The 144179-nt window shown below is 42.0% G+C and overlaps 2 protein-coding genes, 1 long non-coding RNA gene and 3 pseudogenes across 21 annotated transcripts; 2 read left to right on the top strand and 4 right to left on the bottom strand.

Moving 5' to 3' along the window:
• Positions 1–3188: 3188 nt before the first annotated feature.
• LOC101094141 (NUT family member 2G) lies at positions 3189–13026 on the bottom strand. The gene is made up of 7 exons (XM_045043858.1): positions 10516–13026; positions 7887–8604; positions 7273–7401; positions 6791–6930; positions 6046–6332; positions 4446–4562; positions 3189–4076 (listed from the first exon to the last, which is right to left on the bottom strand). The coding sequence occupies exons 1-7, from the start codon at positions 10529–10531 to the stop codon at positions 3321–3323; spliced, it is 2163 nt and encodes a 720-aa protein (XP_044899793.1). The 5' UTR covers positions 10532–13026; the 3' UTR covers positions 3189–3320.
• Positions 13027–26410: 13384 nt separating this feature from the next.
• LOC123381788 lies at positions 26411–27229 on the bottom strand (annotated as a pseudogene).
• A 1577-nt stretch (positions 27230–28806) lies between these two features.
• LOC123381789 lies at positions 28807–99326 on the top strand. Its single transcript, XR_006589223.1, has 2 exons — positions 28807–29793; positions 99129–99326. It is a non-coding gene; the product is annotated as an uncharacterized LOC123381789 (long non-coding RNA).
• ZNF169 (zinc finger protein 169) lies at positions 53762–112573 on the bottom strand. 19 transcript variants are annotated; one of them, XM_045043862.1, is made up of 9 exons: positions 112286–112570; positions 108228–108445; positions 92899–92986; positions 91528–91614; positions 91252–91446; positions 81575–81717; positions 69502–69628; positions 68927–69022; positions 53762–55468 (listed from the first exon to the last, which is right to left on the bottom strand). In XM_045043862.1, exons 7-9 carry the CDS (start codon positions 69620–69622, stop codon positions 53952–53954), a joined length of 1734 nt encoding a protein of 577 aa, XP_044899797.1. In that variant the 5' UTR covers positions 69623–69628; positions 81575–81717; positions 91252–91446; positions 91528–91614; positions 92899–92986; positions 108228–108445; positions 112286–112570; the 3' UTR covers positions 53762–53951. The 19 variants fall into 19 exon arrangements, with proteins under 19 accessions (XP_044899797.1, XP_044899807.1, XP_044899799.1 ...); XM_045043872.1 differs by lacking the exon at positions 68927–69022 and having other exon boundaries at positions 53762–55465; XM_045043864.1 differs by lacking the exon at positions 91252–91446.
• LOC109493658 lies at positions 70403–73368 on the bottom strand (annotated as a pseudogene).
• On the top strand, positions 104390–108233 carry LOC101093899 (annotated as a pseudogene).
• Positions 112574–144179: the final 31606 nt, after the last annotated feature.

The following is a 144179-nucleotide window of genomic DNA, read 5'->3' as shown; positions in this document are numbered from 1 at the left end:
GAAGATGAAAACATTCTAGAGATCTCTTGCACAGCAATGTGAATATACTTAACACTACTGAACTGTATACTTCAAATGGTTAAATGATTTTAAAAAGGTAGAAAGCAGAGGCATAAATATTCACAACATAGGGTCAGTCAACATATTTTTAGGTCTGGCAAAATGGCACAAACAACAGAAGAAAAAATACATACATTGGACTTCATCAAAATTAAATACCTTTTTACTGCAAAGAACTCTATTGACAAACTAATAAACAGCCTGCAGAATGGGAGAATATTTTTGCAAATCATCTCTGAATAAAATATTTTATCTAGAATATATAAAGAACTCTTACAACTCAATAATAAAGGACGAATAAACCAATGAAGAATGGGCAAAGGATAAATATATATCACTCCAAAGAAGTTACAGAAATGGCCAATAAGCACATAAGATGCTCAACATCAGGGAAATGCAATCCAAAACCACACTGAAAGCCCACTTCAGAACCACAAGAATGACCATTAGCAAAACAAAAACAAAAACAAAAACAAACAAACAAACTAGATGGTAGGAAGCATTGGCTAGAATGTGGAGAGAAAGTAGAATCCTAATACACTGCTAGTGCAAACATACAAAATGGTGCAGGCACTTTGGAAACAGTCCAACGGTGTCTGAAAAGGTTGAATATAGAGATTTCAAACAATCCAGCCATTCCACTTTTAGATATATAGCCATGAGAAATGAAACATGCATCCACACAAAAGTTCACAGCAGAATTATTCGTATTAGCCAAAAGTAGAAACAACCCAAATGTTTGGCAACTAATCCGTGGATTTAACAGACAGTAGTACATCCACACAATGGGATATTATTGAAAATGTGCAAACACGAGTGAAACATGGAAACCTTATTCTATGTAAAAGAAAGCAGACATAAAAGGATTATCATATAATCCCATTCATACAGAAGTGCAGAATGTGGGAACGTATAGAGACAAAGGAATGAATGGGTGCTTAGGCCTGATGTCCAGATGGGAAGGCAGGGGGACGGTGAGAGGGTACAGGATTTCTTTTGGGGCTGATGAAACGTTCTATAATTTATTGTGGTAACGGTTACAAATTCTATAAACAAGCTGAAAGCCATAAAACTGTACACTTCAAATGAGTGAATTGTATTTCATGTGAATGTCTAAAAATAGTTTTTATTTTATAATTAGGCTAGAGCAAATATGTCAAAATGCTAACGTTGCCTATATCTAGGTGTTGTCTATTGTGGTTTCTATTGCATTTTTTTCATTTTTTCTATAAGCTTGAAACATTCCTACTGAAATTACCCATTTTCTAAAATGGAAAATAAGCAGTTAGTGTGAATGCAGGCCATCTGGGATCTATGGACCCTTGTCGGCTCGTTTAGAATCCCAGAGGAATCTCCTAGCATCACCTAGGGTATGGTCTGTGTCCAGCACAGACCTGTTCTGATGATCTGTTCTGATGTCCTGGTTCTGATGACATCAGGATGGTGACAGCGACATACCATTGTGTGACTAGTGCCTTGGGGGCTCTCCTGCTCTACATTATGAAGGATGAGAACACCAGCATCTGGCCAGTTTCATTAACAGACTGTGCAGGAAGAGCAATTAACAATGACCACCCCCGAGTAAATAAATTAGGAGCCTTACAATTGGGGATGCCTCTGTAGTTTGTGGTTGGAAAACATCTTTTAATGTCCATGCACTTTGTACGAATTCACACAATACACAGCCCTGAAGCATGATCTTCGGAATGAACCACGACAAAGGACATTCCAAAGGACAGACTATGGGAGGAGGGTGAAGACTGGCCTTCAGAGACTGCGGTGAAGTAGGGAAAATGAACCCTCACACAGCCCAGCTTAATCGCAAGATATTTTGCTAAAATGAGCACCGAGAGAGCGCCCAGGCTGACACGCAGGCATCCCAGACGGACGGGCCCTCAGACTGCGTGAGTCATGTCCAGGGCCTCCCAGGAGACCTGTGGGGACTCGTGCCAGCTCATCTGGAGGAAGGGTCCCGTCAAGTAGGTCGTGGGGACCACAAGTGGGGACTTTCCGAGCCCTCTGATTCCCAGCCCAGAGTCTCCAGAGCAAATGCTTGTAGGGGTTCCGGGGATGGCTCAGCACTGTCTGTCCTAACAACTGGCCACGGACACCATCTTTCTCTGCCAGAGCCCCCTAAGACACCCGTGCCCGGTGATGGCTGATGACCGATGGAGGCATGGGTGCGGGCAGGCCTCCCCAAGACCAGCGTTTGGGGAGCATGGGGACACCCTGGCCAGGATTCCCCAAACCAGCCTGCTCTCCCCCTTCCCGCCCAGCGCACAGTGACCTGTAGGACACCCCGCAGCTCGGAATGAAGCACAAACGTGCAGCCAGGACAGGGGGGCAACAGGGAGCCCGACTGCCCGGGTGCCATCAGAAGACATGACACCGTCATCAGTGGGGACAGGTGTGCACCTGGATGCGAGGGATTTCCCCACGACTCCATGGCTACTTTGAGGGGTTTCTTCTTACGGGAGCAGGAGGAGGACTCTGGAGCCAACACTGTGTGGCAGCCGCCCTGGCGCCCGTGACTGCCCTCATCACCTGGCCTCCCGGAGCCCACGGTCCTCAGAAAGCGGTGAAGCCTGGCTCCCTCCAGGCTCCCTGTGGAGGCCCAGTGAGCTGACCCGGAGGTGCCGCCTGGGACAGCGCACGCACACCTCGGCTGGTGGCCCCCGAGTCCCACCTCATGCTTTCCCCGAGTCCATCCTCACGGGGATGAAGAGGACCCACCCCCCCATCCCTCACATTTCAATGGTCCCACTGGGACTCGAAGATGCTCCTCATACCAGGAGGCCAGAGCCCATGAGCCTGTCCCCTGAGGCCAGGCCTTCTGCCCTCCCTCAGGCCCACACAGGGAGCCTTGGAGGAGCCAAGGAGGATGTAGCCCCCCCAAGCCCCCCTCCCCGCCCCAGCTCAGCCCCATGGCTGGACGCTGCAGGGAGGCAGAGGGCAGCTCCCGGAGAAGACAGGGCTGACTGCAGACTGCACTCTGGAAGATGGTTGTGGTGCAGAGGGCGCCCATCCCTGGATGTTCAGGGACGCACATGGTGACCGCAAGCCCCTGGAGGCCCCTCCCAGACCCCTTCCCTCCGGCCAGGGCATCTCCACGCAGCGGCCCAGACGCATTTCCCAGCAAAACCATCTTTATTCCCACGTACACGCAGCGCCCCTGGGGGCTGCTGCCACCCCGCCCGCAGGCGTGCCCTCCCCCTCTCCCCCCAGCCAGGATCAGCACTGAAGGGTGGGCCCAGGGCTCCCTACGGGCTGCAGTGCTGCTTCTTCCTCCTCCCTGGGACAAAGGAGCCACACCTTCTCTTTGGAGGCAGAGAGGGCCGAAGCAGCCCCACGGCCAGGGCCCGCACCGAGCCCCTGAGGCTGGCCCCTGGGAGGGGCGTCTTCCCGGCAGCGGCCAGACCCGCACGCAGAGCCCGCTTTCTGGACTTGGCAGCTGGGGGAGCGGCTGGGCTGCGGCCTATTCTCTGAGCAGCGGGGGCCTGGGGAGCTCCCCGCGGCCCGCGCCCTCCAGGGCTGGGGAGGCCCGGGGCCGGAGCAGGACTCTGGGAGAGCCCCCAGGGCAGCAGGCTGTGCCGAGAGGCCAGGAGGAAGGCCAGGCTGGGCAGCTCCTCCTCGTCCTCACTGGACCCATCTGCTGGCCCGCCAGGCTCCCTAGCAGGGGGGGCCTCTCTGAACACGGGGGCATCCCTGGGGCCCGGCCGAGGAGGGGTGCGCCCTGGCCGCTGGGGAGGAGAGGAGAGCCCACCAGCCCGGAGGGCAGGCAGCTCCTGTTGTCCCGGAGACGCGGCAAAGGCTCTGGGTCTGCACGGGTGCGCGTGTGCCCGGCTGTGCCTCCGGAGGTCCTGGCACTCGCTCTCTGCTGGGCAGGCCTCACGGCTGACCCCTGGCCGGGCCCTGGCCTCACCCTCAGGCCCGGAGCCCAGTGTCGCTGCACAGTGACTCGGGGTTGTGGGCACACCGTCCTCCACCGCCAAGGCCACCAGTCTCTTCTCTACCAGCTGGGAGGAGGGAGGTGACGGTGACTGGCCAGCACGGGAGTGTGAGAGGGGAGGTGGGACGGTGGCATGGGGGGCGGGGGGGGGTGGGAGGAGGGGACGGGTGGCCCTTGAGGCCCTGGCTCTCCTGATATCCCCCTGAGTCCCTCCCTCCCTTCCCAGGCTCCCCATCCTGTAGATGGCATTCTCTGCTCAGTACCTGCCCTGGAGCTCCTGGAGCTCGCCTCCCCAGTGCCATGCCTCCTAGGCAGGGGAGCGGGGGACCGAGTCACGTGTGCCTTTGTACTGAGTGCCCCCCCTTCCCTGGCTCACCTGGGTCCCCTCCCTCCCCTGGCTCAGCTCCTCTCCTGTGTCTCTCTTTGCCCTGCTCACCTCTGCAAGGGAGAGTCCTTCCTCCTGCTCCAATTTCTCAGCGAGGGCCAAAAGATCCAGCTGTGGTTCTGAAGAAAGCAGTTCTGCCAGGAATCGCGGGTGAATGACTGCCTCCACCTGGGACAGAAGGAACAGGCTGTGGGCACCTTGGCAGGGAGCACCTGTGAGCCAAGCAGGACCCGCCGGGAAAGTGGTAACGTGAAGCCCCACCCCGCCTTCTGCACAAGGCAGGATGTTTGAACCATCATGGTCACTGGCTGCACGGACACGCACACAGGCGCACACGCACACACACACATGCACACACAGGCACACATGCAGAGAACACAATTTCACACGTGCATACACAGAGAGACAAAGCCTATACATACATACATACATATATACATACACACATACAAAAGCCACACAAATGCGTATGCACACACACCCCCAACACATATGTGCCCACACAGAGACACAGAAGCATTCAAATGGTAGACACCAACATATCCTCACAAACATATGCATACACACACAGACATGCACGTACGCATACACACAGGCCACACACAGACACCCACACAGGCTCACCCACACCTGCACAGGTGCACACACACACAAGTACACACACGTTCATGTACACAAGTATCCACAGAGGCACACTACACATAGGCACAAACACGTGCATGGACACACACACACACACAAGTACACACAGGTGCACCCTGCACGCAGGCACACTTACATGCACGTAAGCACATTCACACAAGTCCACAGACATACAAACCCTTGCATGTATGTTCATGCACCCAAGTACACACATGCAAACACACACAGGCACACACACATGCATGTAAGCACGTTCACTCAAGTACACACACATACAAACACTTGCATGTATGTACACGCACACAAGTACACACACATGCACACACATACATGGACGCACAAACACGCAAGTATACACATATGCATACACACAAGTACCCACAAGCACACTACATGCAGGCACACACATGCACATAAGCACATTCACACAAGTACACACACAAACAAACCCTTGCATGTACGTACATGCACACAAGTACACACGCACACTACACGCAGGCACACACACGTGCACGTAAGCACATTCACACAAATGCACGCACATGCACACACATACATGTATGCACATGCACACAAGAGCACACACACATGCACCCTACACACAGGCACACACACACGCACCTAAGCACGTTCACACAAGTACACACACAAACACTTGCATGTATGTACATGCACTCAAGTACACGCCCATGCACACACATAAATGGACACATATGCACACAAGTATACACACATGCATGCACACAAGTACCCACACGCACATGCACATAAGCACATTCACTCAAATACACACACAAACCCTTGCTTGTACGTATATACACACAAGTACACACATGCTCGTAAGCACATGCACCCAATTACACACACGTGCACACACACGTGCCTGCACACACACAGCTCAGGAACGAGGAACAGAGATTGATCCCAAAGGCCTAGGCACAGCCCCACTCCGGGTGTCCGAGTGGCAATGCCTGGAATCTTCCAGACGCCAGGCTGTGGGCCAGCCCACCTTGGTGATGAAGTCTTCCTGGGAACACAGCTTGTCAATGTAGCTGAGAAGACCCGGGTCCAGGTAGATGGCGTCCTCGTCCTGCCGTGGCTCCTCTCCGTCCTGTCCCCATTCACCTGCTAGCGCCCCCGGGGCTGAGCAGGCAGGCCCCAGCAGCCCCTCCATGATGTCCACGTACTCTCTCACAGCCTCAGCGGGGATCTCCTTGGGTGCCTTGGGCTGCGGGGGTCTGTGTGGCTGCCGGCAGGGTGGCTGGGCCCTGGAGCCGGCCTTCCTGGGAACGCAGGCTGAGGCAGAGCGGGAAGGAGGGAGGAGGTGAGAGGGGCTCCAGCTGGCTTGTGGAGAGGGCAGGGTTTGGGGGACACTGATGTCGGTGGGGGCTGGGTCAGGGCCACCTGAAGCCACAGGCACCCTGGGACGGGGGAGCTGAGGGGAGGAGCATCTAACAGCGTCTCCTGTGAGCAACAGAGGACCCACCGTTTCTCCGAGGGTCTCCCCCCGCAGCCCGCTTTCCAGGCAGAGTTTTGTCGGGTCCCTTGACAGGGAGGTGGGAGAGTAGTCACCAACTTGGCCAGGTCAATATCTCACGGTGACAAAGGGCAGCTACGACCCCAGGCTCTCTGCGGCTGGTTTGGTTGAAAGACCAAGGCCCACGTGAAGGAGGAGACAGGACGTGGGGACAGCGGCCTTCCCTAGGCCCCACTGCCTTCGGCCGCCAGCTCCCTTGGGAATGTGGGTGCTGTACCTGGCTGCCGGCCCCCCTCCAGGGCCGGGGACCCCTGTGTTCCAGGCTTGGGTGGGGCTGGAGCAGATGCGCCCTGGGCCACCTTCACCCACTGCAGCTTCTGAATCTGTATCTCCTCCTCTGCCTCAAACTCCATGAACCTGGGGGTGAGGAGACCCAGGCCACACTGAGGAGGGGCCCGGCCGTGGAGCCCAGCAAAGGCGGAGGCCGTGGGGGACCGGAAGAGGTAGTGCCCGGCAGCGGCAGCCATGGTTTGGCCCCCCAGGAGGCAGCAGGCTGGCCGATCCGGCCCGGCCCGGCCACAGAAGGGGTCCCACCTCCCCGGGGTTGCAAGTTCAGCCCCCATCCTGAGACCTACACATGGAGGCAGGAGTGGGTGTCGATCAGGTTGGGGTTGAAGCCTGGGCAGGTAGGTGAGGAGGACCCTGTGCTCAGCCCGGCCTCACGGGTCCCACCGGCCTGGGGCTGGGACCCTGACTCACTTTCCTGCCATCTCGTAGTAGATGACCCGGTCAAAGTTGCTTCTGCACTGCCACTCCTGCACGGCCTGCCACACTCCCTCCTCCAGCGTCATGGTGGGCTTCAGGCGGGCCAGGGACCGAAGCACCGGGCTGCAAGCCCTCGGGGTCAGGCGGCGGCTGTGGCCTGGTGGCCCCCACCCTGCCCCACCCCCGCCCTGTGCAGCACGTGTCCCCCGCCCAGCATGACTCAGTGCTGGCAGGTGACAGGCGGTGTCTGGTCGTGCAAACCAGCCCCCTCCAGGCGACCACTGTCACTGCCTCACACTGGGCAGCCCCGGGCCCTGGGGTCCAGGCTGACCACCCACCCGCACCTGGATCAGGGAGCTCTTTGCCCCCGGACCCTGCGTTCCATAATGACGATACTGAGCGTGCTGTGCCAGGCAGTGATCCGGTCCCCCGGTCCCCTGCGGGAAGTGCCGTCACCCCGTGTCCAGGGGGGGACCCCAGAGGACCCGCGCCGCACTGCCTTCCCAGAGCGGCACTGGCTCACACCCTCCTCTCCTCACCCTGAGGCCCCCGCCCTGGGCACACCCCAGGGTCCTGGCTGAGGGCAGTGGGGGGCAGAAGGCGCTCACATGAGAAAGCAGGAGAGGGCTTCGGCGTCAGGGCTCTGCGGGAGGTGCCTGCGGGCCAGGACCTTGAAGCACTGCCAGCGCCGGAAGTTCTCGTACACGCTCTTGGGGCTACACGAGTCCGCGGGCGAGGCCTTGGCGGGGCCGCTGGCCAGGCTGCCCTCCCTGGCAGCTGCGGGGGGCTGCGGCCCTGCGGTCCCCGGGGGCACCATGGGGGCCAGCCGGACAGCCGGGGGCAGAGCCTGAGGTCGAAGGCCTGGGCTGGAGCCTCCCTTGCCGGCCCCGGTGCCCCCGATGGCTGGGGCGGACAGGCTGCTCTCCGCTGCCGACGTTGCCAGGAACAGGGGTGTGGGACATGCAGCACCCCCACAGAGGGCCCCGGGAGGACTCCAGTGAGCGGGGGCCTGGGTGAGGACGACGGTCTGAGTCTGGGGGGCATCTGCGGGCCCCCACTCTGACCTGACCTGGACGATGACGTTACAGGCCCGGGTCCCACCTGGGCCATGGACGGCATCCCCTGCCACCAGCGGTGTCCTGCAGAAAGTGGGCAGCACCACGGGGCTGCCAGGCGTGAATGGCAGGGTCACGTGGGGCGGCGAGTGCTGCCCCCGGGGTGACCAGTGCGAGGCGCCAGCAGCAGGTGGGGGAAACGGCTGTGCCGTCAAAGAAGACACGGAGGCCTCCGGGTCCATGGCCACATGCGGTCCCAGCACTGGAGATGCTGTGGACAGAAGGGAAGGGCCGGATCGAGTCGGAGAATCGCAGCCGGGATGCAGGATCCTGGGCCCCTTTGCTCACTAGGGAGCGGAGTGGGGAATCGCGACACGGGAGGGACGCTTACAGGAAAAGGTGCGGTTTGCAAGTGTCCTGGAGTGATTTCCATGCTCTGGCCTCCAGACGACAATTACTGTCCCCGCCCTTCTCAACAAGATAGCCTGCCTGCCTGGAAGAGGCAGCCTTGGCCAGCACTGACTCTGGGAACCTCCCCAGGACCCCAGACACCACCCTCCATCCTCACAGGCTGTCCTCCTGGACGAGGGGCTGGGTGGACATCTGCCCTGTGGGAAATGCCCTCGGCCGGCTCCCAGGCGGCTTGGGTTCTGCTCCCAGGTACGTCCGAGTCACCTGAAGGGCCTTTGTGAACGGGCAGCATCTAAACCATTTGGGCCCCTCTCCTGCTCAGACCCCCAATGCCTGACGCTCAGTAAAACTCCCCCCTTTCTTCCTGTCCTAACATAAGAAAACAAACGCTTGTAATATCTTTCTCCCTATAAGCGCGGCCTCCGAGCCCCCACGTAACCCCGTCTTAGGAACCCCCACAGCCCACACGCAGCACGGGCCAGGTGCTGCCACCGCTCAGCAGCTCGGATCCTGGGAGAGTGTGAGGCAGGCGTCATGTTCCCTGGTTCCTGTCACTCGCAGCCCACGGTGGCTACAGAAGATTAGCAAAGGGCAATGCAGAGGGGGCAGCGGGGCTCTTGGGGTGGGGGGACTCTGGAGCCGGGTCACGTGGGACTGGTCGTGGGAATGCAGGCTTCTGTGGTCTTCCCCTTCCAGCTCCAACAGTGAAGGTGAGGACACACGAGGAGCCCAGCATGAGCCCAGGGCCAGAAGGAAAAGGGGCTGGATCCCGTGCCTGTTCATGAAGAACCCATGCAGGTCCTCGTTCGGGAGGACAAGGGACACACCTGCACATCTACTGATCAACAGGTGTCCCACGACATGTCATACAACCGTAGAAGATGGTCCTCCCGTCCAGGCTCCCCTCCTACCCCCTGTAAGGAGGACTCAGCTTTCACAGATGCTGCTTGGGACACCCAACCACACTACACTCGGTTCCCCATCCACGGCACAGGGACGAGGAATACAAGCAGACTCTTCATCTCAAAGGTGGCTCCCAGGGCTGAGGGTTGGCCAGGAAACACTGGACAAGATGAAGCAGGTGGAAGGACCGCACGTCCTCAAGAGGAAGAGGGACCCAGAACAGCTGAGGAGACCAAGGCTTACCTTGCTTGAGGCCACCTGATGCCCTGTCCCTGCTGAATCTACGAAAAGGGTCACCTGGGCTGGGAAGAAGTCAGCTCTGGGCTGGAAGGAGTGGAAGTCCTGGGCCGGGGGTGTTAGAGGAACTTCCAGCCCCGCTCCCGGGGAGGACATTGGCCATAAGACCGCCCCACTGAACCACGTCCTGGCTCAGACCATCTCCCCGCACCTCCCTATCAGGCACTATGGAGACCCAGAATCTGCAGTCAAGTCCCTTGGAGGGTATGGTGGGGGAGGTCCAGGTGTCTGAGGAATACCACACCCGGCTGTCCTTTCCCTGGGACCCTGCCTGTGCCACCACCATGACACGGTGCCACCTGTGCTACAAACTGTCAAAGTGGTGTGTGACTCCAGAGACACGCAGTGTGCCTGCCTCCATCCGTTCTCCACACCCAGGGCATTTCCCCTACGAGGTCTCGACCCGCCCTCCTCCCCAGGGTCCTTGCAGGTTTCCACGGGCTCCCAGGCTCCCAAATGAGCTGTCCTTGGCCCCCGCCCCCATGTGCCCCTGTCCAAGTGTCACATTTGAATCCCACGGATTTGAGGGATGGCAGGGACGCGGACACACCTGCCCAACCCACAGGCTTACCTCCTTCTGAAGCCATCCCCGCAGGCTTGGGCAGGGACCACTGTATCCTGCAGCCACCACAATGAGAAACGTCGAGTCCAGGTCCCAGACGGCGACCTGCTCCAGCAGATGCTCAAGAGCCAATTAAGGAGGGAAAAGTTTGAATGTAAACAGGGACAGAATGTAGGGCTCCTGACATTCTGCAGCGGGGGAGGGGCCGAGGGCCAGGGCCCTGGGTGGGGGTGGGGAGACCTTCCCTGAGGGCTCTGGCAGGTAGGCAAGGACCACAAGTCCCTCTCAAATGACACAGGGGCAACACAATTGCTGTGTGCCTTTTGAGGCAATTGATACAAGTTGTTCAGATTCCGAGCACCGAGGTTTACTTGGTGGTCCTTTGTTTCCGTTTTCCATCCATCGGCCGAGTTTGTGTCCCTCAACCCACTCTGCTTCCCACCTGGCTCTTGACTCACTTCAACCGAGGCCGGACTTTCGGAACAAGATTCAGAACATGTATTCTGATGAACACATGGGTCCTGAAGGCCACATGGAACTGAGGTTCCAAATTAGCATGGTCTCAGCAGATCCTGCGTGCTTGCTTGCACACGGGTCCTTCTGTCCTCGCCGCCCTCCGCTGCTGGAAGCTGCTCAGACTCAAGCAGGACGAGCCGGACGAGCCTTACTAATGCTCTCCTCTGCTGGAAAGCCCCAGCCTGTCAGACAAAGGTCGTGCAGCCTACACATGCAGGACCAGAAATCACTACTTTTTGTTTCCCAGCATCCTGTGCTGTCATTCAACATTGACTGTTAACATTTTTCCTTCTTTTAGTGGAATATCTCAAAGAATCAATAGCTTTGTGTGGTTCAATGTCAAAGGACATAAAGGAATATGCAGTGATGACTCTTCCTCCCACCTCTTACTCCTGGGCACCAAGCCCCTTTCTCGCAGGAAACCAGTGTTATCTGTGACGTCCAAATCTTCAGAGAGACGGATTGTGCAACTAAAAGTACATGTGAGCTATTTTCATTTTCAAAAAATGCTTGTATTTTTTTCTGTGGCTAAAAGTTGACACATATTCCAAAATAGGTGTGAGTGTGCCCAGTGATTGACTTTATGCTGATACTGTGGCTCCTGTCCTTATTTCTGGAGACTGGTTTCTGGGAACATGTAGTTCTACAGTCCTTTACATCTCAGGGACCCTGTAGAATAGGGTGGCTGGACTTAGCATATGAAATAATGGATGCTCAATTGAGTTAGAATTTCAGATAATAGGGATCAGCTTTTAGAATAATTGTGTCCCATGCAATATTTTGGATATAACTTTTACTGGAAATTTGTTCCCAGTTGATTTGAATTTTGCATTTAGCTGGGGTTCTGTACTTTATATGGCATCTCCACCCAAACAGTGTAATATATTCAGCCAATATTAGTCACCCTGTGAGAAAGAGAACTTGGATTGGGAGACTCAAGGGTGCTACTTTGAAAAAAAAAAAGAGTGCTATCTTGGCTCACCCACAAAATCATTTGCCTCGCACGCACGTGCACACGAACACACACACACACGGTGTCTATAGGCTCTTTGGGTGATTTGGAATTTGGAGGCGCCAAATATACAGAATTGAGTATCTGGAATTAATGGGACTAAGTACAGAAGTAAGGGATAGGAAACCTTCCCCTCCCTAACATCCTACAGTCCTGGTTTTCCTAGGTGTTAAAATCAATCCCCATGAAATGGATGTGCACCTGCCATCTATCCACTGACGTCCAACCCCCATTCACACAACCAGCTTCCTCTAAGTTCTCATTGGCCAATGCTAGCCTGGAAGCCCTGCTCACGGGCTTGTGTATTTCCTGTCTGCATGAGAGACCCTTGTTCTTTGGAATCCATGTCATCAGTGCATGTGGCCCCATCTGCACGAGAATCAAAGGAGCACCTCTTTAAAGTCTGGCTTGATTCTTCTTTTCATATTGCACATCAACATCAGTTTACTGGGAAGGTTCAAAATGATATGAAAGAGCATTGGGGTTTTGTGTTGTCAGAAGAGAGGACTGGTAGGAAATTGGCCAAGGGTGACGAGGGTTAAGAACCTCAGTGGTTGCCACCAATCTCTTGGGAGACCTGCTTCACCCCTGCTATCATAGCAGTACAGCTCCTAGGAAGGCAGGGTGTTGGGGAAGGAAAGGGAGGTTGAGAAGGATGGCTCCACACTGACCATACACTGAAAAAGACTCCTGGTTAAGGCACTGAAACAATTCCTTGCCCCCTTGAGGAAAAGTTGACTCCAAAGGCCACCACTGTGTGGAAACTGAACAGTGGACACCCTGATGCGGAAAGGCACTGGACTTTGAGTTCAGGACCTGGAGTTCCTCCCCTCCCCCTGCTCCGTGCTATAGTCGTGTAAGAGAGTCATTTCCCAATTCCTCTCCAATCTCCACACGGTTTCTAAGTTTTCTCCCAACTCCCACCCTGACAGGGCCCAGGGATTATTTCTATGAGCACTTCTGGAGTGTAGGGCCAGCCACCCAAAGCAGGTGAGCTCCACGGTGCAGCCCTTCAGGACATTCCCCAGGCCTCTCCCACTCTGCAGTGTGGAAGGGACTCTCCACAGGGACCCATCTTTGTGTTCTCTGGCAGCTGCTCTGAGCAGGCTTCCTGCATATGACCTGGGGAGATGAGCTGAGAGCCACTCAAGCAAATCATAGTGAACTTTATTGCAAACATCCCTGCTGGGCATTGAAAAATAAACAACTTGGAGACATTTCTCAAGACCTGAGCTCTTATCCGGGGAAGGCTGAAATGGGTTTCAAGCAACAGCTTTGTTTTAGAGAGTTTTGAGGCAAAATGTACTCAGGCACTCGTGAAAGCAGGCTCCTTCTTGTTTGCTGCCTTTGTCCAGTCAGTCAACCAATTATTGCTAAGATTCTCACTCATGGCTCAGACGTAGGACTTGAGTGACCCTTCTCAGGGCCACTGATAAAAGATGACACTGCAGAAAACTTCTCTGGTCCCAATTCTGCGATCATTTTCGAACACTTTGAAATCTAGAGTCCAGAAGCAGATGGCATCAAATTAGCCCAAATGTAACTTGGGAAGACTGGTCCTAGGAGGGAGTAAGAGCATTCCTTTAGACCCTGATCTCTGGCCGTTCCTGCATTAACTTCTGAGACAAACCCATCTCTGGACACGGATCACAGGCCTCAGAAGAGGGATGGCCTTCCACACGAGCAAGGACATTAGCAGAGTGGGGGATATCATGCTTGTGTCTCTTGGAGTCTGCAGCCCGTGGACTTGGAGGTGTGCAGTGCGAGGTTTCATCGTTCTGCTGTGGCTGAGAAATAGCACGAAAGTGGCAACTGGCCACGAAGAGGTTGTGGAGGTTGAAGCTTCTCTCAAGAATATTACAAAATCTGGTCAAGAAGTTGAGTCCTTTTTAAAAAAAATCAGTTGAAATTCTTCGCTGTTTTGAAAAGGAGGGAGGGGAGTGCACATCGTTCCCAGCCCACCTGTGTGACTGCCTCTGTCCAGCAGGATCAAAGGCAGAGCACAAGCCTCTAAGGAGGCGTCCGTGCATCACACGTACTGAGCAGCCCGTGTATCAGCAGCTACACTAAGGAACCTAACCCGGCACAGGCAGTGCGTTCGGGAAACTCTGGGAGAGGAGGCGGGGAGGGAGGGGGCTCTTGGAGTGTTCCCCAGGTCTGCATTCTCCGCCTGATCTGTTCCTTCATGGAACCTTCGGGCTCGGGCGTCCAAGGGGCACAGCACTTGTGGAAAGGCGGGGACGAGCAGAGGGACGGGCGGTCCCGGCCGAGGGCGGCCGTGGCCCCACCGGAGGCCGTGGGGCTGCAGGTGCACCTGGTCCCTAACTCGGTGGAAAGGCCGCGTCAGAGGGCGCGGAGCGCACGTGTGCGGTGTTACAATCGCCAGTGCGGGCTTCACAGGCGCCGGCTCCAAGGCTGGACGGCCATAAAGAGTCCGTCCCGTCCGAGCTAGAGCCGCCCGAGTGGCTTCCCAGCGCGAGAGGGTCCCCTGGAGCCCTACCCCGCAGGGACCTCCAGGCGCTCCCTGCGTGTCCTTTGCCCGCCCGCGCAGGCCCAGGGGGGCGGGGCTGCAGCGCTCCTAGGCCCGCCCCCCAGTGCCCGCCGCGTCCGTTGAGGCGGTGCGCCGGGGAGCGCGCGCGCGCGTACGTGGGGACGGGGCTCAACGGCCCTCCCGGCTGGAGGCGGCACCCTGCCCGGCGGCCTCGTGCCACCGTGACGTCAAGTCGAGGCCAGGGTCGCGCGCTGTTAGTTGCTCAGGCGTAGCCGCGGTCGCCGAGTTAAGGCCTTAGCTTGTGCGCGCGCGTGTCACGTAGCAACCGGCCGCGTGGACGCTCGGCGACGGCCGCCGCGACGGTGAGCTGACGCGCGAGTGGTTCGGGCGGTGTGCGGGTGTGGACCGTGCGGGGCTGAGACCGGTTCTTGGGAGTCGGCGTCGGCAGCGGGGTCCCGGGCGGCGTTGGCTCTGGGGTCTGCGCCGCGGCGTCTCGACCCGGCGGTTCTGAAGCGGGTTCTTGGGCGTGTCGGCGTCGGCAGCGGGTTCCCGGGCGGCGGCGGGTCTGGGGTCTTCGCCTCGGCGTCTCGAACCAGTGGTTCTGAGGAGGGTTCTTGGTAGTCGGCGTCGGCAGCGGGGTCCCGGATGGCCGGTGAGTCTGGGGTCTGCACCCCGGCGTCCCGACCCGGCGGTTCTGAAGCGGGTTCTTGGGCGTGTCAGCGTCAGCACCAAGGTCCCGGACGGCCGGCGGGTCTGGGGTCTTCGCCTCGGCGTCTCGACCCAGCGGTTCTGAAGCGGGTTCTTGGGCGTGTCGGCGTCGGCAGCGGGGTCCCGGGCGGCCGGTGAGTCTGGGGTCTGCACCCCGGCGTCCCGACACGGCGGTTCTGAAGCGGGTTCTTGGGCGTGTCGGCGTCGGCAGCGGGGTCCCGGGCGGCCGGTGAGTCTGGGGTCTGCACCCCGGCGTCCCGACACGGCGGTTCTGAAGCGGGTTCTTGGGCGTGTCGGCGTCGGCAGCGGGGTCCCGGGCGGCGGCGGGTCTGGGGTCTTCGACTCGGCGTCGACCCAGTGGTTCTGAGGTGGGTTCTTGGGAGTTGGCATCGGCAGTGTGGTCCCGGGCGGCTGTACGCCTGGGGTCTTCGCCTCGAGCCTCGACCCAGTGGTTCTGAGGAGGGTTCTTGGGAGTCGGCGTCGGCCGCGGGGTCCCGGACGGCGTTGGGTCTGGGGTCTTCGCCTCGGCGTCTCGACCCAGCGGTTCTGAAGCGGGTTCTTGGGCGTGTCGGCGTCGGCAGCGGGTTTCCCGGCGGCGGAGGGTCTGGGTCTTCGCCTCGGCCTCTCGACCCAGCGGTTCTGAAGCGGGTTCTTGGGCGTGTCGGCGTCGGCAGCGGGGTCCCGGGCGGCGGGAGCGGGTCTGGGGTCTGCGTCCCGGCGGTCGTGCTTCCGGGGCCTGGAGGGGGCGGTGGGCGGGGGGCGAGGGGCCGTCGCGGTTCCCCTCCGAGGGCGCGGGGCCGCCAGGCCAGCGGAGCACAGGTGGGGCCGCAGGAGCTTGTCCGCTGGGAGCGTGGCACGTGTGTTCGCACGTGTGGGGTAGTGCGGTCTCGGGGCGTTGGTGATGAAGGGGCCAAGCCGGTGTGTGAGCGCGGGCGGAGAGTCGTGTGTGGACGGGGAGTGCCTAGCTCCTCGGGGAGTTGGCGGTTAGCTGTCGGGACTTTGGGGAACGTGGCACGTGCGATTGCTGCCCCCTCTGACTCGGGGGCTGGTGCGAGTCGCGGCCGATTTGGGAGGATTAGGCGCGTGTGCATAGGGGCAGCGCTTGGACCGGCGCCTGCGTGTGTTGGTTTCGGTGTGTGGCGTGCTGTGTGTTATGCGGCCAGCGTCGGAGGACCACGTGGTTCATGGTTCCGTTTCTTTACCTGATGGTCGGCAGCTGTGTATCTATCCCTCGCCGGCTACGGGAATTATCCAAGTTGTTCGCGAGGCGTGAAGGTTTTAGGAGCATTCCAAGGGCATTTCTTTGGATAGTGGAGTTGTGTGTGTGTGTGTTGGTGTGTGGAGGGCAAGTCCGTGACTCGTTCCTGGCGTCGGGGGTGGGGGGGTGCTTGATGTGGCCTTGTGTGAAGTGTTGGGGTGTGCCGGAAGTGACTTGTGCCGACTCGGGGTGGTGAGTGGTGCGCATCTGTTCCTAGTTCTGCGTTTAGTGTCAGCAGGCGGGTCGCTTGAAGGAGTCAAGCTGCGAATGCTAGGTAAACGCCACAAGGGAAGCCTTTCCCTCCTTTGTCCGGGAGCATTTTCTTGAGCATTTAGGAGCACACCACCGGTCTGTGTGCATGGATGGATGGATGGATGGATGGATGGATGGATGGATGGATGGATGGATGGATGGATGGATGGGTGAAGCAAGCATATTCGGGCATCGTTGGGTGTGTGTGGGGGGGGGGGGTGACTCTGTGAATTGTGAGTGGAGCTTCCGGAGCTGTCGGCCCTTGTGTGTGTGCACCGAGCCTGGTCATTCTGAACCGTTGCGTCACTCCTAATCAGGTCGGCCCACTGGTTAGGGCCAAAGCATCCCTGTAAACATTGGTGATGTGCAGATAGGTTGGGGGTGTCTGTTAGGTGGGTGGAGACTCCTTCAGCACCTGCGGTCCTGGCATCTGGGTCCCAAGTGGGATGGCCTGGTGGGCATCGATGGCTGTCGGTGCAGAACCTTCACCAGCGTGTTGTTGGTGTGATGGGGATTCCTGGACGGGAGGTCGGAAGGTCTGCTCTCCCGGGCAACCCCCGCAAGCCAGCCGGGCAGCTACGGGCACTGCTGTCTCTTCTGGGGCATGGCTGGGAGGCAAGGACACCCTCCACGTGGGTTCCAGGTGGTGACGGTCTGTAGAAATCTGTATCTGCGAGAGCAGCTGCCCCAGGTGGTGGGGCATTTTGTTGATCATGCTGGTCAGCCATGTCACTAGTTCTCAACCAGCTCATCTCAGTGGAAGCCTGAGTCCTCTGTGCTCGGCAGGACCTCTGGGGGCGGGGTCAGTGAACTGACAAGGCTGGAGTTGGGAGGCTTTGTCCCTGCAGAAGGGCTGGGGGCTGAGACCCGGAGAGACTGGGATGTTGTGCTCTGGGTAGGTATGGCTGTGATGTTCCAGAACCCTACAGGGTATGCTCTCTTTTCTTTTCAAAGGTTCAGGACGCTCCTAGTCCTGGGAAGCTTATCTCAGCTTCATGTTTCTCTGATGGGATGACCTGATGCTCTTTTTCTCCGTCCACATGGACCTGCAGACCCTCCAGAGGGTTCAGTCAATATGGCCACCAGCTGACCACATACACAGCTGCCTCCTGCCTCCCGCCTCCCCTCTCCCTTGGACCCACCCAGGCCTTTCTGGGCCTTCCTTATGGGGAGTCTCCCACTGGCCTTTTCTCCCTCATGGTGCATCTCCCTCCAGCAAAAGGTGCCGACGTCACCTTCTTGAATGCCCCAAGACCACCTCTCTTAGCATTAGCGGATTCCTAGGGCTCTCCCTGCCTCCTTTGTAACCTATCCCCAATAAAGGGACAGTACGGTATGTTAATTGCATTGTGTTTTGTTGGCAAAATGGACCTTTGCCTGTTTTTTGTATTTTAAAACATTTTATGTTCTAAAAAGAACATGATGTAACACATGCAAGGTAGACATTCTTGGGTTTCTTTAATTTGTTTTGTTTTTGATAGGGGAAGATGTAGACCCTGAGCTTTAGGGGAGAAGAACAGGAGTGTCTCGATATCCTAAACCAGCACTGAAAACGCCCCACTCACGTGGAATGGATGGAAATGTTTGGAATGGCTGAGGCCGATCACAGCTGGTTGTTCTGGGGCCACTGGTGTTTTGGAGTGTACGTTACGGCACGTACCCTGTGTTCCCGCATCTCTCCCTGGGCAGAAGGGATCCTCTGTTCCGCACGGAGCGGCCCCTTTGGCCAGGCCATTAGGAGCTCCCACCCCTTCTACTTCGCAGCAGTTGGTGGGGATAAAGGAGCCGAACGCTGTCATCCATACTGGGCTTTGGGGGCTCAGGAGCCCTGCAGCAACACAGGAGTGGGTCTGAGGACGCCCAAAAGGTGGCTCCAGAAAGGAGGCTGCTCTGATGTCTGCTGTAGGAGCTGCGCGTCCAAGGGCTTACAGCCTGCCGAGACTGGGAAAAGCAGAACGGGGTCAGTGGGACTAGGAACAGAGCAGGGAGAGGATGGGAAGGAGGACGGGGCTGGAGGCAGGCTTTGCCTCTGCTGGGAGAGGAGGAGGGAGCAAGTCAGGGGATGAATTCCGCCACCCTCATCCCCCCGCCAGACCCTGCTCCTGTGGCTGCTCCTGGTTAGGGACCCTGAGAGAATGTCAGCTTGGAGGTCAGCGGTCTAGCTCCTTCCCGAGGCTCACTCACGCTTTAAACGACAAACGTGTCCACGGTGCACCCTGGTTAGAAATGCAGCGGTTAAGGAAGCTCAAGGCCTCTTCCTTGGGAGCGCCCCAGAAACAAAATTAGAAACAGTAACCGGTTTTTAATAAGTTGTATATCGGTGCTTGTAGCCTCTCCTCCTCCCGTGTGCAGAGATCAGAGTTTTTGGTCAAAGTGCTGACTGGACATTGGCTAATACTGTGCGTGTGTGTGTGTCCGTGTCCGTGATGCAGCTCTGTGTTTAGTATCTGTTTTCTCCACTGGAAAGTCAGAGCCAGAAGAGGAGTCTTTACCGTGCTTGGTAAATACTTCTCGTAGCTTGGATTCTTCAGAAAACAGACCTGAACACGGAGTTTAGGGAACAGGATGTTTACTAAACAGCACCTGTGAGGGAAGAAACAGAAAGCAGGATTGGACCCATTGATGTCTCCCCCAGACTCCAGCACAGCCTGTGCTTCCCCCACTGAACTCTCTTTCAGAGCTGTCTGTCCTCAGTTGGAGGAAACCGGCCAGGCCTCCATCAACCCGTGGGACATATGCCTTCCTGGAAAGGGGATGCCCCGTGGTGAGGCCACCGTGTGTAGCTGGGCAGTCCCTGAAGGAGCCGGGAGTCGACACTGCCTCTCGAAGGCACCCTTGTCAGCGGGGGACACAGGGCCTTCCCTGAAAAGAGGTGCAGGTGATACTTGCCATTGTCACCAAACTCATCCCCATCGCAGTTTCTATATATAGATTCCGAGTGTGAGAGAGTCTTCAAGGTGGTGGAAACTGTGTAAGTGCACATCGGTGTTGTGAATATCGTGAATGTTTGTACGAGCATGGAGTTTTTGTGTGTGAAGTTGGGGAGTGTGTAGGTTTGCGCTTGTGTCTGGGCGGGGGGGGGGGGTTGGATGGCCCTTGCATGTTGTGCTGAGGATTGTGGGGGGTCCCAAGCTGGTAGATGTATTAAGAACCAGTCTTGTATTAAGACCGCCTTCAGCAGGTCATACCCACGCAGCCTCAGCAGGGAGCTCCCTCAGCACCTGAGCAACACCGGGGGGAAGTGAAAAGCACAGGGTGGTTTGATCGAACGCACAGTTTCAGCACACCCCCCCTCCCTCCAAGGAAGGAGAGTCACAAGATTTACTTCCAGGTCCCTGTAACGGGCGTGCAGTGGGCCAGGGGAAGGGCAGTTGTCCATCTTGGGTCACAGCCAGCAGACATAGAGTGCAGGGTAGCAAGCACCCAGTACTGCCAGGTGGTTGGGGTGGAGGTTGTTCGCTTTTCCCGGGCTCAGCTCTGGAGGGTTACTTTCCAAGGTGCCCTAGGAAAAGCAGAGTGGGAGCTTGGGGTGCGAATTCTAAGCTCAGGCCCTTATCGAAATGTCCAGACTGGGTGTGAGCAGGCTGTCCTGCTGTAGTCACGCGGGCAGCACCTCATGAGGGCGGTTTTCTCATTGTGAGACTGGAGCTCTGTACGCGTGTGTGCCAGTGACGTGAGGGTGTGTATGCGCTGGGGTTGTGTGAATTCCTGTGAATATTCAGGGTGTTTGCAGGAAGTTTGTGTGGTGTGTTGAGTGTATATAGTACAGGCTGAGTTGTGTGTGAATTCAGTGTTTAGTGAGTCATCTTTTTCTTTAAAAACTTATTTAAATTCTGGCTAGTTAACATGCAGTGCAATATTGGTTTCAGGAGTAGAATTCAGTGATTCATCCCTTATGTCTAACACCCAGGGCTCATCCAAAGTGCCCTCCTTAATACTCATCACCCATTTACCCCACCCCCGTCAACCCTCAGTTTGGTTCTCTGTGTTTAAGAGTCTCTTATGGTTTGCCTCCCTGTGTATTTTCCCCCCTCCCATATGTTCATCTGTTTTGCCTCTTAAATTCCATGTATGAGTGAAATCATAGTGAGTAATCTAATATATACATTTGAGGATTGGGGGTTGCTTATGTATGTGTCTGGGTGCATGTGCACTTGGGACATGAAAGGTCGCGTATGTGTATGTTTCTATTTGTAAGGGGTCCATAGTGTGTTTGAGGAATTTTGAAGGGTTCCTGTGTATTTTGAGAGGTTTAAGGGGTTGGCTGTATATATTCAGTACTTTTTTTTTTCTGGAGGCCTCGGGTTGGGACAGCGGTTGGGGGGACTGTTGTATGTGTGTGTGTTTTGTGTTTGGAAGGAGGCTGGGGAGAAGCAATGTGAATCAGGACAAAGAAGGTTGTGGAATAACTTGTGGGTATATGGGGGTATGAGATTGGGGTAATTTTAAGGATGTGTAGGGATTGTGTATGTGTGATTTGGGGGGGCAAGGAGAGCTGTGTGTATACAGGTGGTGTGGAATGGTGTGTGGGTGGGTGTGGGTGCGTGTGGTTTGGCTGGGTGGTGTGGCTGGTTGTGTGCATTTTGAGACTATGGTGAATATGTGTATGTGCGTTTCAGAAGGGGTAGAGTTATGCATTTTAATGCTTCATGTGTTGGTTTTGTGTGTATTTGCAATATCATTGTTATACCTGTATTCATGCATCCTGTCAGGGTAAGAATTTAGGGAGTGGCGGGATGTGGGAGATCGGGGTTGTTAGTGTATTGGGGTGTTTTGAGTTGTGTGTGCAGAATTGAGGGGTGTAGACATGGTATTTATAGGTTCTCAAGAGGGAGATGGGTGTACGTTTGTATCAGGGTGGTAAGGTCATTGTTTTTTGGGGGGAGTGACCATTTAGGAGAAGGTAGGAAACCCTGTCTGTGTCTGTCTGAGGGTATTTATGTATTTGAGCTTTGAAGGCATACCTATGTGGATGTTGACAGCTCTAGGGGACTGTATGTGGTATATGTGGGATTAGAGGATTGTGTCTAACATTGAGGAGTATGTGAGTTTGGTTTTAATGTATTCCGTTATTGTTGGAGGGTTTGTGTGCATTGCATTGGGGGTTTTATGAGGTTGAGTGGATTTTTGGGGGATACGGGGATGGTTGGAAGTGCATTTTTCTAATTAAAAATTTTTAAATGTATGTTTATTTTTGAGACAGACAGAAGGAGGCAGAGTGTGAGCGGGAGAGGGACAGAGAGGGAGACACAGAACCCGAGCAGCCTCCAGGCTCTGAGTTGTCAACAAAGAGTCCGACGCAGGGCTTGATCCCATGGACTGCAGGAACATCACCTGAGCCGAAGTCGGATGCTTAACTGACTGAGCCACCCAGGTTCCCTGGGAGTGCATTATTTTATTGAAGACCATGGCTGTAATTTTATTGGGGCTGGGGGTTTATGTAAATTTGGGGCATGAAGGTTCTGGGTACACAACCAGGCATCTGATAGGTAGAGGGTTTGTGTGTTTGAGGATATGTGGAGCTCTGTGGGCCTGTTTGATGGTGGCACAGATCACTGTGACTGGGTGGAGTGTCTGTTGGCCTGGGAGTGGGATATGGGGCCGTATTGGTGGCTGTAAGTCTCCCCCATGTGTGCTGACCCTTGTTTGTTCTGACCTCCTGTGGCTTGCCGTCATCCTGTCTCATCTCTAGGGCAGCCATTCCCCTGGAATTGTCAGCAGTCTTCTCATTTTCACCTGGATTGGTCTGGGAATATCACTTCTGCTGGTGGCTGGATGCAGAATGGGGCTGAGTCCCCCAGGAGTCCTGTCCTCAGTGGGGTGGCTGGTAGGTCAGGACTTGCCCTCCAGGAAGTCAGGCATGACCAGTCCTCTCCAGAATGTGCTGGCAGGACTGACCTATTGGATGGACTCTGCTAGGAGAAAAGTAGACCCAGACCGTTCCTGAGAGAGAAACCTGTTTCCTCCCTTGGGTGGCTCCCAATGGAGCAGGCATGGCATAGAACTTCAGTAGATGGCTGTAAAATTATAAACGGTGACCTTTTTAGAATGCAACATGTTTCCCGTTATCCAAATATTGACAGCCAAAACTCTTGGTGTCCTAAACTGTTGAAGAAAGAGCAGAGCCAAACTGAGTGCCCAGCTGTGTTTATCAGGCTCCATTGAAAATGCAAATTTGCATCATCACTGCATCACTTGAGTTTCTAGTGTGTGCAAGGCCCTGTGTGGAGTACTTGCACATGCATGTATTCCAAATCCGTAAAAACCCCACTAGGTGGAAACATTAATTGTTTCACTTTGGCAGGTGATGAAGTTGATGTTCAGAGGTGGGCAGTCATGATGAAGGACCTTGTATGTGCCAGAATATCAGTCATACTTGTTAACCCCTCCCAACAAACTAAACATAACCCTGATCAATGCATCCGGATGCCAGGCTCTGAAGACACAAAGTAGATCCCAGCAGCAGAATCTCTGTTTTTATCTAGTAGTTTCAGGTCTTAAGTCTTTTTTATCCATTTGGAGTTGATTTTTGTGATGGAAGTTGAATAAGGGACCAGTTTCACTCTTAAGCATGTTTTCCCGTCACCATTTATTAGAGACTACCCTTTCGCCACTTTGTGAGTTCTTGGAATCCTTCTTGAAGATCACACTATAGATGAATGTATTTCTGGGCTCTTGGGTCCGTTTACCTGTATGTCGATATGGCAGTACTGTATTATTTTGATTATTGTAGCTTTGTAATCTATTTTGAAATCAGGAAATGTGATGCCTCAGGCTTTGCTCTTGTTCAAAATTGTTTTGGCTCTTCAGGATCTGTGGTTCCCTATAAATTTTTGGATTGTTTTTCTATTTCTGTAAAGATTCCATTGGAATTTTAATAGGGATTGCGTGAAATCGATAGGGCACTTTAGGCAGTATGGGCATTTAAACAATATTTTTTTGGATTCTGTATTGTTTTTTTCTGCTCTGATCTTTATTTTTCTTCTTATTCTGCTGGCCTTGGGGTTTCTTTGTCATTCTGCTTCTAGTTCGTTTAGGTGTGCTGTTAGATTTTGTATTTGGGATTTTTCTTGTTTCTTGAGATAGGCCTGAATTGCAGCGTATTTTCCTCTTAGGACTTGAGGCATCACTTTTTATTGCATTCTCTTTCCCTTCTGATTTTCTTGATTCGAGTCCTCTTTACTTAATTAATGTAGTTAACGGGTGTGTTGAATTTATCTTTTCAAGAATCACCACTTAGTTTTTAAAACTTTTTCTGCTGTTTTTTCTGTTCTTTACTTGATATAGTTCTGTTTTAATCTGTACTGTTTCCTTCCTTCTGCCAACTTGAGGATTATGTTTTTCTTTTTTTCCTTAGGTCCTTGAGGTGTACAGGTAGGTTGTTTATTTGAGGTCCTTTTTATTTTATTTTTTTGATATAGGCATTTATGACTATAAACTTCCATCTTAGTACTTACTGCCTTTGCTGCATCCTGTGAGTTTGGGTGTGCTGTGTTTCTTTGAGTTTGTCTTGATACACTTTTTCAATTCCCTTCTGATTTCCTCTTTGAGCAAATGGTTGTTCAAGAGTGGGCTGTTTAGTTTGTACATTAGTGAATTTGTTCGTTTGTTTGTTTTTGCTGCTAGTGATTTCTAGTTTCATTCCCTTGTGGTCAGAAAAGATCCTTTGAATAATTTTGGTCTTCTTAATTTAAGATCTGTGTGTGGCTTAACGTATTATTTATCCTGGAAAGCGTTGCTTGTGTACTAGAAATGAATCTTTGCTGCTGTTGGATGGAATATGAGTTCTGTGTATGTCTGTAAGGTCCATTTGATCTATACTACTGTTCAAGTCAACTGTTTCTTTACTGATTTTCTGTCTGGATATTCTATGTTATTATAAGTGAGTTTTTGAAGTCCCCTAACATCATTATAGTGCAATATAGTACGTCAGCATTTACTTTATATGTTTAGGTGCTTGGATATTGGGTGTACATATGGTTGTTATATCTTGCTGTTAAATGGACTCTTTAATCATTATATACAGACCTTTTATGGTCTACTGAAAGTTTTTGACTTAAAATCGATTTTGTATAAAACACCTGGTTGTTTTTGTTTTTGTTTTTGCTTTTTTTGTATAAAAACTCCTAGTTTGTTTTGGTTACTATTTGAATGGGGTATTGTATCTTTTTCCATCCCTTAACTCTGAGTCTGTATAGGTTTGAATATAAATGAATATCTTGTAAGTAGTGTATACATGTCATCCTTGAACTGCATGAATTTGAACTACATGGGTCCATTTTTTCTCCACATTCTTGCCAACACCTGTTTCTTGTGTTGTTGATTTTAGCCATTCTGACAGGTGTGAGGTGATATTGTAATTTTCATTTTCATTTCCCTGATGATGAGTGATGATGAGCATCTTTTCACGTTGGCTATTTGGATTTCTTTGGAGAAATGTCTGTTCATGTTTTGGGCCCATTTTTTAAATATTAAACTTATTTAAATTCAAGTTAGTTAACATACCGTGAAGTATTGGTTTCAGGAGTAGAACCCAGTATGATTTATCACTTACATATGACACCCAGTGCTCATCCCAACAAGTACCCTTCTTAATGCCCATCGCCCATTTAGTCCATTCCCCCCCAGCTCCCCTCTGTCAACCCCCAGTTCTCTACTATGGTTTGCCTCCCTCTATTGTTCCTTCCCTTCCCCTATGTTGATCTGTTATGTTTCTGAAATTCCACATAGGAGTGAAATCATGTGATATTTGTCTTTCTCTGCCTGACATTTACTTACCAGATACACTCTAGTTCCATCAGCATTGTTGCAGGTGTCCAGATTTCATTCTTTTTTATCGCTGAGTAATACTCCATTGTGTGTATGTGTATATACACATCTTCCATATCCAGCAGTCAGTGGACATTTGGGCTCTTTCCATAATTTGGCTGTTGTTCATAATGCAGCTATAAACGTTGGGGTGCGTGTGCCCCTTTGAATCAGTATTTTTGTATCCTTTGGATAAATACTCAGTAGTGCAATTGCTGGGTTGTAGGGTAGTTCTGTTTTTAATTTTTTGAGGAGCTTCCATACTGTTTTCCAGTTTGCTTTCCCATCAACAGTGCAAAAGTGTTCTCCTCTTTCTGCATCCTCACCAACATCTGTTGTTTCCGGAGTTAATTTTAGCCGTTCTGACAGGTGTGAGGTGGTATCTTGGGTTATCTTGGTTATCTTGGGTGGTATCTTGGGTTCTGCTTTTTGGGTGTTGAGTTTTATAAATTCTTTATATGTGTTGGATGCTACTCCTGTATTGGATATGTCATTTGCAAATATCTTCTTTTTTTTCATATTTTAACGTTTATTTTTGAGACAGCACAAGCAGGGGAGGGCAGAGAGAGAGGGAAACACAGAATCCAAAGCAGGATCTGGGCTCTGAGCTGTCAACACAGAGCCTGACGCGGGGCTCAAACTCATGGACTGCAAGATCATCACCTGACCCAAAGTCGGATGCTTAACTGAGTCATCCAGGTGCCTCAAAACCCACAAAATTTGAATAAAGCCATCCCCCAGTGAATTCGCATATAAAGTTTGCTTTAAATACTTCTTTGGGGAAGACAATACCATGCTGCTACTCAATTGAAAGAAACATTTTTACAGTCTTGACGTCTTTTTTTTTTTTTTTTTTTTGCATTTATCACGCCATGAATTCATAGGGAATGGGCTCCAACAGCTCAGGCTCCTTTCCATTGTTCTCACAAAGTGTGCTTCTCTGGGTGGGGCAGGGTGGCGCTTCAGTTGAACCCAAGGACCTTTCTCCTTGGCTTCCTTCTTTTTCTGATCATTTTCCTTCACACACTTCAGGAAGCTGTCTCGGCTCTTGAGTGCTTAATGTGCTCGGTACCTAAATTAATTCTCTTAGCAAGAATCTTGCCCTTGTTTGTTTACAACAGTGCCAACAGCATGCTGGGTAACATTGTAGACTCTTCCAGTTTTGCCATGGTAACATTTGTGGGGCATTCCTTTTTGAACAGTGCCCATTCCCTTGATGTCCACAATATCACCTTTCTTGTAGATTCACATGTATGTTGCCAAAGGAACACCTCCATGTTTTCTAAAAGGCCTAGAGAACATATAGCGAGTACCTCTCCTCTTTCCCTTTTTGTTGGTCATTTTGGCGAATTACTGGAAGATGGCGGTTCCGGCCGAAAGGCAAATATCTTCTATTCTAAAGGTTGTCTTTTAGTTTTGTTGGTTTTTTTCCTTCACTGTGCTGAAGTTTTTCATTTTGATATAGTTCCAGTAGTTTACTTTTGCTTTTATTTCCCTTTCCTCAAGAGGTATATCTAGAAAGAAGCTGCTATGGCCTATGTCAAAGAAAATACTGCCTATATTCTCTTCTAGGATTTTTAAGGTTTCAGGTCTCACATTTAGGTCTTTAACCCATTTTGAAATCATTTTTATGTATGGTGTAAGAAGATGGTCCAGTTATGTTCTTTTGCATGTTGAGCCCAGTTTTCCCAACACTGTTTGTTGAAGAGACTGTGTTTTCCTATTGGATGTTCCTTCTTCCTTTGTCAAAGATTAATCGACCGTATAGTTGTGGGTTTATTTCTGGGTTTATGTGTCTCTTTTTATGCCAGTACCATACTGTTTTGATTACTATAGCTTTTTGATAGAACTTAAAGTCCAGATTGGCAATGCCCTCCAGCTTTGCTTTTATTTTTCAAGATTGGTTTGACTGTTCAGGGTGTTTTGTGGTTCGATACAAATTTTAGGACTGTTTGTTCTAGTCCCGTAAAAAATGCTATTAGTATTTTGATAGGGACTGCATTAAATGTATAGATTGCTCTGAGTAGTATGGACATTTTAACAGTATTTGCAGATGACGTGATGCTGCATACAGAAAATCCTAAAGACTCCACTGAAAAACTGCTGCAGCTGATAAATGAATTCAGTAAAATTGCAGGATACAAAATAAACGTGCAAAAATCTGTTGCATGTCTATACACCAACTGTGGGAGATGCAGGAGAGAAGCATCAAAGGAAAAGACTTCAAAAGGGAAGGGCTGGAGAAGGTGCAAGGCCTTAGGACATGTTTACAGGACCTGTGTAGGACATGTTTACACAGCTTACCACGGCTGCGACTAGTAAGGAACGCCTAAAGCCATTAGCATTGTCCAGGGCCAGATCCTCCTTCACAGCTGACACTTCCTAGTGTTATAGAAACCAATTGACTCGAAATTCAACCTTGAAAAACTAAACCATTAGATTGATTAACACACTTGCTTAGCTGACTTTATGCACGTAGTCCTTATCGATTATCCTAATAAAAAGAAGCTTCATTGTGGAGTCAGGGCCTCATTCCGACTTGAGTATGAGGACCTTCACTTAACTGCACTTTGTTTGCAGACTCATCTTTTGCGACTCCGGCCATACTCCTTGCAACGACCAACAAGGAAGCATCAGAAAGAGAAATTAAGAAAACAGTCCCATTTACAGTTGTAGCCAAACTAATAAGATACCTAGGAGTAAATCTTACCAAAGAGGTGAAAGACCTGTACTTTCACCTGTACTGTGAAGACTATAAAACACTGATGAAATAAATTGAAGATGACACAAAAAATGCAAAGACATTCTGTGCTCATGGATTGGAAGAAAAATATTGTTAAAATGCACGGACTGATTTTTTAGGGACTCTTGGGTGGCTTAGTCGATTGGGCATCTGACTTTGGCTCAGGTCATGATCTCGCAGCTCATGAGTTCGAACCCTGCACTGGGCTCTGAGCTGGCAGTTTGGAGCCTGGAGCCTGGTTCAGATTCTGTGACTCCTCTCTCTGCCCCTACCCCACTCGTTCTGTGTCTCTTTCTCTCTCTCTCCTTCAGACTCTGTGACTCCATCTCTCTCTGCCCCTGTCCCTCTCATTCTCTCTCTCTCTCAAAAATAAATAAGCATTAAAATTTTTTTTAATGTCTTGACTAATTTTTTTACAGAAATACTTATTTTTGCTTCCTTTGTGTTTTCCTGACTCCATACTGTCATTTTTGTTGTTTGCTTTCTCCTCAGAGTTCCCTTTAATATTTCTTGAAGGGCTGGTTTAGTGGTCATGAACTCCTTTAGTTTTTGTTTGGCTGGGAAACTCTATCTTTCCTTCTGTTCTGAATGATAGCCTTCCTAGATAGAGTATTCTTGGCTACAATTTTTTCCCATTCACACGTTGAGTATATCATGCGACTCCCTTCTTGCTTGGAAAGTTTCTGTTGAAAAATCCCCTAATAGCCTTATGAGGGTTCTCTTGTTTGTTACTGTCTACTTTTGTCTTGCTGTTTTTAAAATATCTCTTTTTATCACTATATTTTAACAATTATATATCTTGGAGCGAATCTGCTTTTGTTGATTTTGTTGGGGGTTCCCTGTGCCTCCTGCATCTGGATATGTTTCCTTTCCCAGATTAGGGAAGTGTTCAGCTTTATTTCTTCAAATACATTTTCTGTCCCCTTACTTTCTTCTAGGATGCCTATAATGTGAATATTACTATGCTTGATGGAGTCACTGAGTTCCCTGAGTGCCTTCTTGTTTTGCATAAGTCTTTTTTTCTCCCTTTTGTTCAGTTTGATTACTTTTTGTTACTCTGTCTTCTAGGTCATTATGTTCCCCTGCTTCTTCCAGCCTGCCATTCATTCTGTTAAGTGTGTTTCTCATTTGTTTATTGAACAATTTATCTCTGTTACTCCTTATCTCTGTGTTAAGGGTCTCACTCATGTCTTCCACTCTTTTCTCAAGCCCAGTAAGTATCCTTATGATCACTGCTTTCAATACTCCCATCAGGCATGTTACTTATATTTGTTTTGCTTAGGTCTTCAGCTGTGGCCTTGTCCTGTTGCTTCATTTGGGATAAATTCCTCTGTCTCCTCATTTTGCTTATGTCTCTGTGCCTGTTTCTGTTTGTTAGGCAAGTCAGCTGAGTCTCCTGTTCTTGAGGGGAATGGCCTCATGAAGAAGAGGTGTGTAGTGCCCTGCAGTATAGTGTCACCTGTTCCCCAGGACCTGGTGCTTCCGGGAGTGCCTCTAAGGTATGCTGTTTGCGCTATGCTATTGAGTACGGGCTGCTTTATTCTTTGCGCCAGTTACTTGCAGAGCTCTCTTTGCCTGCTGTGGGCAGTGTTTGGTTCCTGGCTTGAATGCGGCGAGTTTTAACTGGGTGCTCCCTGGTCTGCTTGTGGAATGAGCCCTGTTGCCACTGCCATGGGAACCAAGACTCTGCAAACCTCCTGATTGGGAGATACATGTGAGCAGGGGTTTGGGCAGGTCTTCATGAGGAGGGGGCCTGCCAAGCTGGGAATGAGGCTGTTGACTGGAAGAGGGTGTGGGGGTGGGACTTGGTGTAAACAAGTTAGGTTGTGAGTGCTGATACTGCACTGGTTCCTACAGTTTGCCCTGTGCTTTTGCTAAGGGGTAGAGGAAGGAAATGGCTCTGGCCAGTTCCTTTGTTCCCAGAATGTTCCATGAATGCTGCCTGTCTGAGATGTGCTCTAAAATGAGCACATAACCTCCCCACTGTGTGCCCCAGGCACTCTTCAGATTCCTGTTTTTTTTTTCTTTTTCTCTTTTATTTATTTAAATTCAAGTATTGGCATACAATGTAGGCTTGGTATCAGGAATAGAATCCAGTGATTCCTCACTTAGGTATGACACCCAGTGATCATCAAACAATTGCCTTCCTTAATACCCACCACCCATTTAGCTCATCCTCCACCTCCCCTTCAACAACCCTCAGTCTGTTCTCTGTATTTAGAGTCTCTTATGGTTTGCCTCCTCCCCTCCCTGTTTTTATCTTATTTTTCCTTCCTTTCCCCTGTGTTCATCTGTTGTGTTTCTTAAAGTCCACATAGGAGTGAAATCATAGATATTTGTCTTTCTCTGCCTGACTTATTTTGCTTAGCATAATACACTCTAGTTCCATCCACATTATTGGAAATGGAAGGCTTCATTCTCTTTGATTGCCAAGTAGTATTCCATTGTGCATATATGTGTGTGTATGTGTACGTATATGTATGTAGGTATGTATATATACGTACATACACACCACATCTTCCTTATCCATTCATCAGTTGATAGACATTGGGGCTCTTCCCATAATTTGGCTATTGTTGATAGTGCTGTTATGAACATTGTGGGTGCATGTGCCCCTTTGAGTCGGCATTTTTGTACCCTTTGGGTAAATACCTAATACTACAATTTCTGGATTGTAGGATAGTTCTATTTTTAATTTTTTGAGAAACCTCCATACTGTTTTCCAGAGTGGCTGCACCGGTTTGCATTCTTACCAACAGGGAAAAGTGTTCCCCTTTTTCTGTGTCCTCACCAATATTGGTGGTTTCCTGAGTTGTTAATTTTAGCCATCTGACAGGTGTGTGGTGGTGTCTCATTGTGATTTTGATTTGTATTTCCCCAATTATGAGTGATGTTGAGCATCTTTTCATGTATCTGTTAGCAATCTGGATGTCTTCTTTGGAAAAGTGTTCGTGTCTTCTGCCCATTTCTTCACTGGATTATTTGTTTTTTGGGTGTTGAGTTCTTTATAAATTCTTTCTAAATTTTGAAAACTAACCCTTTATCTGAGATGTAATTTGCATATATCTTCTCCCATTCCATTAGCTGCCTTTTAGTTTTGTTGATTGTTTCCTTTGCTGTGCAGAAGCCTTTTATCTTGATGAGGTCCCAATTGTTCATTTTTGCTTTTGCTTCCCTTGCCTCTGGAGACATGTCTAGTAGAATTTCCTGTGGCCATAATCGAAGAGGATGCTGTCTATTTTCTCCTATAGGATTTTGATTGTTTCCGGTCTCACATTTAGGTTTTTCATCCATTTTGAATTTATCTTTGTGTATAGTGTAAGAAAGTGCTCCAGTTTCAGTTGTCTGCATGTTGCTGTCCAGTTTTCCCAGCACCATTTGTTGAAGAGACTGTCTTTTTCCCATTGGATCTTCTTTCTTGCTTTGTTGAGGATTAGTTGGCCATATGTCTGTGGGTCCATTTCTGGGTTTTCTGTTCTGGTCCATTGATCTATGTGTTTGTTTTTGTGTCCATACCATACTGTCTTGATGATTATAGATTTGTAATACAGCTAGAAGTCTGGAATTGTGATGCCTCCAGCTTTGGTTTTCATTTTCAACATAACTTTGGCTATTTGGGGTCTTTTCTGGTTCCATACAAATTTTAGGACTGTTCTAGCTCTGTGAAGAATGCTGGTGGTATTTTGATAGTGATTGTGTTGAATGTGTAGATTGGTTTGGATAGTATCGACATTTTAACAGTATTTGTTCTTCCATGAGTATGGAATGCTTTTCCATTTCTTTGTGTCTTCAATTTCTTTCATAAGCTTTCTATAGTTTTCAGTATACAGACCTTTTACCTCTTTGATTAGGTTTACTCCTAGGTATCTTATGGGTTTTGGTGCAATTGTAGATGGGATTGATTCCTCAATTTCTCTTTCTATTGCTTTGTTGTTGATGTATAGAAATGCAACTGCTTTCTGTATGTTGATTTTATATTTTGTGACTTTGCTTAATTCACATATCATTTCTACCAGTTTTTTGGTGGAATCTTTTGGGTTTTCCATAGTGTCACGTCATCTGAGAAGAGCCAGAGTTTGACTTACTCCTTGCCAGTTTGGATGACTTTTGTTTATTTTTGTTTGATTGCTGAGACTAGGACTTTCAGTATGATACTGACAACAGTGGTGGGAGTGGCCATCCCTGTTGTGTTCCTGATTTTAGAAGGAAGGCTGTCAGTTTTTCTGCATTGAGGATGATATTAGCTGTGGGCCTTTCATATGTGGCTTTTATGATCTTAAGGTATGTTCCTTCTATCCCTACATTCTTGAGGCTTTTTATCAAGAAAGGATGATGGGGGTGCCTGGGTGGCTCAGTCTGTTAAGCGTCTGACTTTGGCTCAGGTCATGATATCACAGTTCATGAGTTCGAGCCCCGCGTTGGGCTCTGTGCTGACAGCACAGAGCTCAGAGCCTACTTCAGATTCTGTGTCTCCCTCCCTCTCTCTCTACCCCTCCTTCACTCACACTCTGTCTGTCTGTCTCTCTCTCTCTCTAAGATAAATAAACATTAGATAAATACAAATAAATAAAAATTTTTTAAAAAGATGATGATAAAGAGGTCGGAAGAAATTTATTTTTTTAATTTACATCCACGTCAGTTAGCATATAGTGCAACAATGATTTCAGGAGTAGATTCCCTAATGCCCCTAATGCATTTATCCCATCCCCTCCCACACCCCCTCCAGTAACTGTTCTCCATATTTAAGAGTCTCTTATGTTTTTGTCCCCCTCCCTGTTTTTATATTATTTTTGCTGCCCTTCCCTTATGTTCATCTGTTTTGTATCTTAAAGTCCTCATATGAGTGAAGTCATATGATATTTGTCTTTCTCTGACTAATTTCGCTTAGCATAATACCCTCTAGCTCTGTCCACATAGTTGCAAATGGCAAGATTTCATTCTTTTTGATTGCTGAATGATACTCCATTATATATATGTACCAGAGCTTCTTTATCCATTCATCCATTGTTGGACATTGGGCTCTTTCCATACTTTGGCTCTTGTTGATAGTGCTGCTATAAACATGGGGGTGCAGGTGCCCCTTCAAAACAGCATACCTGTACCTGTTGGATAAATACCAAGTAGTGCAATTGCTGGGTCGTAGGGTAGTTCTATTTTTAATTTTTTGAGGAACCTCCATACTGTTTTCCAGAGTGGGTACACCAGTTTGCATTCTCACCAGCAGTGCAAAAGAGATCCTCTTTCTGTGCATCCTTGCCAACATCTGTTGTTGCCTGAGTTGTTAATGTTAGCCATTCTGACAGGTGTGAGGTGGTATCTCATGGTGGTTTTGATTTGTATTTCCCTGATGATGAGTGATGCTGAGCATTTTTTCATGTATCGGTTGACCATCTGGATGTCTTCTTTGGAGAAGTGTGTGTTCATGTCTTCTGCCCATTTCTTCACTGGATTATTTGTTTTTTGGGTGTTGAGTTTGATAAGTTCTTTATAGATTTTGGATACTAACCCTTTATCTGATATGTCGTTTGTAAATATCTTCTCCCATTCTGTCGGTTGCCTTTTAGTTTTGCTGATCGTTTCCTTTGCTGTGCAGAAGGTTTTTATTTTGATGAGGTCCCAGTAGTTCATTTTTGCTTTTGTTTCCCTCGCCTCCAGAGACGTGTTGAGTAAGAAGTTGCTGCGGCCAAGGTCAAAGAGATTTTTGACTGCTTTCTCCTCAAGGGTTTTGATGGCTTCCTGTCTTACCTTTAGGTCGTCATCCATTTTGAGTTTATTTTTGTGTATGGTGTAAGAAAGACGTCCAAGTTCATTTTTCTGCATGTCACTGTCCAGTTTTCTCAGCACCACTTGCTGAAGAGACTGTCTTTATTCCATTGGATATTCTTTCCTGCTTTGTCAAAGATTGGTTGGCCATATGTTTGTGGGTCCATTTCTGGGTTCTGTCTTCTGTTCTATTGATGAGTGTCTGTTCTTGTGCCAGTACCATACTGTCTTGGTGATTACAGCTTTGTAATACAGCGTGAAGTCCGTTTATCGTCATTGTCTTGAACTCTCTGTTGGGTAAGTCACTTATCTCCCATTTCATTAAGTCAGTTTCTAGAGATTTATCTCATTGCTTTGTTTGGAACATATTCCCATTTCTTCACTTGACTGTCGGTGTGTGTTTTGTCTCACAGTTGAGTGATTGGCCTTGTGCAGGAGAAGCTCATCAGTCAACCTGGCCTGAGCTCCTCTGGTCTCTTAAACCTTTGTGATTGTCCCAGTTCCTGTCTTTGTTCTTGGTGGCTTCCTGTGGTTGAGGGTATGCCAAGAGCCATCAGTTTCCCAAAGGCATGGGAAATTGCCACTTGCCTGTCGGGTTCCCACTTGCCTGTTCCACTTGCCTGTTGGTAAACTATTAGTTGCCTACCCCTTCCTTCTCCCTTAGGCTAGTTGGAAGGCCAGTCATCAAGCAGCAAGTGGGAAAGTCAGGACATTGAATATACGATCTAGCCTTTGTAGGGAGAAACCACAAGATGGGTTTTTTGCTTACATATTCTGTACTGAAACAAGGGAAATTATGCATTGCTGTGAATACTTTTGCACCCAAATACCACCTCCACCTTTTTTTCAATTGTCCCAGGGACTACCACATTTCATCATTACATAGAGATGGTGATTTGGGCTCCAGTCCCTGGAATGGCAGCTGAAAGAGTTGTGATGCTAGATATGTGGGCAAGCTCCTTTCAGGAAAAAAACTGCAGATTTGATTTTACTGTTTAAAGTGTCCCCTCCCTGTGCTTTATCAGGGTATCAGGAGGATCCCAGGCAGCTACCACTTGTAGGCTAATTAGAAGCCAGAATCTTAGGCAGCATCTAGGCAGATATGCACTCCTGTTTCTTCCAGGTGGTAACTGGGAAATGGGCATTTTTACCTACACCCACTGTGCTGAATCTGGGTGCACAGATACAGGAAATCCTTGTAAGCCCATTTAAAAAATGCTTGTTTGCTATAGTCCCATGAGACTCATCAGTGCATGCCCTATTGGCTTTCAGAGATAGTTGCTTTGATCCTTCACCCCTCAAGTGGAAGTTATAAAATTTGGGCTATTAGGTGGGTAGGCAAGCTGCTTTCAAGGATATGCAGGTGACTTAGTTATATTGTTTCAGCAAGCTGGAAAAAGAGGGCAGGAGAAGAGCCCCCTGGCTCTTCTGGGCTCCAGAGAAGATCACAGTCAGCTCTAAAATTCAAGCTGATTAGAAGCTGAATATTCAGGCAGCAACTGGGAATGTATGCAGGGCAGTCTTCTTCAGTGAAAACTTGGGAGATAGAGATTTTTGTCTGCTCTCTCTGTGCTGAGCCCAAAGGGATAGCTAGGGGGAGTGTTCATGTACCTGGCAACAGCTGCTTCCCTGTTTGCTATACTTCAGTGGAACTTGTGAATCCAAGACCCACCGGCTCTCAGTGCTAGGTAATTTAGATAGATCTATGTCCCTCAGGTGGCATTCTCAAAAGTTGGGGCACTAGACATGTGGTCTAAACCCTTGTCTCCTCAGGGAGAAATAGGAGTTGGGGGTTCCCTACTGATTAAAAAGCAATAGGCCAAGGTAGGGTTATGGTAAGAGTGTGTCACAGCCTTTCCTATCCAATTTGATGTGGGTATTTTCTTTGTCACCTAGTTGTAGGAGTTACTCAACTAATTTATGGGTTTCTCTTTGAAGGAATTAACCTTTGTGTAGTTGTATATTCAGTTCATCTATAGAAGATTCAGGAGCTTCTTGGGGCGCCTGGGTGGCGCAGTCGGTTAAGCGTCTGACTTCAGCCAGGTCACGATCTCGCGGTCCGTGAGTTCGAGCCCCGCCTCGGGCTCTGGGCTGATGGCTCAGAGCCTGGAGCCTGTTTCCGATTCTGTGTCTCCCTCTCTCTCTGCCCCTCCCTCGTTCATGCTCTGTCTCTCTCTGTCCCAAAAATAAATAAACGTTAAAAAAAAAAAAAAGATTCAGGAGCTTCTTATGTCACCATCTTGGTGATATATACCTATTGATTTTTTGAAACAGGCAACTCTTGGTTTCATTGTCTGCTTTTCTGTTCTTTATATCTGTGCATATTCTTTATCTGTGTTTATTATTGTCATATACTAGTTTTGAGTTTAGTTTATTCTACTTTCTTAAGGTGAAATATCAGTTTGATCATAATGTGTCTCAACGTGGGTCTCTGACTTTATCTTATTTGGGCTCTGTTTAACTTGTATTTTTATATCTATGTATTTACAAAACTAGGGAAGTTTTTGTTTTTTTCAGATAAGCTCTCTGGCTCTTTCTCTCACTCTTTTTATTCTTTCTGGACTCACATAATACATATATTAGTTTGTAAGATGGATAACCATAATTCCCTTAGATTCTGTTTACATTTCTCTATTTTCCTTTTTACTCTGAGAATTGATCACTTCACATCACTGTCTCCAAGTTTGTTGATGCATTCCTCTGCCTGTTCAAATCTGTGTTTTAACCCCTTTTATGAAATTTTCAATTTAGTTACAATTTTTAGTTCTAGGCTTCTGGTTAGTTCTTTTTCATAAAGTCTTTTTGTTGATATTCTCATTTTGCTCATATATTATCTTACTGGTTTTCTTTAGTTCATTATTTGTGTTCTCCTGTTCCTTGAGCATATTTAAGATAGTTGTTTTAAAGTGTTCCTCTAGTCAGTCCAAAGCCTGTATTTCTTTAGGAATGAGATTTATTGTGTTTATTTGGGCTTCATTTTCTTCTTTCTTTCTAGTTTTGTGAGCATTGTCAAAACCTGGATATTTGAAAACCAGCCACCTCACCTAGTTTTTACAGACTATGATAGATACATATACAGAAGAAAACCTTCACTATCATCTAGCGTAAAGACTTGAGTTCTTCTCAGCTTCCTTCTGAGGATGTGTCTTCCCTCAGCCTGTGTATATTCTTTCCTTCTCAATTATTCTGCATCCACAGCTGGTTCTAAAAGTCTTAATTTCCCTAAGAATCTCTGCTGGATTCTTGAGCCCTAGATGTTGTATCTATCACTAATCTCTGACCTCCAGGTGTGTGCACATCTTAAGTTATCATAAAGTTTTCATGTGCCATAGCATCCATCACTGCTTTCACAGCCACTAATCTGCTAAAATATCATGTCATTTCTATCTCAGCTCCAAGTCATGTGAGACACAAGTTAGTGTCTCAGACAGCTTCTGACAAGTCAAACATTGCAGTCAAGCAGCACTCTTTTCTGCCAAGGGTGAAACAGTATTGGTTGGCATCACCCTACTGCACCATATCTCACCAGAATGAGCTAGGACAAGAGTGAGCAAAAATAATGTGAAATTTCCTGTCCTCTTGAGTGTGGCTCTCTCTTGAATGGGTGTTCACTTGGTTGCTTCAGATCATTGACTCTGGAGCTCCCACAAAGCTATTTTACTCAGTAGTTATCTACTTGATGTTTTCTGTGGGAACAAGGGCCTGGAGATTCCTTGTTTGTCATCTTGCTTATGTCACTCCTTTCCATTAAAAAATATTAGCTTTATATATACAGTTTGATTCATTTGGACCTGCAAACATGGTATCATCACTTGAGTCAAAGTAATAGCCCTATACAATAGCTCCTAAACTATACTTGTGTGTCTGTTTGGTGTTAAGAACACTTAACATGAGATCTAGCCTCTAAAATTTTTTGAAGTTCATAATACATACTGTTAACTGTATACATCATGTTGTGTAGGAAATCTGTAGAGCTTATTCATGTATTGTAACAGAAACTTTATTTCCAGTATTGTATGGTCTGTTTCTCTGAATTTAAGTATTTTAGTTAAATGTCTTATGTAAGTGGAATCACATAGTATTCCTGTGTGACTGGCATGTTTCATTTATCATAATGTCCTCCAGTTTCATCCATGTTGCCACAAATGGCAAAATTTGCTCCTCTTTTAAGGATGAATAATATTCCACTGTGTATATACCACATTTTGTTTACTGTTGAGAGATACATGGGTGTTCATTTGGTGCACTTGGTTGCTGCACATCTCTGAATCGTTTCTAGGGCTCCCACAAAGCTGATTTTACTGTGTCCTTTAGTAACTTGATGTTTGCATGGGGATACAAGGCCTAGAACTTCATACTGTTGTTTTCTGAATGCTTTCTAAAATTTGTATTTTTTAAATTTTCAGACAACATTTAAGATTCAAACCTTTGACAAAAGTGTATTGAACACCTGGTCACCCTGAATTTTGCTTTCTATAAGTATTTCACTGAGAATATCCAGTGGTGATATTTTGAATAAAAGTATTTCCACATCATGCCACAGACTGCTAGTGCCTTTTCATTCATTTGTTCATTCATTTATGTATTTATAGCATGAGCAGGGGAGGGGCAGAGAGACTGGGAGAGAAAATCCCAAGCAGGCTGCATGGTCAGTGCAGAGCCCAACACGGGGCTTGATTCCATAACCCTGGGATCACAACTGAAGCCAAAACCGAGTTGGACACTCACCCAACTGAGCTCCACAGGTGCCCTGTTTGTGCCTTTTTAAAATGACTAAAAACAGAATAGTTGAGTCCATTCATGTTAGGTTATCAATTCCAGAACCCCAGAAACCAGTTCAGATTGACCTTTTGTTAAACTGGAAAATAAAATGAAATTTAGTGGTTGCTCTGGTGCTGGAGAAAGGGAAGGAAATAAAACCATGAAGTTAAAGCTTTAAATTCCCAGTTAGAACTACACATAAGTGACCTGAAATTATCTATATCTGCCCTAAAAGAAATATTTATCTCCTGTAGCCAAAGAGCTGACATTTCTGAAAACAAAACCCAGAGTCTCATTCTGAATTACTGTGCAGGGTGAGTTTCTCACTTTGTATGGTGTGTTCTGTTAAAATGTGGACATTTATTGAGGAGGAATGGATCCCTGAAAATTGGAGTGAAAACATACAGAAAGATTCTGATGAAGCTAGAGGCATTGAACCCCTACATTACACTGACTCTTTTCTGCTAGTAGAAATAGCCATTCTGTCACCATCTGAGATTAATCCTGCTTTGCATGAATAAACTGTAATGTCTTTCTCTAAGGAAGTTATCTCACAAGATACTGCTGATTTTTTTCACAATTCACCCCCACCACTGTCCTTGTTTATGGACTTGAATTAGACTTCAGTTTCAGCAGGCCACAGGGTGAGGTCAAAAATGTGACTCGGAGGAGGGGGATACTACACTCCAAAAAACTGTGTGGGTGTTTCAGTATATACAGAAATAAGTTTAGGAGTATGTTGGAAATTTTATTAATGGTGTAGGATAATGGTAGAAGGAACATAACGTTGTATCAGGCCTAATGTATTGGTAAAGGCCCACTAAGAGATTTTAAACTCAGTTATTGAGTGGATAGACAGGGCTCTAACAATTTGGTTGGTTGGTTGGTTGGTTGGCTGCAACATGGAACAAAAGGTGGCCTGTGCTAAATGAGGTTGAAATGCCAGAGCTTTCTTGATATACTGTAAAGTATTCATAGATTTAGGGAGATTGTTTAGGGAGGATGTCAGGATTTATCATGGTCTCACCCCAGGAGGGACCAGAGGGCCCAACTTTCACTACAGCTGTTAAGAAAGAAATCTGTGAGCACGTCCCGAGAATCCTTGGAGAGCATCATGGTCATTCTTCTCTGTAGGTCAGAAATTACAGTGGGAACTGTAGCCACTGAATTGGGATCCTTTAACTTTAGTTTAAATTGTGGTAAGGGCACATGATATAAACTCTATCCAGTTAATATATTTCTAAGTATACATCACAATATTCTTAACTAAAAGTACAATTTGTACATATTTTTAGGACTTTTTCACCTTGCATAACTAAAACATTATGCTTGTTGAGCAGTAACAATATGTCTGTATATATCTTCCTACCTCCATACTCATTCAAAGAACATTCTACTTCCTTCATCTGTAAGCCTCACTGGTTTGTGTACTTCATGTAAGGAGAATTGTAAAGTATTTGTCCTGTAACTGACTTATTTTGTCATATTTTTGCATATAGCAGGATTTGCTTATTTTTTAAGCTGAATGGTATTCCATTGTATATGTACTTTTTCTTCATTTATTCATCAGTGGATGTTTAGATTGCTTCCACATTTAGGCTATTGTGAATAATGCTGCAATGAACATAGAAGTGCAAATATCACTTTGCTGTCTTGATTTTAATTCTTTTGGATAAATACCCACAAGTAGGATTGCTGGATCATATGATAGTTCCATTTTTAATTTTTTGAGCGGCTTCCATGCTGTTTTCTGTATTGGCAGAACCACTTTACAGTTTCACCAACAGTGCACAGGTGTTCCAGTTTGTCCACATTCAAGTCAAGACTTGTCTTTGAACTTTTTAAAAAATAATGGCCATCCTAACAGGGACGAAATGATCCTATTGTGGTTTTGATTTGCAGTTTCCTGTTGATTAGTGATGTTGCACCACAGTTTCATATACCTCTTAGCCATTTGTATGTCTTCTTTGGAGAAATATCTATTAAAATCCTTTGCCCGTTTCTAAATTGGGGTATTTGACTTTTTGCTATTGAGAGTTTTAGTTTCTTCTATATTTTGGATATTAATCCCTTACCAGATAGATTATTTGCAAATATTTTCTCCCAGTCTGTCAGTTTGCCTTTTCATTACGTTGTTTCTTTTGCTGTGCAGAATCTTTTTTTATTTTGATGTAATCACATTTGTCTATTTTTGCTTTTGTTACTCTGCTTTAGGTTTCATATTCAAGAACTCACTGCCAACACTGATGTTATGAAACTTTCCTTGTGTTTTCTTCTAGTAGTTTTACAGTTTCAGATCTTAATGTTTTTCAAGTCTTTAGTCCATTTAGAGTTGATTTTTGTGTATGTGTAAAATTAGGGTTCAACTTTGTTCTTTTGTACGTGAATATACAGTTTTTCCAACACCATTTATTAAGGAGACTATGCCTTTCCAATTGTATGTTCTTGGCACCTTTGTTAAAGATCTGTTTATTGTATATGCATGGGTTTCTTTCTGGGTTCTCTATTCTGTTACATTGGCCTATGTCTGTCTTTTAGCCAGTACTGTATGTTTTAATTGCTGTAGCATTGTAATATATTTTGAAATCAGGGATTTTGATGTCTTGTGGTTTATTTTTCTAAAGATTGTGTTCGCCCTTTGGGGTCCTTTGTGGTTCCATATGAATTTTAGGATCATATGTTTTACTTCTGTAAAAAAAAAAAAAAAAAAAAAAAGTTCGTATTTTGGTAAGGTTGCATTGAATCTGTAAATTGCCCTGGCTAGTGTGGACATCTTAACAATATTAAGTCCTGTTGTCCATGAAAACAGCATGTATTTCCATGTATCAGTGTTGTCTTTAATTCCTTTCATTAGATTTTTTATACTTTCTAGTTTATAAAGCTTTCACCTCTTTGGTTAAATTTAACCTTAAGTACTTTTTTGTTCTTTTTGATGCTGTTGTAAATGGGATTCTTTTCTTAATTTTCCTTTCCTATATTTCATTGTTAGTGTATGGAAACATAATTGATTTTTGTATGTTGATTTTGTGTCCTTCAACTTTATTATTTCTAAGAGTTTGCGGACTCTACAAACAGATAATTTCACTTCTTCCTGATTTGGGTGCTTTTTATTTTAATTTATCTGGCTGAGACTTCCAGAATCATGTTGAATAAAAGTGGCAAGAGTGGGCATTTTACCTTCTTCCTGATCTTAAAGATTACAAAGCTTTTAGTTTTTCACCACTGAGTATGGTTAGCTGTGGGCTTTTCATATATGGCCTTTATTATATTGAATTAATTTTCTTCTATTTCTGTCTTGTTGACAGTTCTTGTCATGGAAGGATGTTGAATTTTTTAAAGTCCTTTTTCTGCATCTGTTGAGAAAATTGTATGTTTTTTTGTTCTTTCATTCTGTTAATGTGGTGTGTGTATCACACTGATTGATTTATATATGTTGAACTATCCTTGCATCCCTGGGATAAACTCCACTTAGTCATGGCATATAGTCCTTTCAACAACCATTTAATGTGCAGCTTGCTAGTGTTTCATTGAGGTTTTTTTTATATCTGTATACATTAGGGGTATTGGCTTGTAATTTTTTTCTTGTGTCTTTGTCTACTTTTGATATCAATGTCATGCTAGCTTCATAAAATTAGTTTGGAAGACTTCCCTGTGTTTAATATTTTGCAGGAGTTTGCTATGGTCTACATGTGTTCCCTGCCACACCCCATTCACATATTGAAAACTTAATGGCCAATCTGATGGAATAAGTAGGTGGGGCCTTAAGATGCTTGGGTTATGAGGGCAGAGCCATCATGAATGGGATTAGTGCCTTTAGAGAAAAAAAGACTCCAGACATATCTGTAGCTCCTTCAATGTGAGAACACGATGAAAAGGAACTAGCTTTGAACCAGAGAGAGGGCCCTCATTCAACTATGCTGACACCATGATCTCAGATGTTCAGCCTCCAGAACTTTGAGCAATAAATTTCCTTCATTTATAAGTGACTAAGTCAGTGCTATTTTGTTATAGCAGTGCAAATGGCCTAAGAAAGCTTGAAAAGGATTGTTGTTAATTCTTCTTCAATTGTTTGGTAGAATTCATCTGTGAAGCCATCTGGTCCTGGGGTTTTCTTTGTTGAGATGATTTTGATTGCTAATTCAATCTCTTTATTGGTTATAGGTCTGCTGACGTTTCCTATTTTTTATTTAGTGTTTGTAGGTTGTATGTTTCTAGGAATTTATCTGTTCCTTCTAGGTTATCCATTTTCTTGGCATATTGGCATATAATTGTTCATAATAGTCCCTTATAATCCTTTTTATTTCTGTGGAATCTGTTTTAATGTCTACTCTTTCATTCCTATTTGATTTATTGGAGTCTTAGTGTTTCTCAGCTTTTTCGCTAAGATCAAGTGATCTTATTGGATCTTATTGGATCACTTATTGGATTTATTGGAGTGTTTTCACTCGCACTTGCAAGCTGTTTGTTGGTTTTCTGTCTAGATGTTCTATCCGTTGTTGACAGTCTTGAAGTCCCTTACTATTGCTATGTTGCTGTTGTCTCCCTTCTGTTACATCATAGTTGCTTTGTGCATTTATGTACTCTGATGTTAGGTGAACTTAGGTTTATAATTGGTTATATGTTCCTGGAGAATTGATTCATTTATGGTTATACAGTGTCCTTTTTTGTCATTTGTGACAGTTTTTGACTTAAATTCTATTTTGTCTGATTTAAGTATACCTACCCTGCTTATCTTTTGGTTGCCTTCATCATGGAATACTTTTTCCATCTCTTCACTTTGAGCCTGAGTGTGCCTCTTAAATAAATCTAAAGTGAATTTATTGTAGACAGCATGTAATTGGGTCTTGTGTTTTGTCTTATCCATTCAGCTGCTCTTTTGACTTGGGACTTCAAATCCATTTACATTTTAGTTAATTATTGGTTAGAAAGAACTTAGGATTGCTGTTTTGCTAATTGGCTAATTGTTTTTTCTGTCTTGTAACTCCTTTGTCCCTCTTTTCCTCTCTTGCTGTCTTCCTTTGTGTTTCACTTTTTGTAGTCAACATGCTTTGATTCCTTTTCTTCAAGCTGATAACAGAACTTCAGTTGTATGCAAAATATGTATACATTTACTTCTCTTCCTACACAGTGTTATTGACATCAAAGTTTACACCTTTTATATTGTGAATCTCTTAACATATTTATATATTTTTATATGTCTATTACTTCTATACTAGAATTAAGTGATTTTCTCATCATTATTACAGTATTTCAGTAGTCCATATTTTTCTACATATTTACCTTGACCAGTGAGTACAATACTTTTATTTGCTCTCCTGTTGCTGTTTAGCATGATTTCATTTCACCTTAAAGAATTCCCTTTAGCATATCTTGTAAGGAAGGCTAGTGGTGATGAACAACTTCAGCTTCTGTTTATCTGGGAAAATCCTGATCTCTCCTTTGCTTTTAAAGGATAGTTTTGCGGGGTGCCTGGGTGGCTCAGTCGGTTGAGCGTCCGACTTCAGCTCAGGTCATGATCTCGCAGTTTGTGAGTTCGAGCCCCGTTTTGGGCTCTGTGCTGACAGCTCTGAGCCTGGAGCCTGCTTCAGATTCAGTGTCTCCTCCTCTCTGCCTCTCCCCTGCTCATGCTCTGTCTTTATCTCTCAATAATAAATAAAAATGTTAAAAAAAAAAAAAAGGATAATTTTGCTACATACAGTGTTCTTAGTTGGCAGTTTTTTTCTTTTAGTGCTTTGACTATATTGTCCCACTACCTTCTGGACTGCAAGGTTTCTACTGAGAAATCTCAAATTTTATGGGAGGTCCTGTACATGAAAGGTTGCTTTCTTCTTGTTGCTTTTGAAATTCTTTGGTTTTGGCTTTTGACAATTTGATTATAATGCTTCTTGCTGTGGACTTCTTTGGATTCCTCTTACTTGAGTCTGTTAAGTTTCCTGGAAATGGATGTCCATTTCCTTCCCTAGACTTGGGGAAATTGGGGCCATAAGTTTTTTTTTTTATTAAATTCAATATTCTGTGCTGCCTTGACATTTGAAGCCATCAGGACCTCATATAGTATACTGGCAAGGTCTCCTCTCCACTCTTGTCCTGTCAAACAACCTTCCTTATCATAAAGACTAGGCATAGTGCCTTATTCATGAGAAGTAGGTTTCAGTTCCTTGACAGTCCATAGAATTACTCAAACAAAACAATAACATAGTCCTGTGGAAACCAGAACACTGTACAGTTTGTCTCCCATCATGGCAGGATCAGTGCTTTGTTCCTAGTGGAATAGACACTTAGTCTATTAGATATGGTTTTGCATTCCTTGCATGCACTGCTTTTGCCAAAACTATCATCTGTGGATTTACAGAATGTTTTATCTACCATCATGGTATTCCATACAGCATTGCTTCTGGTCAGGGAACTCACTTCACAGCAAATGAAGAGTGAATGGGCTAACACATGGAATTCACTGGTCTTACCATTTCCCCACCATCCTGAAGCAGTTGCCTTGATAGAACAATTAATTGGCCTCTTAAAAACTCATTTATAGTACCAGGCTAGATGGCAATACCTTGCAGGGTCAGTACAGTGTACTCCCAGAAGCTATATATGCTATAAATCTGCCTTCAGTATATAGTGATGTTTCTCCCACAGCCAGGATTCACTGGTCCAGGAATCAAGGGGTGGAAGTGAAAGTAGTTCTGCTCACTATTAGCCATAGAGATTTGTCAAAAATTTTGCTTCTACTAGGAGACAGCAGTAATTCTACTGACCTGGAAATTGCTACTTTCAGATCCTCATGCCTCTCAATAGGCAAAAAAGGAGGACACCATACTGGGTGGGGTGATTGATCCTGATTATTAAGGAGAAATTGGGCTGCTACTACACAATAGAGTTAAGGAAGAAAGGGTCCAGAACAGAGGAAATACCCTAAGACATACAGGTGTGATTCAAGACATACAGATGTCATTCATCCTGTGATTAAAGTCCATGGAAAATTATAATTCAGCTAGAACTAATGGCCCATTCAAAAATGAAAGTTTGGGTCACTTCATTTGGCAAAGAAAATACGGAATGGGTAGGGGAATAAGGTAGGTGTAAATACCAGATTCAGCCACATGACCAATGAACTCCATATAACCAAAAAGGAACTACCACTTCCCTGCAAAGGAGTTGTATCATGTTAGGCAGAATGACTTTGTTGTTGTTTTTATTTGGAGATTAAGTATGGTTTAAGGAGATGTATATAGGTGTTGACAAGGGGTGGGCTGTGATAGATAGTTCTATGTGTTAACTTGGCTACACTGTAGTACCTAGTTATTTAATCAAACACAAATCTAGGTATTTGTGTGAAGGCATTTTGTGGATGGTAATTAACATCTACCATCAGTTGACTTTAAGTAGAGATTACTCTTTGAAAGTGTGGCTGAGCCTCATCCAGTGATTTCAAGGCCATAACAGCAAAAACCAAGGTTTCCCAGGTAAGTTATGTCCTAAGCATCATTTTTGTTTGTTTTTGCTTGTGTTCCCCTCTGGGAATCATGAGTTTGTTTTCTATATCTGAGTCTATCTCTGTTTCTGTTGTTGTTCATTTGTGCCCCCAAGCATACCTCTCACTGGGTTTTCAGCCTCCTGGCTTGTCCTGCAGATTCAGAACTGCTACCCGTGAATCATATGAGCCAATTCCTTAAAAAACACACATAAATCTATTGGTTCCGTTACTCTGGAGAATCCTAATGCACTGAAGTTTTTTTTGTTTTCTGTTTCATTTAGTTTCTACTATTATCTTTCATGTTTTCTATCTTCTGTTTCCTTGAGCATTTACCTGTTATTTTTCTGACTTTCTGAGGGAAATGCTCATTTCCTCCAAATATTAGTGTCTAATGATGTCATCTTGGCTATTGATATCCCTTTAACATTTTAGTTCTCTGATGTATATTGGGTTTAGTGTTACTCAGTTACAAACATTATTAGATTTACACTATGATTTCATTTCTGATGTGTTAATTAATAGAATTTTGTTTTCTAAGAGGTTTTTTATTATTTGTAATTTTATCGTATTTTGGTCTAAGAAAATGTTGTAAGGTCAGCTCCAATGTTTTGATTTTGGATTTTTGTTCATGTTTTATTTGATGATTTCCATTTTTCAACATAAGTTTTGTATCAAAACTGTATGATTTTCTAGAATTTCTGTGTTGGGGAGTGGGTATATACGTTAGCACAGTGTGTCCTATTCCAGGGAACCTGATGTTTTATTTAAGGGGAAAAACCCCTAAATTTTACTTTACAATTTGTTATAGAAGAGCTAAAGTTAGCAATGGGAGGTTTCTAATATTTGTTGATTTCCCTCTATACCTTGAACATTCTACATGTTGTCTCACTTATTTCTTAAACAAAAAACCTAAATGGTAGATGTTATTATGACCAGTTTCAAGGGTGACAAATAATTGTCCTGTGGACAGAATAAATGTGAGTCGTGTGCTTGGCCTCCAATATCCTGGAGTCCTGTGACCGTTTGTGCCACCTTTTCTCTATCTGGACCATTTCTTCTGAGAGTTCTCAGCACACTTCAGTCTGATTCCTTCTGGAATGGAGCCAGGGACCCAGAGAGGGGGCAGTGCTGATTGCAAACCCTATCCCATCAGGAGACCCAAGAGTGAATAAATAGTGGCTTGCGAAGGAAACCAGAATCTTCCTACAAAAGACCCTCCATTTTGTGCTCAGCTAGACCAACCATAGGCCAGAGCCTCCAAAAGATTTGGGGGATTTAATAGAAGAAAAAATTGTTTCCCATGTTTCCACCATTTTAAAAAAGGTGATTGGACTTTTTGTTCCCAAATGGAATAGAGGCAGCACCACAGTTGCTTGGAATTGGGAAGATCCACGTTCTCTGTTCTGAACCCCCAAAACACACCACTACACAAACTTCCCTTGTGGCGTTCAGCTCTGCCCTGGTTGATATAAGGCCAGTGGACTTTATTAGAAATGTGGTGCTTATGGGGCCCTACACATTAATTTTTTTCTCCTTTGTAAAGTTTTGAGTTTATTTACAATTACTGAAGTGCTTATTGGTCTGAAAAGTTAGCACAAGAGCAGTTGTAGACCTTAAAAGTTCCTGAAAAAGAAACCAAGCCTAGATGGTTTCATTGGAGTAATTTACCCAGCATTTGGATTGGATGGATGGATGAATACCAATGCTGTGCAGTCTCTTCCAGAAAAGAGGAAGGAATATTTCCTAACTTATTTCATGAGGCCAGTTCTACCCTGATACCCAAAGGAGACAATGTTAAAGTATAAAACGATAGACCAATATCTCATGAAGATGAATGCAAAAATCCTCAAAAACATTAGCAAATAGAACCCAATCATGTATAAAAAGAATGATACTATGAATTTAGTTTTCTTAGTGGTTATGTAAATACTCAGATTCTATCTATTTGATTTAGAGTTTTCAGATGTGTTTTTTGAGGAATTCGTCCACTTCAAAGATACATAGTTCATGACCGTAGTAAAAATTGTTCATAGCACTCCCTTGTTACCCTTTTGATGGCTACAGGATCTATAGTAACAGATATCCTACTTTATTACTGACTTTGATGATTTGTATTTATGCTCTAATTTTTGTCATTCGTACAAAAGTTTAGTCAAGTTTATTTTACTTTTTGGAGAACCGGCATTTTGTTCCCTCCATTATTCTTCTATGTGAACTACACTGATTTTTGTTTTTATTATTTCTGTCCATATGCTTTCTTTGGGTTTACTTTGCTCCACTTTTTAAGCTCTTTAGTATAAACTTCTGTCACTGATTTGAATCATTTTTGTATGTATAATGTGAGCATTTAGTGCTATCAGTTTTCTTCTCATGATGTTAGCTGCATCCCTTAATTTGCTATGTTGTATTTCATTTTCATTCACTGCAGTATATTTGTTAATTATTTCCTATGAAACATCTTCCTGTTTGACCATGGTTTAGTACTATGTTGTTAAATTTCAGAGTCTTTGTAAGTTTTCCTTTTGTCTCTGTTATTGATGTCTAGTTTGATTCCATTGTAGCTAAAGAATATACTCCTTATGGGGAGCCTGGGCAGGTCAGTCATTTAAGCATCTGACTTTTGGTTTCGGCTCAGGTCATGATCTCATGGTTTTGTGAGTTTGAGCCCCACATTGGGCTCCATGCTGACAATGTGGAGCCTGCTCGGGATTCTCTGTCTCCCTCTTTCTCTGCCCCTCTCCCACTCACGCTGTATCTCTCTCAAAATAAATAATAAATTTAAAAAAAAAACTAAAAACAAAAGAAAAATATATGATTTCAATTATTTTAAATTTAGGTGTGTCTTATGAGTCAGGATATGTATGGACTGTCTTGGTGAATGGTGTTTGAAAAACATTCTGTTGTTTTTGGATGGAATGATCTATATGTCAGATCCTAGTTCTTGATCATGGTGTTCAGGTTTACTGCATCCTTGCTGGTATTTGTTCTGTAGTCCTCAGCTCCTGAGAGAGCAGTGTTGAAGTCCTCAATGATTATGATTAATTTTCTCAGTTTCTGTTTCAGCTCTATCAGTTTTTGCTTCATGCATTTTGTTATTTGGTTCATTCACATTTAGGATTGTTATACCTTCCTGGTGGATTGATTCCTTTATTACTATATAACATCCCTCTTTGTCTCTAGTCAGTTTCTTTGCTGTGAAGTCTACTATATTTGATATTAATTTGGGAACTTAATGCCTTTTAAAATTCATGGTTGCGTGGTTTTGTTTTGTTTTTTCTTTTGAATCCACCTTCGCAATCTTTGTCTTTTGATTAGCGTAATTAGAACCAATGTCTAGATAATAAAGTAACTGCTGCTATGTTAGGGCTTAAGTTGGCCATTTTATTACTGAATTAAAATTTGTTTTCTCTAGATCTTATTTTTCTGTATCTCTTTTATTGCTTTTCTGTGGGTTATTTGTTGTTTAAGATTCCATTTAGATCCATTCCTCATGTTTTTTAGTGTATCTCTTTGTATAATTTTCTTAGTGGTTCCTGTGGGTATTACAATACACATATGTGCCTTATCACAGTATATCAGTATATTATCACTTGGAGTGAAGTGTGAAAATGTTACTTTTGTTTAGGCCCCTTTATTATTGTCCCCACTTTTAAGTCATTGTCTAGAGTAGCAAGTGATATTACAACTTACCACATTTGATTTTAAAAACCTGTGGGTGGAAGGATGCCAATTTATATAGTTCTATTTGTGCTCTTTCCATGATTTTTTCTTCCTTCCTGATATGCCAGTGTTTCTTTTATCATTTTCTCTATTTGAAGAATTTCCTTCTAGCCATTTTTCAAGGCAAGGTCAGGTCCGCTAGCAGCAAATTCTTAGTTTTCTTTCCCTGGGAATGTGCTTAATTCTACCTTCATTTTTGAAGGATAGTTTTGGTAGATATTCACTCTGCAGTCAACAGTCTTCTTTTAGGACTTCAAAGAAAAATGTTGTGCCACCTTCCTGTGACCTCCATGATTTCCTGAGAAATCTGCTCTCATTTGAATTGTTGTCCCCCTATGTGTAGTAAGTCATTTCTCTGGGGTTGCTTTCAAGATTTTTTTTTTTTTTCCTTTAGATTTCAAAATTTTAATTATGATGTCTTAGTGTAGATTTCTTAGTATTTGTTTTATTTAGTATTCATTTGGCTTCTTGAATCTGCATATTTATGTTTCTTGCCAAATATGGGATATTTCTGGGCATTTCTTAAAAATAATTCTTCAAATATTTTCTCAATTCCACTTCTTTTCTTACTTTCTAGGACTTTGATGACACATGTTAGCTTTTTTTGTTTTTCTCCCAAAGATTCTGGCTCTTTTTCTCAGTCTTTTTTCTCCATTGTTCAGATGGGCTGAATTCAATTGATCTGCCCTCAAATTCTCCCCAATTCCATTTTCTGCCATAACAACTCTACCCTTAAGCCCGTCCAAATAGTTTTTAAATTTGTTGTCTAGTTTTTTTTTTAATTTTTTTTTTAACGTTTATTTATTTTTGAGACAGAGACAGAGCATGAATGGGGGAGGGTCAGAGAGAGAGGGAGACACAGAATCTGAAACAGGCTCCAAGCTCTGAGCGGTCAGCACAGAGCCCGACGCGGGGCTCGAACTCACAGACTGCAAGATCATGACCTGAGCTGAAGTCGGACGCTTAACCAACTGAGCCACCCAGGCGCCCGTTGTCTAGTTTTTAATTTAACAATTTCCCCTTCAACTTTGGTGTAACTTCTATTTTTTGTTGTTGCTGAGATACTGTACTTTTTTCATTTGTTTCAAGAGAACTTGTGATTGCTTGAAGCATTTCTATGATGGCTGCCTTGATATCCCTGTCAGACAGTTCCATTGTCTTGCTTATCTCAGTGTTGATGTCATTTGATTGTCTTTTCCTGGTTCTTAGAATGATGAGTAACTTTTTATTGCATTCTGTACATTTAGCTGTTAAGAAACTCCAGGTCCTCTCTAAACCTTTCATTTAAACAGGGTGACCAGGCAGGCAGTCACCCTGCTTTAAAAGGTACCTCCCCACTTGCAGCCTACTTTTGTGGGCTCTGTTTGATCCAATGACAGTGTAGCTTTCAGAGTTCTTGCAATGCTATTTAGGTCTACTTGACTTACTTGGTACCACTATTCCTCCCACTTTTCACTGCTGGTATTAGAGTGTGGAAGGAGTTTCCCTCAAACAGGCTACTTGGTGTCTCCAGATAGAAGGGATGCTCTGGCCCCAAAGAAGAAAAAGCTTCACAGGTTGAGCTGCTAATGCGTCAGGATCCCCATGGTGTCTATCGGTAAGGGAGATGGGTCTCCAGATGTGGAGGAGGGTTTAGAAAGCAGCCATGTCCAGCTCCCCTCTCTCCTCAGCCATTGAAAGGACCCGTATGCTTCTTGCATTCCACTTGAGGAAAAGTGCAGCACTGCCCATTGTTTCCTGCTGGCTTCACACTCATGGGAAAGGAAAGGTCATGACCCTTAATGGCAGGGGTTGAGGGCCAGGTAGGAATTTGGGGGAGTCCAGAGAGCAGAGTGCTATGAACTGAATTTTCCCCAAAAGTCCTTGATGAAGTCTTTTCCCTAATGTGACAGTGTTTGGGTACAGGACCTAAGGAAGTAATGAAAGTTAAATGATGTAAGGATGAAGCCCTCATCTGCTAGACCTGGCATCCTTATAAGAGTAAGAAACACCAGAGCTCACTCGCTTTCTGGCACACATACAGGGAAGGGAAATACCATGTGAGGAGAGCACACCATCTGCCAGCCAGGAGGTGAGGCTTCAGTAGGTCAGGGTGATCTTGGACTTCCTGTCTCTGGTTTTGTTATGGTAGCCCTGACAAAAGAATACAGTTTTGGTACTGAGAGTGGTGTGCTATCATAGTATATATGAAAAACTATGGAGGTGGTATTAGAGCTGGGTGATGGGTAGAGGGTAGAAGAGCTTTGAGGTGCTTGGTAGAGAAAGCTGGGGTTGCTTGAAAGAGACTATGCTAGGAATAGGGGCATTAGAAGTGATTCTGCCCCAGCCTCAGACATAAATGTGGAACATTACTGGAAACTTAAGGAAAGGCATTCCTTGTTATTTATTTACATATATATGGCAGCAAAGAATGTGGCCAAGTTGTGTCCCAGTGTTTGGTGCAAGGTAGAAATCTTAAGTAACAGAAGTGACAAATTCCTAGCAAAGTGATGGAAGGTGTAACCTGTTTCTTCTCATAGAAAAATGTGACAAGGGAGGTGAATCGAAGGAAGTGTTCGGCAAAAAGAAGCCAGAACTTGAAGATTTAGAGAATTCTTAGCCTGTCCATATTGCAAAATGAGAAAGCATGTTCTGGAGAAAATACCAGTGGTGTTGCTGGACAGTCATTTGATAGAGATTAGTTTGGAACCAGTCAACCCTCAGTGGAAACTGTGTGGCTCAACTAAGGATATGTAGATGGGACACAGTGAAGGTCAGGTGTCGGACCTCTGTGGTGTTATCCACCAAGAGGGGGAAACAGTGACCCTCATGGTGAAACATATCAGGTCTGCCATCCCCACAGTGGGCTCAGAGGGTGAATGCCTCCTGGTCTCACAGGGGCTGCATGCTGCTACAAGAGCAGGACCAGAGGGCAGAGCATCCAACCAGAGAATTTTCTCAAGCCATAAAACGTAACACAATTTGCTTGCTAGGTCATAAGATGTGCTTGAGACCCATCAATTTTTTCTTCTTTCCCCCTGTGGAAAGGAATGCAAATTCTACATCTGTGGTAACTTGTCTGGTTCACAGATTCACAGCTGGAGAGGAACTTTGCCTCAAAATGAAATATACCCCTAACCTCACCCACACTTGATTTACATGAGATTTTGGATAGAGTCAGTGCTGGAATGGGTCAGCACTTTGGGAGCTTTTAAGAATATGGATGTGAGGGGCGCCTGGGTGGCTCAGTGGGTTGGGCGTCTGACGTCGGCTCAGGTCATGATCTCGCGGTCTGTGAGTTTGAGCCCCGCATCGGGCTCTGTGCTGACGGCTCGGAGCCTGCAGCCTGTTTCAGATTCTGTCTCCCCCTCTCTCTGACATTCCCCCATTCATGCTGTCTCCCTCTGTCTCAAAAATGAATAAATGTTAAAAAAATTTTTTAAATATTCTATGGATGTGAGAACATGAATTTGGGGGGGTTGGAGGACTGAGTATTATGGACTGAATTGTTCCAAATTCATACATTGAAGCCAGAACCCCCCAGTGCAACCTTATTTGGTCATAGATTGGGGGCTGTAACCTAGTAAGTCTGGTGTCCTTAGAAGAGGGGGAGACACCAGGAAAGAGCATGCACAAAGGCCATGTGAGGACACAGTAAGAAGGCAGGGATCTGCCAGCTGAGGAGAGAGGCTTCAGTAGAAACCAAAGTACACACATTGATCCTGGATTTCAGTCCCAAGAACTGTGTGAAAACTGTTCTTCAGCCATCAAGTTTGTTGCGTTTTTTTAATGGCAGCTTTAGCAAATCAAAGCCATCGCTAGTACAGAAAATAAACCATAAATTAATGATCTTACAATCATTGAAAACACATTTTTTTTCCCCTCCACTGCATTTGAAGAAAGTGGAACATTTCCTAGTGCTTTCTGCCATCTTCACAACCGTGAGGAAAGGAAAGGTCAGGAGAGCAGCTCTTGAGGTGGGAGGCGATGGCCAGACTTGGTCCTCCTATGTCTGTGGAGGTGAGACTTCTGGCTGAAGCCTCGGCCACACTCCCTGCACACATACGGCTTCTCTCCTGAGTGGGTGCGCTGGTGTCTGATGAGGGCCGACCTGAAGCCGAAGCCACGCCCACACTCACTGCACACGCACGGCTTCTCCCCTTTGTGTGTCCTCTGGTCAGAGGTGAAGTGAGACTTCTGGCCCAGTCCTTGCTCACACACTCTGTACACATCAGTCGCCTCCCCTGAGTGTGTCCTCTGGTGTCTGGTGAGAAGCGACTTGAAGCCAAAGGTACGTCCACACTCCGGGCACAGGTAAGGCTTCTCCCCTGTATGTGTCCTCTGGTGTCTGATGAGGGTAACCTTCTGGCCAAAGCCACGCCCACACTCAGGGCACAGGTAAGGCCTCTCCCCTGTATGTGTCCTCTGGTGTCCCATGAGGGAGACCTTCTGGCTAAAGCCGCGGCCACACTCAGGGCACAGGTAAGGCTTCTCCCCTGTGTGTGTCCTCTGGTGTCTGACAAGGGTGACCTTCTGGCGAAAGCCATGCCCACATTCAGCACAGATATAAGGCTTCTCCCCTGAGTGTGTGACTTGGTGACTGAGGAGCAGTGCCTGCTGCCTGAAACCACGCCCACACTCAAGGCACAAGAAGGGTCTTTCACTCGAATGTGAGCTTCGGTGTTGGAGGAGCGATGCCTTCTGGCAAAAGCCCCTCCCACACTCGGGACACACAAAGGGCTTCTCCTCCAAGTGTGTCCTCTGGTGCAGGATCAGGGCGATCTTTTGGCGAAAGCCTCGCCCACATTCCTGACATTCGAAGGGCCTCTCCCCAGAGTGTATCCTCTTGTGGTTGGTAAGTGAGGACGTGTACCTGAAGTGGCGGCCACACTCCCGACACACATAAGGCTTCTCCCCTGAGTGTTTCCTCTGGTGGATGGTGAGGGAGGACTTGCGGCCAAAGCCTCGCCCACACTCCCTACAGCTGTAAGGCTTTTCTCCTGAGTGTGTCCTTTGGTGCTTGGTGAGGTCTGACCTCTGGCAGAAGCCTCTGCCACATTCAGGACATACGTGATGTTTCTGGAGGCTTAAGAGACTGGATTTGGGACCAAGTCCCAGTCTGTATTTCCCACACATGGCTGCTCCAGGTGCTGAAAGGTCTGCTTCTTCAGGACACATCCCCTGGTCTACTCCCCCAGCTCTTTTGCCTTCTACCCAGTCTACTGGCCGACCCTGAGAGGATCTGAAGAGCACCCGGGAAACCCCACTCAGCTCAAGTCTCCCTTCTATCTCTTCCTCATCTCCTTGTTCACTTGAGCAGCTTGGAGCTTCCGTTGAGACGGGGCTTCCTGCATATGAGCTTGGGAAGATCTGAGGAAGGTGACCGCACAGCACGTACTGTTGAAGGAACTGTGGACTGGAAAAGGCCACCGGGCAGGAATGGACACATGGCTGGAATTCTGTTCCTGGTTCTGCTGGAGAGAAAATGTTGGTCAGAATCACTACAGGCACCTTGTGAAAGGTTGGTTGTACCTGCCCAGCAGTCATTGCTCCGATGTTCTCACAACCAAGACTTCCTTTACAGACCTACTTTCCATCCTTTGCTGACACATTATTGCATATCTTACTACAACACAGAAGATACACATGATGAGGCAGCTCTAACACCAGCCCAGCCCTGTAAATTGCTGCCATTAGAGTTACACATTTCCACCAATACAGTTCACTTGCAAGACATAATCAATGCTAATGCAAACGTTAATCCACAAATGTATATATGCTTCCACTGAGAAACAATGTGACTCATGGGGGCAGGGAGCGCAAGATGGTGGAGTAGGAGGACCTCAGCTCACCCCATCCCGTGTTTACAACTACGTGTCACTCACATCCACATCAGTAAACTGGAGAGTGATCTGGCGGAACAGACCCCACAACTAAACAGAGAACAGCCACCTCTGAGAGATTATGAAGGACAGAAACGGTCGTCAGGAGCTGCCCAAAAGGAGCAATGAGGAGCTGTGGTCATGGGGATGGAAGCCCACACAGAAAAAGGAAATCCCCACAGCATCCCGCCTGGAAAACCAGAGGAGCTGAATTCTGTGAGTTTGTATACCCAGTGGGATTTGGAGCCTAGAGCTTTAAAAGTCAACCACTTCAGCACTGGGTGAGTGATAACCAGGGCCTGCCCCTAAAGCGCAGCCCAAGGAGAGTCAACACAGAAGCGACAGCTTGCACAACAGGAGGGAGATCTGTTTATGCTGATTTTGGAGTGTGCTGAGGAGACTTCTCTGGGAACAAAGGAACTGGCAGGTGACATTTTCCTTCCCCCACTCCCCCAGCATAAACACAGGGCCACCTGTGGGAAGTGGGGCTGCACGGACACTTGCTAGCACTGTGCCATGTCCATGTATTCTCCTGAGGACTTGCTCATCCTGCTGGCCTTGGCCCTGGGCTTATCACAGATTCTTTTAATACCCTGTGTGCCATGGCCCTCTGGCCTGCATTTCTTTGGGGGATCTGGTTTAGGATTAGCAGCTCAGTGCAAATTTTGCTAATGTAGTGTACGTGCCCTGCCCAGTTCCTGCAGAACCCCAGGTCACAGCCACTCCTGTGCTCTGCACCCCTGGCTGTTGCCTTGCTTTGGGCGATTAGCCTAGGGACACATGGCTCAATGCAAATTTTGTTAACATCATACATGCCATGACCGTCTATCACATGTCAACTGCCATGTGCCCGTTGTTGCCACCTCAGCTGCTTGCGTTACCCCTCGCCACTGCCAATGTGCACCACGCTCCTAGCCACCACCGTGATTTATGGCATCTATAGCCTAGGACTAGTGGCTCAATGCAAATTTTGCTAATACTGCCATCCCACTCTTGAGCCCTCGTACGGTCACTCCACTTTCAGAGCCAGCCTGATTCAGTCTCCCTAACACCACAGAGCAGGCACAGCCCATAACAGGCAGAATGAGTGAAGTCTGGACTGAAAAGAAAAGCTACTCAGACACAATAGTAGGATGCAAGCAACACACATAGGAGACACCCCTGAAGCGCCAGCTCCTGGTGAACAGGGGACACTACAGGACCTCTTCATAGAACCACTGCTTTCAAGAGCAAGAGACATTGCAGACTTTCCTAACACATAGAAACAGACAAGATGAGACAGAGGAATATGTCCCAAATGAAAGACCATGATAAAAACACAGTAGGAGAGCTAAGAGAATTTAAATTAATGACCATAAAGATACTCACTGGACTTGAGCAAAGAATGGAGGACATCAGTGAGATTCTTAACACAGAGATAAAAAATAACGTATCAGAGATGAAGAACTCCATAAATGAAACCAGAAATACAACAGATGGAATAGGCAACAGGAAGGAAAGGAATATATCAGCGACCTGGAGGATAGAGTAATGAAAAGCAATCAAGCTGAGCAAAAGAGAGACAAATACTCCATAATGAGAATAGCCTGAGGGAAGTCAGTGACACCATCAAGCATAGTAACATTCACATTATAGGGATCCCAGAAGAAGGGGGGGGATAGAAAATGTATATGAAGAAATAATAGCTGAAAATTTCCTAAATCAGGAGGGAAACAAATCCAGATTCGGGAGGCACAGAGATCCCTCAACAAAATCAACCCAACGAGGTCTGCACCAAGACACATAGCAATTAAAATGGCAAGAGACAGTGGTAAAGAATTTAGAGATTGCAAGAGAAAAGAGGACAGGTACATGGGGAAACTCCATAAGGCTGTTAGATTTTTTTTTAGCAGAAACTTGCTGGCCAGAAGGGGTTGACATGATGTACTCAAAATGCTAAAATGGAAATATCTGCAGCCAAGAATACTCTATCCAGCAAGGCCATCATTCAGAAGAGAACAAGAATTTCCCAGACAAAAACTATAGGAGTTTGTGACCACTAAACCAGACCTGCAAGAAATGTTAAAGGGAATTCTTTCAGTGGAAAGGAAAGTTGATAAGTGAGAGTGTGAAAAGTAAACAATAAGTATTTCTGTAAAAAATCAGTCAAGACATTCATAAAAGGATATAAAATGGGACACCATATATCTAAAACATGGAGGGAAGGAGTAAAGAATGAGTTTAACATTGAGCAGCCCTCAGCTTAACATAGACTGCTACAGATGCAGAAAATGTTAGATATAAACGGAATGGTAACCACAAAAAAAAAAGTGATAAGCAAAACATAAAGAATCTAAATATATCACTAAAGAAAACCAACAAACCACAAAAGAATCAGAAAACTACAAATATAACCGCAAAACAAGTAACAAAATGGCAATACATAACTACCAATAACTACTTTCAATGTAAATGGAATAAATGCTCCAATCAAAAGAATGACAGAAGGGTGACAGAATACATTAAAAAAAAACAAAAACCATCTATATGCTGCCTACAAAAGGCTCATTTCAGACCTGGAGACACATGAAGATTCAAAGTGAAGGGATAGAGAATATCATGCAAATGGATGTCAAAAGAAAGCTTGGGGTAGCAGTACTTATATCAGACAAAATAGACTATAAAACAAAGTCTGTAAAAAGACAAGTACACTATATAATAATAAAAGGGACAATCCAACAAGATCTAGCAATTGTAAATAGTTATGCACCCAATATGGCAACACCCAACTATGTAAAACAGTTAATAACAAACATAAAGGAACTATGTTATAGTAATACAATAACAGTAGGGGACTTTAACATCCCACTTACATCAATGGACAGATCATCCAAACACAGAAAAGCAACAAGGAAAATAGTGGCTTTGAATGACACATGGGAACAGATGGATTTAACATATGTTCAGAACATTCCACCCTAAAACAAGATAGAATACACATTCTTTTCAAGTGCACATGGAATGTTCTCCAAAATAGATCACATATTATGCCACAAAACAAGTCTCAACAAATTTAAAAAGATTGATGTCATACCATGCATTTTTCTCAACCACAACCCTATGAAACTAAAAATCAACCATAAGAAAAAATCTGGAAAGACCACAAATACATGAGGGTTAAATACTATGCTACTAAACAATAAGTGGGTCAACCAAGAAATCAAAGAATAAATCAAAGAGTACATGGAAACAAATGACAGTGAAAACACAATGGTCCAAAAACTTTAGGAATGCAGCAAGAGTTGTTCTAAGAGGGAAGTTTATAATACATCAAGAAGCAAGAAAAATCTCAAACAACCTAATCTTACACCTGAAGGAGCTAGAAAAAGAACAACCAAAACCCAAAACCAGCAGAGGGAAGGAAAGAATAAAAATTAGAGCAGAAATAAATGATACAGAAACTAAAAGAACAGTGAAACCAGGAGCTGGTTCTTTGAAAACATCAAGAAAACTGAAAAGGTTCTAGTCAAACTCATCAAAAAAAAAAAAAAAAAAAAAAAATCAAAAAATCACAAGTTGGAGAAATAGTAACCAACAATAACACAAACTGTAAGAGAATGTTATGAAAAACTACATGCCAACAGAAACAGATAAATTCCTAGAAACATATAACCTACCAAAACTGAAGCAGGAAGAAATAGAAAATCTGAAGAGACCAATTATCAGCAAGGAGATTGAAATCAATAATCAAAAACTTCCAACAAACAGAAGTCCAGGACCAGATGGCTTCACAGGGAAATTCTACCATACATTTAAAGAAGAGTTAATGAATTCTCGAATTCATTTTGGGAGGCCAGTATACCCGATAGCAAAACCAGATAAAGACACCACCAAAGAAAAGAACTACAGGCCAATATCTCTGATGAACATAGATGCAAAAATCCTTCACAAAGTACTAGCAAAGAGAATCCAACAATACATTTAAAAAAACATTCACCAAGATCAAGTGATTTATTCCCAGGATTCACAGGTGATTCAGTATTTGCAAATCAATCAATTTGATACATCACATCAATAAGAGAAAGTATAAAAATCATATTTCAGTAGACACAGAAAAATTATCTGTAATAGTAAAGCATCCATCCATAATAAAAACCCTCAACAAAGTAGGTTTAGAGGGAATATAACATAATAAAGGCCATATATAAAAAACCCACAGTAAACATCATCCTTAATGGGGTAAAAACTGTTTTCCCCCTAAGGTCAGGAACAAAACAAGGATGTCCACTCTCACCACTTCTATTCAACAAAACATTGGAAGTACTAGCCACAGTAATTAGACAACATACAGAAAAGGAATTCAAATTGGTAAGGAAGAAATAAAGCTTTTACTACTTACCAATTTGAATTCCTTTTCTGTATGTTGTCTAATAACACAGGTGACAGGAGAGTATACATAGAAAACCCTAAGGACTCCACCAAAAAGCTACTAGAACTGATAAAGGAATTCAGTGAAGTTGCAGGATACAAAAGCAATGTGCAGAAATCTGTTGCATTTCTATACACCAATAATGAAACAGCAGAAAGAGAAATTAAGAAAACCATCCTATTTACAATTGCACCAAAAGCAGTAAAATACCTAGGAATAAACTTGAGAGGTGCCTGAAAACTATAAAGCTAATATAAGAATTTTATGTTATAAAATTCTATAAACTATATTTATAAAAAACTATAAACTATAAAAAACTATTAAAAAACTATAAAAAACTTTATAAACTATAAAACTAATATAAGAAATTAAAGACAACATAAGGAAATGAAAAAAACATTCCATGCTCACAGATTGGAAGAACAAATACTGTCAAAATGTCTATACTACCCAAAGCAATCTACACATTTAATGCAATACCTATCAAATACCAACAGCAACAATCCTAAAATTTATGTGGAACCACAAAAGACCCCAAATTTTATGAGAAACTGATCTTAAAATTTAAGTGGAAATGCAGAGGACCTACACTACCCAGAGCAGTCTTTAAAAAGAAAAATTAGGGGTACCTGGGTGGCTCCATTGGTTGAGCATCTGACTCTTGATTTTGGCTTGGATTTTGGCCCAGGGTCATGGGATCATCCAAGCCCCATGTCGGAGGGTGGGGGAGGAGGGGGTTGAGCATGGACCCTGCTTGGAATCTCACTCTAAAATAAAAGAAAAAAGGAAAAAAAAGAAAAACTTCTACCTGACTTACAGAGAGAGGGAGAGTACTTCCACTACCTGACTTCAAGACTTCTGATGGTCCTACAGTAATACAGTGTGGTTTGTTTAAGGATGGGGCTATTCTATTGAAGAAATAGAACTGAAAGTGTAAAACAGACCCACACTTAGCCATTGGATTTTCAACAAAGCAATTCAATGAGGGGAAGGCAAGTCATTTCAGCAGTTGATGCTAGAGCCACTGGGTATCCATATGAAAGAGTAAAATCTTGATTCCTGCCTGACACCGTATACAAAAGTTACTTCAAGGTGGATCATGGACTTAAAAGCTAAAACTATATAGCATTTAGAAAATGTAAATTATCTTCATGACAATAAAAATTTTAAAGGAGAAAAATTAGACTTCCTCAAAATTAAACATCTGCTTATCAAAAGTAAAAAGTGAACAGAAAGGTTTCAGACTAAGAAAATGTTTGCAAAATGTACATATGACAAATTGGCATCCAGGATTAATAAAGAATTCATAGAACTCAACAATTTTAAAATGCAATAAACTGGAAGAAGATTTAATAAATACTTCACAAAGTAAGATATAGAATAAAGCACAAAGAAAGTGTTCAACACTTAACCATCAGGGAAATGGAAATTAAAGATCCCATGAGAAACCACTACATATCCATCACAGATAAGGTGAAAACTGTGGGGGAAGTTGTGAGACAAATGTCACTCTCTTCTTATGTGTTCATGGAAGTGAAATATGGTACAGCCAGTTTGGAAAATAGTCATTTCCCATAATACTGCATATACTGTAACCCTGTGACCCAGTGTATCAAATTGGTATCCCACCAAAATTCATTTCTACCTATAGGACTTCTTTTGAAATCCGGTTTTTGCAGATGTGATCAAGTTAAGATGGGTCATACCAAATTAGGGTGAGCCTTAATCCAATGACTGGTGTCCTTACAAGGAGATAGACTTAGATAGAGATGCATAGAAGGAAGAAGGCTGTGTGGTCACAAGGCATGGATTGGACTGACAAAGCAACAAGCCAAGGAATGATTGCCAGCAACCACCAGAAGCCAGGAGAGGTGAGGAACAGATTCTCCCTCCAAACCTCCAAAAGGAACCAACCCTGCTAGCAGGTTGATTTTGGACTTCTAACTTCTGAACTGTGCGAATAGATTTCTTTTGTTTTAGCCTTTCAGTTTGTGGTAAATTGTTACAGCAACCCTAGGAAACTAATACACCTGGCGTTACTCTAGGTCTTTATCCAAAGGAAATGAAAACATAGGCTTACCAAAACAAAAAACCTAGCATAATAACAGCTTTTTCACAATAACTAAGGACTAGAAACCATCAAGGTGTCTGCCAAGGAGAAAGGATAAATAGTTGTATATTCACATGATGGGAAGCCACGCAGCATTAAAAAGGAACAGGTTACTAATGTATGCAACAACATGGATGAAGTTCAAAACCTTTGTACTGGGTGAAGAAGCCTACACAAAAGAATACGTATCATTCCATTCATGCAAAATTGTATAGTGGGCAAAATTAATCCATGATGAAATAAAATCAAGACCAGAGGTACCTCTGAGGGTTAGGGTGGGAGTTTACTGGAATGGGCCATAAGGAACTATCTGGAATGCTAGTAATCTGTATTTTTAAAAAAATTTTTTTTCAACGTTTTTATTTATTTTTGGGGCAGAGAGAGAGGGAGACACAGAATCGGAAACAGGCTCCAGGCTCCAAGCCATCAGCCCAGAGCCCGACGCGGGGCTCGAACTCACAGACCGCGAGATCGTGACCTGGCTGAAGTCGGACGCTTAACCGACTGCGCCACCCAGGCGCCCCACTAGTAATCTGTATTTTGATAAAGTTTGGATTGTAGAGATAGACACATTGTTTGAACTCTAGCAAACTTAAGAATTTGCATTTCCTGTAAGTAAATTCTATCTGAAAAGAAGAAATACACTAGGTAATGATACACATCTACCCATTGCTCCTATGGTCAGCCACCTTACATGACTCTGCTTAGCTGAGAAGAACTACCAGGGATTACCCTCTTAAAATGCAGTGTCTGAAGATGCTTAGCTGGACACCCTAGACCTGAGTCCATGGGCCCTTGCCTGCCAACCACTCACATGAGCCAACCTAGGAAGAGATTGTCTCTTTCCTCTCACTTGTTAGACCATCTTTGCCAGATCCATTCAGTGGTCAGATCAGATCTTAACACACACACACACACACACATCTGCCAACCACTTTTGGATAGAGATCGTCTGGGAAGAATGAACAGAGATGCAAGGACATGCCACAAAGACCTTGCAAAATGACAGCAACAGCCACCCATAACCAGAGGCCTCATAAGCTCTTTACCCACAGGGAGAACACCAGTCTCTTTTCCAAGGAAACTAAATCCTTTATATAGTGCACAGACTCAGATATGCCCAGCTCTCCATGAGAGGAACTGCTTGCACTAAACCCCTCACTCTTACTAACCAAGGAGATATTTCTAGAAATCTGTCAGAATGGCCAAAATAAAAAATAGGGCTAATACCAGATACTGGCAAGAATGTGGAGAAACAATCATGCAGACGTTGCTAGTGGCAAGATAAAATGGTGTAACCATTCTAGACATGGCTATGGTTCTTTTTAACAAAACTAAACATTTATTTACTATATGACTCAGCAACTGCACTCTTCAGCATTTATCCCAGAAATAAGGTCTTAGGTTCACACAAAAACCCGTATAGAAATGTTGAAAGCACCTTCATCTATAAAAGCCCCAAACTGTAAACAACTGAAATTATCCTTCAGTGGGTGAATGGTTTAACAAACTGTACATTCATACTATGGAATACTAGTCAGCAATAAAAGGAATGAAGTATTGGTACATGCTACAGTTTGGATGGATCACAAGAGAATTATGCTGAATGAAAAAAGGCAATCCCAAAATGTTAACATACTATATGATTTCTTTTATATAACATTCTTGAAATGACAATTCATAAAGAAAGAGAACAGATTAGTAGTTGCCAGACAGGGCAGGGGAGGAGGGAGAGAGTTGGCTGTGGCTATAAAAGAGCAGCGCAAGGGATCCCTGTGATGGAACTATTCTGTATCTTTGGATATACTGGCAGTTACAGGAATGTACATGGGATAAAATTTCATAGATCTAAACAAACATACACCCACACATACAAAAGAGTGGAGGTAAAACTGGTGAAACCTGAATAAGGTCAGTGCATTATGTTAACAAAAATACAAGCCTGATTTAACAAGGGAAAAAAAAAAAACGCCATTCACCTCATATGTGGAATTTAAGACACAAAACAGGGGCGCCTGGGTGGCGCAGTCGGTTAAGCATCCGACTTCAGCCAGGTCACGATCTCGCGGCCCGTGAGTTCAAGCCCCGCGTCGGGCTCTGGGCTGATGGCTCAGAGCCTGGAGCCTGTTTCCGATTCTGTGTCTCCCTCTCTCTCTGCCCCTCCCCCGTTCATGCTCTGGCTCTCTCTGTCCCAAAAATAAATAAACGTTGGAAAAAAAAAATTAAAAAAAAAAAAAAGACACAAAACAGATGAACATAGGGGAAGGAAGAAAAAAAAAAAGAGGGAGGCAAACCATCAGAGACAACTTTAGGAAACAAACTGAGAGTTACCAGAGGGGAGGTAGGTGGGAGATGGGCTAAATGGGTGGATATTGAGGGCACTTGTAATGAGAACTGGGTATTAGATATAAGTGATGTATCACTAAATTCTCCTGAAACCAATATTACCCTATATGTTAACTAACTAGAATTTAAATAAACTTGAAACATAAAAAAAGGACTGCACTTGTCAAGAATGACACATGGAATTGTTTTGAATCACTCTATTGTACACCTGAAACTAATGTAACACTGTATGTTAACTAAAATTAAAATAAAAACTTTATAAAAGACTAAAAAAAAAATAGATCATAAATGATCACCTCAAAAGATGCCCAGAAAACATTTAACAAAATCCAACATCTATTCCCAATAAAAACTCTTAGCAAAGAAGGAACAGAAGTTTGTTGTGCTCATAAAGGGCAGCTATAAAACTTAAACTTAGGAGAAAGCATTCCCCCATAAGATCAGGAACAAGGAAAGGATGTCCACTCTCACCATTTAAATTGATCATTGCACTGGATGTTCTCGCCTGTGCAATGTGGCAAGAAAAAGAAAGACATACTGAATGTAAAGAAGTAAAACTATACTTACTCACAAATAACATAATCATCTATTAGAAAATCCTATAGAATTTGACAAAAGCTACTAGAACTAAAAAGTGAGTATGCAAGTTTACCAGATAAAGATGATTATTCATAAGTTAATTGTGTTTCTCTGTACTTTCAACAATTGAAAACAATGTGAAAATAGCTTCTGTAGTATAAAAAAAATGAAATATAGAGGAATCAATCTGAGTAGAAATGCATAAAACCTCTGTACTAAAAATTATAAAACAAGGCTGACAAAAATTAAAAGAACTCCCATAGAAATGGATATACTGTGTTCACATATTGGGTGATGCAGTGTTATTTCCATGTAAATTCTCTCCAAAATAAGGTAGATTTAATTCATTCCAAATCAGAATCCCAAGTAGGGTGTGTGTGTGTGTGTGTGTGTGTGTGTGAAAATTGCTATTCTAAATCCATATGGAAATTCAAAGAACCTAGAATAATTAAAACAACTTGAAAAAGAAAAAACCGTTGGAGATTTATACTGTCTGAACTCCAGACTTACAAGGCTACAGTAATCAAGACTGTGTGGTATTGGCATCAAGGTAGAAAAAGGAGTGAAAAAAAAATAGAATCCAAATATAGACCCATACACATTTGGTCAATTCATTTACCACAAAGGTAAATGGGCGATTCAATAAACAACAGGTTGCCTTTTCAATAAATGGTGCTGGAAAATTTAGGTATTTGTATGCAAAAATAAATGTACTTAAATCCAGAGGTGGTACCAAGTATAAAAATTTATTCACAATAGATTATAGAGCTGAATATAAAATAAAAATTGTAACACTTCTAAAAGGAAAAAAAAAATGAAAATCTCTTTCACCTTAAGTCAGGCAAATATTTCTTAAACACACTACCAAAAGTGAAATTCGTGAGACAAAAACTTGGACTTCATCAAAATTAGGAATTTCTCTTTGAAAGACTATTAAAAGATTGAAAAGGTGGGGCACCTGGGTGGTTTAGTCAGTTAAGTGTCCAACTCTTGATTTCAGCTCAGGTCATGAGCTCACAGTTCATGAGATTCAGCCCCATGTCCAGCTCTGTGCTGACAGCACAGAACCTGCTTGGGATTCTCTCTCCCCCTCCCCTTGCACACACTCTCTCTCTCAAAGAAAAGAAAAGGAAGCCATAGGGAAAATATTTGTAAATCAAACATCTGACAATGACCTTCTATACAGAATATGTGAAGAACTTTCAGAACTCAGTAACAAAAATACAAGAAAACAATTTTTTTTAATGGGCAAAAGATTCAAAGAGACATTTTACCAAAGATGTACAGATGGCAAATAAGCATATGAAAACATCATCATCAGCCATTAGGAAACAGGCAAACCCACAGATGCCACTACACAGCTATGCAAATGTCTAAAATGAAAACAATACCAGGGTGCCTGAGTGGCTCAGTCGGTTGGGTGGCTCAGTAGGTTGAGTGTCCGACTTTTGATTTCAGCTCAGATCATGATCCCAGGGTGGTAGGATCGAGCCCTGCAGCCACACTGAGCATGGAGCCTGCTTAAGATTCTCTCTCCCTCTGCCCCTCTCACCCCCTTCACATGTGCTCACTCTCTCCCTCTTTCTCACAAAAATAAGAAACTTTTTATTTCTTTGCCAAGTTTTGGAACCCTCATACCTTGCTGGTGGGAATGTGAATAGCATAGCCACTTTGGAAAATAGCTTCTGAATACTGTAAAAAGTTAAATATACACTATATCCTATAACCCAGCCATTCCCAGTTCCGGGTATTTATCCAAGAGAAATAAAAGACTTGTCATGAACATCCATGCTGATTTTACTTGTATTAATCAAAACTGGAGACTACTCAAATGTCTTTCAGTAGATGAATGGTTAAATGAATTGTGCTATCTATGTAATGGAATACTATCCAGCAGTAAAAAGAAATGAACTATGATACAAACAGCATTATGGATGAAATTAAAAATAATTATGTTGAATGAAAGAATCTGGTATACATTCTATATATTTAACTTACATTAATTCTGGAAAATGTGAGCAAATCTATGATAGAAAGCAGAGCAGTGGGTACCTGAGTCTGCAGAGGAGGGAAAGACAAAAGGATAGGAGATAGGGACTATAATGAGGCACAAGGAAACTTTGAGGTGACAGTTATGCTTGGTATTTGGATTGTAGCAGTGATTCCATAGCAGTAGCCAAATTTTACACTTTAAATACATGTAGTTTTTTATATTAAAGTATTTATTCCTAAACTATTATACCATAATATACCATAATACATTTTATATTATACATTATAGCTTATATAATAGTTTCTCTTTAAAAAAAAAAAAGACAAAAGCACTGATTTTGCTATAAAGTACAAGTCCAGATATATGGTTGTATTTAGAAACAAAATGCCAGGAATGCTGAAAACAAAAGAATAAAAAAAATCAGGAAAAAATTTATTCTTACCTCCAGTCATTCACATAAAATTAATTCCCACTGGATTAAAGACCTACATGTTCCCAGAATTTATATGGAATTTCTACAAATCAATAACAGAAACAGCCCAAATGAAAAGGAGGGAAACCCCATGAACAGACAAATCACAAAAGAGGTAAATGACCAAACAACATAGGAAGAGATACTCATGCTCCCTGAAAAGTAAAGCTCCTCTGAGATTCAAAGCAAAGGGAAGAAGTCTGACAATACTTAGTATTGGTGAGGATGTGTGGGACAAGAACCTCTGAGATTCACTGCAAAGGGAAGAAATCTGACAATACCCAGTATTGGTGAGGATGTGGGACAAGAACCTCTAGGCTGGAAAAATTCTTGCCCCTGTTTCTATGGAAGTAACAGGACTATGTAGATAGCATTATTTAATAGCCAAAATTGGAAATAAGTGTCCAAAAGAAGGGAACTGGTAATGTGTTTTAACAGGATACTCACACAAAGTCAGTGAAAAAGCATGTTCCAGAAGGATGTGTACAGGACAATACTATGTGCAGAGTTTACAAACATGCAAAACAACACTATATGGTTGAAGGACCCATCGAATGGGGAAAAAGAAAAAGGGCACATGAGAATGCTAATGCACAAACTGGATTCTTGGCTGGGGTGGAAGAGCAGGACACAACAGGGAAGGTGTGGGGGCTGTTAACTGGTGTTCTAACATCTATTTCTTAGGCTGCAGGGAAGGCACACAGGCACTCATATAATTCTACACACCCTGTTGTAATCTTAAATAATCCATCATAAAAGAAGCAAGCTTATGGGAATTTATGGAGTAAAACCAATGCACTAAGAAATTCACATGTTATGAAAAAAAACTAGATAGTGTCTCCCAGAGACAGCAGACTTAGTCTCAGAAGGCAAGTGCTATGCAGAATATCACGCCAACCAACAAAAGCCCAAGAACAAGGAGATCCTAGAACTGGAAAAGGTGCTGGAAGAGACACCACATGAACAGAATGAGCCTGCATAGGGGAGGGGAGGACGGCCAGGGAAGCCCTCTCTGGGTAAGCAGGATATCATGGAAGGGGGGCCCAAAGAAGAGCCCTCCCCAGGAGTTCATAAGCACTCCTTCCTCATCTGCTAAGCACCTCACTGCCTGGTCTCCTCACCAGCCCATGCTTCCCACTCACCTGGACAAAGGTCCAGAAGACATTCGCTCTCCTCTCTCCAGGGCTCATCCCCTTGCTCCAGCTGGGTGATGAGTTTGGGTTTGGAAAAGGCAATTCCTACTCACAGGGAAAGAAACCAAGGTGACCCTGGGTTAGTGGTTTAAGAGGCTATGGCAGAACTCAGAGTCAGCAGGGGAATGCAATAACCCAGAAAGCTGGGGGGGGGGGGGGGCAGTGGCAGTGTGCAAAGGCTCTCTGAGTGCTGAGAAAGGATGACTAAGGGGAGGGGGAGTCCCGGATCTAAAGTCTCCCCTGTGGTTAACTGAATACCAGTATTCCCAAATTTGAGGCAAGATCACTTTGGAGGAAGGGCCCAGCCTTAGAAGAGTCCTGGCAATTCAGTGTCACATAGCTTCACCCCCACCCCCACCCCGCCACACACACACCTTCACTATTTCAGCTCTGCAGAATCCAAACACTCTCTAGGGATATAGGGAAAATATTGTTTTTCTTTTTGACCCAAAAGTATCATGGCTACTACATAAAATCTTAAGATGTTCACAGGCAGTCTGAGACCTGAGACAAGACATCCTTACCCAGCGACACCAAGTGGCTGTAGTTCTCCAGCATTACATCCCGATACAGGGTCCTCTGAGCAGGACTCAGTAGCCTCCACTCCTTCTGGGTGAAGGCCACAGCCACATCTCTGAAGGCCATTAATGTCTGTAACACAAACACATTCCTGCTCACCCAGAAGCAAACCACATGCACTAGTCAACCTAAGCTAAGCCACTAACTAGGGCCAAGGCAGGAAGAAAGGCTGGTGTGGGGCCCCAGGTGAGATTCAAAGCCCCTGCTTTTAACCCAAAATCTAGTGCCGTGTGTTCAAGACTATTAATCCCCTTCTCACATTGCTCATGGGTCTAGTTAGGGGGTCCTCTCTTTTCTTCTCTTGATCTAATGTCTATGATGCTGCTATATAGTAGGTCTTGAAATCAGGTAGAATGATTCCTCCCACCTTATTATTCTTTTTACTCTGTTGACTGTTCAAATCCACAAATGTGGTATGTCTCTCCATTTATTGTCTTCTGATTTCTTCCATCAGCATTTTGTGATTTTCAGCATACAAATCCATGTTTTGTTAGATTGACACCTTAGAATCTCTTTAAGTGATTTTAATGGTATTTTTAATTTCAGTGACACTATGTTCATTGCTAGGATACAAAAATACAATTGTTTCTATCTTTATCTTAAATCCTACAGCCTGGCTCAACTCACTTAGTTCTAGGATTTTTTTTTCCTCCTAGATTCCTTTAGATTTTCTACATAGACAAGCATGGCATTATTTCTTCCTTTATAATCTATAATCTATATGCATTTTATTTCCTCTATTTTTTTGGTGCCAATTTTAAATACAGTTTTAAGACATTGCATTTTCTACTTAACAATACAGTGCTTATAAAGTGTAATGTTGTATTTCCTTTCCTTGTGCACGTATTCCATATTCAAGTATCAAGAATGCCCAGTTTATTAACTATAGCAGCTCAACCTCACTGCCATGGAATTTGCTACAAATTTGGGTCCTTCAAATGTTTTGTGTGAAACAATGCTAAACCTATTCTCAGGTTGGCTTAATCAACCTCTTCAATGGTGGGCGCAGAGAAGGCACCACCAGAGGGGGCAGCCCCACCACCAGGGAAGCCTCCAGGCATGCCTCCTGCACTCTGGTACAGCTTTGTAATGATGGAATTGCAGACCTTCTCCAGCTCTTTCTGCTGATGTTCAAATTCTTCCTTTTCTGCAGTCTGGTTCTTATCCAGCCAGTTGATTTCATTACACTTATCCAGAATCTTCTGTTTGTCCTCATTATTGATTTTACCCTGAAGCTTTTCATCTTCAACAGTTGCTTTCATGTTGAATGCGTAAGATTCAAGTGAATTCTTGGAGGACACCTTGTCTCCCTGCTTCTCATCTTCAGCTTTGTACTTCTCAGCTTCCTGGACCATGAGCTCAATGTCTTCCTTGCTCAAGCGACCTTTGTTGTTTGTGATGGTGATCTTATTCTCTTTTCCTGTCCTCTTATCCACAGCAGAGACATTGAGAATGCCATTAGCATCAATATCAAAGGTGACCTCAATCTGAGGAACGCCATGCGGGGGCAGAATGTATGCCTGTGGGTTCAAACTTGCCAAATAGGTTGTTATCCTTGGTCATGGCACGCTCACCTTCATAAACCTGAATGAGTACACCAGGCTGGTTGTCAGAGTAGGTAGTGAAGGTTTGGGTCTGTTTAGTAGGAATGGTAGAATTGTGCTTGATGAGAACAGTCATGACTCCACCAGCAGTTTCAATGCCAAGAGAAAGGGGAGTGACCTCCAACAGCAGCAAATCTTGAGCATTTTCAGATTTGTCTCCAGGAAGGATGGCTGCCTGGACAGCTGCACCGTAAGCGACAGCTTCATCAGGGTTGATGCTCTTACTCAGTTCCTTCCCATTGAAAAAGTCTTGTAGAAGTTTCTAAATCTTGGGGATACGTGTAGAACCACCCACCAAGACAATATCATGGATCTGAGACTTGTCTAGCTTGGCATCCTGAAGAGCTTTCTCTACAGGGTCCAGGGTGCCACAGAACAGGTCAGTATTTAATTCTTCAAACCGGGCACGAGTAATAGAGGTATAGAAGTTGATTCCTTCATATAGAGAACCAATCTCAATACTGGCCTAGGTGCTGGAAGAAAGTGTATGCTTGGCATGCTTGCAAGAGGTACAGAGGCGACGGACTGCCTTCTTGTTCTCACTGATGTCCTTCTTATGTTTGCGCTTGAACTCTGCAATAAAATGGTTTACCATTCGGTTGTCAAAGTCTTCTCCACCTAAGTGGGTGTCTCCAGCAGCTTTGACCTCAAAGATCCCATCTTCGATAGTGAGGATTGACACATCAAAAGTGCCACCTCCCAAGTCAAAGATCAGCACATTCCTTTTGGCTCCAACCTTTTTCTCTAAGCCATAAGCAATAGCAGCAGCAGTTGGCTGCTGTACTTTGATGATTCAAAGTACATTAAGACCAGCAATAGTTCCAGCATCTTTGGTAGCCTGACGCTGAGCATTGTTAAAATAGGCAGGTACTGTGACTATAGCATTGGTAACGGTCTTCCCAAGGTAAGCCTCTGCGATTTCCTTTATCTTTGTCAAAACCATAGAAGACACCTCCTCTGGATAGAAACTTTTGGTCTCTCCCTTGTATTCTACTTGGACCTTGGGCCTGCCAGCATCATTCACCACCATGAGGGGCCAGTGCTTCATATCAGATTGGACAACAGCATCGTCAAATCCACACCCAATCAGGCGTTTGGCATCAAAAACTGTGTTGGTGGGGTTCATTGCAACTTGATTCTTTGCAGCATCACCGATCAATCGTTCAGTATCAGTAAAGGCTACGTAACTTGGGGTGGTTCGGTTTCCCTGATCGTTGGCAATTATTTCCACTTTCCTGTGCTAGAAGGCACCCACACAAGAGTAGGTGGTGCCAAGACCAATGCCAACTGCAGATCCCTTAGACATAGTTGCTTCATTATGGGCCTGGCCTGGCTTGCGAAGGAAACAGCTACCTGGAGAGCAGTCAATGATCTGTTTCCTCTTGCTTTATTGCAGAACTTGTAGCACAATGAAAGTGGTGAGAGCAGACATCTTTGCCTTATTCTTGAGGAGAAAAGCATTATGTCTCACAGCGTTAAGATAAGATGCCACGCCATACCCTCTATGATGGCTACTACCAAAGAAAAGGGAGAGAACACGTTCTGGCATTGTGGAGACATTTATGCATTTCTGATGGGAAATGTAAAATGGTGTGGTTTTTGTGGAAGAGTCCAGCAGTTCCTCAAAATGTTAAACATACCACTGACCCTGCGATTCAGCAATTCCACTCCTAGCTATCTACCCCTATATACTTGTACAGCAAAGTCCCTAACATAATGGCATTATTCACAATAGCTCAAATGGCCATCAACATAAAATGTGGTGTATGCATACAATGGCATATGTTGAGCCTTAGAAACAAAGGAAATTCTGATACATTCAACACCAAGGATTAGCGTTGAAAACGTTAAGTGAAATATGCCAGTCTAAGAAGGACAAAAAATGTTTGATTCCACTTAAAGCAGGTAACCGAGAATGGGCAAGTCCATAAAGTAAAACAGAGGTTACCAAGAGCTGGGAGGAGTGGGGAATGAGGAAGGAGTCCACGTTTAATGGACACAGTTTTAGCTTGGGAAGATGAAACAGTGCTGGAGATGGAGAATGGGAATGGTTTCACAACAGTGTGCATGTACTTAACACCACTGAACCGGGCATTTAAAAATGGTTAAGGGGCACCTAGATGGCTTGGTTGAGTGTCTGACTCTTGATTTTGGCTCAGGTCATGATCCCAGGGTCATGGGATAAAAGCCCATGTTGGGCTCCACACTGAGCGTGGAGCCTGCTTAATGCCCTCTTTCTCCCTCTGACCCCCTAAAATAAATTTGTGAAATGGTTAAAACAGTAAATTGTTTTATATATATAGTTATCTATTATTACAAATAAATATATATATAGCAGTAGACATGTATGTTTATATATATATATATATGCAATAAAAAATGTTAGATATATATTTTTTTGTAGATGTTCCTACTCAAGTAGAGGAGTTCACCTGCATTCCTTTTGTTCTAAGATTTTTTTTTCCCCACAGTGGTTATTGAATTCTGACAAATAATTGATTTTACTGCATCAACTGATATAATCATGTGGTTTTTCTTTTTTAGTCTGTTAAAATGGTGGATTACACTAAGTTTCAAATATGGAACTAGTCTTGCATGCCTAAAGTAAACTGTACTTGGTAATAGTGTATAATTATTTTGGTATTAACATAATACCTGCTTCACAGAGTGAATTGGGAAGGGTTTGTTTCTTCCTCTTCTATTTTCTGGAAGAAATCATGCAGCACTGGCAACTAAGTCTTTAAAGATTTGGCAGAATTCCACAGTGAAAACATGTGGGCCTATACATTTCATTTGTAGTAATTTTTAGATTGCAAATTGAACTTCCGTAATAGCTATAGAGCTGTTCAAATTATTCCATATTGGGAAATTTTCAGTAGTTTGTGTTTTTCAAGGAAGCAGTTCATTTCATGTAAGTTGTGAAATTTGTAGGCTGGTATTCTTTTGATGGCTTCAGAGTATGTAGAGATACCCTTTTTTCATTCTTGATGTAGTAATTTGTGTCTAGTCTCGTTTTTCTTAGTCTTGCTAGAGGTTGTTTCAATGTTATTATTTTCAAAAGAACAGCTCTTTCTCTGTTTTTTTCAACTTCACTGACTTCTGCCTTTATCACTATTATTTCCTTCTATGTGTTTCTTGAGTTTATTTAGCTTTTATTTTTCTAGGTTCCTGAGATAGAAGCTTATTGGTTAGAGACTTTTCCTCTTTGGTAACATACACATCCACTGCTACAGGTTTTCCACTCAGGACTGCTTTAGTTGTACTCCACATACTTTGACATTGTATTTTCCTTTCCATTCTCTTTTCATGGAGAATGTTTTATTTCCCCTTAAAACTTCATTTTTGATGCATGGATTACTTGGAAGTGTGTAGTTTAAATATTTTCTAAGTGTTTAGAGACTTTTGTGTCAACTTTCTCTGACTTCATGTTTGATTCCCCATTATGGTCAGAGAACATACCTTGTGTGGTATCAATTCTTTCCATTTGTTAAGATAAACAAATTTCTTATGTTTTATGGCCCAGGATATGCTTATCTTGGTATATGTTTTTGTGAGCATTTGAAAAGAATATTCTGTTATTTGGGGTGAAATGTTCTGTAAAGATTAGATTCTATTGGTTGATGGTGTTGACAAGCTCTTCCTGATTTGGGGTTTAGATTTTCCACCACTGAGAGAAGGGTATTGAAGTTTCCACTTGTTGATTTGTCTTATTTCTTCTTTGGGTTTCCTCTTCACATGTTGTGAAACTGTATGTGAGACACACACATTCAGGATCACTGTCTTCCTGTAATTGATCACCCTCTGTGTCTGGTAACTTTCCTTGCTCAGAAGTCTACCTTACTGATTTAGTATAGCCACTCCTTTCCTTTGATTAGTGTTTGCATGTTTCTTTTTATCCTTTTAACTTGCCTAAGCTATAATATTTGAAGTTTCATTTAGGCAGCACATTGGGTTTACTATGGCTTCTTTTTTTCTTACTCTGTTATGCCAATTTCTCTCTTTTGGTTGGTGTATTTAGACCATTTTGTTTGTTCTTTTTGCTTGGTTTTCTTTTTACTGACTTCCTTTGGGTTATTTGGACCTTTTTCTTTTTCCTTTTTAGAATTCTATTTTGAAATATCCAGCGCTTTCTGTGTATCTCTTTGTATATAGCATTTTTAGTGGTTACTCTGGGAGCTCCATTACATATGCATAACTAATCAGTCTACTGGTATCTTCATTTTACAAGTTTGAATGAAATATAGAAGCTTTATCTCCCATTACATCCTTTTGCCCTTACTGTAATTTTAAGTGTTTCCTCTCTATATATTTAGAATCATAGCAGAATGTGTAATAATTTTTGCTTCAACCATCAAAATTAGTTCAGAAAATTCATGTGTAAGAGGAGTGCCTACTATATTTACCCATATTTTTCCTGTGTTTTCTTTCTTCCTGATTGTGTCAGGGGTTCCCAAGACCACCCCCAGGTTTGATGTTCACTAGGACTCACAAGACTCACATGGTTGCACACTTGGCTATAATTATAACAAAGGGATACAAAGCAAAATCAGCAAAGGGAAACCATACAAGAGACAAAGTCCAAAGGAAACCAGGAACAAGCTTCCAAAAATCCTCTCCCAGTGGAGTCACACATGACCCACTTAAATCCTCCACCAATGACTGTGACAACATGTGTTAAGTGGTATCTAATGAGGAAGCTCATTAAAGGCTCAGTGCCCAACTTTTTTAGTGGGGGCTAGTCACACAGGCACATTCAACATAACCCTACAGTTTGCATAGTTTTAGGCACAGTGAGCCATTCTTATCAGTTCTGGGAATGGTGCCAACCCTCTAGAAATGCAAGATCCCAATGCCAGCCAAAGGATAATCTTGCAAGCAGGATTTCCTAACAATAGCAGTCTCAGGCCTATTATGTTAACTCCTTACTGCACACAGATGTTCCAAGGTTCCCTCTCTTATTGTTTCCTTTTTGCTTATAAAATTGCCTCTATCCGCTCTCCTAGGGACAAATTCTCAGTTTCCCTCCATTTGAGAATGTCCTGAGTTTCCCTTCAATTCCTGAAAGATATTGTCATTTGGTACAGGATTTGGGGTTGACAATTTCTCTCAGCACCTGAAGAACATCACACCCCTTGCAGCTAACCTCTGTGGTTTCTGGTAAGACATCCACTACCATTCCAATAGTTTTCCCTATAAGAAAATGTGTTGTTTTTCACTGGCCACTTTCAAGATGTTTTCTTCATTTTTAGGTTATGGAGATAAATTGTAATGTGATTTGACATGGATTTCAGTGGGCTTATCGTGTTTAACATACATTCAAGCTCTTTGAATCTTTAGGTTTCCATCTCTTGCCAAATTTGGGAAGTTTTAAGCCATTAGCTCTTCTAATACTGCCCACCTTTACTACTTCCAGAACTACAGTGACACAAATGTTATTTTGTCATACTCCCATAGTTTTTGAGGCTCTCTTCATAACTTTTTTTCCCAGTATAATTTCTATTGTTCTGTGTTCCAGTTCAGTGATTTGTTACCTCTAATGTGCTACTAAGCCATCTACTAACCATTTTCTTTCAGGTATGTATTTTTCAGTTCTGAAATCTCCACATATGTATTCATTATATCTACTTCTTCAGAGACTTTCTAATTTTTCATTTATCTTGTGTTCTTTTAGCATAGGTATCCAGTTGTCCAAGCACCATTTGTACAGACTGTCCTTTTCCAATTGTATGGACTTGGTACCCTTGTCAAAAATCAATTGACCATATATGTGAGGGTTTTTCCTCAGGCTCAGTTCTGTTCCCATTGATCTATATGTTTATCCTCATGTCAGTAGCAAACTCATTTTGCCACTGTTTGTAGCTTGGTACAGAGTACTGAAATCAGACAGTGTGGTTCCTCCATACTTTTTGCTTTGCAAGACTCAAGGGTCTTGTGATATTCCAAATGAATTTTAGGATAGTTTTTTCTATTTTTGTAAAAATAACCACACACACAAATGGAATTTTGATGGGGATTGCTTTGAATCTATAGATCACTTTGGGTAGTACTGTCATCTTAGCAATATTAAGTCTCCCAGTCCATAAGTATGGGAAGTCTTCTCATATACTTTGGTTTTCTTTAATTTCAGCCATATTCTTTGGGTGTCAGTGAACAAGTCTTTTGCCTCCTTGGTTACATTTATTGCTGAGTACTTTATCCTTTTGGATTCTGCTATAAATTGGAATTTTATTAGAATGTATTCTTTGGAATTTTTATTGGAACTTAAAAAATATATACTTCCTGTTCGGATAGTTCATTGAAAGCATACGGAAATAAAACTGACTTTTTGCATGTTGATTTTGTATCCTGCAACTCTGCTAAATTCATTTATTAGCTCGGACATTTTTTTCATGTGTATGGATTCTAATGTTTTATGGATATGAGAGAGTGGCTCCAGTGAAGATATCATTTTACTTCTTTTACAATATAGATGGCTTTTCTTTTTTCTGTGTAATCATTCAGGCTAGAACTGTCAGTACTGTGTTGAACAGAAGTGGCAAAAGCTGGCATCCTTATCTCATTCATGTTCTTCAGAAAAAAAGGCATTCAGTCTTTCATCAGTAAATATGATGTCAGTGTGAATTTTTCATATGTGGCCTTAATCATGTTGAGGAAGTTCCCTTCTATTCCCAGTTTACTGAATGTTTTTTTTTTGTGAAAGTATGTTCAGTTTTGTCATTCGCTTTTTGTGCCTCAGTTGAGATCATGTGGCTTTTATCATACATTCTCTTAATGTGATGTATTACAGAATTGATTTTTTTTTTATTTTTTTTAATGTTTATTTATTTTTGAGGCAGAGACAGAGCATGAACGAGGGAGGGTCAAAGAGAGAAGGAGACACAGAATCCGAAGCAGGCTCCAGGCTCTGAGCTGTCAGCACAGAGCCTGACGCGGGGCTCGAACTCACGGACCGTGAGATCATGACCTGAGCCAAAGTTGGACGCTGAACCGACTGAGCCACCCAGGCGCCCCTACAGAGTTGATTTTAACAGGTTGAAATATTCTTGCATTCTGGGAGTAAACCTCACTTGCTCAAGAGGTACAATACTTTTTTTTTTTTAACGTTTATTCATTTTTGAGACAGAGGGAGACAGAGCATGAATGGGGGAAGGTCAGAGAGAGAGGGAGACACAGAATGTGAAACAGGCTCCAGGCTCTGAGCTGTCAGCACAGAGCCCGACGCAGGGCTTGAACTCACGGACCAGCTGAAGTCAGATGCCCAACCAACTGAGCCACCCAGGCGCCCCAGAGGTACAATACTTTTAATACGCTGCTGAATTAGCTTTGTGCATATTTTGGCGAGGATTTTTGCAATTGCTCATAAGAGATATTAGCCTGTAGTTTTCTTTTCTCATAGTGTCTTTGTCTAAGACTTCTGGTATCAGAGTAATGTTGTCCTCATAGAATGAGTTAGGAAGTGTCCTCTTCAATATTTTGGAATAGTTGGAGAAAGATTTTGTTAATTCTTCTTTATATGTTTGGTAGAGTTAACAAGTAAAGCCATCTTTACTTGGTTGTGAGCTTTTCTCTGTTGGGAGGTTTTTTATTATTATTGATTTAATATCTTCACTATTTCTAGGTCTTCTCAGAATTTCTGTTCTCTCCTGAGGTTTGGATAGATGGTGCATTTCTAGAAATGTATCCATTTCACCTTGGGTAGCCAATTTATTGGCATACAGCTATTCCCTTGTGTAAGTATTTACTTGTAATACTTCTTAAAAAAATTAACAGTAATGTCTCCAGTTTCATTTCTGATTTCAGTAGCTTGGGGGGTTTGGTTAGTCTAGATAAAGGTTTGTCAATTTTATCTTTTTCAGGAACCAGCTTTAAGATTTGTTGCTTTCTCTATCATTTTTCTGTTCTCTATTTTATCTCATCTTTCCTCTTTTATTATTTGCTTCCTTCTTCTAGTTTGGGTTTAGTTTGCTCTTCTTAAATTGTATAATTAGGTTGCAGATTTGAGATTTACTGTTTACATGATGCATCTACAGCTATAAAATTCCCTCTATGCATTGCTTTTTCTGCATTCCTTAAGTTTTAGTATGTCAAGTTTTCACTTCCATTGTCTCAGTGTATTTTCTACTTTCTCTTGTGATTTTTCTTCTTTGATACAAAGGTTTGAGTGTGCTATTCAATTTCCACATATCTGTGAATTTTCCAGAGTTCTTTCTGCTGTTCATTTCTAGTTTCATTCCACTGTGATCAGAAGTTACTTTGCATGATTTCAGTAATTTCAAATTCATTAAGACTTACCTTGTGGCCTAATGACCTATCCTTTCAGGTACAATTAAGTGAAATATATATTTTGCTGTTGTTGGATAGATGGTGTGTGTGTGTGTGTGTGTGTGTGTGTGTGTGTGTGTGTGTGTATTAGTGCAGTTCAAGTTGTATATTGCCTTTGATCCTCCTGTCTGGCTGCTCTGTTATAGAAAGTTGGTTATTGAACTACACCCATTATTGTAGAACTAGTTTTCTCTTCAATTCTGCCCATTTTTACTCCGTATATTTTGGGACTGTACTATCAGGTAGTTATATAATCGTTATATCCTCTCTTCATAGTGAACCTTTTATCAACATATGATATCCTTCTTAATCTTTTGTAACTTTCTTTTTAAATTGAAGTATAATTGACATACAATTTCCCATTAGTTTCTGGTGTATATCATAGTGTTTCCCTCTGCTATACATTGTATCCTCATTAATTATTTATAATTAGAAACTTCTTAATCCCCTTCTCCTTTTTGGCCTACTCTCAATCCCTCCTCACTCTGGTGACCAATAGTTTTGTCTATCTGTGAGCCTGTTTCCATTTTGGTGTATTTTTTAGACTCCACATATAAGTGAAATTGTACAGTATTAGTCTTTCTCTAACTTATTTCACTTGGCATAATACCTCTAGGTCCATTCATGTTGCCACAGACAGCAAGCTCATTCTTCTTTTATGGCTAAGTAATATTCCCGAATGTGTGAGTCAACAACTTCTTTATCCACTCATCTGTTGTTGGGCACTTAAGTTGCTTCTGTATCTTGGCTTTTATAAATCATGGTGATGCATATATCCCTTTGAATGGGTGTTTTTGTCTTATATGGATAAATACCTAGAAGAGGAATTGATGGATCATACAGTAGTTCTATTTTTACATTTTTGAGGAGTCTCCATACTATTTTCCACAGTGGCTGCACCAGTTTTTATTCCCACCAACAGTGCATGAGGGTTCCCTTTTCTCCACATCCTTACCAACATTTGTTATTGTCTTTTTGATAAAAGCCAGTTAAGACTGGTGTGATGTAGTATCTCATTATGGTTTTGATTTGCATTTCCATGATGATTACAGATGCTGAACATGTTTCCAGATGTCTATTGGCCATCGGTATGTCTTCTTTGAAAAAATGTCTATTCAAGTCCTCTGCCCATTTTGAATCAGGCTGTTTGTTTTTTTGTTTGTTTTATTTGAGAGCGAGCACGCAAGCGAGGGAGAGGGGCAGGAGAGACTGAGAATCTTAAGCAGGCTCCACACTTAGCATGGAGCCTGATGCAGGGCTCAATCCTGGAATCATGACCTGAGCCAAAATCAAGAGTCAGACACTCAACTAACTGAGCCACCCAGGCACCCGTTTGTTTTTTGAGTACTAAGGTGTATACACTCTTTATATTTTTTGGTTATTAACCACTTCTAGGATGTAGGATTTGTAAATATCTTTTCCTATTCAGTAGATTGCCTTTTCATTTTGTTGATGGTTTCCTTTGCTGTGCAGAAGCTTTTCAGTTTGTCATAATCCCATCCTTTAATTTTAGCTCTTGCTGCCCTTGCCTGAGGAGAATGGTTCAAAAAAATATTGCGAAAACCAATGTCAAAAAGCTTACTGCTCACATTTCCTTTTTTATGTTTTATGGTTTTGGGTCTTACATTCAAGTCCTTAATTCATTTTGACTTGGTTTTTGTATATAGTGTAAGATAGCAGTCCAGTTTCATTTCTACGCATGTAGCTGCCCAGTGTTTTCAACACTATTTACTGAAGAGACTTTTTCACACTGTATAATCTTGCCTCCTTTATCACAGATTGACCGTATATGCATGGGTTTATTTCTGGGCTCTCTATTCCATTGATCCAGGAGTCTGTTTTCATTAACCTTCTTTTGATTTAAAATCTAGTTTGTCTCATAATACAGCCTTTTTTTTTCTTGTATGGAATACAAAATCTTTTGCAATATTTTTTTTCCATCCTTTTACTTTCAACCTCATTCTTTATAGTAACTCTCTTGTAGGAAGCATATACATAGATCTTGGTTTCTTAATCCAGTCTACTAATCTGGACCTTTTAATTGGGAAGTTTATTCCATTTGCATTTAATATGAATACTGAAAAGTACTTACTTATACCATTTAGTTGTTTGTTGTCTGTGTCTTTTGTTCCTCCATTCTTGCCTTTTTTTATATTTACTGATTTTTTTTGTAGTGTCACACTTATTTCTTTCTTCTCTTTTCAGTTTTTCTTTTAGTATTTTCTTAGTGTTTACCTTGTGGATTAAAATTAACATAGTAAACTTGTAAAAATCCACTTAGTTTCAGTAGTATATACTGTTTCTATACTTTTTAATCCCTCTCCTACTTTTGTAATTGTCACAAATTGCATTGTTATACACTATAACCATTGACATAGATTTATAATTTTCTTGTCTGTTTGCCTTAAATCATACAGGAAAAGCAGAAGTTACAAACCAATAAAAAGTACAATATTGGCTTTTTTTAATGTTTATTTTTTAGAGAGGGTGTGTGCACAAGCGGAGGAGGGGCAGAAAGAGGGGGACAAAGGATCTGAAGCAGGCTCCACACTGACAGCAGAGAACCTGATGCAGGGCTCAAACTCATGAACTGTGAGATCATGACTTGAGCCAAAGGTTGGATACTTATTAACTCACTGACCCACCCAGGCGCCTGCAATAGTGCCTTTTACATTTGCCTATGACGTTACCTTTTCTAGCGTTCACTTTTCTTTCTTATGGTTTAGAACTACTGCCGTGTCCTTTCATTTCATCCTGAAGCATTTTTTGTTTTTAATTTTTTTTAATATTTGTTTATTTTTGAGAGAGACAGAGACAGAATGCTAGTGGGTTAGGGTCAGAGAGAGAAGAGGCACAGAATCCAAAGCAGGCTCCAGGCTCTGAGCTGTCAGCAGAGCCTGATGCGGGGCTTGAACCCACAAGCTGTGAGATCATGACCTGAGCCAAAGTTGGACGCTCAACCAGCTGAGCCACCCAGGTGCCCCCTGAAGCATTTTTTGTAGAGCAGGTCTACTGTTAATGAGCTCTCTCAGGTTTTGTTTTTTGTTTTCATTTTTTTAAGTCTGCAAACCTCCTAATTTCTCCCTCATTCTTGAAGGATATTTTGCTGGATATAGAAATCTTAGCTGGGACGCCTGGGTGGCTCAGTCAGCTAAGCGTCCAACTTCAGCTCAGGTCATGATCTCGCGGTTTGTGGGTTCGAGCCCCGCGTCAGGCTCTGTGCTGACAGCTCGGAGCCTGGAGCCTGCTTCAGATTCTATGTCTCCCTCTCTCTCTGTCCCTACCCCCCTTGTGCTCTCTGTCTCTCAATAATGAATAAATGTTAAAAAATTTTTTAAAAAAAAATCTTAGCTGACAGTCTTTCTTCCAAGACCTTAAATATGTCATCCCACTTACTGGTGGTCTCCATGGTTTCTGATGAGAAATCAGATCTTATTGAGGATCCCTTGTAGGTAACAAATAACTTCTTGCTGCTTTCAAAATTCTGTGTGTATGGGTTTTGAGAATTTGACTATAATGTGTCTGGGTATGGATTTTATGGAGTTTATCATGCTTGGAGTTTACTAAGCTTCTTGGATGTATATATTTATGGATTGGGTTTTTTTTTTTTTTAAATCAAATTTGGGGAATTTCTGGACATGATTCCTGAAAACTTTCCCTGTCCTTTCCCTCTGCAAGCGTATGCAAGTACATCTGTTGGTGTCTCACAGGTCTCTCAAGTTCTGTGCATTTTTCATTATTTTCTTTCTGCTCCTTGGAGTACATAATCTCAGTTGAACTATTTGCAAGTCAGTGTCTCTATTTTGCCTATTTAAATAAGCTGTTAAACCCCCTAACAAATTTTTCTCTTCAGTTTTTGTACTTTGCAGCTCCAAAAGTTCTGTATGGCTTTTTATAATTTCTCTATCTGTTCAAACATTGTTCACCTAGTTCTTTTAGTTCAGTGTTCATGGTTTCCTTTAGCTTTTTGTGTATATTTAAACAGTGCAGGTAGTTTAAAATGCTGTAGCACTCTCCTGCCATAAATTAAGAGCTGCTTCACCAAATTTTCACAAACTTTTGACTAGGTTCCAAAGTTCGACAAAAGTTAATTCTGGCAGATTTTAGCAGCTCATTAGTTGCTTTGGGGCAGGCACAGAACCTCCTACTTCCCTTACTCTGACATTTTGATGTCACAGTGTTTCTAACTGTATGATCCCGTTTATACAAAGTATCCACAACAGTTAAATCCATAGAGACACAAAGCAGGTTAGTGGTTGTCAGTATCTGGAGAGGAGCAAATGAAGAGTAATTGCTTAATGACTCCTTGGTTGCACAACACTGTGAGTGTCCTAAATGCCACTGAATTGTACATGTAACGAAATTTTTTTATTTTTATTTTCTAGAGAGTGCACATGTAAGTCAGGGAGAGAAGCAGAGGGAGAGAGAAAAGGTGAGGTGGGGGGAGAATCCCAAGCAGGCTCCATGCCCAGTATGGAGCCTGCCATAGGGCTTGATCCCACAACGCCGGGATCATGACCCAAACCAAAATTAACAGTCAGATGCTCAACCGAGCCACCCAGGCACCCCTGAACATTTTTAAATTGTTAGTTTTATGTTATGTGAATTGCACATCAATAAAATTTTTTGAAGTCACTTTCAAGGAGGAGATCTGTTTCGAAGGGCACTTTCCATATCCTAGTAGATGGCTCAGAATAGTTTCAACAAACTGGAACAGAGACTACTTACATGATTCTCACCATCCTATACACAATCACTGAGTTTCCTCAGAATCTCCCTTACACTTGCTGGTGTCAATACTCTCATGTGGAATTAAGCCCTATGTGGGCTTAGCACATAAAAGCTTCCTCTATGTCACTTGTAGCTATTGGCTTTCTCCCTCTATCAATTCTGACATTGAACAAATCCAGAGAGTCACACTGACTGCATTTACAGGGTTCTCTTCACCCCTCTGTATTTTCACTTATGGATTGTCTATTGTTAAGTCATAAATTTTTACTGAAGGCTTTTCCACATTCATGACATTTATCGGGTGCTATGGAGTGAACTATGTCCTTCTAAAATTGATACGTTGAAGCCTTAATCCCTAATGGAGACAATAGCCTCCAAGGAAGTCAGGTTAAATGAAGTCATAAAGGTAGGACTCTGGTACAGTTGGGCTGGTACATAAGAGACCACAGCTCCCTATCTCTCTGTCTCTGCATGTGAACACACAGCAAGAAGATAGCCGTCTGCAAGCCAGGAAGAGAGACCTCACAAGGAACCGATCAGCCAGCACCTTGATTTTAGACTTCCCAGCCTCAAAAACTGTGGATAATAAATTTGTTATTTAAGCCACCTAGTTTATAGTACTTGTTCAGGCAGACTTCTCAAACTAATACAGATTTTGGTATTGAGAGCAAGGAGCCGCTGTTAACACATACCTAAAACTGTGGAAGCAGCTTTGGAAGAGTGTGATAGAGGCTGGAAGACTGCTGAGCCCCATAGTAAAAGAACACAAGATTGACATGAAGGGACTGCTAATAGAAATAACAGGAGTTAAAGGTGATTCTGATGAGAGCTCAGAGAGAAAAGAGCTGGAGAGAACACTTGCGTTTTAGAGAATACACAAATAATCATGAAAATAATACTGGCAAAAATATAGACATTAAAGGCCATTCTGATGTCTCAGATGGAAAGGAGGTACAGGTTACTGGAAACCACAGGAAATATGATTTTTGTTATAAGGCAGTAAAGAACTTCACTGAACTATGTTCCAGTGTTTTGTATAAGGTAGACCTTGTGATTAATGAGACTGGATATTTTAGCTGAAGAGATTTCAGAGCCAAGTGTTGAAGAAATGACTTGGTTTCTCCTGACTGCTTACAGTAAAATGTAAGAGACGTAACATGAGCTGAAGAAAAAAATTGTTTAGCAAAAAGGAACCCAAGCTGAAGATGTGGAAAATTCCATTTATCCACATTGCAAAAAGAGGGAGAGAGAGGGAAGGGGAGAGAAAACTTGTTCTGAAGAGAACACTGAAGGTGCGTCTGAAAAATAATTTGATACAGAGATTAGTATCGATGTAAACCATGAATTTAATCAGCCACCTAGAAGCCAGGAATTGAGATGGAATTATACCAGCAGAAACACTGCCAGCTGGGATTAAACAGAGGAAACAAGACAGAATGAGCAAGGCTGCAGACACCCGTTATCTTTCAAAAAGGGGAAAGAATGACCCCGAAGGCAATTCAGAGGTTGTCAGAGCTGCCAATCCCACAGCAGGCCCAGGGGCAAGGATGCCCACCACTCCTCAGTTTGGCAGGGCCTTCTCAGAAAGCCACAGAGGTGGGGTCACCCATCTGACCTAAAGGGACACTCAACCCAGTGGGTCTGGAGGGTAGAACATCAAACCACGGAGGATTATTCATCAACATTAAGATTTAATACATTCTCCCTTGGTAGGTTTTAGACTTGGTGGGACCCATCACATTTCTCCATTTTGGAATGGGAGTATGTATCCTATGTCTGTCTACCATTTTATTTTGGAAGTGTATAACTTATCTAGTTTCACAAGCTCACAAGAAGAGAGGGATTTTGCTGTAGGATGAATGATACCTAGATTCATGCCTGACCTATATCTGACTTGGATGACATTTAGATGAAACTTTGGACTTTAAATCTGATGCTGGGTTAGTTAAGGCTTTGGAGGCTGTTAGCAAGAAATAATGTATTTCTGGGGCACCTGGGTGGCTCAGTCGGTTCAGTGCCCAACTCTTGATTTCAGCTCAGGTCATGATCCCAGTCAAGCCCCACATTGGGCTCCACACTGAGCATGAAGCCTGCTTAAGATTCTCTCCCGCCCCCCTCTCCCTCCCACCCCTTCAGATAAATTTTAAAAATAATTCATCTTCATGTGAGAAGGACATTGAAGGGGGGGGGGGGGGTTTCCAGGGGTGGAATGTTATAGCCTGAATTATATACTGAAATTTCATATACTGAAGCACTGACTCCAATATCAGTGTTTGTAAAGAAGTAACAAAGGTTAAGGGTGGGGCCCTGATCAAACAGGAATGGTACCTCATAAGAGGAAGAGATACTCTAGCTCTCTGTCTCTACCATGTGAGCAAACAGTGAAAAAAGCAGCCATCTACAAACGAGGAAAAGTCCTCACTAGGAACTAAACTGGCCAGCACCTTGATCTTGGACTTTACAGCCTACAGAACTGTGAGAAAATAAGATTTCTGTTGCTTAAGCCACCTACTGCGTGGTATTCTTTTATGGCAGCCCTAGCAGACTAATGCGTGGGGTTTCTTTCCAGTGTAAACTTTCTGATGCTGAATCAGGTTTGCATTTTGACACATTTATCACATCCGTAGGGCTTCCCACCCGTGCGGGTTCTGTCGTGGAGACAGTGAGAGCTCAGGCTGAAGCGCTCCCCACAGATGCTGCATTTTTATGGCTTTTTCCCCATGCTTCAGGTTCTGCGACACTGGCCAAATTGTGGAAACCCCTCCCACATTTATCACATCTGTTAGGCTTCTCTCTGAAGTATTCTTTGTTGTTGGGCCAGATGTGAGCTACAGATAAAGTACCTCCACGCTCCATACACTCATAGGCTTCCCCCCGGAGTCTGTGAGAACAAGGCATGAGCTCTAACTAAAGGCTTCCTCACCCTTCCAGAATTTCTAGGGTTTCTCAGGGGGGTGCACTGATTCTGAAAGAGATTTAAGCTGGATTTGAATCCTTTCTGTTCCTACATTTGTTGCATCCATAGGGTTCCTCTCCAGTATGAAATTTCTAATACTGAAGATTCGAATTCTGACTGAAGCTTTTTCAACATTTGGTACACTTGTAAAATTTCTCTCCAGTGTGAATCCTCTGATACGAAGTTTTGAACTTTGAATGAAGAACTTACTGTCACACACAAAAGGTTTCTCTCCAGAATAGATTTCCTCATGCTGCCTAAGCTCAAAATTGAGTAGGAAGCTTCTGCCACAATGAGACACTGTGAGTTCTTCTTTCTGAAGTCTCACTCTGTAGGAAGGTCTGCATTTAGACTGACATTGTTTACATGCTCATCACCTCCCTGGGCTCTTGCTCACATGGAATTTCTCTTGTGGAATATAGGTGCTTGCCAGGAACACAAGAGCCCCTTGGGGAGAGACTTGCAGAAATCTAACCTGAGCCAGTGTCACAAGCAGTCTCCACACCGGGTTCCTGAGGACCGTTCCTCAATGCCAAGAAGAAACCATCATCTGAGATTTCTTCTTTCACAAAAAAGACTGTGTGTCTCCGTCTTTATAGTACAGCTGCCTGTTTTGATTTAGGTTGTGTACATGAATCTTCTCCTACTTGAATAATGAGTCCACTGAAGGCAGAGCCTGTGAAGTTTCTGTCCTCAAGTTCTCATTTGCATTAGGCAAAGGATGCCCTGCCTTCTGGCCAAAGTGTCGAAGACCTAAGAAGTGCAGATCCAAAGGGGCTCATCAGCCAAACTGGCAATCTAGCACTGTGGCCACACAGTCACCTCTGTCCATGTCTGAGAAAGCAAGCAGGTGTTGGCTCTAGTCACTTTCCAACTGCTAACCCCCCTTGTTCATCCTCGGTGCTGACCCTTATAACCTCACCATCAGTCAGAGACCATAAGCTTCAACATGAAGAAGCAGAAAGTCAGACGGAGGGAGAACACGGAAGCCCAATAAAGTAACAGGCTGTCCTCTCTTGATCCCTCTGGCGGTATCCAGGATGCCAGGGTTGAGGCTAGCACAGAGATCCTATCCCAGGGGTGGTAGAGGGCACTGCCAGAGTGCTGCTGGGGCAGAGCCACCAGACTGGCCTCCCACAAGACTTAATGATCTATGTCTATCATTCTATTTGAAATATTCTCTTCATTTTGCAATTTCTCCTTTGATGTAAGGATTAGTGAAGAATGTGTCGTTCAGTTTCTAAATATTTGAGATTTACTTAGATATCTTATGGGTCTCTAATATAATTCAACTGGAGTTACAGAATATACACTGTGTTCTTTAAATCCCTTCAAATTCACTAAGTCTGTCTTGCTGAGCATACCAAATGTACTTGAAAAAGTATATTCTGCAGTTGTAGGGTACAGTGTTCTATAATTTTTGATCAAGATGATGCATTTGCTAGTTTTCTTTAAATCCTGTGTCTTTACTGACTTTTCACCTAGTTGTCCTATCAGTTGCTCAGAGGGGTTAAATCTCTTTTTAAAGGTATAATTGCCTTTTTCTCCCTTTAATTCTGTCAAGTATTTTAAAGCTTTGTTATTAGACACATATATAATTGTCATGTCTTCCTGAAGCTACTCTTTTATTATCATTCTGAAATGGTCTTCTTTCCCTTTGTCATGAAGTGGATTTTATTGATATTACTACATTTTCCTGTTCCACACTGAGCATAGTTAAAATAGAGACTTTGAAGTCTATCTGATTATTTCATCCACAGGATGAATTCTAGGCTGTGAATTATATCTCTAAAAAATTAAAATTTGAAAGATAGGTAAGATTCAGAATAATCAAGAAAAGAGTAGAGGGCTGAGAATCTAAAATGAAGCATGTAGGAAAGTAAGGAACACAGATATCATGAGAAGAGGAAGAGAGGGAAAAAGCCCACGATGTGGGTGAGAAGCACCTGGCAGGGGGAAAAGGTAGCTAGTGGTAGAATAGAAAGCAGAGGTGTTCTAGTATCCTGCAGATGGTTTTGAAAGCCAACAAAAAAAGAACACAGACACTCTTTTACAGAGTTGTAGCTCATAAAACTTAAAATACTCGTGTCATCTTACTTGGTCATTTGTGTTGAGAATAACTGAAATCCTAAAATTCATTTCATGAACAAAATTACCCACAGAAACAGGTTCTCAGACATTAAGAACAAGTTAAATTTGCAATGACTGAGAAATAGTGGGATGGGATGGTGAAAATCTGAATGTTTTTAACCTGTAACGAGTCATAGATTTGAATGTGAATGTAAGTGGTTTCTTCATCTTTAAAGATCTGACACTGGGGTAGTCACTAGTTTTAATACAATTTTATCATTAAAATCTATCAAAAATGTCCATAGACCAAAGATATTAAGTTCCAGTGACAGGAGATGTCTATCAACTGATGAATAAAAAACAAAATGTCATATATCCATACAATAGAATGTTACTTGACCATGAAGAGGAATGAAATATTACTGACTCGGGCTATGACATGGATGAACCCTGAAAATATGCTAAGTGAAAGAAAACAGATACAAAGACTACATATTATATGATTCCATTTATACGAAATAACCAGAATAATCAAATCTATAGAGATAGAAAATAGATTAGCACTTGCCAGAGGTCAGGGAAGGGGAGAAGAGTGACTCCTAATGGGTGTGAGATCTCTTTGGGGGTTATGAAAATATTATGGAATTAGATAGTAGTAAGGGTTGCACTACTGAACTATACACTTTAAAATGGCAAAATTTGGGGCACCTGGGTGGCTCAGTCGGTTAAGCGGCCGACTTCGGCTCAGGTCATGATCTCGCGGTCTGTGAGTTTGAGCCCCGCATCAGGCTCTGTGCTGACAGCTCAGAGCCTGGAGCCTGTTTCAGATTTTGTGTCTCCCTCTCTCTGACCCTCCCCTGTTCATGCTCTGTCTCTCCCTGTCTCAAAAATAAATAAAACGTTAAAAAAAATTAAAAAAATAAATAAATAAAATAAAATGGCAAAATTTATCAGATGTGAATTATACCTCAGTAGAAAGAAACTTTTAAATGTTTAATTCCATTTGAAGAATGATGACTAATTTATAATTTCTTAAAAATATCATGTATAGAATTAATACCTTGCTTTTACCATATAAATTCTAATTTATATGTAGCACAGTAGGGATTATGAGGAAAAGCACTGCCATTCTGCATTGTATAGTAATGTGCTATCTTGTGGGAAGAGGTCTATTGTGCGTTGTTTTATTAGAGATTTAATGGTCAGGAGGAATTTTCTCATTTAGGTTTTCACCACTGAAAGAATAAAAGTGCAGTTTGTCTTCAAAAAAAAAAAAGTTTAATTCCAATGATAGGTAAACCCTTAAATAAGATGGGAGTCTTATAAGAATGGAGGCTGTGGGGCACCTGGTGGCTTAGTCAGTTAAGCATCTGACTTTGGCTCAGGTCATGATCTCAGTTTGTCAGCGCAAAACCCACTTCAGATCCTCTGTTCCCCTCTCTTTTCCCATGCTCCATGTGCACACGTGTGCTCTTTCTCAAAAATAAACACACACACACAAAAAGAATGGAGGCTGTGCTATAGGTATCACTATTTGTTGACCAGAGACTCCTTCACACAGCAGACATTCAAAACAAATTTTAAGGTTCAGTAAAATAGTGCTAATTTCATACTAGCTAAGAGCCTTTAGGGCCAGCCCCAATCTATGCCACAATCCTAAAGCACACTACAATTTCTCCTATTAAGCCAAACCCTTTAGACATGCGTAAATATCATGTGTGTGTATGTAGTCAACAATATATTCAATTAGAACATAGATCAGAATATTCTGTATAATTCAGATCAGCCACATACCTAAGTATCTGGAAATGTAATTTAAGGAATCCTAAAATATGTAATTTCTATGCCTCAAATAACAAACTTAAACCCCTTTGTTCTTTCATTCTTTCAAAATAAGTTAAAATTATGGTCCCTTTATGAAACAAGCCAGTGCCGTGTTCCATTTTGGCCAAGAATGCTTCTCTATTAACACCATAAATGGTAAAGCAAAATATAAAAAAGTTCTTTCCTACCTTAAGGAACACTCTGAACTGCATGCACTACATAAACATGTTCTCTTAAAGGTATACAAGATTTGACAAAGGAGAGGCACACAGTTCTCAATGGTTCTGATGACGTCAGTCATTTTTAATTTGTACATTAACAGGCAAATGTCCACCATATGAACCCAGTATTAAGATCAAGTTGAGATTTTCTGCAAAGAAATTCTACACTTGATATGACAGGCACTGAAAAACTGAATGACACTATTTTGTGTAATTGATATAATAAGCACAAAAGTGTCTTACCTGGTATCTGTTTAGGTGGTTAGTAAATGTTAACTTTATCCAATTATGTCAAGTTCACATGCTGCCTAGTCTTAAGGATGAGAAAATCTGTCCGAAAGGACATATATTCACTCAGTTACAGTTAACAGTTGAACAACATAGGGGGATAGGGGTGCCAACCCACCATACAGTCAGAAATCTGCGTATAACTTTTGACTCCCCAAAAACTTAATAGCCTATGATTAACCAGAAGCCTTACTGGCAACATAAACAGTCAATGAACACCTATTTAATATGTTATGTATATTATATACTATATTCACACAATAAACTAAAGAAAGTATTAAGAAATTGGTTTAAAAAAAGAAATTCTTAAGGAAGAATAAATATGTTTATAGCACTGTCCTGTATTTACTGAAAAAAATCCACATATAAGTGGACCCACATAGTTCAAGTCCATGTTGTTCAGGGATCAACTATACTGCTTATTTCCAAATCCTTGATTTCAACATGGCAAACTCCTTCAAAATCCAGCTTGCTCCAAGTTCAAGCCCCCCACTCCTCAGCCTACCTTTGTAGATTCTGGCTGAATCTGGCTCAGAGCAGGTGAAGGCAAAACCTTCACAGGCCAGGAAAATGAGTGAGGCAGACTCTTCAGCCATGGTCAGGGGGTGAAGGCATGACTGCACTGTGGAGACACTGTTTGGCTTCAGCTACTTATCATCCACCAAAAGGGGGGACTCTGGAGAGTGGTAAGCAATCTTTTCTCAAAGAGGTTGGCAATCCAGACCTTCAGATATAATCTTCCAATTTTTAGGTGTGGAAAACTCATTTAAATATAAAGCATGGGGCTGGCCAAACTAAACGTATCCGTGATTCCCAAGCAGACAGCAGGTCTGCATCCTCACCTCTACACAGAGAAAACTGATGACCAAAGGCCACTGGCTGTTCCAAGCTTTCCAAATAGTGAGGGACAGCCTGCCCAGTCACCCAGTCTCTGGTATGTACTAGACTTGCTGTCACACTCCCACTGGAAGACCTTCTCTCAATTCTTCAACTTGCCAAGTCCATCAGAGGCAGCTCAGGCAACTCTGAAAAGAGCTTTCTCCTGAAAGCCTTCCTTCAATTTTTCAGGCCTTGCGAATCACTGGGCACATAAGCATGAATGTCCTATATTTGTATGTTAATTGTACTAATTATAGTCACACTTTACTACTTGGTGAATGCCTGAGTCATGAATGGAGCAGAGTCTGAGAAAGGGCTCCAGGTTAAGATGGGCCACATCTCCAAAATCGGGGCTAAATATGACCTAACACCACCAGGGGAGCTCCAAGGACAAGGAAAGGCAAGGAGTCCATCCTGCAAGAGCTAGGAAGAAATTTCAGGACTCACCTCATCCCTGGTTGTCAGGGGCCCTGGGGCCATATTCCTGGTCAGCTGAGTGCTCTTTCTAGAGAAGAGTCAAGTTGCAGAGGTAGAGCTGGGGAAAGAGAAGAAAGTGAGGGGGGCGCTTGGGAGGAGTACCCTTCTATTAGCCTCCCAGTTCAGGGGAGATAAGGCAGGTTGCAGAGGGCATCAGAACAGCCTATTCTTAAGCAGTGTCCTGTTAAAAAGGCCCCCCAGAACTAGGCCAGCAGCAGGCTCGGCCCCAATCTCCAGTTGGGAATCAAAGCCTCCAGCCCCCTACAGCTAGGTGAGACTTTTATCACTGTGGGGTTTCTATTAAGCAGGAAAGGGCCTCAGAATACCCACAGGAGAGCACTCACGTTGAAAGCCAAAGTGACCTACCATGGGGAAAACAGAAACTCTCCATCTATATCTGCCCTAAAGCTAAAGGACAAGTCCTTTCCTAGGAAATCCAAACAGAAAGAGTGCTACAAGTCTCCACAGAATTTGAGGGGAATGTGAAGCAGGGTGGACACCATTATCTGGTTGCCCCCCTCATTTATATATCCAAGATTGAGTTCCCAAGATTTGAAATGAGACTTGAAATTTAAGAGGCAGTCAGCAAATGGCCCAGGTCTTCAGCACGACAATATCATGAAGAAATAGGAGCGGGAAACCTTTCCTTAGGCAAAGATATTTACAAGATAACCATTCTTCAGATGTCCTTATATGCTTTGACTAGGTCCCATTTTGCACAGATGAACTGGAAAGCATTTTGGGGATTACAAAGGACACTTCAGGAGGAAGTGGGTGTCAGATGGTGTTAATTATCATGAACATGGTTAGCTGTGATCATGATATTCTGCACATGGGGAAAATAAATTGTTATTAAGTGGTGCTGAAGTACTGAAGAGTGAATTAACATATGTTTAATCTTTTTAAAATGTGAAGCTTTCAACAAGTTAACAGCATAAAAAGAAAGAGAGCTCTTGTAGAAATAAAAAAAAGACTTTAGATATACAGCAACCAAATGCAACACATGGACACTGTTTTGGCAGTTTTGAGCAATCCAGGAAATATGAGCACTGAATGTCAGAGAACAGTAAAGGAGTGACATTAATTTTGTCAGGTTCACAGGTTAAAAACAGACTGTGCTGACAGCCTCTGCAAATAACTGTGGTCGTGCTTAAAGAAAGGGTGGAAAAGCCACCAATCACAGTACTGCTTAGTGCTGAGAAAACAGATGCTGTCCCTGAAGAACAGGAACAAGGCAAGGATGTCCCCTCTCATCTCTCCTATGAACATCACGTTGGAAGTCCTACCTAACCTAAGAAGACAAAAAAAAGAAATAACGGTACACAGATTGAAAAGGAAAAAACAATACTATCTTTGTCTGCAGATGACCTGATTGACTATATAGAAAATACCAAAGAGTCAAGAAATTTCTGGCACTAAGAAGTGATTATATTGAGGCTGCAGGATACAAGGTTAGTAATATGAAAAAATCAACTATTTGCCTATATACCAGCCACGAACAAATGGAATTTTAAATTAAAAACACCACAACACTTACATTAACACCCAGAAAAACGAAATACTTAGGTATAAATCTAAAACAAATTTGCATAAAATCTGTGTGAGAAAAAATTATAAAACTTCTTTAAAAAATCAAAGAATATCTAAATAAATGGAGAGATTATCAGTCAGTTAAGCATCTGACTCTTGCTTTTGGCTCAGGTAATGATCTCGTGGTAATGGGATCAAGCCCCATGTCGGATTCTGTGCTGACAGCATGGAGCCTTCTTGGGATTCTCTCTCTCTCTCTCTCTCTCTCTCTCTCTCTCTCTCTCTGCCCCTTCCCCTCTTGTGCACACGCATGCTCTCTCTCTCTAATAAATGTGCACAGCAGGGTACAACAGAACCTATTCTTCATAAGGCCATGACTTTCAAGACCAGGAGTTGTATGTAGCTGACTTTCCTAACACAGAGAAAATGCACAGAGACTTAGACAAAATGAAGAGAGGAGTATGTCCCAAATGAAAGAACAGGACAAAATCACAGCAAGAGAGCTAAATGAAACAATGATAAGTAATATGCCTGATAGAGAATCTAAAGTAAGTTTTATAAAAATTCAAATACTCACTGGACTTGAGAAAAGATTGGAGAACTTCAGTGAGACCCTTGACAAAGAGATAGAAAACATAAAAGAACCAATCAGAGATGAACTTAACTGAAATTAAAAATACACTAGAGAGAATAAGCCCTAGACTAGAGGAAGCAGAAGAACGGACCAGTGACCTGAAGGACAAAAGTAATGGAAAGCAATCAAGCCTAACAGGAGAAAAAATAATAATAAATGAAAACAAAAAACTCAGTGACACCATCGAGAGTAATAATATATGCATTATAGGGATCCAAAAAGAAGAAAAGAGAGAAAAGGGAACAGAAAATTTATTTGAAGAAATAATGGCTAAAAATTTCCCATATCTGGGGAAAGGAACAGAATTCCAGATCCAAGAGACACAGAGAGTCCCCCACAAAATAAATTCAAGACACATAGTTATTAAAATAGCAGAAAATACTGATAACAAGAGAATTTTAAAAGCATCAAGAGAAAAAAGTTACCCACAACAAAACCCCAAAAGGCTATCAGCTGATTTTTTCAGAAAAAGCTTTGCAAGCCAGAGGGAGTGGCATGATATATTCAAAGTGCTAAAAGGAAAAAAACCTGCAACTAAGAATCTGGCAAGGCTAGGGGCACCTGGGTGGCTAAGTTGGTTAAGCATCTGACTTCGGCTCAGGTCACTATCTCGCAGTTTGTGGGTTCGAGCCCCACATCGGGCTCTGTGCTGACAGCTCGGAGCCTGGAGCCTGCTTTGGATTCTCTGTCTCCTTCTCTCTCTGCCCCTACCCCACTTGTGCTCTGTCTCTCTCTATCAAAAATAAATAAATGTAAAAACAAAAAAATTTTTTAAAGAATCTGGCAAGGCTATTATTCAAAATGAAAGGATAAATAGCTTCCCAGACAAACAAAAGTTAAAGAAATTCATGACCACTAAACCAACCCTGTAAGAAATGTTAAAGGAAACTTCATGAGTGGAAAGAAAAGGCCATAACTATGAGTGGAAAGAAAAGGACAGAACCAGGAGTAAGAAAAGTAGGAAGCATAAAAGCAGTAAAATTAAGTACACCTATAAAAATCAGTCAAGGGATTCACAAAATAAAAGGATATAAAGTATGACACCATATAACTAAAACATGGGAGGGAGAGGAATAAAGAACGGGTTCAAACTCCTACAGCCATCAACTCATTATAAACTGCTGTATGCATAAGATGGCATCTATAAACCTAATGGTAATCACAAATAAAAAGCCAATAATAGATATGCAAAAAAAAGGAAGTAATCCAAATATATCACTAAAAAAACCCAGAAAACTGTGAGAAGAGACCAAGAGAAAAAAGGAACAGAAAAGAACTACACAAAAAAATCATAAAACAAGTAACAAAATGGTAGTAAGTACATACCTAACAATAATCATCTTGAATGTAAATGGACTAAATGCTACAATCAGAAGACACAGGGTGGCAGAATGGATTAAAAAGAAACAAAAAAAAAAAAAAAGCAAGATCCATCTATATGTTGCCCAAAAGAGCCAGACACACGCAGATTAAAAGTTAAGGGATGGAAAGGCATTTATCATGCAAGTGGTAGTGATAAGAGAGCCAAGGCACAGTGTCGGAGAAAGTATGCCAAGCCTGTTTTTAACCTGTGAACCTGACACTGTGCCTTGGCTCTGACACTGGCCATAGCAACATTTTTCTAGATATGTCTCCTGAGGCAAGGAAAACAAAAGTAAAAATAAACCATTGGAATTACATCAAAATAAAAAGCTTCTGCACAGCAAAGGAAATAATCAAAAAACCTAAAAGACCTACTGTATGGGAATATATATACTGGCAAGGTACATATGCAATAAAGGGGTTAGTATCCAAAATATATAAAGAATACAAAATATATAAAGAACTAATACAACTCAACACCAAAAAAACAAAACAAAAACAAGAACTAGTCCAATTACAAATGGGCAGAGACAAGAACATACATTTCTCCAGAGAAGACAAATGGCCAACAGACACATGAAACGATGCTCAATATCACTCATCAGGGAAATGCAAATCAAAAGCCACCTTACACCTGTCAGAATGGCTAAAATAAAAAATACAGGAAACAACAAGTGTTGGCAAGGATGTGGAGAGAAGAAAACTTTGTGCTTTATTGATGGGAATGCAAACAAGTGCAGCCACTGTGGGAACAGTATGGAGGTCCCTCAAAAATTAAAAATAGAACTACCATATGATGAAGTCATTTCACTACTGGGTATTTACCCAAAGAATATGAAATCAGTAACACAAACAGATATATGTACTCCTATGTTTGCTTTAGCATTATTTACAAGAGCAAAGATATGGAAGCAACCTAATTGTCTATTGATGGATGGATAAAGAAGATGTGATACACACACGCACGCACATACACACATAGTGGAATTAATCAGCCATAAAAAAAGAATGAAATCTTGTCATTTACAACAAGAATGGAGTACAATGCTAAGTGAAACAAACCAGTCAGCAAAAGACAAATACCATATGGTTTCATTCATATGTGGAATTTAAGAAACAAAACAAATGAACAAAGGAAAAAAAGAGACCAAAAAAGACTTTTAACTATAGAGAACAAAGTGATAGTTACCAGAGAACAGGTAGGTGGGGGGATGGGTGAAACAGGCGAAAGGGATTAAGAATACACTTATCCCGATGAGTACTGAGTAATGTATACAATTGTTGAATCACTGTATTGTACACCTGGAACTAATACAACAGTGTATGTTAACTATACTAGAATTTTTAAGAGAGAAACCCCTCAAAATGGGTTTCTCACCTAAATGTGAGAACTGAAACCATAAAATTCCTAAGAAAACAGAGGCAGTGGGGCGCCTGGGTGGCACAGTCGGTTAAGCGTCCGACTTCAGCCAGGTCACGATCTCGCGGTCCGTGAGTTTGAGCCCCGCGTCAGGCTCTGGGCTGACGGCTCAGAGCCTGGAGCCTGTTTCCGATTCTGTGTCTCCCTCTCTCTCTGCCCCTCCCCAGTTCATGCTCTGTCTCTCTCTGTCCCAAAAATAAATAAATAAGCGTTGAAAAAAAAAAAAGAAAAAAAAAAAGAAAACAGAGGCAGTAATTTCTTTGACATCAGCCATCACAGCATTTTCCTAAATATGTCTCCTCAGTCAAGAAAAACAAAAGCAAGAATAAACTATTCAGACTACATCAAAATAAAAAGGGGTTTCACAGTAAAGGAAACCATCAGCAAAACAAAAAGGCAACCTACTGAATGGGAGGAGATATTTGCAAACAATATATCCAATAAGTGGTTAATATCCAAAATACATAAAGAACTTCTACAGTACCACAAAAAATAATTTTCTTAATTGTCAAAGGACCTGAATGACATTTTTCCAAAGAAGACCTACAGATGGTCAACAGACACATGAAAAGAGGCTCAACATCACTTATCATCAGGGAAGTGCAAATCAAAACTACAATGAAATATCACCTCACACCATTCAGAAAGGCTAGTATTAAAAAGACAAATAACAAGTGTTGGTAAGGATATGATGAAAAAAGAACCCTTACATACACACTGTTGGTAGGAATGTAAATTGGTACAACCACTGTATACAACAGTATGGAGTTTCCTCAGAAATTTAAAAATAGAATACCATATGATCTAGTAATTTCACTATTATTTACCCAAAGAAAATGAAAATGCTAATCTGAAAAGATATATGCACCCCTATGTTTATTACAGCATTATCTAAAATAGCCCAAATACGGAAACAATGTGTGCCTATTGATAAATGGATAAAGAACAAAAACACATGAACCAATAAAAAACAGACTCACAGAGAACAAAATGGTGGTTGTCAGAGGGGAGGTGGTGGAGGTATAGGCAAAACAGATAAAGGGGATTAAGAAAAACTTCCAGTTATAAAATAAATAAGTTATGGAGATGAGAAGGAGTATAACATTGTATGGTGACAGATGGTGGCATTTGTTGTGGTAAGCACTGAATAATGTATAGAATTAAGTCAATATGTTGTACACCAACTGATAATAATAATGTATGGTAATTATATTTCAATAAAATTTAATAAAAAAATGTTTTAATTCCTAACAGATGCATACTGAAGTATTCACTGGTAAAATGATATCTGGGATTTGCTGCAAAATACTTCAGCAGAGAAAACCAAAAAGGAAGAGGGGAAGAGCAGAATGTTGACACCTGCTGAAGCCGATGAACAGATGCTCTTTGAAAATTCTCGCTATCTTTGTATTTGTAAAATTTTCATAATAAATTTTAAATTTAATAATCCCATTTCCCTCCACACCCTCAAAACTAAGAAAAGTAGAAGAAACTTTAAAAGTAGTGTCATTAATGTCACCAACAGAAGTTCATGTCATTAGGGGCTGAGACCAAGGATCAGGAGAAAATTTGGGGGTGTGGGGAGCCTGGTGGCTCAGTTGGCTAAGTGTCCAACTTTGGCTCAGGTCATGATCTCACGGTTTGTGGGTTCAAGCTCCACATCTGCCTCTGTGCTGACAGCTCAGAGTCTGGAGCCTGTTTCAGATTCTCTCTCTCTCTCTCTCTCTCTCTCTCTCTCTCTCTGCCCCTCCCCTGCTCGCACTCTCTCTCTAAAATAAACATTAAAAAATTTTATGAAAATGAATTTAATTAGCATTAGATGTATGAGACAGTCTAAAAATAGAGCACCTCTCTTTTTACATTTTCATTAACTTTGAAAGTTAAAGAACAGCTAGCTCCGTGGTAAGTTATTTAATCCTCTACTGTACCATTTACCTTTCTACAAAATGAATATTCTACCACATAATGTGCAAGATGGCTGAGGAAATAAAAATATGGCCAATACAAGACTACTGTTCTCACAACAGCACTTCTCACCATCTTTGTTTTGGCAACACCACAAGGCCCTGAGAATACAGCACGGTGAACGTATGGAGATGCTGAAAAGCTCCTGAATGAAGGCAGAGGATGTGCCCAAGGAGGACACCCTGTGCAGGAATGTGTCCTTTCAAGAACAAGCCTGGCTTCCTGGGAATCCACCTGCAGCTCTGAGCCCCACAGGGCATACTACACACACACTGAAGTCCACACCACAAGTACAGGAGGAGGTGGTGCCCATCCACAACAGGCTGCCAGGCCCCTAGGAGTCCTCCCCTCCCTAGCAGGCAGTTAGTTCCCTCTGGACTGAGGGGGAGTAGGGAGGGGAGACTGCTTCAGGGCCCACCTGGGCACACCAGAAGTAGTTCCCACCTTAGGAGTCTCTCCTGGCCCAGAGAGCAGACTGGAAACCTCCAAGTATGCAACTGGGTTCCACTCCACTAAAGTACTGGAAGCAGGCAGGGAAGGTAAGGACCACCCCAGGAACAGAGTCGGGGTGTGGGTTTTAGAGCAAACCTGCTCTCAACGCATGCTGACGCCCAGTAGATTGATCCTCTATGTGCCGGGGGGGGGGGGGGGGGGGGGGGGGGGGAACGGCTTAGTAAAAACACACGTGAATGTTTTCGAGCACTTAGCATGGGTCAGACACAAGTTTTAACTCTTTCCACACTCCACTCCAGGAGGTTCGGTACCTTGCCCAGGATGAGTCAGTGAGAAAGGGGCAGGTCTGGATTTGAACTCTCCCTAAAAGGAAGGGGGGTCGGGGGCTCCGACAGCAAGCCTGGCATAGGCCCGTGGGCAGACACAGTGCCCAAAGAGATGTACACTTGGGGGTTGCAGGCTGGGGGAGAAAAGATAGGGTTCTCATTGATAACTGGTGGATCAGACTGATGAACCCATAGAACTTCACGGCTACTCCAGGGTACGCTCGAGTTTCATTTTCACAAAGGAAAGTTTAAGGCCGGAGTTCTTACCATTCATTCCCTCTCCCACCTCCGGTGACTAGGGGATCTAGGGAAAGTGCTCTGCCCGGTAGGGTCCACTCCAATGGCACCACTCCATGCTCCTGGAAGGGCCCCAGGAGGGGGCTGACACAAGCGGAAAGCGCCGAAGGGGACCCAAGGGCTCCCCACGCAACCCGGGGATGTCTGACCCCGCCGGGCCCTTCCAACGCCCCGAGGAGCCCACGGTCCCGAGGCCGCTGACCCGAGTCTCCGTCCGGGCTGCCCCCACCATCGAGGCGAGGTTGGGTATCTGCCCCAGGCCAATCTTCCTCCAAAACCTGGGGGCAGGTGGCCAAGCGGCACCCGCATCACCAGAGCCGGCTTCGCCGAGCAGCGCCGCCCCACCGCCCGTGTGCCCCAAGTCACCCAGGCCAGCCCGGCTCCTCCAGGTTAGACGCTGGGCCCCCAGCCCCGCCTGACGGCGCTTCCCCCAGACTCCCGCCCACAGCCCCTCCCAGGTGGGCCGCCCCAACCCCGCCGGGAAACCCGAACCTCCAGCAACCCGCGGCGACAGCGAACCGACCCCCGTCCGCTCTCGCCCGGCTCTCCCCACCGAAGTGCCCCGGAACGGCGGCAGCGGCGGAATCACTCACCACAAGCGCGCAAGGACGGTCACCAGCCAGCAGCGACGCCGGCGGGCGCAGGACAGCACTACCCACAGTGCTCCGGGTGCGCTACCCACAGTGCCCCGGGACGCGGGACTGCGCTACCCACAGTGCCCTGGGAGAGGGTCTTCAATACCCACAATGCCTCAGACCACAGCGCGCTGCGCCGCCGCCTCCCGGACAGGGCGGGGTCTAGGGCGACCTCATCTGGTACTTGCCCCTGAGCTCCATGGGATGCCTCAACTGAAAGGATTGGGTTACAGTCCGTTCGTTGGGCTCTTGAAGAGATTGTGAAAAGTCAGGTGAGCAAAATCAAACTGACTTTCAGGTGCAAGAGAAGGGTGGTTTAGGTGAGCAGAAGGTCGTCTTAATTTAGAGAGCCTTGTAATTTTCGTTTAATAATAATAATAAAGTCAGTTACCTGGATGTGTGCTTGTCCTCCATCCTGAAGATTCGCCCCTGTGAATCTTAATTTGAATAACAGTATGAAATAAACGAACTTCTTAAAAAACGCCAAAGGTACTGGCATTTTTCTTTGTTAAAGAAGGTCATGAAGTTTTAAAAAAAAAAAAAACAAAAAACATAGGGGTGCATGGGTGGCTCAGTTGGTTGAGCTTCCAGCTCTTGGCTTCGGCTCAAGTCATGATCCCAGGATCATGATTCTGAGCCCCCCCCACCCACCCTGTGTCCGGCTCAACTAGCCCTGAGGAATGAGGATGGTATGCACCATGAAAATGTTGTAAAACTGGCCAAACGGCACAGATTTGTCAAACCACCTGACTGGTAAAAGGGGTTCACAGGTGAATTCTCCCAAACATTTAAAGAAGAGTTAATACCTATTCACCATAATCAAGTGGGATTTTTTTCAGGAATGCAAGGAATATTCACAAATATTTACTATTCAGGAATCAATGTGATTTGCCACATCAAGAGAAAGGATTAAAATCATATGATCATCTCTATATATGCAGAAAAAGCATTTGACAAAGTACAACATCCATTCATGATAAAAATTCTCGACAAAGTGGGTTTAGAGGGAAGATACCGCAACTTAATAAAGGCCATATATGAAACACCTGCAGCTAGCATCATATACAATGGTAAAAAGCTGAGAGCTCTTCCTCTAAGGTCAGGAACGAGACAAGGATGGCCACTCTTGCCACTTTTATTCAACATAGTACCAAAAGTCCTGGCCACAGCAATCAGACAAGAAAAATAATAGGCGTTCATATTGGCAAAGAAGAAGTTAAACTGTCACTATTTGCAGATGACATAATAGTATACATAGAAAATCCTAAAAGACTCCACCAAAAAACTAGAATAAGTCAGTAAAGTTGCAGGATACAAAATTAATTCCCAGAAATTGGTAGCATTTCTATTCTCTAATAATGAAGTAGCAGAAAGAGAAATAAAGAAAACAGTCCCATTTACAATTGTACCAAAAAAGAATAAAATACCTAGGAATAAACTTAAAGAGGTGAAAAACCTGTACTCTGAAAACTATAAAACATTGATGAAAGAAATTGAAGATGACACAAATGAAAAGATATTCCATGCTCATGAATTGGAAGAATGAATTGTAAGAATGAATTGGAGGAATAAACATTGTTAAAATGTCCATGATACTCAAAGCAATCTACAGATTTAATGCAATCCCTATCAAAATACCAATAGCATTTGTCACAAAACTAGAACAAATAATACCAAAATTTGTGTGGAACCACAAAAGACCCGGAATAGTCAAAGCAATCTTGAGAAAGAAAAACAAAGCTAGAGGTATCACAATTCCAGATTTCAAAATATACTACAAAGCTGTAGTAATCAAATAGGTATGGTACTGGCACAAAAGCAGAAACATTGATCAATGGATCATAATAAAGCACCCAGGAATAAGCCCACTATTATACAGTCAATTAATCTACAACAAAGGCAAGAGTATACAGTGGGGGAAAAGATATTCTCTTTAATAATACTGAGGGGCAACTGCGTGGCTCAGTTGGTTGGGCACCCAACTTCAGCTCGGGTAATGGTCTCGCGTTTCGTGGGTTTGGGCCCTGCATCTAGCTCTGTGCTAACAGCTGTTAGCCTGGAGCCTGCTTCCGATTCTGTGTCTCCCTCTCTCTCTGCTCCTCCCCCTCTCTTTCTTTCTCCCTCTCTCTTTCTCAAAAATAAACATTAATTTTTTTAATTTTAAAAAATAAATAATACTGAGAAAACTGGACAGCCACATGTAAAAGAATGAAACTGGACCACCATGCAAAAAAATAAACTCAAAACGAATTAAAGGCATAAATGTGAGACCTGAATGGAATACAATCAATAATATGATAGTGATGTATGATGACAGATAGTAGCCACACTTACGGGGAATATAGCATAATGTATAAACTTTTCAAATCACTATGCTGTACACCTGAAACTATTATAATAGAGTGTGTCGATTACACTGAAATAAAATAAATTACTTGTGGTTAAATCAGTGCACATGAGGAAGGACCATAGTCTTTGTGTGTGTGTGTGTGTGTGTGTGTGTGTGTGTGTGTCTGTGTGTGTGTGAGAGAGAGAGAGACAGAGAGTGTGTGTGCACATGAGCAGGGGAGGGACAATGGGAGAGGGAGAGAGAGAATCTTAAACAGGCTCCACACTCAGCATGGAGCCCACCACAGGGCTTGATCTCACAACCCTAGGATCATGACCTGAGCCAAAATCAAGAGTTCATACTCAACCAACTGAGCCACCCAGGCACCCCTGACCATAGTCTTTTTAAACATAAAACTAGCTGGAGTACCAGTGTGTGTTGGGGGGAGTATTCTCAAAGTATTTTGATGATGGGGATCCCATTTCTTAGAGATTTTTCTCTACAGCAAAGAGAAAAATCCTGAAAAAAACACAATTTCAGCAGGAACAGTCTGGGTCCAGAAGGAATCAGACCAAAGCCAGCATGGTTCCAGTAGGAACAGGCAATTCCAAAAAGAAGTTGGATTGAAGATTAAATAAGTACTCTCAGAAAAAATAAAGCCTTAAAACAGATCCTGAATAAAGCCTAGAGAGCTGGAACACAAAGAGAGAAGAGCTCAAAATCCAGGAGAAAATCTACCCTCAAACTAAAGAGCCAGCAGGACCCAATGAACCTGGTTTGCTCTGAGGGGACCAGCACCCATTTGCTTCCTACTCTTGGAGTGGTTTAGGGTCTTTGCTGGATCTCACTTCTGATTAGCAAATAATGTTAACCTTAGGAATAAGACAGCCAGTTATTTAACCAGCAAAAGCTGGGTTTATTTGGGAACAGCATAGGATTGCAATCTGGGACAAGCAAGCTCCAGCAAATGGTAGGCAAGCCCAGAAATTAAAAGAATGAAAAGTTCTTTTATAGAGGAAAGGGGGATTTGGGAGGCGATGTTGTAAACTACAAGTCCATTGGTGTAAACACGGAGCTGAAAGTGTAGTGGCTTCTCATTGGCTGAACTGTGACAGTCTCTCATTGGCTGGGAAGTTGCTAGGAAGGAAGAAATCTTACTTTCTCCTGCTGGGTTAGTAAATTAGTAGCTACAGTAGTGTCTACTTGCAAAGTGCACCTCTTCCTGTTGGGTCTGCAGTTGACCATGCGTGGTAATTCGGGAGGGTGTGACAGTTCTCCCTGCTGTCCTCCTGACTCAATGCTAAACCAGATTTCCTTTTATTAATTTTTACAAAGTAAATGTGAAAACACTTAAATCTATAGTAATTAAAACTAAAATTATTTGACTAATACAAAAAAATCACTGATTTGATGTAATAGAACAGAGAGCTCAGAAACATCAAGGTCTTTATAAAGAGACACACTTCTTTTTCTAGGAATTTAACAAGTGTTTTCAAGTTACTTCCTATTAGCTTCTGCTCAAAATGAAGTAACAGGAACAAGATTTAACCTCCTGCCTAAAATAAGTTTTAAAAGGACAAAATATACCGGAAAGTAGGTTTGAAGACATTGGATTAAGACAATGAAGAGCAGTGACCCTTGGGAGGTCAGTAATAAACCAGGTGAGCCCTTGAACTTTCTGGATGGAGAGAAAGTTCAGGTCACAGTCCAGAGAAGGGAAACCCAAGTGGGGATGCTCCTCAAGTGTCAGCTGAGTGCTGACCAACACACGTGTGTGCAACCCCGAGCAAGGAACCACTGGATGGGATTAGAAAGACATACTGTGAGCTCACATAGGCCAGAAACCGCCCCTGTTCCCACCAGATAGAGTGAAAAATCTTCATAATTCACATGGCCTGGAATAAAGTACTCAAAAGGTTTTGTCTCAATAGTGGGGCAAAATTAGACCTGAATGCTTGATAGATAATTCTTATATTAAATTTGGGGGAGAAAACATATGTCTTAGGAATCTTAGAAGTCACTTTCATTTTTACATGAATTATGTATTCAGAATTACACATATTCTTAAATAAAATTTTAAAGAAGACTGAATTCATGGTCTCCATAAAGTGAGCTGTACACTTAATATGATCCAATCAAATAGCATTTGCATACTTTTCAACACCACAAAGCAATTATCTGGATGACTATATTTTCAATACAATGGTGACAAACAATAGAGCTTAATTTTCTGTATCATTAGCATTTTAATACAAAACTATAATAATCAGTGTGATGATGGTCTGAGTCAGCTGAACGGAACTAAAGGGAACTAGGAAGGAGACGGAGAAAGAGAGGAAAAGTGAGACAGTTTCAATTCAGTTTGAAGTGGTTGAGAAAATAGTTATTTGCGGGAAGTTAAGTTGGTTCACAAAAGAAATGTAAAAAGAGAAATCAGAGACGTAACATGATGAAATATAAATGATTTTGCAAACCACTCTGTTCCATCTGGTGGTACGGAAGGGCTTTGCATGAATTATAACAAAGCAGAGACACGAAAAGAAAGCCTCAAGACAGCAGCACCAGACAAATGTGCTCATGCTCGTACACAGAGATCTCTCTCATCTCACTGGGCTGAAGTTCAGTGGAAGTGACTGAGTCTGCTATGGAGAAAGAGAAGGTACATTTCTGGAACTTCGTTACTGGTGGCTTAAGTTTTGAAACCACAGAAGAAAGTTTGAGGAACCACTACAAACCCTGGGGAAAATTTACAGACTGTGAGGTAACAAGGAATCCTGCAAGCAAGAGCTCAAGAGTATTGGGTTTTGTAAGTTCTTCATACATGGCAGAGATTGGTGCTATCATGGCTGCAAGATCTCATTCAAATGATGGGACAGCGGTTAAGTCCAAATGTGCCGTAGCAAGAGAAATCCAGAAAACCTGGAGCTCATGTAACTATGAAGAAGCTGCTTGTGATGGAATTAAAGACAACACTAAAGAATATCAACGTAGAGATTATGCAAGGAATATAGAAAGCTTTATACCATTTGAGATCATTACTGATAGGCAGACTGGAAAGAAAAGAGGCATTGGTTTTACTCCTTTTGATGACCATGATCCTGTGGATAAAATTGTACTGCAGAAATACCATACCACCAGTGGGCTTTGTACAGACAAGAAACACAGGAGGTAAAAAGTTCTAGGAATGGCAGAGAAAGGTATTTTGCTTTGAAGGGTTAATGCAGGGGCAATGGATCAGGAGGCAAGTTTAGAGGAGGTTCTTGTGGATAAGGAAGAAGACATGGATGTAGGGATAGCTATAATGGGTATAGAAGAGGATTTCGGTGGCAGTTTTGGAGGCAGTACTGGTTATGCAGGACAAAAATGAAGATATAGTGATGGAGGACCTGGATGTGGGAACCGGGGTGGGGGCTACATAGGTGGTTTTGACAACTATGTAGAAGAAATTATGGAAGTGGAAAATACAGTGACTTCGGATATTGCAACTAGCAACCTTATGACTATGGTCTAGTGAAGAATGGACATTTTGGTGGCAGCAGGAACACAGGGAGAGCATATTGTGAAGGAAACTATGGTATAGGAAGGAGTGGAAGAAGTGAAGGTTGTGCAGGAAGAACCCAGTACTGACTTTCTTCCTATTTTCCATGGGCTTCACTGTAGCCACTGAGCCGAGAAGGAATAAAACAGCTTTGGGCTTTCAAAATAACAATATTTAGAAAACTTATATCACAGACATGCATAAATATGGAATGATGTGGTCATACTTCCCCCTAACATGTAATTATCCTGCATACAAATGAAGACACTAACCCTTTTTCCAAAAGACAATGCAAAGACCTTAAATGATGTTTACTGTTCTCCTTTGATATCACATAACTTAAATACTATAATGTAAAATTAACAATATTTAAAGACTGTAATATAAAGTCAATGCAGCTTACATTACATGATAAGGGGATAAGAGAACAACAAAAACAAAGATACTGTATTATGTACACACACACACACACAACCACAACCACAAACATGTTCATAACAAAATAAGGAAGAAACATTCATGCCAATTACAGTTCTCATTTCTGTAACTGAGCACATGGTTGCAGCTGATATTGATAACTACCTTTATCACTGCCCATTCCATATTCTCTTTGCCCTCAGCAAATATCTCAGCTGCTCATGGTTATTTACCTGGTGGGGTGACCCAAACCTTCATTCCTGAAGTTTTTGGGCCAGTAGCCAACCTGCCTAGATTGCATTGTTGTACTTTTCCATTGACTTTAACCACAGATAATGGCAATACTAAGATACCCTGAGGAATCTCCTCTGTTCCATATATACTCTTCCTTACCTCTATTGTGGAGTTGTTCAGCTTCTCTGGGTAGTCCAAATCAATCAGCCCAGCCAGCATAGCAACTCCTTTCTCTCCCTGTTGATTCAGAGGCATGAGGAGTCCCAAATGGCCAGATGGCAGTCTTAATTCCCAGTTTGATAAGATCATTGTTGTATCTCCTGGTGGAAGTATTCCTGCCTTTGGAACTAAGACTTCTAGGCCAGCAGAGTATAAGACTGTGGGTATAGGAGGCAAAAATATTGTTAGCAGGTTATTAGGGGTAGTTGTGAGTGATGCCACTCCCAATTCCATCCCTAGATTCCTGGACCTGTGAATCCTGGCTACGGGAGTAACAGCACCATATATTGAGTGGTGATTCAGAGTATATTTAGCCTTCTAAAGAATCTTGTTTCATTCCTACAATGTATTGCCACCTGACTGAAAACGTGGTGTGAATCACCACCCCTGCATCTTCCCAGTCCTTGATGGTAGCAGTAATCTCAGAAATCCCTCCAGGAATTCAGTTCTACTTTTACTTTACTATTTTTCTTTTTTTTTTTTAATTTTTTTTAACGTTTATTTATTTTTGAGACAGAGAGAGACAGAGCATGAACGGGGGAGGGTCAGAGAGAGGGAGACACAGAATCTGAAACGGGCTCCAGGCTCTGAGCTGTCAGCACAGAGCCCGACGCGGGGCTCGAACTCACGGACTGTGAGATCATGACCTGAGCCGAAGTCGGACGCTTAACCGACTGAGCCACCCAGGCGCCCCTACTTTACTATTTTTCTAAGTAGAGACAGTTCTAGTGGCTTTCACTTGGCCTTTCCCACCATGGTAGCTCTTAATCCACAAGTCAGGGAATCCATGTGAGAATTCCTCAGTTACTGAGTCTATTTTAATGATGCATTCTAGAACTGGGGAAATAACCACAGGATGGTTTGGGGACCCACTTGGCCCAGTGTGAGAGGAATATGAGCCAAAACTCCATTTATCATGTAACATGCAAAATCCCTGATTTTAACTGGTGGACACCAGTGACATTTGAGTCTCCTGGAATTGGTGTCAGTTCAGAGCCCCCAAAAGTCTATTATTATTATTCCCTTTTCCCCAGTACAGAGTTAGCCTGGTAGAGGCTATAGGTTCCTTTGGGAAAGGCTGGGAAAACAACTAAAATAAATTTTAGCAGTATACCTGTATACCAGCAGTATACCAGTGTCCTTCCTCAAGGGAACCCATTCTTCATTCAAGAATTTCTGGATCAAACTCAAGTCTGGTAATCTACTCAGGGGCTGTGACTCCCTATCTTTATTATTCAGGTACAACTTTTGTTCACTTGACCTAGAACTTTTCTCCTTATACAGACCAAGTAAAAATGTAGTAGGCTTCCAATCGACTTCACTTCTAAGGACACCACAATCAACTAGCCAAAGTCATAGGTCTGGAAGCAGAGAAGGGTGGTAGGGGTGGATTCTGAAGAGAATCAGCATTGTTTTGCAAGGCAACTGCCTCAAGGGACGCCATCAACAGTTTCCTGAGACAACACAGTCTCCTCAGACTGGGTGAAGAGGTTGCTACTACTGGCAAACAAGGCTTATCAGAATTTAGGTGCTCAATATCCCCAGATTCATCAAGGTCTTTCCACACATCCCCGTGCCAACTTTCAGAATCTCATTTCTTCCTAATCAAGAGACATCCTGCAAAGCTGGGAATTCAAAATGCGCTGTAAGTCATCCACTTGCAAAATGCAATTCTGGGTTTGATTTTCAGCAATCTTAATCCTGTGGCTATAGGAGATAAGAGCCTCTTTCAGGAAAGACATAGACACTTTCAGGTCATTTATCTGGCACTTGAGCCAGAAATTTAAATCCCTGAACTCATCTGTTTCTTTCTCCACTTTGTTCAGTGATATTAGGAGCAACCAGCAAAGTTCATTATACTCATTAGTTTGACAAAAGTGTTTGAAAATATATACATTGCCATTTAGATTCTTAGTTCTTATAAGTGTTTTATTAGAAGTATCCAATGATGTGGTTTCATTCATATGTGGATTTAAGAAACAAAATGAAGAGAAAAAGAAACCAAAAAACAGACTCTTTACAGAGAACAAACCAATGGTTACTGGAGAAGTGGGTAGGGGGTGGGTGAAGACGATTAAGAGAACTAAGTGAAGGGGACTAAGAGTATGTGTATCATGAAGAGCACTGAGTAATGTATACAATTGTTGAATCACCATAATGTAGACCTGAAACTACTATAACAATGTATGTTGACTATACCGGAATTTTATTTTTATTTATTATTTTTTTAAGTTGGCTTCACACACAGCACAGAGCCCAACACGGGGCTTGAACTCACAGCTCTGAGATCAAGACCTGAGCTGAGATCAAGAGTCAGATACTCAACTGATTAAGAGATATGGGTGCCCCAACTATACTGGAATTTTAAAAAATAAAATAAGAAGTATCCAATGATGATATTTTATATATCTCTATTGCCAAATCACATCATGGCTCTCTTTATTAACAGAAATAGAATAATTAGTATCTTTAAGTCTTATCAGGTTAGAGAGCCAATTTTAGAAACCCTAGAAGCAGTTCAGACATTTCATCCTTAAGATTCTATTCCTAGACGATTCTGGGAAGATGGTGAAGTAGGAAGCACCAGGAATCTGTCTCCTCATCCAAACAATTGCACTGGAAGAATCTATCTAATGTAATTATTTGGAACTCTGGAGTCTGTTGAAGGATCACAAGTTCCAGGGTAAGATTGGACAGTAAATTGTGGCCACGTTCATTCAACTCCAGCTCTTAGCACAGTAACAAATATCCCACATACCAGGAAGCTGTACTCGTGTTCCTGCAGCAGCTTGCACAGAGCTTGTGAAAGTTGAGGTAGGCAAAAAGAACTCTGTCCCTCAAGTATTGGAGTTCTGTGCTCTGATTGCTGCTTCTGAGTTCAGAGGTGCAAAGAGGTGGGCAGCCATTGTTGCTGCACTGCCCCCTATTGTTGCAAGCCCCTCCCCACTCTGGCTCAAGTGACTTCCAGAAGATTTAAAAGTCTAGAACTCATTATTTTTCCTTCATTTTTTGCTTTTCTCCCTTGGGAATGAGATATTAATGACTAGGACATTCAAAAACAACTGCATATATGGAGAACATTACAAAGTGACAGTGTATGCCCAAGGAAAACTCAGAAAAGACATAAGAAGACATTAGGTTTATACCTCAGGTAGACTTTTGGCATGGAGAGGCTATAAAAATTTTAAAAACCCAATAACAATAACAGAGCAGCAAACCCTAGGGAAGTGGAGGGATTCAATTTCCAGATTTACCACATTATTAAATTCAAATGTCTAGTGTTCAACAGAAAATCACAGACACACAAAGAAACAGGAAAGTATGGCCCATTCAAAGGGAGAAAGAAATAACAGAATCTGCCCCTGAAAAAGACTTAATGGAAGATATATTAGACAAAGAATTTGAAACAGTGGCCTTAAAGATGCTCAAAGAACTAAAAGAAGCTGTGGAGAAAATCATGAAAACAAGGTGTGAACTAAATGGAATTATAAAGAAATATAAAAAATAAATATAAATAAAGAAATAGAAAACCTAAATTTAAAGAAAGAAATTCTAGAGCTAAAAATACAGTAACTGATATGAAAATTTTATTGTAAGGATTCAAATACAGATTTGAGCAGGCAGGAGAAAGAATCAGTGAACTTAAAGACAGAACATTGGAAATTATCAAGGTTGAGGGGCATAAAGAAAAAAGTTTGAAGAAAAGTTTAACAAAACCTAAGAGATCTATAGGACACCACCAAAAGTACCAACATTCGCATTGTGGGAGAGGAAAGAAAGAGGAGAGAGAGAAAGGGACAGAAAGAATATCCGAAAAAATAAAAGCTGAAAATTGCCCAAATTTGAATAAAGACATGAATATGAACATCTAAAAAGCTTCACAGACTCGACATAAGATGAACCCAAAGAGACATACACTGTGACACATTATAATCAAACTTTCAAAAGACAAAGAATAAATCTCGAAAACAGCAAAAGGGAAGTGAATCATTACATACAAGGGATATTCAGTAAGAAAATCTGCAGACTTCTCATCAGAAGCTTTGGAGGCCAGAAGATAGTAGGTCAATATATCCAGAGTGCTACAAGAAAAAGAAAAAAACTATCAACCAAGAATTCTACATCCTGAGGGAGTAATCAAGACATTCCTGGATAAATAAAAGCTAAGGGAGTTTATGACATTAGACCTGCCCTGCAAGTAGTACTCAAGGGAGTCCTGAAAGGTGAAACAAAAGGATACTAGACTAACTCAAAGCCATATAGAGAAATAAAGGTCTCCATAAAGGTAAATACATATACAATTATATAAGCTAGTATTATTGTAACAATGGTTTATAACTATACTTTTTGTTTTCTTCATGATTTGATACTAATACAATTAAAGAAACAATGATTATTAATGTAAGCTGCCATTATAACTTTAGTTTGTAACTCCAAATCTTGTTTTCTACATAATTTGGGAGACTAACTCACTTAAAGGAATTAGTAGTTTAGGTTTTCAGACACACGATGTATAAGATGTAACTTTGTGACATCAACAGCTGAAAGGGGTGGGGTCAGAGTTGTAAAGGAACATAGTTTCTGTGTTATTGAAGTTAAATTGCCATAAATTCAAATTAGAATGTTATAACTTAAGAATGTTGAATGTCATCCCCATGGTAACCACAAATAGAATAGCAAAATATACACAAAAGGAAATTAAGAAGGAATTTAAATGGTTCACAACAAATAAATCAACTAAACACAAAAGAAGACATGGATGTAGGAAATGAGAAACAACAACAACAACAAAAAAAACCCTATATGGCATATAGAAAACAATACAATGACAAAATAAATTCCTTCCCTATCAGTAATTATTTTAAATATGAACAAATTAAACTCTCATATCAAAAGCCAGAGATTGGCAAAATGGATAAAAACACATATGCTGTCTATAAGAGACTAACCTGAGATCAATAAACAAGTTGAAAGTGAAAGGCTGGGAAAAGATATTTCATGTAAAAAATAACCAAAAGAAATAAGGAGTGGCTATATTAATATCAGACAAAACAGACTTTGAATTAAAAAGTTTACAAGAGACAAAAAGACACTATATATTAATAAAAGTTTCAATGCAATAAGGAGATATAATAATTATAAACATTTACACACCCACTGATAGACCATTAAAATATATGAAGCAAAACTGACAGAATTGAAGGGATGTATGGACAGTTCTTCAATAATAATTAGAATTGTCAATACTCCACTTATAATAATGGACACAAAAAACTAGACAGAAGAAAATAGAGGACTTAACACAGTATACCAAATAGACACATACAGAATACTCAACCCAACAATAGTATACACATTCTTCTGAAATGCACATGGAACATTCAGGATAGACCATATATTAGGCCACAATTTAGTCTCAAAAGATTTCAAAAGATACCTATCACACAAAGTATCTTTTCTGACCACAAGAGGATAAATTAGAAATCAATAACATAAAGAAAACTTCACAAAACTGTAGAGACAAAACCACACACTTTGAAACAACCAATGGATCAAAGAGATATCACAAAGGAAATTAGAAAATAGAGATGAGTAAAAACAAAAATACAACATACCAAAATTTATGGCACACAGCAAAAGCCTGTTAAAGGAGAAATTTATAGCTATAAATGCTTCCATCAAAAAACAAGAAAGATCTTAAATCAACAATCTAACCTTACAACTTAAGGAATTGGAAAATAACAAACCAAACCCCAAGCTAGCAGAAGGGAGGAAATAATAATGCAGAGATAAATGAAATAGAGAATAGAAAAAAAATAGAGATCATCAATGAAACCAATATATCATTCTTTGAAAAGATCAACAAAACTGACAATACCAGCAGCATTTTTCACAGAACTAGAACAAACAACCCTAAAATTTATATGGAACCACAAAAGGCTCCAAATAGCTAAAGAAAATTTGAAAAAGAAAAGCAAATCTAGAGGTATCACAATTCCAGACTTCAAGTTATATTGCCAAGGTGTAGTAATCAAAACAGTATGGCACTGGCACAAAAATAGACACATAGATCAGTGGAACAGGATAGAAAATCCAGAAATGGGGGTGCCTGGGTAACTCAGTCGATTGAGCATCTGACTCTTGATTTCGGCTCAGGTCATGATCCCAGGGTCGTGAGATCAAGCCCTGCGTTAGGCTCCTTGCTGAGTGTGGAACCTGCTTATGACTGACTCTCTCTCTCTCTCTCTCTCTCTCTCTCTCTCTCACTCTCTCTCTCTTTCCTTTTGCCCCTCTCCACCACTCATGCTCTCACTCTCCCTCCCTAAAATAAAAAATAAAATAAAAATAAATAAAATAAAATAAAATGGAAACGAAAAGAAAACCCATAAACAAACCCACAACTATATGGTCAATTAATCTCTGATAAAGCAGGAAAGAATATCCAATGGTAAAAAGACAGTCTCTTCAACAAATGGTGTTGGGGAAACTGAATAGTAACATGCAAAAAAAATGAAACTGGGCCACTTTCTTACATTATACACAAAAATAATTTCAAAATGGATTAAACACTTAAATGTGAGACCTGAAACCATAAAAATCTTAGAAGAGAGCACAGGCAGTAAGGTCTCTGACATGAGCTACAGCAACATTTTTCTAGATATGTCTCCTGAAGCAAGGGAAATAAAAGCAAAAATAACTATTGGGACTACATCAAAATAAAAAGCTGCACAGCAAAGGAAAAAATCAACAAAACGAAAAGGCAACCTATGGAATGGGAGAAGACATTTGCAAGTGACGTATCGGACAAAGGATTAGTATCCAAAACATAGAAAGAACTTATACAAATAACCCCAAAAACAAAGAATCCAATTTAAAAATGGGCAGAAGACATGAGCAGACATTACTCCAAAGAAGACATCAGATGGCCAACAGACACATGAAAAGATGTTCAACATCACTCATCATCAGAGAAATGCAAATCAAAACTATTATGAGATATCACCTCACACCTGTCAGAATGACTAAAATCAATCCCATTTCCAAAGTGGCTGCAACATTTCACATTTCCACCAGCAGTATATGCAGGTCTCCATATCATCACCTATAAATATTATTGTCTTTTTTATTATCACATCCTAGTGGTGTGAAGTGGTATCTCATTGTGGTTTTGATTTACATTTGACTACTAGTTTATGATGCTGAGCATCTGTGTGCTTATGGTACATTTGTATATCTTCTTTAGAGAAATGTCTATTCAAATCCTTGCCCATTTTTTAACTGGACAATCTTTTTATTATTGAGTTGTAAGAATTCTTTACATACTTTAGTTTTAAGTCCTTTACCAGACATGTGATATACAGAAATTTTCTCTTAGCCTGTGGATTGTCTTTTCACTTTCTGATGATGTACTTTAAAGCAAAAATATTTTAATGAGTGAGGTTCAATGTATCTATTTTGTTGTTGGTTGCTTATGCTTTGGTGTCATATATAAGAAACCATTGCCTAATCTAAGGTCACAGAAATTTATGCCTATGTTTATCCTAAGAGTATTGTAATTTTAACTCCTGTATGTACATCTTCAATCCATTGTGAGTTAATTTTTGGGTATGGTGTAAGAGGAAGTTCAATTTTTTTCTATTCCATGTAGCCATCCAATTATCTTGGCACCATTTATTGAAGAGAATGGTTACCCCCACTGAATTTTCTTGGATGTTTGTCAGAAATCAGTGAATCACATACATTCAGGTTTATCTGTGGACTTTCAATTGTATCCCATTGATCTACTGTCTACTTTATGTCAGTAACACCTTGTCTTGATACAGTAGCTTTCTGGTCAGTTTTAAAATAGAGAAGTGTGAATCTTGCAAGTTTGTTCTTCTTAAGATTTTTTTGAAATCTAGGCTCCTTGAATTTCTATATGCATTTTAGGATCAGCTTATCAATCTCTGCAAAGGAGCCAGCTGGGATTTTAATAGAGGTTGCTTTGAATCTGTAGATAAATTTGAGTAGGACTGCCATCTTAAAATAAATCTTCCAATCCATGAATATGGATTGTTGTCCCAACTCTTTAGATCTTCCCTAATTTATTTCAACAATTTTTGTTGTTTTAAGCATATAAGGTTTACATTTCTTCCATTAAATTATTCCTAAGAATTTTATTCTTCTGATGCTCTTATAAAATGAAATTGTTTCTTAGTTTTATTTTTGGATTGCTAATTATAAATTTATGGAAATAAAACTGATTTTTATATCTTGATCTTTCATCTTAAAACCTTACTGAACTCACTTATCAGTTAACTTTTTAGTGGATACCTTAAAATTTTCTATATACAAAGGTCATCTACAAATAGAGAAAGTGTTATTTTTTCCTTTCTTATATGGGCCTCTCTTATTTCATTCTTTTTTATGTTTATTTATTTTTGAGAGAGACAGAGAGAGAGAGAGAGAGAGAGAGAGAGAGAATGCATACGTGAGTTGGGGAGGGGCAGAGAGAGAGGGAGAGAGAGAGAATCCCAAGCAGGCTCCATGCTGTCAGCACAGAGCCCAACGCAGAGCTCAATCCCAAAACCCTGGGATCATGACCTCAGCCGAAATCAAGAGTTGGCCAGGCTCTCCGTTTCATTTTCTTAACCTAATTCCCCTAGCTAAAATCATTAGGGAAATGTGAATAAAAGTGGCAAGAGAGAGCATCCTTGTTCTGTTCTTGATCATAGGAAAAAAAAAACATACAGTGTCTGAACATTTAGTATGATACTAGCTGTTGATTTTTCATATATGCCCTTTACTAGGTTGATAAATTTACCTTCTCCTCAAATTTGTTGAATGTTTTTATATTGAAAGTGTGTTAAGTGCTGTCAAATACTTTTTCTAAGGCTATTAAAATGATCATGTAAATTTTGTCCTTTGTTCTATTGATATGATATACCATGTTCATTAATTTTCAGACATTAAATCAAAGTTTTGATGCCTTTCTGAGGATAAATCCCACCTGGATGAGGTACATAACACTTTGTATGTGTTGTTGGATTCAGTTTGGTGGGTTTTTTATTGAGGAATTTGCATCTATATTCCTAAGAGGTATTGGTCCATAGTTTTCTTTTCTTTTTTTAAGATTTATTTATTTTGAGAGAGAGAGCACAAATCAGGGAGGGGCTGAAAGAGAGGGAGACAGAGAATCCCAAGCAGGCTCCATGTTGTCAGCACAGAGCCCGATTCAGGGCTTGAACCCATGAAACCATGAGATCATGACCTGACCTGAGCCAAAACCAAAAGTTGGATGCTTAACCTACTGAACCATCCAGGCGCCCCCATAGTTTTCTTTTCTTGTGATGGCTTTGGTTTCATATCAGGGTAATGTTGGCATAGAATGAGTTGAGAATGTTTTCTCCTCTTATTTTTGGGAAGAGTTGATGAAGAATTGCTATGCATTCATCCTTAAATTGGTAGAAATCATCAGCAAAGGCATCCGGGCCTCAACTTTTCCTTTGTGGTATTTTGGTTACAGATTCAACATATTTCTTATTATAGGCTTATTCACATTTTCTCTTTCTTCTTGAATCAGATTCAGTAGTTTGTATCATTCTGAGAATTTGTTGACTTCATCTAAGTTGTATGATTTATTGGCAAACAGTTGTTCATAGTAGTTCCTTATGATCATTTTTCATTTCCATAAGGTCAGTAGCAATATCCCCTCTCTCTTCATGTTAGTTATTTCAGTATTCTCTATTTTTTCCTTGATCAATGTAGCTAACCATTTGTCAATTTTGTTAATCTTTTCAAAGATCCAACTTTTGGGTTTTGTTTTTATTTTCTTTCCTATCCCCCCAAATTCACATGTTGACATCTAATCACCAATATGATTGTATTAAGAAGTCATTAGGTCATGATAGTGGAGCCCTCATGAATTGGATATAGTGTCCTTGTAAAAGAGACTCCAGAGAACTCCTTCACCCCTTCTACCCAGCGAGGACACAGTGAGAAGACAGCTATCTATGAATGAGAAAGTGGGTCCTTACCAGACACCACATTTTCCTGCACCTTGATCTTAGATTTCCCACCCTCCAGAACTGAGAAAGAAATGTTTAAGCCACTCCCCTCAATCCAACTTTTGGTTTCATCCAACTTGTCGGCTGTATTATTACTGTTTACCATTTCACTGATTTTCACTCTCCTTTCATTATTTCCTTTCTGCTTGTTTTGAATTTAATTTGCTCTTATTTTTCCAGTGTCTTAAAGTGGAAGCTTATTAATTTAATATCTTTCTTCAGTTTTTTTTTTAATGTTTATTTCTGATAGAGACAGAATGTGAGTGGGGGAGGGGCAGAAAGAGACAGTGACACAGAATCCGAAGCAGGCTCCAGGCTCTGAGCTATCAGCACAGAGCCCCACGCAGGGCTGGAACTCACAAACCATGAGATCATGACCTAAGCCCAAGTGGGATGCTTAACTGACTGAGCCACCCAGGCACCCCTCTTTCTTCAGCTTTAATATGGGTGTGTACAGTTATCAATGTTCATCTAAGTACTGCTTTAGCTGCATCTTTTATTTTTTTTTTAATTTTTTTTTTCAACGTTTATTTATTTTTGGGACAGAGAGAGACAGAGCATGAACGGGGGAGGGGCAGAGAGAGAGGGAGACACAGAATTGGAAACAGGCTCCAGGCTCTGAGCCATCAGCCCAGAGCCTGACGCGGGGCTCGAACTCACAGACCGCGAGATCGTGACCTGGCTGAAGTCGGACGCTTAACCGACTGCGCCACCCAGGCGCCCCTGCATTTTTTAAGTTTTGGTGTATTGCGGCCTTATTTTAATTCATCTCAAAGTACAGTGCTTTCTAACTCCCATTGTGGTTTTTCTGACTTATTGGTTATTTAAAAGTCTGTTTAATTTCTACATATTTGTGAATTTCCAAACTCTCAGTCTGTTATTAATATCTAATTTTACTCCATTGTGGTCAGAGACATATTTTGTATTATTTAATCCTTTAAATTTATTGAGGTTTGTTTGAAGACTTTGTGCATTTATCCTAGTTCTTGAGAAGAATGTGTATTCTATTGTTGGATCTGGAGTGTTCTATAGATGTCTGTTAGGACTATGTGGTTTATAATCTTGTTTCAGTCATCTATTTACTTTTCAATATTCTGACTAGTTGTTATATCCATTATTAAAAGTGGCATATTAAATTCTTTAACTAGTATTGTTGAATTGTCTATTTCTCACTTCAGTTCTGTGAGTTTTTGCTTCATGTGTCCTGAGTTTTGATGCTAGATGCATCTATATTTATAATCATTATAAATTCCTGATGGATTGGTCCTCCTGACATTATAACATATATCTCTTTTTATCTATTAAAAGTTTATGTTTAAAAGTCTATTTTGTCTGAGATTAGTGTAGCCACTTCAGGTGTCTATGGTTGCTGTTCAATAAGATTATCTTTTTCCACTCTTTTGCTTCCAAATATTTGTATTTTTAATCTGAGGTCTGTATTCTGTAGACAGCATATTTTTGGATCTTACTTTTGTATCCAGCCTGACAATGCCTTTTGATTGGAATGTTTAATCCATTCACATTTAACTTAATTATTTTGTTCCATATGTATCTATCTTATTTTCTACAGAACTCATGTGGTTTTTATTCCTTTTTTCTCCTTTACTATTTTCTTTTGCATTAAATATTTTCTAGTATAATATTTAATGACTTACTATGTTTTAAAAATTCCTTTCTTAGTGGTATCCCTAGGACTTACCACATATATCTTATTAGAATCTACTTCAGATTTATACTAACTTAATTCCAATTAGATACAGAAATGTTACTTCCATGTAGCTCTATTCTGTTTTTTATGCTATCAGTCTTATACATATTGCTTTTATATATGTTTAAAAACCAACATACTACATCTAATTTTATGCCTATTATATAAGCTGAGAAAAGAAATATAAATTTCTAGAGTTTTTAATATTAAAATTGTATATAATATTAATATTGTTAATATTGTTATATTAGCCTTTCTATTCACCATTTTTGGCTTTCTTAATTTGGTTCAACTTACCATTGGATGATTTCTTTACTCCAATACAGCTTTGCTCTGAGCTACTACCTTTGTGCTGTTGAATATATTACATTTCTATATGTTATATATTCAACAATATATTTTTATAATCAGTTAATAGGAGGAGAAGAAATGTGAATTTATACTTTTATAATTACATAATTACTTTTACTGTTGCTCTTTGTCTTTTTCATGTGGATTCACATTACCATCTGTGATCAGCCTAAAAGTCTTCCTTTAATATTTCTTGTAAGTTGGGTATATTAGCAATGAATTCTCTCTGTTCTGAATTCAGTTCTTGTGAATGTGTTTCTTCTTGTGGATGTATTCGCTTCTGGGAATGTGTTTATTTCCCCTTCATTTGAAAGATGATTTTTCTGATTATAGAATTCTTGTTTCATAGTTTTTTTCTTTTGACACTTTGAATGTGTTAATTTGTTCTGGCTTCCAAAGTCTCAGCACTTTGATGTTATCACTTTGAATATGTCAATATGTTCTGGCCTCCAATATTTCTGATAAGTCACCTAGTTAAGTCTTGTTGATGTTCCCTTACATGTCATGAGTTGGGAGGGTTGATGCTTTCAAAGTTTTCTCTTTGTCATTCGAGATTTTTGCTATTACATACTCGGGTATGGATCTCCTACTAGGAGTTCATTAAGCCTCTTGGATATGTGAATACATGGTTTTCATCAAATTTGGAAAATTTTGCAGCCATTATTTCTTCTAATTATTTTCTGCTCCTTCCTCTTTCACCTCTTTGGTACTCCTATTATGCGTATGTTGGTACACTTAATGGCGTTCAATGTTTCTCTGAAGTTTTGTTCATTTTTCCTCATCCTTTTTTCTCTATACTATTCAGATTGCATAACCTCTATAAATATATTTCTAATTTTTTTTAGTCTTGTCATTTAAAATCTACGGTAATAATTTTCATTCTTGTAATAATTTTTATAATTTTTTAGAATAATTTCTTGTAATTTTCATTCTTCCTGTTGCACTTTTCAACTCCAGAATTTCTATATGGTTATTTTTAACAATTTCTTTTTTATTGGTATTTCCTATTTGGGCATTGTTATCATAGTTTCCTCTAAGCATAGTTTTTTCTTTAGTTCTTTGAACATATTTAAAACAGCTGCTTTGAAGTCTTTGCTAAATCTGACATCTGGGTTCTGTCACAGGCACTTTCTTTTGCTTGTTATTTTTTCTGTGTATGGATCACAGCTACATTTTTTTGCAAGTTTTATAATTTTTTGTTAAAAATTGAACATTTTAGGTAATATAGTGTAATAATTGAATGTTGATTATCCTACCCCTCTATGGCTTGTTATCATTTGCTTGTTTACTTGTTTAGTGGTTTGGGCTGGACAAATTTAATGAATAGATGATTCTATTTCCTCTGAAGTTTGAAGACCCTGATGTAACTCCTCAGACAGTACAGCACTGGGTAATCACACAGTTACCCTGGAGTGACAAAAATTTTAGCAAGGTAACTGCTGAAAAGGAAAGGCTTTCCTGATTTCCGTGTTATACTCTTTCCCTTGCCTCATATTACACCCATCTGTTAAGCTCCACTAATTGCTGGTTTATCACTCTATTGTTTACAACAAATTCCTGGGGCAAAAATTGCCCCACAGTCAGATATAATAAATTCAGGAAGAGTTTTTTGCATGATTATTTATTTTTGAGAGAGACAGAGTGTGAGTGGGGGAGGGGCAGAGAGAGAGGGAGACACAGAATCTGAAGCAGGCTCCAGGCTCTGAGCTGACAGCTCAGAGCTTGAACCCATGAACCGTGAGATCGTGACCTGAGTCAAAGTCAGACACTTAACCAACTGAGCCACCCAGGCGCCCCAGGAAGAGCTATTTTTTGAGACCAGTAGTTGAGGTTTGTTTTAACCCCTGGAAGTTTCTTCCTAGCTGTCTTTCCCTGGTTCTCTCTAGTAAACTAGCTGGTCTACAATTAGCTTGTTGCTTTCATTGCTTACCACCAAGGTTTTGTGTTACTGTCCCACAGAACTGAGGTCCTATTCATTCTTTATCATTTCTATTCTCATTTCATTTCTATTTTCCCTATGTTGTTCAGATTGTGTAATTTCTATTTATCTCATTGACTTCATTAATCCTTCCTTCTAACATCCAATCTATTGTTTTGCCCATCAATGGGTTGTTAATTTCAGTTATTATATTTCAGTTCAATAAATTAAAAAAAATTTTTTAATGTTTATTCTTTAGTTTTTGAGAGAGACAGAGAGAGAGAGAGAGACAGAGCAAGAGCCGGAGAGGGGCAGAGAGAGAGGGAGACACAGAATATGAAGCAGGCTCCAGGCCCCGAGCTGTTGGCACAGAGCCCAACACAGGTCTCAAACTCACAAACCATGAGATCATGACCTGAACCGAAGTCTGACACTTAACTGACTGAGCCACACAGGTGCCCCCAATAATTTTTAATGCTTAGTTATTTATTTTGAGAGAACGTGATCAAGCAAAAGCAGGAGAGAGGTAGAAAGAGGAAGAGAGAATCCCAAGCATTCTCTGTGCTGTCAGCGCAGAGCCCAACATGGGGTTCTAACCCACAAACCATGAGATCATGACCTGAGCTGATTATCAAGAGTCAGTCACTTAACCCACTGAGTCACTTTGGCACCGCTCTTTTTGTTTTTTTAAGATTATGTATTTCTCTACTGAGATTTTCTAAATTTTTTCATTTGTCTTGAGAATTTATAATTATTTAGTGAAGCATTTTTATGATTGCTGCTTTGAAATTCTTGTCAGTGTTGTCAGTGTGACCAAGTAAGGAGCTAATATTTTATCCTTTGCCTAGTAGAATGAGGAGGTACTCTAATTCAAGTTACAGAAAATCAAAGATGAAGAAAAAATCCTTAAAGAGGCCAGAGGAAGAAAGCACCATGTATATATAGAAACAAAGACAAGAATTACATCTGACTTCAGAAACCATGCAAGCAAGAAGAGAGTGAATTGAGTGTTGATAGAAATAAAATACCAACCTAAAATTCTGTACCTTGTAGAATTATCCTTCAAAAATAAAGGAGAGATAAGGAAATACGAGTGCCACCTCTTGCTACATAGAGTGGAATGTGGGTGTAAGATTAACTTCATGCTCAGCCCACTAACTCCATGGGGATAGTGGTAGTTCTAATGGTGTTTGGCTGCGGTAAGGTATATACTGTCAAAGTTTTTTTTTGCTATCTTCCCAAGCCATATTTTTCTCAGTCCTTTGGCTAGAAGAAAAGGATTTTCTTGCAGCAAACCCTAGGGAAGAAAGAGAGTCTGATTCCAGAGTTGCCACATTATAAGATTCAAATGTCCAGTTTTTAACAACAACAATGAAAAACTACAAGGCACATGAAAAAAAAAAACATGCCCATTTTAGAGAAAAAAAATAATCCACAGACAGTGGCCCTGAAGAAACACACACATCAAACTCACTACCAAATACTTTTTAAAAATAATTTTGAAGATACTCAAAGAGCTAAAAGAAAACATGGACGCAAAGGCAAGAAAACAAGATTTTTGACAGGGGTGATTTTGCCAAGGGTGCCAACATTATTCAACGGAGAAAGAATGATATTTTTTCCAAATGGTGCTGGCAAAATTAAATATCCACATGCAAAAGAATAAAATTGGATCCTGACCTTATACCACATACAAATATTACCTCAAAAATAGATCAAAGATATAAACATAACAACTAAAATGATATAACTTTTAGAAGAAAATGTTGGGGAAAGTCTATGTGACATTGGATTTAGCAACAATTTCATGGGTATGATTCCAAAAGCACCAGCAACAACAATAACAAAATTGGACTTCATCATAATTAAAAATTTTTGTGAAAATCAAGAGTGAAAAGGCAATCCACAGAATGGGAGAAAATTTTTGCAAATCATATACCTGATACGAGATTAGATCTACAATATAAAGAACTCCTACAACTTAGTGACAAGAAAACAACCCCGTTCAAAAATAGGCAAGGCTTGAATAGACATATCTCCAAAGAAGACACACAAATGGCTAATGACCACATGAAAAGATGCTCAACGTCATTAGCTATTAGGGAAATATGAATTAAAACCACAATGAGATGCCACTTCATACCTTCTAAGCTATAATCAAGAAAATTAAAAACAAGCATTGGCAAATATGTGCATTTGTACCCCTGTGCATTGCTGGTGGGAATGTAACATAGTGCAGCTGCTGTGAAAAACAGTTTGATGAATAGTTTTATTTCTCAAAAAAGTAAACAGAACCACCATATACTACAACAATTCCATTCTTAGGTATATATCCAGAGAGTTGAGACCAGGGACTTGAACAGATATCTGTACACCAGTGTTCATAGAAGCATTATGCACAATAGCCAAGTGTCCATCAACAGTTCAACGAATGAACAAAATGTGCTATATACACACAATGGAATATTCAACCATAAAAAGAAATGAAATGTTTATATGTGCTGCAACATAGATGGACCTTGAAAACATGGTGAATATATTTAGTGCCACCGAATTGTACACTTACAAATGGTTAAAATGAGAAGTATTGTTATGTATCTTTACCACAATAAAAAACTGGTTTTTTTTAATCAGTACAGTGCCTGAACCATACCAGCGCTAGAGTCACTGACCCCTCACACACTCACAATTCCACATATAACTTTACTCCCAAAAAACTTACCCACTAATAGCCTACTGTTGACCTTACCAATAACATAAATAGTTGATTAACACATATTTTGTATGTTATATGTATCATATGCTGTATTCTTAAATGTTTTAAATTTATTTTTTATTTTACAGGGAGAGAGCATGCACACACAAGCTGAGGAGAGGGGCAGAAAGACACAGAATCTTAAGCAGGCTCCATGCTGGGCTCCAACATGGGACTCAATCCCACGACCCTAAGATCATATGCCGTATTCTTACAATAAAGTAAGTTAGAGAAAAGAAAATGTTATTAAGAAAATCATAAGGAAGCGGAGTGCCTGGGTGTCTTAGTCAGTTGAGTGTCTTGACTCTTGATTTAGGCTCAGGTCATGATCCCAGAATCGTGGCATTGAGCTCTACATTGGTCTCCACGCTGAGCATGGAGTCTTCTTAAGATTCTCTCAGATTCTCTCTCTCTTTGCCTTTTTCCATCTCTAAAATTACATATATATATATATATATATATATATATATATATATATATATATACACACACATATATATGTGTATATATATATGTATATAATTTCATATATATGTATATATATGTATATAATTTCATATATATGAAAGAAAAATGAGGATAAAATACATTTAAAGTAATATATTTATTGAAAATATTCCATGTATAAGTTGTCCTGCACAGCCCAAAGCCATGTTGTTGAAAGTTCACCTGTATATTGCTGGCCAAACAATGACAGGATGTCTAATTTTATTTTATTAAAAAAAAATTTTTTAATGTTTATTTATTTTTGAGAGAGAAAAAGAGACAGAGCACAAGCAGGAAAGGGGCAGAGAGAGAGGAAGACACAGAATTTGAAGCAGGCTCTAAGCTCTGAGCTGTCAGCACAGAGCCCGACATGGGGCTTGAATTCATGGACTGTGAGATCATGACCTGAGCTGAAGTCAGATGCTTAACCAACTGAGCCACCCAGGCGTCCCTAGGATCTCTAATTTCAATTGGTTCTACAAAACTACCTCAGAGGTATATACTATTGTTAGTTTCATTTGTTTCTTTCCAGAACTGTTTAACAATTACAAACCATGTCACAATGAATAGTCTTGAATATGCCTCATTTTGCACAGTAAAAACTGTTCTGTAAAATGCATTTCAAGAAATGAAGTTTTTCGAGTCCTATGGTTTTTATGTATTTTTTAAATATTTTGGACACCAGCTTTCCAACATGGCTATAGGAATTTACATTACCACACATTTTACCATTTACATTTCCAACACACATTGGCCAAAACAGACATTATTCAACTTCTTTAAACTTTTTTTCTATCTTTATTATCCCTAAGTTTTCATTTCCTTAATTATATTTCATCACTGAAATATGATGGTGTTGACCACATCTCCTCATGTTTATACTTCTGTGAATTGCCTGTTTATAAATTGTCCTATTTTTGTTTTTTTCTTTAATGTTTTAAACATTTATTTGAGAGACAGAGCACAAGCAGGGTTGGGGCAGAGAGAGAGGGAGACACAGAATCCGAAGCAGGCTCCAGGCTCTGAGCTGTCAGCACAGAGCCTAACACAGGGCTCGAACTCACGAACTGAGAGATTATGGCCTGAGCCAAAATTGGATGCTTAACCAACTGAGTCACCCAGGTGCCCCTGTCATATTTTTCTTTGAACTTGTGTGCCATTAGGTCCTCCAGGAAGCGGATACTGAGATAGAATTATGGGTGGAAAAGGGCTGATTAGGGAGTACTTTTCCTGTGAAAAGGAAAGAAAAATAGCAGGACCAGGCAAGGGGCTGCCAGGACAACACAGGCTGGGCAGAGATGGCCGGCCCACAGACCACGGCATTGCTGAGTCAGTGATGGGGCCACCCCAAGAAAAGTGTGGCCTCAGCTCCAGAGTTTAAGTGAATCTGAAGGAGTCAGAAGCTGAGGCCCTTTGCTAACCACACCCTAGAAGCTGCCTTTTTCTTAGTGGGTTGCTGATTTTCTTTATATATTATGATTTTGAATCTTCTGTTGTATAAGTGTTTTCTTTTGTGTCCTAGCTTTAGTGTCTTTATTAGATATGCCTTCCTCACATTGATATTATAAAATATATTATTGATATTATAAAAATATTCTCCCATATTTTCTTCTAATTCATTTAGACACTTAATCTACTTATAATCCATTGTATATGGTATGAATCATCCAGGTAGTAGAGGTGTGAATATTTTCCAAAATAGCCATCCACTTAGCCTGATAGCCTCTGCCAAGTTCTGGGTCTTAACCACTTATTTGGTAGGCTGTCTTAATTTTATATTCCTGATCCCTGCACTTCAGTAATCAAAACTCCACAGGAGTGACATAATAGATAAAAATCAAGAAAAAAAGCACAGTTTATAAACCGTCCCATGACTCACAAAAGAAACTATCGAACCAAAACTACGATCTCTGTTGGCAACTCTGTACAACTCTTGTAACAACAGTTTGTTCTGACAGACCCAAATGCGTTCTGGGATAGAACCACAGATGAAGCCCAAGAGGAACCTGAAGAAACTTGTGCATTCTAAAAAATAGATCACTATTTATTAAAGTCCCTAATTTATAAATTTGGACTAATCCCTGCCAATGTCATTTTATGACCAACTCCAGCCCCCAGACTTACTCTAGCAGCCCCCGCCCTACCCCATTCTGAGATGCCCCACACAGTTCCGTATGGTCTTTGTTCTCCCCGTTCTGCATAGTAACAAATATGACTTTGACTACAGGTGTGTTCCTGATGGTCTTTGGGCAATGACTTTATCAATTTTTAAAATTTTAATACTAACCCTGAAAACAAAAAGAATACTATCCCTTGACCAAAGAAGATGACAACTCTTTGAAAGCAGAGGACTAGAACAAGAAGCAGTTAATGGAAGACATGGTCTCATACAACAGCTGCAGCCCAGAAGCAATGCTGGAGAATTCCACCCTAGACAGTGAGACCAGAACAATGGTTTTCTTGCCCCATAGTGAAGAAGCCAAGAACAGGAGCAGCCTAAGGACAACAGATAGGAAAACTGGAGAAACATTTCATCAAAGTTAAAAACGTTTGTTCATCGGGGCACCTGGGTGGTTCAGTCAGGTAAGCATCTGACTTCGGCTCAAGTCATGATCTCACGGTTTGTGAGTTCAAGCCCTGCATCAGGCTCTCCACTCTCAACACAGAGCCTCCTTCAGGTCCTCTCTCTGCCCCTCTCTCTCTCAAAAATAAACATTTTTTTAAAAGTTTGCTCATCAAAAGACACTGATAAGATTATGAATAGACCACAGACCACAGAGGTTTGCAAAGCATGTTTCTGACAAAGGATCTGTATCTACGAACATACAATGATATCTTAGTATTCAATAAGACAAGCAGCTCCATTGAAAAATGGACAGAAGATTTGAAAGGCACTTCACCTAAGAATGTATACAAATAGCAAAGCAACACACGGGCAGCATGCAGCATCAGTCAGATGTTAATTTAAACCTTGGTGAGATACTACTACATATCTACTAGAATCGCTAAAATTAAAAAGACTATCTGTACCAAGTGTTGGCAAGGGTGTGGTGCAACTGGAACTCTACTTGCTGGTGGCGATGCAAAATGGTGCAGTTACATTAGAAAAAAGTATGCCAGTTCCTCATATAAATATTCACTTAACGCATGACCCAGCAATTCCACTCCTATGCATTTACCTGGGAGAACTGAAAGATTAAAGACATATACTTGAGTGTTCATACTAGCCCCAAACCAGAAATGAACCAAATGTGCATCCAGTGGATAAAGTTTGGTGTACCCACAGAATAGAACACAACTGAACAATAAGAAAGAGTTCTGTTTTGATACATGATTCATAAGAACATGGATGAATCATACAATCCATAGGCTAAGTGAAAGAATCCGGCCAGAAAAGGTTACTTTATATCATTCGTGTGATATTCTGGATATTTGTGTGATATTCGTGTGATATTCTGGAAAAGGCCACATCATAAGGGCAGAAAATAGATCAGTAATAGATCAGAGGCTGGAGGTGGTGGCGAGGGGATTTACTGCAAAGGGCCATGAGGGACTCTATGGGGAGATGGAAATGTTTTGTGCCCTGATTATAGTTGTGGTTACACAACTATATACATTCTTCAAAACTCATCGAATTGTACAATCAAAATCATGAATTTATTGCATGCAGATTATGTCTAAATAAAACTGATTATTGCTTTTTAAAAAGCTATTCCTGGGGCACCTGGGTGGCTCAGTTGGTTAAGCGTCCGACTTGGGTTCAAGGTCATGATCTCGTGGCCCGTGAGTTCAAGCCCCGCATCGGGCTCTGTGCTGACAGCTCAGCTGCCGGCTTGCTTTGTATTCTTTGTCTTTCTCTCTCCCAAAAATAAACATTAAAAAAGCTACTCCTTAGGTATTAAAATTACAAATGCACATATCCTTGGGCCCAGTAATTCCATTTCCAGAAACATTCTACAGATACACTTGCACATGTGGAATAATTTGAACACGGGGTTATCACACCATTGTTTGTGATGCCTACTGAAGGGGAAACAGGGGAGTTAGGGGAGCAGATGGGAGGGAAACTCTTTCTTTGCTTTTGTATTTTTTGGATTTTAAATCACTGAATGTATTCATTACTTAGTTTAAAAAGAAACAGTATTCTTTTTTTTTTTTTAAAGCAATTTCCATGGTCCCTGAGAGAGGTGCTAGTGTCCTGGTCAAAGGTCTCCTTCCCTCAGGGCAGCTGTTTATTTATCATGTGGCTCCAAGCAGGCCATTCCCCTTCATCTCCACATCTGTGAAAGGACTCCTTGTTTCTAGAGACCTCGCACATCTCTGGCTGAGTATCATCCTGGGTCTTTCAAAATCCCAGGGTACCTCTGCACGTTGGCTCTTTCTGCGCTCTTTTCTCTCACACTAGTTTAAGGGCACCCCAGAGCAGAAAGCAGGTAACTTTCTCTTCTTTGGTGCCAGCACAAAACCTGGCCAAGGGTGGGTACTTGGGCCGCTATGTGATGGCGTCACCACCAGATGGCAGCATGGCTCTGTTTCAGGAGGTCAAGTCTCAGCTGCTGAATCTATCCAATATGGTAGCCACTAGCCATGTAATGGTTATTGAGTGCTTGAAATGTGGCAAGCAAGTCCTAATTAAGATTGTTTTACATGTAAAATACTCATGGGCTTTTGAAGACTTAATATGAAAAAATAACATAAAGTACTTCATTAATATTTTTACATTTGTTACATATTGAAATAATATTTTAGATAGGAGTTTAAATAAAATACATTAAAATTTACATCTTTTTTTCTTTTTACTCTTTTTAATGTGACTACCAGAAAATATGAACTTACATACGCGATTCACATTCCATTTCTACTGGACGGTGCTGTGCTAGACCCTCTATAGGACCACCCAACAGGATCTGCACGGAACCGAAGACGGACTGCTGCATGGCACGTGGATGTCACAGAACTCCTTCCCCATCCCAGAGCTCCAGGTCACAGCAAGGCCCTGGAGCAACAAGGGGACTCTGACCATCTTGCCGGCTCCTGCTCTCAGTCTGGTCTCATGGGGAGCCCGTGCAGGAGAAGGCCGCCCCACTAGGCGCTGGCAGGGCCAGCCATATGCAGCACTTTTCCTGGATTCTCTCCCTGGCCTCTCTCATCAGCCCAAGTTCGGGGTAGAAATAGGATCAGAGAAGTGGAGAGATCTGCCCAAGTTCCCCAGCAGTGACTCGCAGAGCTGTCACAAGATGTCATCAGATGCAGACTGTGTCTTCCCCTGCATCACATCGCTCCTAGCAAACCCACCAAGGCCACCAAGGCTGCAAGCAGGGAAGGAACCATCCTCAGACATGACTGAGCTAGAAACCTGGGCCGCCAGTCATCTCAGCTCTGCTCTGCTCCTGGGTTGCCTGGGAGATCCTGGAGGCAGAAACAGCGCGGCTTACCTCTCAGGTGATGCCCACATAGTGAACGCGGGGAGAATAGCTGGTTTGTGTCCTCAGACCGCACTGTCTGTGGGTGGGACATGCTGGAGGAAAGACTGGCTGAGACGAGGCCTGAGCAGAAGGCCTTACTGGAGGCTGGCTTCATGCCGTACCCTGTGCTATGTGTGCACTTCTCTTACATTATCTCACTCAATCCACATAGGACCCTTCCAAAGCAGGTGCTGTTAAGCCCAATTCACAGTTGAGGAAACTGAGGCATACAGAGATCTGTGTGGACAAGCAGGATAAGCTGAGACCTTGTGGTCACAATCTGTGCCTTTCTCGGGTCTTCAGGCTGTGGTGTCTCAGCAGTGAGTATGCAGACATTACCTTTCTGATGGCAGGTGAGGCTCGGCCTCCCAGAGCCCATGAGGGGAACAAAGAGGGAGGGGAGCATCTAGAATCCACTCTGAGTGACCTCTGCGACGGTTGCAGCAAAACCAGGAGAAAGATGCCCTGCAGGGGACTCAGATGGCCATGTCTTTTCCCCCCAAACCACATGGGTGGACTCCTCTTCACCTGCCGAACAAGAGCCAGGCATCCTAGACCTGCACACGTGGTCCAAACGGTCCAGCTGTGGATGACACTCTCACAGCACACATCTTCTGTGCACCCCAGGCAGCCTGCTTCCTGATTTCCATACACGTCATCTTGCTTACCTGTCCCCTGGCCTCTGCTCCCATTACTTTCCTCCTAGAAATGTTCTCTCCCACACGACTTGTAGCAGCCCTCGGCCTGTCCTCAGCTCGCCCACCATTCAAGGCACAGCCAGACACGCATGGGCTAAACATAGCAATGAGGCATGCCTGACAGGTAAGTTTGTATGGGACTGTCAGGAGACTTGAATGCTGAGGTAATTAAATTTTTTTTTCAACGTTTATTTTATTTTGGGGACAGAGAGAGACAAAGCATGAATGGGCGAGGGGCAGAGAGAGAGGGAGACACAGAATCGGAAACAGGCTCCAGGCTCCGAACCATCAGCCCAGAGCCTGACGCGGGGCTCGAACTCACGGACCGTGAGATCGTGACCTGGCTGAAGTCGGACGCTTAACCGACTGCGCCACCCAGGCGCTCCTGAGGTAATTAAATTTGAGAGAGCTCCTGGCGATGAAGAACAAGCAAAAGTTTGGGTGCAGGTGAGAGACCTTAAGAGCATTCTTTTTTGGAATATGTAACAAAGGTGAGGCAGAGAGCCCGGGAAGCTATTCAGAGACCACAGAACTCAGTGATTCCAAATGATGCCTTGGGCATCCCAGACGTGGGCTGCAGCCTAGTCCTGATGCAAACCATCCACATGGCCCTGGGCAGGTCACTTCCAGTGTGACAGGCAAACATCACAAACATAATGCTTAATTCTTACAATTACTCTGTGGGATTATATGCTATTTTTATCCCTGGTTTAAAAGAAAGAAACCAAGGCTTTTGGATGTTGTACTATCTAACACCACATATCTGGTAAGAGTTAGTCGCAGGAATCCATAGACCACATCTGTAATAAGAATAGCAGTCATTTAAACGTCCAACTCCTGATTTCAGCTCAGGTCGTGATCTCACAGTTTGTGAGTTCAAGCCCCATGTGGGGCTCTGTGCTGATAGTGCACAGACAGTGCTTGGGATTCTCTCCCTCCTTTTCTCTCTGCCCCTCCCCTGCTCACATGCATGCATATGCTCTCTTTCTCAAAATAAATAAACTTAAAAAAAAAAAAAAAAGAATAGCACAGATGCCTAAGTGACCATCAGGGCACCTATCATATACTAAGCTTCAAGTGAGAAATGCAGCCCTGAACCAAAGCGTGGATGTACTGATGGAGAGAAGCCCTAGGCTCCACAGATACTGAAGCTGCAGAAAAAAAGCACTTCATCATTAGCAAAGACATGTATGCAGACTGTACATTTTATCGAGCTCATTCACGTCTGTTATCCCAGAAGAATCTCCCCAGAGATTCATGAGCAGACAGAGCAGGGAATTTCATCGCTGCTTTACAAGAAGACAAGCAGAGGCATTTCTGGTAGAGGCAGCTGCACAGTATTCCACGGTGCCCACTGCTGTTAGGGCTCGGGGGCTGCCTCAACCTCAGCAAAAGGGGAGGATGGCAGGATGATGGGGTGGAAGTGCTCCCTCATAAACTGGGACTGGGACTCAGGAGACACTAGGAGCTTCCACTCCTGCTTAGGACACAGCAAGTCACGGGGAAATATCTCTCCTACCCTTAAGATCAACAAAAGCCAGATACCCTACAAAATCATGCGTTTTTAAACAATTTTTAATGTTTATTTTAGAGAGAGAGACTGACAGAGCACAAATAGGTGAAGGACAGAGAGAGAGAGGGAGACACAGAATCTGGAGCAGGCTCCAGGCTCTGAGCTGTCAGCACAGAGCCTGATGTGGGGCTCGAACTCACAGACCACGAGATCGTGACCCGAGCTGAAGTCAGACACTTAACTGACTGAGCCACCCAGGTGCCCCTAAAATCATAGGATTTTTTTCTTTGAAATGATGGTTTAGCCCATAAGAAAACTGAGATCACCAAGAAATCCGCTAAGCTAAAATACAAAAAGTGACAGACTCCTCTTGAAAGAAAAGGCACCCCAGTTATTTTAGCATTGCAAGAGCAGCAGGAAGAAGAGGAGGGTGCCACAGACATGAGTAGGAAGACTTTCTGAAGGCCCAACTGGGGCTGGTTTGACAGTTTGGAATCTTCAGGAGCTCCAGACATAAAGGGAGCCTACAGCCACCACACAGGCTTTCACTGAACACTCTCCAGAAAGATGGGGGCAGAGCAACAGAGCTGAAAGAGACCCCCTTGAGGCACAGACACTCATAGACTGCTGGGAAAAAAATGGGGACAAAAAGCAAAACAGAGGAACTCCACAGGACCTCTGGGTGTTCCACTGGTTATGGGGCTATGGTGGTCTGCAGAGTGGGGACGGGCCAGGGGGCCAAGAGAACTGGCTGAGGGGGCAGGCAGTGTCTGCTGAAGTCTGGGGGACAGGAGGAGGGTGGAGGGGACTCTGAGACAGTGGCGTCTACAGCGGTCAGCTTCAAGACGGGAAAGATTCTGGATCCAGGGAGGCTCCAGCAGTGGGGCAGAAAGACAGAAACTACAATACCTACGACAACTATTTCAAGGAATCCAGTGGAAAGAGAGGACAACACGAACAATGGGAAATTCTAGCACACAGATGAAAACTACTTTTTTTTCCTTCAAAAAGAGCCAAAAGGAAATGCTAGAAGAGATACATCAGAGAAGAAAAAAATCTTTCAATGGACTTACCAGCACAACACAGCAGAGGAAAGAATCAATAAATTCAAGACAAGTCAAGAGAAAATATTCAAATTGAAACATAAAAAAGTAAACAGTGAAAAAAAATAGTTAAGGAGATTTTTTAATTGAATAATAATACATCATAGTCAAGTGGGTTTATCCTAGAAATGCAAAGTTCACTTAACATTTGAAAGTCCATGTAACACGCCATATTAATAAGCTGAAAGAGGGAAAAAATTTTAAACAGACACAGAAAAAGTAATTGACAAAATCCAATCCATATGTAATTTTAAAAGCTCTCAGCAAACTATGAGCAGAAGGTAACTGTCTCAACCTGTGAACCCATACTTGATATCATACTGAATGAAAGGTTTTTGCTCTAATAACAAAAAGAAGAAAACAATGTCCACTCTCACCACTTCTATTCAATACCAGTGGAATAACTGTAAAACAATAAATAAAAGGCATCCAAAATGGAAAGGAAAAAGTAAAAATGTCTTTGTTCACAAATGGCATGACCATCTATGTAGAAAATCCAATGATTAGTTTCAATGAAACTACTAAGTTTAGCAACTTGCAAAAAATATTTAAAAAAAAAATTTTTTTTTCAACGTTTATTTATTTTGGGGACAGAAAGAGACAGAGCATGAATGGGGGAGGGGCAGAGAGAGAGAGGGAGACACAGAATCGGAAACAGGCTCCAGGCTCTGAGCCATCAGCCCAGAGCCCGATGCGGGGCTCGAACTCACGGACCAGAGATCGTGACCTGGCTGAAGTTGGACGCTTAACCGACTGCGCCACCCAGGCGCCCCAAAAAATATTTTTAAAAGTGTGTTTTCTAATGAACCCTTTTTATGAAGAATGATCAGAAATTAAAGATTTTATTATAATAATTACAATATCATCAAAAGTATAAAATTCTGACAGATAAACATGACAAAATATTTGTAAGATATAAAACTACAAAACATTGCTTTTAAAAGACATTTTAAAGATACCCTGTTCATGCATAGGAAGACATAATGTTATTAAGATGTTAATTCTTGGGGCGCCTGGGTGGCTCAGTCAGTTAAGCATCCGACTTCAGCTCAGGTCATGATCTCACACTCCATGAGTTCCAGCCCCGCGTCGGGCTCTGTGCTGAGAGCTCGGAGCCTGGAGCCTACTTCAGATTCTGTGTCTCCCTCTCTCTGACCCTCCCCTGTTCACACTCTTTCTCTGTCTCAAAAATAAATAAACATTAAAAAAAATTGTTTTTAAAGATGTTAATTTTCCCTAAATTGACCTACTGATTCAATAAAACTCCAATCAAAATACCAGAAGATATTTTTGTAGGAACTGACAAGCTGATTCCAAAATTCATATGGAGATGCAAAAACCTGTAAGAGTCTAAACAACTTTTAAAACACAGAACAAAGTTGTAACCTCAAGACTTAGAAAATCTAATTTCAACACTTACCAAAAAGCCACAGTAATCAAGACAGTGTGGTATTGACATCAAGATAGGCAGATAGTAAATGGAGCAGAATTGAGAGTCCAGAAATAGATCCACACATATACAGAAAACTGAATTTTGATAAAGATACAAAGGCAATTCAGTGGATAAAGGATAGTCTTTTCAACAAATAGAGCTGGAATAATTATATATCCATATGCAAAACAAAAAAGGAATTTCAATCCATACCTTCTACCATATTAAAAATTAATTCAAAATAGATTATAGACCTAATCAGAAAACCCAAAACTATAAAACTTATAGCAGAAATTCAGCACAGTTATAGGATACAAAATCAAATACAAAAATGAACTGCATTTTTTAAAATGTTTGTTTTTTTAGAGAGGGAGAGAGAGACAGAACACGAGAAGAGGAGGGGTAGAGACAGAGGGAGACACAGAATCTAAAGCAGGCTCCAGGCTCTGAGCTGTCAGCACAGAGCCCAACGTGGGGCTCAAACCCAAGAACCACAAGATCATGACCTGAGCCGAAGTTGGACGCTTAACCACCCAGGTGCCCCGAAATGCCTTTCTATATACTGACAACAAACATTTGGAAACCAAAACTAAAACCACAATACCATTTATAATTTTTCCAAAGAAACTGAAATAATTAGATATAAGTCTAATTAAACATTCACAGGATTGGGGGGGGGGCAGTTAAGATGGCAGCGTAGTATGGGGACCCTGAGCTTGTCTTGTCCCTGAAACTCAGCTACATCAACACTGAACCACTTTTGAACACCTAGGAAATTGATCTGAGGATTAATGCAACAATCTGCATAATTTGAGTGAGAGATCTTGGCAGGTACGCAGTGTGGAGAGGTGAAGTAGGGGAGAAAAAAGCCACAGAGCAGTAAAGGGTAGGAAGCTGACTTCAGAGAGAGAAAGAGAAAAGGGGAGATAATGAAGCGCGTTGGGATCATGCAAGAAAAGCACTCCCCCTGACAGTAGCTGGAAAGAAGGAGAGAAAGAGTGGAAACACTCACAGGAGACTGGACAAGAAATCTGTTCCCCAAAACCACTGTAAGTGAAAAAGGAGAGAATTTCAATACCATCAGCTTTTTTTTTTAAACGGAAGAGTGCAGCATCTGCAGTTTTGGAGCTCAGTGCCAGGCGCTGCTCTGGTGAGGAAGTAGGGTGAATCCCCAAGAGTGGCCAGCATGGTCTGAGGCACCTATGCCACTTGGAGAGAAGCAGTTTCCCTGCTTAGAGTGCAATTGGTAGAGGCCCTGTGGCCTCCCCATGGGTAAAGTCCTGGCAGATGCTGGAGAGTTGCTACGTTTACTCATACAGGAACAAAGACGTCAGCTGAAGGCGGCAAATCCTGGTGCCAGCTGTGTGTTGTGATTTGCCCTAAATTCTGAACCTCTGCCCCTGCCCAGTCATGTGGATGTTTTCTGGGACAAGTCAGTACCCAGCCATTGCTCAGTGAGACCCTCCCACAGAAGTTCAGTGCAGGTCCAAGCGGCAGGGGTCTCTGAAGTATGGGGTTTTGAAACACAGCCCCATCTGAGATAAAACTCTGGAGAGAGGCACTGCCTAGCAGGTGGGCAGCTTGGACACAGACCGGATAGAGGCAGGGAGTTGACGGAAGCCTGAGACAAAGGAGGGGTGATTGATCGTGTGTCTGTGAGGGCATGAAATTCCTGCTCCAGAGACTAGAGAGCAGGGTAAAGCCATTTTCACTACCAGCACACCTGCACTGATCAACCCCAGAGAGCTAAGCAGTACCACTAAGTGGAGAATGGAGTCATTACACCAAGCACCACCCCCCACCCAACCTGCGCCCTCCAGGCACATTTCCAGTAGGGCAAGTAAGCCTGAGAACCAGAGCAGCAGGCTCCTCCCCCAGAGGATCAGCACAAATCCCTTCCCCCAGGCTTAGTCTACAGATCACAGTGTGCTGCAAAGTTTCAGATCTACGGGAAACTGGGTCTAGCTTCATTTCAGTTTCTTTTTGTTTGTTCATCTTCTTTGCTTCTGTTTTTGTTTATGTTGAGGCTTTTTCTTTCTTTTTCTTTCTTGGATACAGAAAGAGCAAATTTTTGTTGTATTTTCTTTCTTTATTTTATTCTACTTTATTGTTTAAAATTTTTTTGTTTTAATCTTTTTTTCTTTAAAATTTTTTTTTATTTTTTTTCTCTTTCCTGTCACACTTAACAAGCAGACAAAAACACACCTAGGAGCTAGCTTCTTTATTTGATTATTTGGTTTTGTTTTTATTTTTTTAATTTTAATTTTTAGTTTTATTTTACTAATTTTTTTTCTTACTCCAAAATGACATGGTCAAAGAATTCACCCCAAAAGAAAGAACAGGAAGAAATGATGGCCAGGGATTTAATCAACACAGATACAAGTAAGATATCTGAACTAGAATTTAAAACCACAATTATAAGAATACTAGTTGGGGTTGAAAAGAGCATAGAAGACACCAGAAAATCCCTTTCTGCAGAGATGAAAGAACTAAAATCTAGTCAGGCCAAAATTTAAAATGGTATAACCCAGAAACAATGAGGAATGGATTCCATGATGGGGAAGATGGATAAAGCAGAGCAGCGAATCAGTGATATAGAAGATAAAGTCATGTTAAATAATGAAGCAGAAAAAAAAAAAAAAGAGGGAAACAAAGGCAAAAGATCATGATACAAGACTTAGAGAACCTAGAAACCTACTAAAGAGGAATAACATTCATATCATAGGCATTCCAGAAGATGAGAAGAGACAAAAAGGGGTAGAAGGTCTATATGAGCAAATTACAGGTGAAAACTTCCCTAATCTGGAGAAGGATTCAGACATCAAAATCAAAGATGCACACAGACTTCCCATTGAATTCACCAAAAGCTGACCATCACCAAGGTATATCATAATCAAATTCACAAAATACACAGACAAGGGAAGAATCATGAAAGAAGCAAGGGAAAAAGTCCTTAACCAACAAGGGAAGACAGATCAGGTTTGCAGCAGATCTGTCCAGAGAAACTTGGCAGGCCAGAGGGAGGGGCAGGACATATTCAATGGGCTGAATGGGAAAAATATGCAAGAATTATTTATCCAGCAAGGCTGCCATTCAAAATAGAAGGAGAGATAAAGACTTTCCCGGACAAACAAAAACTAATGGAGCTCATGACCACCAAACCAGCCCTGTAAGAAATTTTAAGGGGGACTCTTTGAGTGGAGAAAAAACAAAACAAAGACCAAATACAAGAAAGACTAGAAAGGATCAGAGAACATCACCAGAAACACCAACTCTGCAGGGAAGACAATGGCATTAAATACATTTCTTTCAAAAATCACTCTGAATGTAAATGGACTAAATGCTCCAATCAAAAACAGAGGGTATCAGAATGGATTTAAAAAAAACAAAAACAAAAACAAAAACAAAAACAAAAACAAGATCCAACCATGTGCTGTCTACAGGAAACTCACTTTAGACCTAAAGACATGCTGCATGTTGAAAGTGCATGGAGGGGAGAGAGAAACATCTATCATGCTAATGGACGTTAAAAGAAAGCTGGAGTAGCCATACTTGTATCAGACAAACTAAATTTTAAAACAAAGACTGTCACAAGGGATGAAAGAAGGGCACTGTATCATAATTAAGGGGTCTATCCATCAAGAAGAGCTAACAATTATAAATATGTATGCCTCAAATATATAAGTCAACTAATAACAAACATAAACTCATTGATAATAATAAAATAATAGTAGGGGACTCTAACACCCCACTTACAGAGATGGACAGATCACGTAAGCAGAGAATCAACAAGGAAACAATGACTTTGAAGGACACACTGGACCGGATGGACTTAACAAATATATTCAGAATATTTCATGCTAAAGCAGCAGAATACACATTCTTTTCAAGTGCACATGTGGCATTCTCCAGAATAGATCACATACTGGGTCATATATCAGGCCTCAACAAATACAAAAAGATTGAGATCATACCACGCATATTTTCAGACCACAATGCTATGTAACCTGAAACGAACCACAAGAAAAAATTTGTAAAGACCATAAGTACTTGGAGGTTAAAGAACATCCTACTAAAAAATGAACAGGTTGACTGGGAAATTAAAGAGGAAATTAAAAAGTACATGGAAACCAATGAAAATGAAAACATGGCAGTCCAAAACCACTGGGATGCAGCAAAGGCAATCATAAGAGGGAAAGATTTGGCAATCCAGGCCTTCCTAAAGAAGAAGAAATGTGGGGAGCCTGGGTGGCTCAGTTGGTTAAGCATCAGACTTGATTCCAGCTCAGGTCATGATCTTGCGGTTCATGGGTTCAAGCCCCACGTTGGGCTCTGCACTGGCAGGGTAGGGCCTGCTTGGGATTCTTTCTCCCTTTCTCTCTTCCCAAATAAATAAACTATTTAAAAAGGAAGAAATGTTTCAAAAACACAACCTCACCTTACACTTAAAGGAGCTGGAAAAAAACAGCAAATAATGCCCAAAGCCAGCAGAAGAAGGGAAATAATAAAGATTGGAGCAGAAAGCAATGATATCAAAATCAAGGAAACAGAAGAGATCAATGAAACTAGGAGCTGGTTCACTGAAAGAATTAACAAAACTGATAACCCCCTAGCCAGACTTATCAAAAAGAAAAAAGGAAGGACCCAAGTAAAACAAATCACAAATGAAAGAAGAGAGATCACAAACAACACCACAGAAATACAAAGAATTACAAGAGAATATTATGAGCAATTATATGCCAACAAATTGGGCAAACTGGAAGAAATGGATGAATTCTAAAAACATAAAAAATACCGAAAATGAAACAGGAAGAAATGGAAAATTTGAACAGACCTATAACCAGCAAAGAAGTTGAATGGGTAAACAAAAATCTCCCAACAAATGACAGTACAGGGCTAGATGGCTTCCCAGAGAAATTCTACCAGATGCTTAAACAAGAATTAATACCTATTCTTTTGAAACTGTCTCAGAAAAACAGACATGGAGGGAAAACTTCCAAACTCATTCTATGAGGTCAACATTACCTTGATTCCAAAACCAAAGACCACTAAAAACCACTAAAAAGGAGAATTACAGATGGGTTTCCCTGATGAACATGGGTGCAAAAATTCTCAACAAGATACTAACAAATCAAAGTCAACAATACATTAAAGAATTATTCACCATGACCAGGTATGGAATTTACTCCTGGGTTGCAGGAGTGCTTCAATATCCACAAATCAATCAACATTATACATCACATTAATAAAAGAAAGTACAAGAACCACACGATCCTCTCAATAGAGGCAGAAAAAGCATTTGACAAAATATAGCATCCTTTCTTGATAAAAACTCTCAAGAAAGGAGGGATAGAAGGAACATACCTCAACATTATAGAGGCCATATACGAAAGACCCACAGTTAATATCATCCTCAATGGGGAAAAACTAAAAGCTTTCCCCCTAAGGCCAGAAACATGACAAGGATGTCCACTCTCACCACTGTTGTTCAACATAGTAATGGAAGTCCTAGTCTCAGCAGTGACACAAGAAAAATAAAGGCACACAAATTGGCAACGAAGAAGTCAAACTATCACTCCTCTCATATGACCTGATACTCTACATGGAAAACCCGAAAGTCTCCACCAAAACAAAACAAAACAAACAAAAAAACTGCTAGAACTGATACATTAATTTGGCAAAGTTGCAGGATAGAAAATAAACACACAGAAATCTGTTGTATTTCTGTGCACCAATAAGGAAGCAGCAAAAAGAGAAATCAAGAAATCAATTCCATTTACAACTGCACCAAAAATCGTAAAATTCCTAGGAATAAACCTGACCAAAGAGGTAAAAGATCTGTATGCTGAAAACTACGGAAAACTTACAAAAGAAATTGAAGACAACACAGAAATGGAAAAGTGTTCTATGCTTATGGATTGGAAGAACAAATATTGTTAAAATGTTTGTAATGCTCAAAGCAATCTACACATTCAATGCAATCCCTATCAAAATAACACCAGCGTTCTTCACAGAGCTAAAACAAATTTGTATGGAACCAGAAAAGACCCTGAATTGTCAAAGTAATTTGAAAAAGAAAACCAAACCTGAGGCATCACAATTCCAGACTTCAAGCTGTATTACAAAGCTTTAATCATCAAGACAGTATGGTACTGGCACAAAAGCAGACATGCAGATCAATGGAGCAGAACAGAGAACCCAGAAGTTGACTCACAAATGTATGGTCAACTTATCTTCAATGAAACAGAAAAGAATATCCAATGGAAAAAAAGACTGCCTCTTAAGCAAATGGTACTGGGAAAACTGGACAGCGACATGCAGAATAATGAAACTGGACCACTGTCCAGTACCATGCACAAAAATATATTTAAAATGGATGAAAGACCTAAATGTAAGACAGGAAACCATCAAAATACTAGAGGAGAAGGCAGAAACCTCTTTAACCTCAGCTGCAGCATTTTTTAACTAGACATGTCCCTGGAGGCAAGGGAAACAAAACCAAAAATGGACTATTGGGCTGATAAAAAGCTTCTGCATAGCAAATGAAACAAGCAGCAAAACTAAAAGGCAGCCAACAGGAGAAGATATTTGCAAGTGACATATCAGATAAAGGGCTAGTATCCAATATCTCTAAAGAACTTATCAAACTCAACACCCCAAAAACACATAATCCAGTGAAGAAATGGGCAAAAGACATGAATAGTCATTTTTCCAAAGAAAACATCCAGATGGCTAACAGACATATGAAAAGATCCTCAACATCCCTCATCATCAGGGAAATGCAAATCAAAACCACAATAAGATACCACCTCACACCTGTCAGAATGGCTAAAATTAACAACTCAGGAAACAACAGATGTTGGCAAGGATGCGGAGAACGAGGAACCCTTTTGCACCGTTGGTGGGAATGCAAACTGGTGCAGTCACTCTGAAGAACAGTATTGAGGTTCCTCAAAAAGTTAAAAACATAATTACCCTATGGCCCAGCAACTACACTACCAGGTATTTATCCAAAGGATACAAAAATGCTGATTCAAAGGGGCACATGCACCCCACGGTTTACAGCAGCGCTATCAACAAGAGCCAAACTATGGAAAGAGCCCAAATGTTCACTGACTGACAAATGGATAAAGAATTTGTGGCATATATCATTCAAAAAGAATAAAATCTTGCCATTTCCAACAATGCAGATGGAACTAGAGTGTATTATGCGAAGCGAAATAAGTCAGAGAAAGACAAATATCAAATGATTTCACTCACATATGGAATTTAAGAAACCAAACAGATGCACATAGGGGAAGGGAAGGAAAAATAAGATAAAAACAAACCATTAGAGAATCTTAACTACAGAGAACAAACTGAGGGTTGCTGGAGGTGAGGTGAGGGGGAAGATGGGCTAAGTGGGTGATGGGCATCAAGGAAGGCACTTGTTGGGATGAGCACTGGGTGTTATATGTAAGTGATGAACCACTAAATTCGACTTCTGAAACCAATACTACACAATAAGTTAACTAACTTGAGTTTAAATTCAATGAATAAATAAATAACATGTACAGGATCTGTACGATGAAAATTAGAAAATGCTGATAGAAAAAAGAATTTAAAAAACACCTAAATAAATTGGAAAACTGAACACAGTAAAGATGTTAATTTTACCTAAATTGATTGTTAGGTTCAATGCAATTCCTATCAAAACTCCAGCAAGGTTCTGTGAATTTATTCTAAAGTTTAATGGAAAGGCATAGGGCCTAGAATAGCTAAAACAATAGCTAAGCAGAAGTGGGAGCTTACTACGTAGTTACAGTAATCAAGATGGTGTGATGCTGGCAGCAGGTTAGATACATAGATCAACACAAGAGATCCCAAAATAGACCCCAAAAATGCTCACCTGATTTCTGACAAAGTTGCAAAAGCATTGCAAGAAGAATAGTCTTTTGGGCTAATGGTGCTGGAGCAATTGGACATTCCTGGGGATAGGGGGAATGAACCTCACACTAACCCTCACACTTTATATAAAAACTAACTCAAAATGGATCACAGATTTGGGGTGCCTAGCTGGCCCAGCCATTGAGTTTCCGACGTTGGCTCAGTTCATGATCTCGTGGTTCATGGGTTTGAGCCCCACATCGGGCTCTCTGATGTCAGCATGGCTCCTGCTTTGGATCCTCTGTCCCCCTGTCTCTCTGCGCCTCCCCTTGCTCCCACTCTCTCTCTAAAAAACAAATAAACATTTAAGGGGTGCCTGGGTGACTCAGTCAGTAAAGTGTCTGACTTCAGCTCAGGTCACGATCTCGCTGTTCATGAGTTCAAGCCACGTGTCAGGCTCTGTGCTGACAATTCAGAGCCTGGAGCCTGCTTCAGATCCTGTGTCTTCCTGTCTCTCTGACCCTCCCCTGCTCACATTCTCTCTCTCAAAA

The sequence above is a fragment of the Felis catus genome, chromosome D4 (assembly GCF_018350175.1).
Source record: "Felis catus isolate Fca126 chromosome D4, F.catus_Fca126_mat1.0, whole genome shotgun sequence".
NCBI classification, from domain to species: Eukaryota; Metazoa; Chordata; class Mammalia; order Carnivora; family Felidae; genus Felis; species Felis catus.
This window is presented reverse-complemented; position numbering and strand designations above follow the sequence as displayed.

What these genes read in the sequence shown, in the direction of transcription:
- ZNF169 (XM_045043859.1), bottom strand. Translation starts at nt 92,931, where the DNA reads ATGGCCCCAGGGCCCCTGACAACCAGGGATGAG. An exon ending in CCCTGACAACCAGGGATGAG is followed by an intron (nt 69,629 to 92,898) that starts GTGAGTCCTGAA and finishes TTTGTGTTACAG; the next exon opens with ACATTAATGGCCTTCAGAGA. An exon ending in CAGCCACTTGGTGTCGCTGG is followed by an intron (nt 69,023 to 69,501) that starts GTAAGGATGTCT and finishes CCCTGTGAGTAG; the next exon opens with GAATTGCCTTTTCCAAACCC.
- LOC101094141 (XM_045043858.1), bottom strand. An exon ending in TACTACGAGATGGCAGGAAA is followed by an intron (nt 6,931 to 7,272) that starts GTGAGTCAGGGT and finishes CCTCACCCCCAG; the next exon opens with GTTCATGGAGTTTGAGGCAG. An exon ending in AAGGACTCTCCCTTGCAGAG is followed by an intron (nt 4,077 to 4,445) that starts GTGAGCAGGGCA and finishes CCCTCCTCCCAG; the next exon opens with CTGGTAGAGAAGAGACTGGT.